The 110,441-nt window shown below is 38.9% G+C and overlaps 1 long non-coding RNA gene across 1 annotated transcript; it reads right to left on the reverse strand.

The window, feature by feature from the left end:
* Positions 1-54,307: 54,307 nt before the first annotated feature.
* LOC146766998 (uncharacterized) lies at positions 54,308-98,070 on the reverse strand. The gene is made up of 2 exons (XR_014956391.1): positions 74,523-98,070; positions 54,308-72,931 (listed from the first exon to the last, which is right to left on the reverse strand). It is a non-coding gene; the product is annotated as an uncharacterized LOC146766998 (long non-coding RNA).
* Between the last annotated feature and the right edge of the window lie 12,371 nt (positions 98,071-110,441).

A 110,441-nucleotide genomic window follows, 5' to 3' on the forward strand; every position in this document is an offset into this window, starting at 1 on the left:
ATCTACTTTTTCTGCAGTGGTTTCTCTCCAAGTACAGGTATTATCTTCCAGCTGCTTTCATCCCCCACCTTCTGGCCCACTGTGTCTATACAGATTTTATTGATACTCCTTTTAGAACTCTTCCCAACTGAGACCATCACAGAAAAAGCATTTTATTCATACACACTGATGCTCATTTTGCCTAGGGTAAGGTTAGTTTTCTCCACAGTAAGTAGTCTGGGCTGTACTTTGCATTTGTGCTGGAAGCAGTGTTGGTAGCACAGGGATGTTTTGGTCATTGCTGAGCAGAGATTTCATAGAGCCAAGGCCTCCTCAGCCAACTCCACCAGTGAGGAGCTGGGAGGGGACAGAGCCAGGACAGCTGACCACAAGTGATCCAAAGGATATCCCAGACTAACGGGGGCCATGCTCAGCACACAGAGCTGGGGGAAGAAGGAACTGGGGACATTTGGGCACCTGACAGTCCATGGGCACTAGGGGATTAATTCCTTGTTCTGTGCTCCTTGAAAGTACAGCTGTTGCTTTACCTATTAAATTGTCTGTTTCTCAGGCCCTGAGTTTTCTCACTTTTCCAGTTATTTCCCTCATCCCAGAGTGGAGGAGTGAGCAAGCAGCCATGCAGCCCTGAGCTACTGGATGGGGGTAAACCACAGCAATTCCCCACACAGCATTCCTGGGGTTCTCTGCAATCAAAGACTTCTGGGCCCAGTCACCTGCCCCTCTAGCAATAAAATACATAACGAGGAGTGGTAAGTAGGGAGCCACCCTGGGCATCCTCCCTTCTTTTTCTGGTGGCTTTGCAAAATGTCTCACCCCTAAAGAGCTCTGCCAAGGTGCTGATGTTTTGGTGCCTCTGAGGAAACACAGTGCATCCCCTGCTTGTCCTCCACCAGGGCTGCACTTCTGGGAATGAGCACTTAGATCACAGCCACATTGTTCATTATGTTTCCATGGAATCTAGACTACAAAAATTCTGTGTTATGCCAGTTTTGACCCTGTGTTAGGGTCTTGTTTACACACAAGTAAAATGAAATCGTTATGGATCTGTTATTCTTGTTTCCAATTAGCATACTTCATTCTATTACATTCTTTAGCTGTTGTAAAAGGATCACTATTACCAAATTAGATATACTACATCATGGCTAATATCTAGCTGTCCAAAGCAACTTAAGATAATAGGATCATAACAGAAAAGAAAAACTTAAATATCTTCTGAAAATCTTAAAAGAGAAACTATACTTACTTCATAAAACATGTGTTAGGCAATAAAAACCCTTCTGCACTTGAAAATTTTCAGGCCAAGATTGTATATTCGAAACTGTATATTCGAGTTCAAAACCCTTTGGTTTTTTGTTATGCCTTCTCTTCTTCCTCCACTTCCTTTCCTCTCTCTATCTACAAGGTTTGGCAATGCAGAGATATCATTTTACTCAAATAAGTATTGAAGTTCAGAATAATTTTCTAACTAAAGTTTATCAGCATTTTTCAACTTCTATTTACTGCTCAGTAACCTAAAGTTTACTCAAGTAGAGCTGCAGATGAAATGTGGCACAAAGCAGGGAAAGAATGGAACAGAAATCTCATAATAGTTCCTGGCCCTGAGTATAAAATCTATTTCTGAACTGAGAATAAACAGAGAACCTAAAGAAACCTATTCCCTCGTCAGAAAACAAAGAGGATGGCAAAAGAAACCACACAAACAAAGAACAACACAAACCACTGGTGTCTCAGATTAATTTTTAGAGTGTCAAGTGACACTCCTGGCAGCAGTCCCACAGCCCTCCAGGCACCCTGAGCACTGTCCCCAAGCCCATGTTAGGTGCAAGTGCAAGGGGACAGCGGGGATGGGAGTGGCCAGGGACTGGCAGTGGTCGCACTCCTGGTCTGCTTTTGTGCCATAGGTATCCTGACACTATGTGTCATAGATAATGACATTCACTGGACCTGATAAAATCGACTTTTTAGGGCAGCTCCCTCTGCTATTTCTTCGTTCCAATTAAATGTTTCATTTTAATTTGAACTGTACAGCAAATGACAAACAAGACGAGAGTGAGAAAATACCATAAGGTCCTGTCTGTGGACAGTAGAGACTTCTTATACAGCTGACCATACTGTCCATAAATCAAACTAAGATTTCCAATGTGTTTCCTTATCACAGCCATGCAGAGAGTTTCCCAAAGGCTACTTTAATTTCATATAGAGAACCATACACTTATATATATATATAAGTATATATATACACTTATACATATATACTTATATATATATATATACTTATATATATATATACTTATGAGAAATATTCTTGTCCTAATGCATCTCTAGATTTATATTTTGCATTCCAAAACTATAGAAAATAATTATTAAAAAATGTATGCCTGCATTTCTGCTTAAAACCTAATCTCTGCAATGGAGATAGTTCCTCAACAAGGCAAAGGGAAGGTGGATGTCTTTGATGTTCCCTTCCTCATATTTTTAGCTCTTTGACATGGGTTTTTATGGGGTTATGGTGAGGAAGATGTGGATACAACTGAGAGAGCAGATATTCCATAGCTGAAAAATGAGTATGAAGTAAAATTAAAGAAATTGTATAACAAATAGAACTTGTATTCTGCTAAATATCTATTCCTGTGGAGAAGCCTAATGATCCCAATCTGTGTCATGGTAACTAGGACTTACTTCTGAGATTTTTTCCCAACTTTCTTTACTTATATACTAACTGAATAGCAGTACATCAGGATAAATCTCAGACTCTCTGCCATGAGTGGATTAACCTTCCTAATTACTGATCATTTTTTCTTTCAGCTCCTTTCTCATTCCAGTACCTGGTGATTTCCCTAATTCAGACAATATGGTCTTTAAATATCAAATCACAAGTACATGGAATAAAAAAGGGCATTTGATAAATCTGAAATCTATCTGTAAAAACACTGGGCAGAAAGTGGCTGACTCACCAAATCGCCCTCCTCCTCAACTGCAGGCAAGGAGCTAGAAGAATCTATGTCTCAGACACAGTGCAAGATAAAATGACCCAGGAAAGATAAATACAGAATGAGCCTCATCACCATGTGGTTGATCATCACAGCCACTGAGGGGACAAACTAGAGGGCACCACTTGACCTGAGCAGCTGTACAAGCTGGAGTCATCTCTGTGGCCAGAAATGACTGAAAAGATAAATGCTTTTCATTCAGCTTTGGCTATCAGCCCAGTGATCTGATTTTAGAGTAGGAATAATTTAGTGCCCACAAATAGGTGCCCTACACAAGGCTTTTATTCTTCAGGTTTTATTTTGTATGGACACAATTAAACTCCTGCTGGGGAAGCCAAGTGGGGCATCTTCTCCAGCAGCTTACTCTTCTGAACTGATTTATATAAACTGCTATGAAAAGAAGAAGAAAAAACCCAAACCTCACAAAAAGGAATCCCCCAAACATACAAAGTCCCCCAGCATAAAGAATGCAGACAACTAGACAACTTTATCACTGTTAAATTCCACATATAATACAGGCTTTCTTTAATATGTAAAAAATAAATAAATAAGTAAAGCAGCAGCACAAAGTATATCTCCTCAGCTCAATAAATAAAGTACATATTGTCCATTTTGAAAGGCTACATTAAACATCTGCTACTATTACCAAAAATCATTGTCCCAGAATAGTGAATTTTTGGTAGAAAAAAACATCTATGTCAGAAATGTTTTAAACTTGCATTAGAGAAAAAGAGCTACTACATGTTGTCAGTTATTTCTCAGACATTTCCCAAGGTTTTTCTCTGTATTTGTTATATATCAGTTTACTCAAACTTGATTGTAATATTTTTCCTTTGTCAGTATAAGAGTTCTTTTCATATTTGAGGATATTAAGGATCTCTGAGTGGCATTTATTTTGGAACTCTGAATTCCTCTATTGTCTTTATGAGAAAAATTTCATCAGTAATGTTATTTTGACAGTTTGTGTTTTCCTTAAAATTTCTAAGGACAGACAAGTGATGTGAAAGATACCTATCCATCTGGCTAAGCTCAACCATACAGCACTGCAAGAAAAGATCACACATGAGGAATATTAAATTGCCATACAGGAACTTCCACTTGGTTAATTTAAAGCATGGGTAAAGGTGCTAAGCAGGGCTTCATCTAGTGATAAAAAAGAAAATTAAGAATAGAAAACAAACTACTGATGGGAAAAAAAAAAACCACAAACCTGCTTGGATAGACTATTTGCATGCAGGTAAGCAGAAGCAGCTACACTGCTGTTTAAAAACTGCCATAGGTTACCAGCTCCAGCAAATCTTGCCACTGCTCAGAGAAGTATTTTGATCAGTTCTTTTCCATTTGGGGAACACGGGAGTAGCCAGCCTGTGTGTGCCCCAGCTTTCAGCAAGCCCCCAGTGCAAGAAGAGGCAGGAGCAGCACAGCTGGAGCCTGCAGAAAGGTGCTGCACGTGGCACTGGCCCTTCCCACCCCACATCCTGGTTTCTGCACACCCTGTGGGGCAGGAATGCTGGGCAGGGCTTCACAGCTGGAAGGGCTGGGTGCCCCTGCACAGCAAATGTTAAATACAGTACTGCAAAAATCAATACCTGGAGAGGTTAAGAGAAAGGATAGAAAATCAATGTTTAGAGCCAGTAAGACATAAAGTCCAAACTCAATTTATTTTTGAAATTAGATTTCTCAAATGCAGCAGGTTACATTTCAGCCAGCTCTTAAACCCTGTCATTTTTTTCAAACCTGCAGATCTTGCAGAAGGCAGCCAGCAAAAGCAGCAGACAGCAATGCTGCTACCTCAGTTTATAGACACTATTTCCCAATAACTCATTTACTGATCACAGAAGTGGTAAATTTCTGTCTATCCTTGAGAAGAGATAACAACACAGAAGTCCTCATAAAATGATTAATGAGATAATACAGTCACCTAACTAAAGCTATAGAACACAATATTTACATGCAGTCTCACAAGATGAATGGACCCTTCTTTATGAGACTCTCTTAGCTTGGCTGTAACACTGTGACCTGTGAATCCCAGTTTTGATAAATTAACATCCAGACCACAATCCACAGCAAAAAGGATTTAAAACAGCAGCATGGGGCCAGGTACTGAACATAAATCAGCCCAGTTTTTTGGGCATCAGGAGCCAATAGGTACTAGGCAGAAATTCTGCCATTATAAATTACTTTTGGGTTAAGTATAGTGTAAGACATTGCCTGACATCCATGGAGCTGTTCACATGTCTGGGTAAAGCACTACTATTGCCACTATGCAGCATTTTACACACACCTTGCATGTATGAAATTGTCTCAGGGCAGACAACAAAGAAAACAGTGATTGACAAAGTATGGATTTATCTTTTAGGATGGACAAAGAACTCCAGGGAATATCTCCTTCTCAGTAGAAGAGTGATGTAATTTCATAGACAGACAAAACAGACTGAAGAGGCAAAAAATCTTTAGAAGAAAAAGGGGCTGAGACTTCTCCTTTTTCCAAAAGCAGCAGTGCAGAGGGAGGGATGCATTGCCTCCTCAGCTGTGAGACACCTGCTGGAACTCCTGAAGGAGATCCCACTTCCCATTTAAGTGTTGATGAAGTAAAAAACAAAATAAAGAAACATAACATTACCACTAAACAACACTCTGTCCTTCACAAATAAACCTTTCCAACATAGTCCATCACTGCACCATACAGACCTTATATATTTGTTTTGGTCTGTGTTACCTACTTTTAATCTGCAGTCAAACAGAATTATCTCCCAGTATTTGACATTTGTACTAAGAGATGGTAGGATTTTACTTATACTACTTTAATAATCCTTTTTTTTTTCCATATCCTGCTTCTGAAATGCAAAATTGCATCCAGTACACACAGTGTCACATTGTTATTGGTAACTGTACAGTTTGCTACCTCAGCACCTCCAGTAAGAACACATTCCCTGAATCACATTTATATATATGAATTACAGTGCAATAAAAGAGCAAAGTGTCTGTGCTTTAAAAATTATCTTTAGAACTTTGTTGAAAAGAATACCCAGACTGTAAAACTCCTCCATACCTCTATGACTCAATAATGTAGCTGAGTCATAAATTAATTCTTAATGGTATTTTGCTAAATTGAAAAAAAGACAGTTCCATTACTACAGACAATAACCTGAATGCACTGATACAAAATGACTTCCCAATCAGCTATAAAGAACTGAAAGACAACAGTTCAACTTTAAAATGGGAATATATTTTGAAGATATCCCATTAAAACAGTAGCATTGATGGTGTTGAAAGGAATCAACTTAACAAACCATTCCACAACCAGTGCCACTATGTATATTGTCTTTGGAATTTTAATCATGGCAAATATCATTACATTTTGTACTTTAAAATATATTTGTACCAAGAGATAAAGCATTGAAGAAACTAGATTAGCATAATATATCCTTATCCTTATATATCCTCTACTGGAATTAAAAGTGAGCAGATAAAATATATTAAAGTGTTTGGTAAATTACCATGACCATTAGTCAACATCTTTTGTACCTTTTGATATTAGATATAAACATATTTCTTGAGGGATAGAGGGCAGAGTAAGAGAAAACCTCTGAAGAAAGCAGCTGTATCCCTGTTTGTGTGGCCTTTCCTGCCAGAAGCACACCACTGGCTGTTGAGACACAGTCACTGATGGGAAATTGCCAATATTTTTGAAATGTCTATGGATTTTAGAGCCCATGACCTTGGGTCTGGTCAAATGTTTTAAATTTCCATAGATCAATTAAAATCAAACACAGTATTCTGAAAATTTAGAGAAGTCAAAAAAAAAAAAAAAAAAAAGTATCTTTGCACTCTTTTGAAAGCCTGAGTGCAAAGCCAGAGGATAAAAAATGAGCCCAAGTGTCCAATTAAAAGAGCAATAACTATGAAGTGCTTTGGAGTTGTAGAGGATATAGACTCAGCTCCTGAGTCTATGCAGAAGCAGCACAAATATATTCAATGCACAATGAAAACAATTAATAACAAATGAACTTACTTTGAACTGCTTAACAAAATGTCCAATTTAATAAAGATTCTCATATCTTAAATATGCGTCTGAGGAACTGCAATGCCTAATGCAAAAGTAAAGGCACAAACAAACAAAGTGTATGAGGAATTTGGGGGAAGGAAGAGAGTAAGCAAGACATTTTATTAACAGTAATAATAATATATATATTAATAATAATAATAATATATATTATTAATAATAAGAAGAATATATATTATTAATATATATTAATTAATAATAATCTGTATATATATATATATGTGTGTGTGTGTGTGTGTGTGTGTGTGTGTGTGTGTGTGTGTGTGTGTATAAAAGGGGAAGAAAAGTCTACAGACACCCAAAACCAGAGAAGACAGGCAAATGAATGACCTGTACTACAGTATTTTATGCTAAGGAGATGTAAGGGTGGAAACATCTCAGCAAGTACCACAGAACCCATGGAATTTACTGTGTCTTGCTTAGAGCAGCAACAAAGGATTGCTCTATTACCCTATATAACCCCCTGCTGAACAGCGGGACCACACTAACCACAGGATGCCAGGAGTGATCAGGAAGTGGAATAAACAAAAAGCCAACAGGGAGGCTTCAGTTACTGTTCACAAACTGGACCAAGATCATTTGCTCAGATGCTACAGTAAGGGTGTGAAGTAGCTCCCTGGGAGCTCACCAGCAGGAGGCAAGACCCTAATTGGTCCAAAGTCAGGACAGGTCAATCAGAATCACAGAACTAGAAACAATCATTCCAGAACTGACCACAAAGTAGCTAGCAGTATCTCCTGCAAGAGTAACAATAAAGAAAAAAAAAATTAAAAGGAAAACCAACCTTTTGGTGGCGCGCAATTTCAGGAAGGCAGCTTAGATAACAATGAGGAAACTTACTAAAAGGCAGCTTTTAAAGACTTTGAATACTAAGAGACAGCTTAGATTTTAAAGACTTGATTTTAAAAACAGCTTTTAAAGATTTTAAAGACTTGAATACTAAGAGACAGCTGTGAAGACTGCTGACGGGCAGCTTGCTGGAGTCACTGGGCCAGTGAAGGATGCCACGGCAAGGAGCTGGAGAACAAGCAGGAAGCCAACATAGCTGATCAGCATGGTGTGAGGTTTTTAGAAGCAAGATGACAGACTTAAAAAGCTGAAATTGCATTGAAATTAGGAAAATTAAGTGGCACATCAAATGCAAAACCACACAAGACTGGCAAAAACTCATCCAAGCTAAAAGGAACCAAAACTAAAATTAAATCCTTCTTCATTGGAAGAACCGAAGGCTCATTAGACCCCTAACATCCAAGACACAAAGAGCACTCAAAGGACAGGGCCACCACAGAGGAGATGATCCATTTCTTTTCAGTATTGTTCACTGTGAAAGAAATTGGAAAGATATATCTGGAATTAAAGCAACTGCAGGATCAGCTGTACAAAAGTAGACAAAATTAACAACAAACCCACTAGCACTAAACCCACTTCACTTGAGTAGTCAAGTGAAGTAGAAAATTAGATCTGCTGTGTAGGTAGCCACATGCTTTATTCACTCTGGTATGGACCAGAAGATGGGACCTGTTTAAAGGAGCTGGGACCTGTTTATAGAGCTGGGATAGAACCAAGCATATTATGGGAAATGAGCAGGGTCTATGCCTTTATTAGTGTTCAGCTCTTTATTAAAAAGTCAGCTTGGCAGGGGGGTGTTGTAACTTCTTCCAGTAGCTGAAGGGTGAGAAGGCTGCAGAGTCTGTCCCTGGAGTCTCTGTGGCACGCTGGTAGCTGGAGGTGCAGAGGTGTCCAGTCTGTATCTGCAGTCCCAATCCCAGACCATCCTCTCTCCTTTCCTCCTGGCACACTGGTAGCTGAAGGGTGAGGGGATGTGCAGAGCCTGCTGCCGAGATCCAGCAGCAGCTATCCCTCTCCTTCCCTCCTGGTAACACCAGGAAGAGTGTCTGTTTTCCTTGTGCCTGCTTCCCACAGTCCAATCTGGTCCCCTGCAGGTTATGGTGACAGGTCAAACACAGACCAGGGATGGGGTTCCCTTTTCTCCAACCAGCACACCCATCCAGCCCTCTCCACTGTGCCCCTCTTTTTCATTTTGTGGTGTTTTTCATCCCCAAAACCCCCTCCCATGATTCCACTGGATTATTTTGCATCCCAGTCCTAGTTTGGGTGAGGGTGTAGGTGATTCTCAGGAGCAATTGGCTAATTAACATTTCAATGTCCGTACTTAGCTTAAGCCCAAGTGTCCCAGCCAGGCTGTTTTGTTCATAACAGTTGCCACCATTTGGTGCAGCAGCAGGGCCAGACAAACCAGGGCACATCCCGTTCCCAGTCTTGGTAACTCCAGTACTGGGGTACAATCTAGAAATAGCAAAGCTCACAGATAATATATTTCTAGCTACAGGCACATGTGTTAAGTAGCTATGTATATTGATCCCATAAAAATGATCACAGCATTGTTTTGTTTTTCAGGAACAGGAGGTTTAAAACTGCCCTGTAGTAGATGATTGAAAAACTGTTTACTGTCTTCTTAACAACCAGCTTCATATCCACAAAGCAAATTTTTAATATTGTCCTGCATAAAGAAAAATAATTTCTAAATTAACATTAAAAGCTTTTTAAAGTGCTTTAGAGAATCTATATTGATGAATTGCTTTGCAGCTGCTAGAGGTGTTGTCAAAAATTTAAATGCTACTTGGTTTTTTTTCTGTAGCTAGAACACTTAATTTCAGAAACATAATTTTGAAGACACTTGTACTCTATGTGACCTTGACTTTGAGGCTTTGCTGGCAGATAATTTTATGCCACCTAGCTAAGTCTTCTTATATCATAATTATGCTATCACGTAGGATCTCAAATGAAATTAATGAAATACTATCAGCGCAAGACAAGAGCTATGAGAATCAGTACAACTTTCTCTGTGATCATTTCCTTTCACTAATATTTACTTCCATCACTTAAACTCCAATATCAGGTATCTAAAGAAATAAATAAAACCAGGGAAATGAAGTTCAATGTGCAAATATTTTGATTAAATGCTGTCTTTGGTTTCAGATTTTTCACTGCAAGTTCATCACAGTCCTCTGTAGCCAAGAAAGAAATAAACTGAAACTAGTGAAGATAAAAAATAGAGAAGATAAATTAGGCTGGAAATTAACAAAAGCAAGTTCTATCTGCCTGATTGGTCTAAGACAAATAGGAGAAAGAAATAACTCAAATGCAATGGAGTTCTTCCTCAAGGCTTGCATAACTTAAAGCTGTTAAATGTGATTATCTGTAGAAACATGAGCACACCAAATACTGATAGTTGGATTTGATTGCTAAGAAGAGGACAATGCAGGAACTGCAAAGCAAAGATGCTGTTTCCAGGATTCTGTCCCCATGAGTCAGAGATGTTATTAGGTGATTATTTTTTCTGCTTTTTGTCTTCCCACTGCTCTGCACTCAGACCCCAAGTCTCAGTAGAAGTACTAACACCCCACCAGGTCTGCCACACTAAGAAGCACCTACTTTATTTTCCTGTATTTATTGTAAAAAAAGAAGTAAATACTCTGAGGAGCAAGAGCTATGAAAACCTTCCATGGAAACAAAATGGAATGTCTGCTGTATGTGCCATTAGTTTTGAGCAAAGGGAAGGATTAAAATTTTTCCATCACACATTGTTATATGTGTATATGATAATTTGTACAAGTAAAATTGTGGTATATTTTATAATTATAAACTGTTAATATATACTCTTATAAGAAGTTTTTAAAACACACAAGCCAGCAATGGGGAAACAACCTGGACAAAGGAGGGAGGGCTTCATTTACAAGCAAATGAACATGGACAGGCCAGAGATGGATCATCCATCAAGGTGGTCCGAGGAACACCTGGACATTAAATACATGATAAATATCCAAGATTGAGATAGCCAGAGCTATCAGGGACATACATCTCAATACCGAATTCAGGGAATGGGATCATGGGTGTTCATCACTCTCCAGACATGTATTGTTCAGCCTGCCACAGAGAAAAGAACACATGAATATGTGCAGTCCAAAAAGGAAGAAAAGGGACTCTGCTTCAGGCAAGAGAAATCATATAAAAATCAGTCGGATAGGACAGTCAGTGTGAAGCATAGAGGAGCCTCTGCTGCAGCAGTCAAACCTGTGTCTCACCCAGTGCCAACACCAGGGTTCATCGCTGACCCTTTTTGATAGTGGCGTTTTGTTCTTATTGTCTAAATGTATATTTAAAACATTTAATAAATTTTCTTAAATTAATAAATTGTAGCTTTCATTTATAACACACATCACCACTGGATTCACTTAAAACTCATTAAGCACATCCACTCAGGGATAAGTATTAAAAGTGGCTCTAACCTCAGCCTCTTAAGATGGAATCACTCCCATCAAGCCACTACTGGGTGGCAGTGTGTGGCAGCTCTCCAAATGACCCATTTTTCCTGCTGTTTAAGCCCATGCCTGATGGCTCAGTCTCTTGGACACTAGAGGAGGGAGGCAAGCAGAGGAATCCCTGCATGGATTCAAAGACATCCTCAGTTTAGGCTCAGCTCAGCCAAGTTCCTTATGAGCAGCTGCATGACTCACAACATGCCAGCAGATGCAGCACATTGCCCAGTCATGTCATGAAACAGAGTAACTCCACAGCTGCCCCCAGTCACACCAGGATTCCATCTATCTGGGATAAAAGCAACAACAAAGATGAAAGAAAAGGTAGAAAAGCTATCAAGCTATCGCAGTCTTACTTGAATTTAAGTAGCTGCTAAGTCTCAGCAATTCAATTCACTTCCCTTTGCAATATTACATTCAGCATCTCAGGACCTAGGATCTAGGTGATAAAGGAAAAAATTCCCTTTCAGTGAACAATTACTTGAAGAATAGCCTAAAAACACCTCCTGAAGGAAGTGCTTGTAAACTGTGCCCTGTGCAAATGTTGGTAAAGTTTTAGCAAATTACTATTCCAAAAAATGTAAATGTTGTCTAAAGGGTTGCCTAATTTTAAGATTAACTTAAAGCCACTGAAGTGTAAAATGTGGGACCTGTAAATTTAGCTGAAGTGCTGTAGCTCCATAGCATCTTCCCCATGGAAGAGATGCACAAACAGCCACAGTGGCTCTACCTTCCCTAAGAAGATAAAAGGATAGCCCTGTTAAGGAGGAAATCATCAAGGCCACCACTGAGGATCTCTCAAGGTCACCACCCTCTCTGCTACACATCAAGAGCTTGCCTTAGGCCTCTCCAGTTGTACCAGATGTCAAGCACTACTGGATCTTTGCTTTGAGAAGATCTGATTTTCAACCTAGATATTTCCAAACATGAGCCATATCTGTCCATGATATAATTGCCAAGTGAAACAAATTAATTTCAACCAGTTAAATTCAACCATTTTAACAGCTGTCTACATGGAAACATATTATTGACCTTAGCCATCTCTGATGATGCTGGCTTGCAAAACCTGTTTGATTTTGGACATCACCTCTTACAGTTTGTCAAGCATCACTGTTTCTGTGTCAGTTTTATAAACCTCAAATAGGAGTCCACTGTATTTTGTTCTTCAAAATGCTTCAGACTCTTTCAGAGTAGAACACTAACAATTTCTATGTATCTTTTAGATACTTTCTGAACATTTATTGCATTCTGTTACTGTGTGAAACAAGTGTTTCCAGACCAGCCTAAGATTCATTCTCCTAAGTTCAGGGGAAAAAAGTTTGCAGTGCATGCTTCACTGTATAAATCTGAATTTTAAAAATGCTATTTAGGAATGTTCTTATCACCACCTAGAGAAATCTCTCTAGCTTAATCATTAAGTGTTCTCCAAGGAGCTGAGGGGGGCCACAGCCAGGACAGCTGACCCCAAGGGATATCCCAAGGGATATCCCAGACCATGCAGGGCCATGCTCAGCACACAGAGCTGGGGACATTGAGACACCTGCCAGTCCATGGGAAGTGGGGAATTAATTCCTTGTTTCATTTTCCTGTTTGTGCAGCTGTTGCTTTACCTATTAAACTGTCTGTATCTCAGCACCTGAGATTTCTCACTGTTATGGCTTCAATTCTGTCCCCATCCTGCTGGGAGGGAATGAATGAGCAGCCACATGGGGCTGATCTGCTGTCTGGGCTGAAACCAGGACAAGGAGTAAGTATTTTTACATCTGAAGATGTTAGTTTAGAAAACATCAGTAGCTAATATTTACTGATGTGAACTGCCTTTATCCTAGCAGTTTGCATGAAGATTACACATTCATTTCTGCTATACCTGTTGTTCCTTAGATGTAAATATAAATATATAATGTAACAGGAAGACTGCATTTTCTATACGGCACAGTTTTCTTCTGTATTTTGAAGATAAAGTTAATTTTATTTGTTGAATCTACTAAGATCTGGAAAATGCACTGAGAAGTGAAAGTTTACTTGTGTGGTTGCTAAGCAACAGGCTCATACATGAGCTGACTATTCCATATAGATATATGGATTCCTATATCATTCCATATAGGACTTTTCCTATTAGCAAATCACCTAGCTGAAGGCAAAGGCCCTACTGGCTTTCTCTTTCAGTTTTGCAACTAAAAGTATTGTCCTAGTTTAGGGCAAATCTGGGAGAAAACCTCTGGAAGAAGCCCCCAGAAAAGAGACCCCCCATGGCCCCTCCCCCCGAATTGGTTTGGGAAGAATTTTCTCAGAGAGGAGTGGAAAAAAAACTGTTTATTTAACAAATAAAACACTCCCCAACACCAAAAAATAAACAACACCAGATGACAAAACACTCCTTCACCACTCTGAAGAGATGACAAATCCAGAAAGTCTCTCTTGGGAATGATCACCCAGGCCTGGCTGCTGGGGATTGGTCTCTGGCACTGGGGATGGCTGCTGCAGATCACAGAGCGCAGGCTCTGGGTGTTTCTGGGTGTCTCCCTGGTCCGGAGGAGGTTGGAATGATATTCAGGAAAGGGCAAATTGAAAAAATTGGACTGTTCAGCTAAACTAACTAACAAGCAAAAGCAAAGGCAAAAGCAGAAGCAGGAGCAAGAGCAAGAAAGCAAAAGCAAGCAAGCAAAGCAAAAGCCAGCCAGCCAGCACTGGCCTCTTCTAGACAGCAGACCATGGAGGGAGGTGAACCAGCTGATAACAAGGCAAAACAAACCTTCACTTTCAGAGCCAGTTCTGAAAGCACAGAACATAACATCAAACATAACACACGACAGGGGATACAAGCACCATAACGTCACCCTAGGACAAGTATTTAACAATATTTAGAATACATGGGACACTCCAAAGATTTTTATTATTTCTGTCCTAGCTATTTAAAACAATCTGACAGCTTTCCCAAGCAGCAGCATCTACTTCAGACTGCAGGGCACATTCCTGGGCATCATCTAATAAAGGAGCTCCTCTGAAGCCACTGATCTAGAGTAAACAGACACTCCCAGGTAACTCTCAAGGAAATAATATAATAAACATTGCCTGGCCTCCAAAGCAGTGATTCACCCTTAGAGCACAACTGTCTCTACAATAGCTAAAGCAAAGATTTTGTTTTCAAACCTAAGACCATTCACAACCCTAGGTCTGTCAGCAGTGTGCAAGGCTTGCAGTCTGCCACATCACCTCTAGCAGGATAAAACTTCTCTAACTTCAGAGGTATTCAAGAAGGATAGTTAAAATGCTATCCTTCTATCCATTATCAGCGATAAAGACACAAAGTCATGGAAGGCCAGGGTCTGATTAGTTTGCTTTATTCACCTGCACAAGAAGAATGAATTGAAGAACACATGGCTAAATCAATTTTGTCTAAGTCACTAGATGGTCCTTCTCTGGGCCACTGTACACCACATAAAATGCTAAATGAAACTTTCCCTGAATATTTAATGCCCTAACTTTGTCAACCCAACCCCAAAATAAACAAAATAAGTAAACTTAACTTTCCAGAATATATTGAAGTTGCAGGTATTTGCACAATGCTGTAAGGCAACTACAAATAATCAGCCATTTAACATCAAATCATTCTTAATTTTCTTTGTGGAAGGAGTTCTCAGTTTTGTGGCACCAAGCCAGAAGTACCCCTCTCCTCCCTGCTCCTCAGTGTTACCCCAATATTATGTTCTCATAAATGCAAAGGGACATTACCAATGTCACCCTAAGCATGCAGCAGCACACACCCAGCAGAAAGCCTACACTCTGCAAGTGTTAACCAAGTGCACCTCGGGTGCAGCCCCGTGTGCATCCAGTACTAATTAATATTTCCAGTGGTGATCTGCATTTGGTGGAAGACATTGCATAGAAAGGAGTTGCAGGTATCCAGAACAGAGTAATAAAGGGGGTGAAAATCTTTCAGGAACAATAAAATGTGAAAACAGACAAGACCTAAACAAAAGTCCTGGCATGGATTAATTCAATAAATTTCTTTCCACATTTAATCAGAAAGGGAGCCTCATTTCATTTCTAGATGGAGACATGGCTTTGCAAGGCAAGAGTTCAAAGTCTGTATCTAAATTTTGCAGCTAGTATCAATGGTTTTGGGAAGTCAGGAAAAGCATAACTAACATGAGACTGGAATCAACATTCTGCAGTCCTCTTCTGGTTGAAATCATTCCATGACTTAAAAACCCCAATCTTCTCCAAATAGTCTAATTTTGCAAGGATAATTGCATTTGTCATTGACACTAATTATCCATTTCTGATTCCCAAGATAGTTTCTTTTCTTCATAAACTGCAATAGAATAGACTATGTAAAAGCAATAGAATGTGCATAGTATGCCCACTAGAAAGTCCATAAATATCAGACTACTCACTGCAATATTACTGCTATGCTGCTCTGAATGGAGAGTGAAAGAGAGCTTTCTTTGTTATTTTAAATAAAAGGTAAGTAAATTCACACCAAACTATCTTCTTCCATTCACCCAGTTTAAGGGCAATTTCAGCTTACTTTAATTTCTTTATTCTCCTACAGACCATTTTGTCCTTCATCATCTTGTGTTGGATTTCTGCACTCCTGTTTCTCCTATTTCTCTGAGGAAAGTCAACAGTGTAGCACAAGACTCACCTTTTCTCTCATTATATAATGAAAAGACATTATGAGTGCTTTCTCTTTTAGCTCTAAGTAGCTGCAGGTAATATGTGAGTCATCAGTTTAATACCATTATGTTAAACCAATGACATTACACTGCACTGTAATTGTTGACATTTTTCTACAATACAAAATCTAGAAGCTTCACTCAAATTAATATTCACTTGCTTGAACCAGATAAAGATATTGGACAGTATTATACAGTAATGCTAAATCATTCCAAAAAAGTTAACCCACTAATGATCACTGCTGTAAATATCCCTTCTAAGATAGTCAGCAGATAGCAGAGCTGCAAAACAGCACAGTTAGGTCCTGAAAGTGTTTTCCACACCAGCTATTACAATTAAACAACCACTTAGTAAGACAACATTTGAATACTTAGGCACAGATAAAACAGTCTTGTAAAGCATTGGGTGGCATGATCATAATCATATTTTTGGAGGGCTTTTATTGGAAGTGCTACACTGGAAAAGGAAACCTAATTGATTAGGATATATGGGTGTCATGAATCACTTGGCAGAATGCAAGATGGACTGTAAGAACTACAGGAGTATAAGAAGTCAATTTTCTTGATAGAAATTAGAGTTAAAAGTTTAGGACAAAATCTTAGCTTGAGTACAGCAACAGCAGGAAAAAGAAATCACATATAAGTAGAAACTTTGCACTTTCCTACTCAGATCAAATCACTTCTACAGAACACACTTTCCTTTCATCCATGATAATTAACACACAAATAGAGGGCAGCACACACAATCCCCCCAACACCAGGTTTTATATGCTGTGATTCATGTCAAGGCCACTGAAAAGAACCACAGAAAAATGTGATTGTCAGGAAGGATTGCAGGGGTTGTAGAGCCAAAGAATTATGCAGCTGCCAGCAGGTGAGTGGTGCAGGTGGCCCTCCAAATTGCAGCCTCAGGAAGCTCAGGGATCTGACAGGGGAGCACAGGTTTTCTCCAAATTCAATTTTCCCATTTTCATTGTCTGTATCAGCAAAGATAAAAGGTTAATCATACCACTATAATCTTTATGTGTCATTTATTTAGTGCCTGCATTATTTATACTGGCTTGGGAGATGCAGAACATATCCACTGTCTAAGAGGCATAAAGAGCAGTAAAACAATGTTAATTAATTCTGTCCAATAACCCACTCAGACCATGCTTTGTGTCCTTGCATAAAGCATACAAATGAGGCTGGAGACTGGGAAAAGCAAGTACAGAAGTCTGACAGGGAGCCAAAATCATCCTCTGCAATCCAAACTTTTATGTGTTTAATTTACTCTTATGTGTAAATCACGTGCAACCCAGAGTCCACTTTGTAGAGAGGAAGGTGGGGGGTGGGGGAAACCCCCAAGAATTTTGAGTTCCTAAGTATAAAATAACTGAATATTTTTCCATGTACTTACCACAACATTTTCCTCTAACTTCCAAGGACCGGTAGTTACTTCAGTGTAGGTAGTTTGACTTCAAAACTCTTTTCACAAAAAATTACAATATACTGCTACTTTACTGTATTTAAATCCCCATTAATTGAGTTAGGAACATCTCCATAAAATTACAGCATTAAATTTTTATAATTCATATTTTAAGAAAATAAAGACAGTAGGTCCTAAGATCACTTTACTGTGACAAATTGTGTCTTTCTGCTCCCTTGAAATTGGCCTGTGAGACTTATCAAATCCCCAGCTTTTTTAGTGCTAGAAGAATTTATTTAAAAGTGCACACTGTCATTATATACTTACAGAGAGGTATATTTTAGGATTATGCAAGTGCTTGATAGATAATTGGTTCTGTCTTTTTGCAGCATCTTAAGTTTTCCACGGAAACAGAAAGATTAAAACTGCACAAAAATCTGAGTAATCTTTATAAAACAACAGTAGAAGGAGTGAATACAACTTCTAATTAAATTAATGTGGAAATTTTTTTTTTTTAATATCACTGGTGTCTATGGGTTTGTAAGGCTCACAATAAGCAATGTGGACCTCTGCCAGTAAATAGCACAATCCTAAATTTGGGATTATTACACCTTAGAATTTGCTGTGATTCCCCTTGCTCAGCTTGGCCAGAGGGAGCTGGCGAAATAAGGGACAGGAATGATGGTCTAGCACAGAAAATAAAAACTTTAATGATGAAAATAACAAACGTGGAAACCACAGAGTACAGAGACTAGAACCAAAAAACCATGGGCGTGGCAAATGCAGCCAGGTATAGGGGCAAAGGTCAAATCATGAACGTGAAAATGACCTTATTTGAGCTAGGCATTGAGCCAACTGAGAATAAGAACTAGAAACTTGACCATAGGATGGTTCTATTAGCATACTACTAATTCCCTCCCCTCAGTACCCTGCCTCCCATGGTCTGTGCCAAAGTCTTCTGCAAACACAACTGAGGCAGAAATCTCAGCTGGATCCCATATGGGATGTTACAGCAACAGGTCCCTGGCTCTCACAAAACAACTACAAACCCACAGCAGGACTAGCATGAGGCTTTCACAAGGTATTACTGCCCTTGAGCCCAAGGGGATGGCAACCAAGCACTCCCAGAGCCAGTTGCCCTGGCAGCACTGAGGTTCCTCCTGAGAAGTGACGCCTTTCAGCTCCATGGCACAGATACATTCCTCAGATACAGCACTACAACTTGGCCTAAAGCAAGGTACCAGATCAGACCTCCTCCCCTCCTACAGGTACAGAACACCTGGGGAATCTCCCCGCTGCTTGCTCAGCAGAAACAGTACTCTCAGATTGTCAAGTACAAAAATCCTGCCTAGAGCACTGGCCTGCTTTAGAGAACTTACCTCCTGCATTCCTTGTACAGTTTCTGCAAAAATTAAGCCCTTGCCTAACAACAAGTTTTTAAGCAAGGAATGAGTGTTCCTTGTTCCTACACAACTCATCATTCATACAGGCAGGTGGCTGATCTGTGGGGATAGGGAGGAGTGTGCTAAAACCATCCTGGAACATCAGCCCGTCAGCTCCTGGTGGGTTTTTCTGACTGTGCTATTTATATGCAGCTTCCTACAGAGATGGGAAAAAACATCATTCCAGCCACTGAGTCCATCACCATAAAGACACAGATACGCTCTGATCTCCTGTTCAAATTTCCCCCAGATATATGTATTTATAGTATTGAGTCATCTTAAAAGTATTGACTGTGCAAGTAGGCATGTTGACACTCTATTAAAAAGGAGGAAGTTTAAAATCTTGGGAAATAAGGTAAAATTTTAAGGAGCTGTAAAACATGTAAGTCTGAAAATTATTTTTGTCCAGATAAAAATTAATCAGAAAAATTCTGTAGCAAAAATTACAATAATTGGATGGTGTAATAAGAATGCTTCTGTCAATGTAACTCAATCTTTTTTTTTTTTTTTTTAGGAGTATAAATTATTTACAAAAGATAGTTTTGAACAGACATCTTTAAAATTGTCTAATTTCAAAAAATGCTACTAGGGTTTCCAGGAGTCGATTTTACTGCACAGAAAGAACTACTCAATTGTAAGCTAACAAACACTTGAAAATACCTCACAGGAAGTGGAATATCCTTACAATCCATAAATGGAGACTCCAAAAGGATTTAGCAAGAAAGTAACATACCTAGATTGTGAAATATAGCAATAGAAAAGATGAAAAAGACATTCTGGCACATTTAGTATTCTTTATGTTACAGATTACACTTGTGCTACAACTGGGCTCCAAAGGGAGTGTCAGAAGGATTGTGCACTCTAAAAATTGAGTAGATAACAGTTTGCTTGGTGGTCTTAGCGCTTTTCATTAAAGCTTCTCAAGAGCTTCCATGTGCTGGAACAGCCATGTGAACTTGATAGATGTGCATTAATTCTGCCTTACCCTGGGCATCCAATTCACCTTGGAGGGCAAGGAAGCCCTTTCACCTCCTGTCCCACCCATCCTCCTGCCCTCATGGGTTGCACACATCAGCCTGGGAACTGGAAGCCTCAGCAGTCATAAAGGGCAGTACAGAAATAGTGTTTGTCACAGGGGAGTCTGTCATCTCTAAAACTCCAGAACTCACTGGCTGACAGAGAAGGTCTGGAGATATTAGCAGCATGGAGCTTTCAAAGATAAGCACTGAGCCCTAGAATTAATAACTAAAATAAATTATAATATTGTGTCCTACAAATGTTTAAATAACGAACTACTTTAATTAAATATTTATTAAGTATTTGATTATTGACTTTAACTATTATCAACACACAGTAAAATGACATCCCTAATCAGCACTACAGAGGAATAATGACCTGAAGAGGACCATGGATCTGTAGTTTCTTTTGCCTGTATTTGACAGACAGCAAAGTAAGTAGTCATTTTCCCTGGCACTTCAGCTGCATCAACAATCTATTTGAAAAAAATAGTTGAATTGAGTCCTCTTTATGCCAAAAGAAAGTGCAAACCAAAAGCAATCAGGTTATTGTGATTTGACGGAAGCTGGAGCGTTTGCTCAGTATTGTAAGGAAAGTGCTTACTAGCCCAGGCTGTGCTGCTACACAGAGACCTTCCTGCATGGAGAAGAATAAGGAAAACCCTGTGCGAGAAGGATGCCCAGAACAAAGAGCAACTGACCCCTGCTGGAGCTGAGATACCCCTCTGTACTTCCCACCTTCCTGCTTGAGAAATGCTGCGTTGTTTCTGCTGGATTTGCACGATATCTGACACAAGTGCGTTGCCACATGCTTGAAACAATACCTGCCAAGGTATAAAAATAACAGAGATATTGAATTTTGTAAATAAACACCCCAACAGATTCTCAAAGCTACTGTGTTCAGCAGTGTATTAGTACCCACAAATGTGCTTTCCTGGATGCTATCAAACTGCCAGTGTCCTGTATAAATTTCATTAAGTTTTACTCTTCTGTATTATCACCACCACCACTTCTATTACCTCTTTTTGAACATGCTAAAATGCCACTGAGTATTATTATCACTTTGAGACCTCTAAACACCATTTGTGAGCAATGAGTGTTGAATGATTGCTATCCCCTGGCTACAGCAGTCAACAATGGTTCAAGTCACACCAGAAATTCAGAATCAGCTATTGATGGCTAGGGTTTTTTTTTGTTAGTCTGCAAACAGATCTTTTTCCAATAGGAACAGCTGGAATCTCACCAGTTGCCAAATAATGTTGCATAGTTCCCTCTGTGAAGGCAAAACTGCATTTGCAAGTGTTTGTTAACCTTTTTACCACTCCTCCCCCTAGCACAGAACTGGGCTAGTTAGTTGTGGTAACTTTTGCTTTGCTTTTATTGTTGTTTGATATTGGGAGCACATTTTACATGTTACAAATCAATTACAGTTTAGTAGAAGTATATGTGAATTTCCCACTTAATACTCCCAATGCAAAAGTCCATTTAAAAAGTCTTTTTTTGAGGGAAGTCAATCTTCTCCAACATGATAACACTTTCAACAATCCCCTCACTCATCATCTAGGATGTTTTCCATGGTCAGGTGCATTTCCTAGCAAGCGAGTAATGAGGCATAAGGAATTTATTAACCTTCATTATCAAAGAAACACTGAAAAGTCTAATATCATTACATTTGATTTGATAAAAATGTCCTACATTTCTGATCCATATAATAAAAGGGATCATAGGTTCTGATGTGCCCAGATTTCAGTTTAACCCAACTATTTATGTCAGACTATATTTTATTTTATTTTATTTTATTTTATTTTATTTTATTTTATTTTATTTTATTTCATTTCATTTCATTTCATTTCATTTCATTTCATGTCTTGTTCTTAAAGACTTTTCATTCCTTTCTCTTTTCTTCACCTCCCCAGTTCACAGGAAAAGCAGATCTGAAGTCTTCCTTCAGGATTAATCTCTGTCAAGTTGTAAGCACAAAACACTTCTAAAAAAACCACTAAGCCGTTCAAAGACACAGTACTATAAAACAAACAAAAAGGCATTCACTGAAGAGGATGTATTAAGGAAATTCTCATGGAGGCAGTTTGTGTCAAGTAAATAGAGAGGATTTTTCTCAGAGTTACTGTTTCTGTTCCTCTGCAGCCAGATTTCCAAGAACTATCATTTGTCAAGTGGATGTATTCCTTTTTCAAATCCCATGCCAAGTGCCCTAAATTAGCATCAATTATAACCCCTTTAAAACAAACAGCACGTGGGACAAGAGCAAAGGAGCACATACAGTGTTCCCCACTCAGACCCCTATTCCCTATCATATTTTGTTGACACCAATACACTCCCAAAGCCATTAATTGAATGGATACATTCATCTGGAGATGAGAAAAGAGCCTGAAGTGACAAAGAAGGAGTAGGACTGTCACAGCCATAGTGTGTAGTGGGAACAGGTGGAAATCACTGTCTGGCTTCAATGAAACACCTGCTGCACCATGAAGCAAGGTGTTAGGACTACAGCAACTGGACAGATTGGCTGAGAATACTGTTGTAAAACATTTTGAGAAAATAAGAAGTAACTTGATAGAGATGTAGCAGGGTCTTGTCCACATACCTTCATAACTACTAAATTAAATTTCATTTCAGGAAAACTAATACTGAAAATTACCATCAAAGGTAGTAAATACCATTGTCAGCAAAAACAAAAAAAAGCATAACTGTGGCATCCTTTTTTTTTCTTTGTTTGTTTTCATTTAAATGAGAAAATAGACCTTTCAATGTCTTTAAATTAGAAATCACTCAGTTCATCCTCCCTCCTGAAAGCAACTACTCAGAGTACTGCCCCTTCCTCCAGCCAGCCCTCATAGGCAGACTTATTATTCCCTTATTTGCATTACCAGTGCGCTAAGCTCAGATAGTGTGGAAATCCAGGGCATCCCTCTGGCTGCCCTGGCAGGTCTGGGACCCTGGCAGGGGTCAGGAGCCCCCCTGGACAGAGCCCCCAGAGACACTGTCTGTGATCCCTGTCCATGGAAAAGAGTTTTCAATCTTACAGGGTGAATTTCAAGCTCTGAGTGTTTGATATAAGTAATAATTAAATGTGGCACGGGTGCAAAAGTCAAATTTTAGGATTCTAGATTAGGGGTCAAAAGAGGACAAGATGGAGGAAATTGGGTGTGCCTTGTCCTTTTTCTCCTTCTTCCTGCCCTCCATGTCTCACTGTGGTGTTGGCATTTTTCTGTTGGTTCAGGCTGGGGACACACTGTCCAACGTAGGTGACAGATATTGGCACGTTCTTGTAAATGCAGCCCAGGGAGTTTCTGGTATTTAATGTTTGTCACATCCCACTGAGGGCAGAGCCCCACACGCTGCCCTGCAGGACAGAGCTGGGCAGGGCAGCAGAACATGTGAGAGATAAACAGAATAAACAACCTGGAAACCAGCACAGACCAATTATGGCTTCTGCTTTGGCAGCGGGGCTGACAGACAGAGACTTTCTACAACCTCGGGATCAACGATACCTCAGATTCTGACAAGATAGGAGGCTTTAATGCAGCACATAAATGCTGTGATGGGGCTCCAATCACACTAAAACAAGTGTTTGATTCTGTGCATTAAGTTCTGGTTAGCAGGAGAAAGCAAAGGGAACAGCAATCACCAGAAACCCTTTGGAATACTTCTGTTACCATGCTGCTTGTAACCCTTTAGTCACTGTATGACTACATAGGTATGCAGAGAATTCTGGACAGTTATTCTTCCACATCTGTGGGAGGAAAATACAGGAAAAACACTTTTCCTGCGAAGTGCAGACTGTGCAGATATGGCTCAGGCTGTAGTTTTGAATTCATCAGGTCTCCCATGAAGAGGAATATCTTGTCAGTCTGATGTGACATCTAAACCTAGACACAGAACCTGATTTTCAAGTTATGAATCTGATACTTTCAACAGGGTGAATATTTTCAAAAGCATGATAATAAATGTGGGCTGAGGAAGCAGTGTCTCTTCCTTTCATGGATTTTGTATCATGAAAGAAATTTAAATACATTAAAAATAAGTTTGTTACTGAGAGAGATTATGAACTGATCAACAGCATAAAAATAAGATATTGCAGCAGAAATGTTCTCTATGCAGGAAGAAAAAAAGGAGGGAAAATCCTTCAACATACTGTAAAGAATATATCAATCAACACAACAAGAGATTAACAGTGGGAGGGGGGAAACAGGAAATTTGGGACTCCAGCAGAAATAAAAATGTCCATAATGATAAATACTTTGGATACTTACTGTCCCTAATATTCCCACATTTATGTGTTTTGGCAGAATGCAATGCAAGGAAAGCACAATTCAGCACCAAGATCTACACATAAGGAGGAGGATTAAAAACAAACAAACAAACAAACAAACCACAAAAACACATCAGACACAGCCAGGATGCCAAGATAACAAAAGAACTGTTGGTGGGAAGAAATCTTAAAAAAATTGTTTTTAAGAAAAGTAAAAATAACCCCTCCCCTCAAAACCCAAATCATGCTGTTTCTATTGGCACTGCAACAGCAACATTTCAATTATTCACAGAGGGAATCAGACTGCCAGGATAAGGCTGAACTGCAGGCAGCATTAGAAATTTAGTCTCATCCCATGAGGACATATCAATGTGATGTTATTACACATTATATGTTCTATATAGCCTCATTCTCCATGAGGATGCTACTAGAAGCAAGCACTGATCATTAAAAAAAAAATACTTAGGGATGCTACTAGAAGCAAGCACTGATCATTAAGTGAATCTATTTGACATTTCCAACCAAAATTCTCAGTGCACCAGCTGCCAGCTTATGAACTGCTTTAAATACCTAGCAGGGTGTTGTCTCTATGAGCTCGTCTGTAACCTAGTTTCTGTGATGGGCAATTTTGTGGCACTCAGTTTTCTGAGTATCTACTGTAGGAACTAACCACAATTCTTCAGATGATTTACTCATTTGACCTTGCAGTTGTGTTTTGTCTTAGCCACTGAAATGCATCAAACACAACCACTTAGAGTACCAAAGAAACAGCTGCAGAATTAAAATTCTATTTATTCCATAGTGATTTCTCAGTGGATCACCACTTGCAAACACAATTCATACGAATAAAGCTCTTCTCCAAACTCTACTGCAACTTTAAAAGGACATAAATCATCAAAATCATCATTAAAAAAAAAAAAAAAAGGAACAGCAAACACGAGCATGGTCAGATTAAATATTTTTTCTTGACATTTTATGAATACCCTTAGGCATCATTTTCCCATCTATTGTTTAACAATGTGAAAGGACACTTGGGAAGTCCTTAAACTAGATACAGACTCAGTGCCAGTCAGGTGATGTTCAGATGTTTATTTAAATCTTACTGCATCTCATGAGGAAAATCAGTAATTTTTAAGGGTCACTGTATGATTAAATTAGATTTGACAAATTCTTCCCTGACACTCCTATTTCCTACAATTAATGGCAATTCTGATAACAAGTGTTGTGACTTTATTGGAAAAAATAATTTCAATTTCTGTTGAAGCAAGGTGCATTACTAACCTAGCAAAACTAATTAATTTTGCTCCAAGCATTCTTTACCGAGATGCTTGTTTTGAGCAATTTGCAGTTTAATGAACCAGCCTCAAGCAGGGGAAATGCAGCATTAATGAAAGGAAAATTACGTGCTTTTTGGTTTGTTTTGACAAGTTTTTGTTTTGGCCTTAAGATGGGCTATTTGAACGTAATTCAGTTCTGGTGTTTGTGTGCCTCTTGAGCAGTGAAGGCTGCAGCTGGGAGTGCCTACTTGGTTTCTCTCCTTCCCCCTACAGGAAAGAGAAACCAACCTTTCTGTTACCTTACAGCCTGTAAGACTATCTAATAAATAACTTTATTTATCATCCCTACAGACTAACAGAATTGGGGAACATAAACAGAGCATGTGGGAAAAGAAACAAAAAGAAACCATTCCAACCATTCCTCTTCAAGTATCCCTCCATCAGCTGAACAGCATCTTCTCTCTCAAAGCCTCCTCCACTGAAGGAAACATTACAGAAATTCTACTCAAGATGCTACCAAGATCCACCTTTGCAGTGAAAATCAACCAGCCACCTTTATCCTTGTCCTCTTAGGAGCATAGGAACATTGGACCAAGTCAAACCAGCTGAACTCCTACAAATAAAGGCCAAGTCTTCCATGAGTCCTGTAAAAAACACTAGAAACTTTAACAAAACTAGATCAACCTAGTCATGGTCTGGACTGTGATCTTCCATTTGAGTATGAGGATACTGATACTCCTCATAGGCATTGCTGGGTACTGAATGACATCTTATGATACTGAAAAATAAAGGACTTTGAGATAACCTTTTTGGTATATCTCAGTGTTTCCAGGAACATTTACAACAGTAGGTGCCATACAGGCTCAATCTTCTATGTAGAAATCTGGAGGGTTATGTCTAGTAATGCAAGGGACATAATTTTTACTATGAATGTTTCAGACAGCAGGAGACCTGCAGGATCATACCTTTAACATCAAACTCTGTGTTCAAGAGAAATCTTCATCTCAAAGAGAAATACTCAGATTATACAAGTTGAAGTAATTGTAGCAAGGAAATAGAGGTCTATAATATACTAAAGTAAAAATTCACAGATTTTCACTTTCTACAGAGCACTTTCAAAAAGACATTATTACTGATGCTCAAGAAAAGTACTTGCAATCTGATGAAAATGAAAGTAAACTAACCCTTTACACCTTTCAATATCTGTGCAGTGGCAGAGTCAATACCAGTGGGTTTAGTGTTCAGCAGTATTACTGACTAAAGCCACACAACAGGTTTATGTAGTGAAGAGTTAGTGTCACAGCCGAGCCAAATTACCTCCTCTCCAACTTTCACTCACAGGACAGAGACAGAAGTGGGCTTTGCTACTTCAGCCAACACACTGCAGTGATAAGGAGACAGAAGGCACATTATGAAATAGTGATGTCCTGGTACATACAGAGACTCAGCCTTGACCCCTGACTCCACAGCAACTCCTTGGTTATTCTCTCCTTTTTAGCAGAAGTACAAGTATGTGAAAGAGTGAGGGAAAAAAACAGGGGAAACCCACCTCCCCTCCAACCTATGATTTACTGCCAGCCCCATCATAGCTCCCTCTCTTTTAATTCTACTTAGTACAACTTCCTTGATGGGCTGCAGCACCATTATAACAATGGCCTGTCATTTCTGTTGGAGCAGTAGAGTAAACCATTTCAGAGTCAAACCTAGCAACTATTAATTACTAACCTTAACACATAATTTAAAACTATTTTCTCAAGGAAATAAGTATAGGCAATCACTCCATCATATCACTACCTCTTCCCTACTACATTTTCAGTGAATTTCAAACCACTTGAGATACAGACAGAAGTTTGTATGGATTAACCCAAATACCACCTGTGCAGCAGCATCTGGGGTTTTAGTGTTGTTTTTTTCTGGTTTGGTTTTAGTTTGGTTTTGTGGTGTTGTTGGGGGTTTGGTTTGGCTTTGTTTTGGTTTTGGCTTTTATTTTTTTCTTTAACTCCAGGAAATCACCCAATAGTTTCCTCATGTTCCTTTACACTACTGATGCTGATAAAGATAGTATTTGAGAAAACAAGTTGGTCAAGGGAGGCGTCTTAGGTTGGAAATGCAGGATGTGGCTGGGTGTATGTATTCTATTACCATCTGTTAGAGATGTGGCAGTTGTCTTCTGTTAATTGGTCAGTTTTCTTTATATCTTCCACAACCAACCCTCCCTTCAGGAAATATCTTCTGTTAATGAGCCATTGAGTGTCACTGCATGTCTGAAAAAATTACATCATCCCATAGTGAGATGCTACACCCAGGGGGAGGAGCCAAACATTCCTATGTGGATATAATCAGAGATTTGGAACACCACAGGCAGCCTTTTCCCACTGGATTCCCAGAGGGAAACCAGGATGATCTACACCACTGCTGGACCTTCAGAAGAAAACTACATCCTGCTACAGGATCCCTGCTCCAACAGAACCACAGCTGTCACTCCAGGAGGACTGCAGCCACCATTTAATCAGACTGCTATCAACAGCCTGACCCACAGGGCGTCAGGTCATTTTCTGACTCTGTCAGTGGTTTTTTTTTTGTACTATTGCATTTGTATCTATTAAGGAACTGTTATTCCTATTTTCAAGAGAGGCTCCTGTATTCCTTAGCAGACAGATGTCTTTTCAAACCAAGACAGGAGGAAACCTCTTATCTCACAAAACAGATCTTCCAGATGCCCAAGAGCTCACAGCCTATCTCTGCATACCACACCCACACTCTGCAGTGTGGTATATCTCAGTGGTACAGAAATAGTCAGTAGAAGAGCCCATTTAGTTTCTGATTGCTGCTCCAAACTAACACTGATTTACAAGTACTGCTGTTTAGCTTTTGCAGAAGAGGTAGTAGGATACAGCCCCAGCCAGTAGCTAGCAGGGGGAGGCAGCAGAGAGTGAGGGCAGGAGGACAAGTAAATTATTTGATTTTTTTCATGTCTGAGCTGTGCTGCTGATTTTCTGCATGGGTGGTCTTACAGGTCCTAACCTCCCTCACAGTAAGTGCTCACTTTCATCCATGCTTGTCCTGTAGATCCTTCAGCTCTCACTTCATGGCTGAATGAGCAGTTTGACATACAGGTCCCTAGCCCTCACTAAGGTTTGTGAAAATCTTTGCTCTCCTCTGATTTGTCTGACTTCTTCTAGAAGTTGTTCCCCATGACTATTGTTTAGCTTGCAGCAGCTACACCAGTTCAATGCTTTTAAAATTATGGATTCTGTTTATAGGTTACCAAAATTCCACTAGGAATACATAAAACACTCTAGTTTCTATAAAATTCTTCTCTACTTGTAAGTGTTTACTCAGGGGCAGTTCAGGATCTCTCCTCAAAATAGAACAAGTGCCTGTTTCTGAATAAATAAATTACTGTCTAATGATTTCAACATCCAAAATGCTACACCTAAATGAGTGGCTACGTGTATTCTGAATTCAGATACTTTTCTATTTATAGAGCATTTATTTATGACTGAGATTCATTTAAATATAAATTGCAGTACTTATGCCAAGTTTTATAACATGTCATTCATAATCCATTAAGTATTTTATTACATATATGGTAGAAGAAAGAAATTTATAGTTCCCATTTATAGTATTAATAAGGAATGATGAAAACCACAATAAAAATGTCTTGCCTTTTGGGTTATGTGGAGGTTTACTGCTAAAGCATAGTTACCAGTCATGTTTTTATGCTTTACTATAATAAAATACACGATCTGAGTGCAGTAATATATATAAAATTAAAATAAGCCGTACTAAAATGACAGAGGTTTTCCTATTCAGACACAAACAACTACAGACTTAGCATATTCTCAGTTGCTTTCTAAGCTGTAGGAGCATGTGGAAATAAATTTTCCTTTGTTAATTTTAAAGCATTTGCCAGGTGCTTCTTAATAGAAGATTTCCAAAACATATTTCACTTTGTTGATAATGTGGGAAAAAACACACACACAAAAGCTTTATTCCTTGCATCTATTTTCCTAGGTCATCCCTGACCAACTATGTTTTTGTTCCCTTGCTTTCTGACTGTAAAAGTCAGGAATCAGCAAGGAAATAAAAACTTTCCTCTTCATGGTTTTTTTTCCCAGTTACCTCTCAAAATTTCATTTCCTACTACCAGCTAGAAAAAAAATCATATTTTTGGGAAAAATCTCTTGCGTTATGCTGTCCTCAGAGATACTATCTTCACAGTTCCTCATTGTCTTGCCAACCAAGCAAAGAAGAAAAGACAATCTTCTTTGCACATATATGGGTGAAAGCTCATTGTTTTAAAAGAAAAAAAATTATTTTGGAAAGTACCAAAGCAAATAAACACTTTGAAAAAAATATTGCCATATGTTTTGATGATAGCTCTTCTAGAACCAAAACTCTCGGCAAGACAGAGAGTTGAGAATGTGAAAGGATTTTTTTTAATCAGTTCAGGTCTTGATCTGACTCCTAGTCTGTCTTGCCCTTTCCAGATGCTTTCACATTTCTAAGTTCTTAGTCAATCTGTGTTCAGCTGCTGTTATTTCAAACCACACAAGCCTGAGTGAAATTCAAGCAAAGCACACCTGAACAGGTCTCCATAGAAGTCTCTGACATTAAGTTACTGTCTCAGATGGTTGAATGTTTATGGGAAGTGGGAACCAAACCTTAACTCATGGCATTACCTTCATAAGTCTTTCCATTTTCTGTCTCTGGAATATTTGAGTGTCTCTCACTAGGGCAGAAGGTTTGAAGACAGCATGACCCTGAAGATAAATGATCCCATATAACAGAGGGAAAAGAGAGGCAGAAGTGATTTGCACAGAGTAAACATTACCTCTGTGATAAAGCACCAAGATAATGCTGATCTCTGTAGCCCTATTTTTTATCTAATGCACATGAATCTAAAACTGCTTCCTTGGAGACTTAAAAAGAAAGTAGGCAATCCTGAAAGGTCATGAAGCATAAATCCTTGGATTTCTAATGTTATGGTTTTAAGAATCTTTAAGGTATTAAAGCAATTTTCCTAACAGAAAACAGTTTGAAAGCATACCTTTAAGTTAAACCAGGACTTTGTGATACAAAGCCATCAGAAGTTAAAACACACACCCCTAAATTCCATGATTTTTTTTTTTTGGCTTGGTTTTGTTTTCTTTTTTTTTAATGCGTGAATCTTCCTTTCATTAAGTAAAGTGTAAACAAAGCACAGAGAGACTAAGCAAGTATACCAATCTTACAGTGAAGTAAATAAAACCACAGAAACACCAAAGTCCCAGTTCTTAGCCATATATACACACTATCCAAGAATCAAACCCCTACCCTTGCTCCAACTTATCTACTAGATTTATTTTTACTGGGGTGTACTAGTAATACTATTGCCTTTTCAATTTTGTAGATAGGATGAGAAGTTGGAGAATTTTATCAAGACCATTTTCTTTTCCAACTTGTCAGGTACATCTTATCTTTATGTAGTAACAGAAAATATTTCTTTTAAGTAAAGACTAAAATTACAACTTATAAAGAGATTGTTATATGGCAATACATCTGTGCCTTCATACTGGTACCACTATGATAGCTATTTCAGCTTACCCCATTAATCCTACTTCCTTTATCAATTTCTTAAGAAACTCTATTTACTATAATGATCCTTTAATATTTCCACTTGTTGGTACTTGAAATTCCTTTTTCCAGTCTGTTTCCTCTCTGTTACAAGATGCCCTTATCTGTTCCAGCTTACTTCCTCTCATCCTAAACTCTTGAAATTCCATTAACATCTTAGGCTATCCAATCCCATGTTCACACGGATCACTCTCTAAAGAGAGGGCTTAATCACAATTAAATGCTTTTCTGGGATGCATCAAACAAGTAGGCTGCTTCCTAAATAATTTAGCATACAACATGAAAAAGCAATTACCACAGAAGAAGAAGACAAAGAATATGAAGAAAATTAAGAAGACAAAGAAGAAGAAGAAGAAGATAAAAACCAACATCCAAAAAAGGAAAAAAAACCCAAAAGCTTGGTTCAGTGGCTACATCTCAACTTCCTATGTGCATTCTTCCCAACCTGGATGTTACAAAGCACTAGAATGAGAGCTGTGGAAGTGAACCACTTTCCTCTCCAGGTCAATGCAAGGTGTATCATGCTCTGGCAGTGGTTTTTTTTCTGCCCTTCATTCTCCTCTGGCAGCGAGTACAGTCTGTGCAGCAGAGATCACACAACCCACATCATCCCAAGCAGCTGCAGCTTTGTTTGTGCTTGAAGGCAGTGCCTATAATCACAAAGGCTTAATTAAACATCACCCCTGTACACTTCAGTAAATTCATAAAATATAGTGTACTACATACATGCCTCTGGTTAACAGCAGGTGGAAAAGGTAATAACAAAAAGCCCACATTAATCTCTTTGCCCTTGCTCATTTACTGGTACTGTACCTTTAAATTTAGCCAAGTCAACCCTCTTTCCCCAAGGAAATATGGCTGAAAAACCTGAACTTCTTCCAGAAGACCCCCACAGTACTCTGTGGGAAAGACTTCTTGAGGCAATGTTTCTATCATCTTTTTGCAGCAAGAAAATGCCAGAAGATAAGCTATTGAAATTCAGAGTGCAACTCCTGCTTCGTGAAGCCAGTTTCTTCTCTACCCTGAACAAATCATGTCAGGCACAGGAAAGTAAAAGGATCCAAAGAACCAAGCCCGCTAGTGGCAATCCTACTTGAGTAAAAGCTCAAGCAAGAACCAGGCAGGAATGATTTCTCACAAGGTGGGCATTAAACCTCCACAACAGCAACAGCACAGAGAGATCATTCAATTATCAAGGGGTGCAGTTAAGTATCTTTCTTCCACAGCTATTGCCTTGATCCTGCTCAATGTTTTCTCTAGTTTAATAGAGAGAAACAAGCAGGGTTGTCAGGAATTACTTTAGTAATTTCTCGAGGTGGGGGCAGGGGAGGGAACCTGATTCAGAGAAAAGACTGGAAAACTCAGTAGAGGGAAAAGACAGACCTCTCTTGCCACACTCTCATAGAAATCTTCATTCCAGTAGAATTATTATTGAGGTACAGAATAAAATAAGTCAGTCAAAAAGTTCTCTTTTTTTCACCACTGGTTAGGACAAGATACAAGTCTTGTACAAATGGTAAATACATCCATTGCACAAGACTCTCACTCAAATATTGCACAGGAGTTTCCATATTTTCCATCTGTAAAAGGAGAAAGTATTCATTCATTGCCTTGGGTCTATTAGGATATAGAAGAAACTGTTCATTCTTTTCAAGAAACTCAAAATCTTCTTTTATTTTAAGAATTATGCTTCAAAATGTAACTCCTCTAGAATGTTCTAGGAGCACAAACTGTAATGGGGGTCACACAGAACACCCATATCTTATACAAAACAAAAGCCTCTTAACCAATCCCACTGATCTAGAGATATAAAAAGAGACAACAAGAAGAAAGGGAAAAGCTGAAGTAATAGCTGCTCTATAGCAATTTTCTGCCTTGGTGAGCCAGGGAAAGCCAAGAATAACTAACTGCAGAAGGCAGTCTCATCACCATTTCAGATGCAACATATCAAGGGTTTTGCTTGTAACCCTGCAGGATTTTGCATGTGACCAGTCTCATTACTATGACTATGAAGCACAGACAGACAACTCTTCAACTAATTAAAGTTGAAAATAGGGTATATTTATTATAGCACTGTACACATGGAGAGTAACCTCTCAATGACATGTGTAAAAAAGTTAGAAGCTACTGCTCTCTATTTATCCAAAATGGTTTTACAAATTCATATGGTTTCCGGGACAGTTTCTATGACATCTATTACATAAACATTAGCTGTCACCTTGTATTATAATCAGCTGAGTGTCCATAATGGCTGCACAATTGTCCTCTTTAATTGGGTTGGTGGGCTTCTGGAGAGGAAGTAAGACACCTTTCTCATGGTAAACTTTTCAACCATGTCAAGTTAGCAGGGCTCCTTGGCCTGCTGGTCACAGTCCAAACCTCCTGTCATTCTTAGAAGTCTGTGCTATTTATGGTTCCTGCACTTTTATGATACTTCATATACCAGCTGTCATTCCCAGCCTTGTTTCAAGTTATCCCAACTTGGTAGCAGTTAGTTTCCTTGTTAAGCTCTAATCACAGTATATGATCTTTGCTAACTACATTTTTAACTTAACCCCTTAATTCATTTAAGCTCTTAATTAAAATATATATAGTATTCACTATCTCAGTTGCATTCCTAGCTCAACCTCTTGAATCAATTAGAAATGCAGACCTAGGCACCAGTCCTATTCCACAGGATAGAAATCCACAGAACTAGTGTTAAGAGAGCTGGGCACACAAGGCAACACCTGTTTTAACAACTTTAATCTCACATGCATTATTTAAATTCTCCCAACTCCACCACAAGAAGTAGGAATGAGGGCTTCAGGGCTTTTCAGAGCACATCCAACAGGAGCAGTACAAGGACAGGTGTCCCATGATCCCTTCGGGAGCTGGCAGGAAGGAATCCCAAATCAACAGCTGACAGTTCTGCTAACTAGAAGAGACTCTCCCTACTTAACCCCTCTTCTGCACCATTTTAGTTCTATTTCTTCCAATTAAACTTTTTAATTTTGGGGCAGTGTTAACAAGATCCTTTCCTGAACACCTGCAGTTTTCTCAGGGATCTGTTCTCTCCTTTAAAGGTTCCCCTTGCAAGTCATTACCCTCAAAGCTGCACATGAATGAGATCCCTTGCACTTACAGAATCCTTCTTAAGAGCAATTGGCCCAATTTCTGATTTAAAAAACCCAAACAAAAATGAAACAAATGAACACCTAAGCCCAAACAGTTAGAATTGCAGAATTTCCTGTCACTCATACACTAGGCAAGCTCCTCCATTCTCCTCATGGGTCACATAACCAGGGGGTGTAAGTCATGTGGACAGTACCAAAGTTAGGAGCCATTTGTTGGTCACACCACCATTCATAATACTCAACATTCCTGGGCCTTATTTCATTTAAACACCTTAAAATACATAAGCACTTAAATCCCAGCATCCTGATTCTCCAGTGTTGTTAAGAGAACTCCTTCAGAACAGACAACAAACTAGATGGCCAGAAGCCTGGGTCCCTGAGAAAACCACATTAATAAATATGAAAAGTTGGAGGAAGGAGGAAAAGCAAAAGAAAAAAGAAAAAAAAAGAACATTGACTTTTCTTTTGCTGGAGTGTTAAAAGTGTTGGCTTCTAAACAAGGCTACTGGGAAACACCTAAAGGTCTCTCCACTACGTCTCTCCAAAAGAGATTTCAGTTTTGCCCTTGCAGCAAGTATTTTTCATTCTGGTCATTCTGCCTTTACTGATGAAAAAAGTACACTCAACTATCAAAAAATTACTACTTGAAGTATATGACTTGTGTCACCAGAGACACAGTTCAGAGCTCTCTCTTATCTCCTGGTTTCATTGCTTTCTGGATGTATATTTAAGCCTCTGCCCAAGTCAGACTACTGACGCTGCTGTTATCTATACTTTCCGAAGATTCATTGTGTTATCTGTCCAGACGGCATTGATTAAGGGATGTCTGGACTTGAACATGATTGCTTTAAGGCAGATAATGGTCTTAATGAGAAACAGATTTTATTGCTCTGGACATTTCTTTCTCTTCCCTATCTCCTTACTTACAAGAAAGGATGTGCATTTCATTTATTTTTTACTAAAAAATAACTTGATTGTGTAACTGAAATATGGTTTAAAGCCATAGAAAAGTGTTAAATGGTTAAAAAGACATTTACTGAAATTAGATTATTAAGTCTACATTTGAAGTAACACAAAATTAGTAAGGATATAGCTGATTAGTAAGGATATGGCAGATTCATTTTCTGCCTCTTCAAAAAACAAACAAAGTGACAGAAAGTACATGAAGAAATTAAGTAAATATGAACACTATCAAAATACTGATCTTTTAGTTGAAACAGTTTAGGAGCCTATGGCACTCATATCTAAGGAGTATACAAAATCACTGATTTTAGAACATTTTCTGAAAAATGACAATTCAACAACCTATTAGCTATTTTGCTCATTAATCTAGCATTATGCACATTACCTTTTTCAAAGCATCATACACATATCAGATGTTTACATGCAGAGATGGGAAAAAAATGCATCTCAAATTTTAAAATGTAGGAACTTGTTCATTGGCCATGCAGAGTAGTCAAGGACGGAAAAGGATGAACCATGTAATTGCTTCTCAAGAAATACATGCTAAATAATACAGACTAAATCCCAAACCAATAGCAGATCAAACATGTAAGCCCAGGTCTTTTAAAATCCCACTCGTTCTATATTTAGGGACAGCTGTGCATGTGCATACAAAGTCTGTTTCCCAAAAATATAAAAATATGTGCTGATCAAGTTTCTAATTACAGGACATTAATAAATACTCTTATAAAAATTTCTCTTTGTATAAAAGAACATATTATTTCAACTTTATGGCCCATAAACAAAAAACCCCAAAACATATTTTTGTTTTCAGGCCAAGAGAACTGTTTCTTCATTGACAAGAGACTGAAAATACAATGTATTTGCAAATTAACATAACAATGTCCAGAGCAAAAGTACGCCAAATCATGGAAGAAAAATTGTCTGATATTTTAAACTGCAAAGGTGTTGTACAATCTTTATCACAGACAAATATTCCAAAGAAATAGTTTTAACAAAAGAAATGGTTTCTTAAGTGGCCTGAGAAACTATCAAGCTTCTCAGCTGCTGGTCATATGCAGCTATTTTCATACAACTTGGAGTTACACATGTTGACATTTCTGTTGAAGAAATAAAGCAGCACTCTAAGATCACTTGAAAGGAATTTTAGTTTGAAAATATTCTTTTAAAGATTCTTGAGAACTTTTCTGCTTCTGGTTTGGAGACCAAAATGATAAAGGATGTAGATTATTTTTTACAGCTCCAGTTGTAGGCATCCTTGCTCAGTTTCTGCTGAATACAATTATTGCACATTTTGAAAATATAACATTGAGGTTAGATCGGGTTAATCTCATATATTACATGCCAAGCCAATGCACAGATATCCTGATTTGCAAGTAGAGTGACAGTGTTGGATGCTTGGAACAACTTCTCTATTAAAAATCGCCTTCTCTATAAAAATTAAAAATCCCTTTTTTTTGACAGTCAAACATTTGTTGTCTTGAAACTTATTGAAGTTAACAAATATGAAAACATTTTGCCCTTTAAGGCAGGGGAATACTGTTAAGCTGATGGACTGGCTTGAAATTCCTCTGCATGCACTGGTGGTCTGACACAGCTGAGGACCTGTCCCACCAGTGCCACCCTCTCCATCACCACAGTGGGATGCCGAGGGCTTTGCCAGCCCAGGATCCACTAACCTGTGCAGGTTCTGGGAAAGACTAATGGAGACCATTGAGAAGAATCAAAAAGGGAACTGCAAACCTGTAATTAATCTTTCTGATTAAGCATTGAAAATTGTTCCTGCAGAAAGTCGGATGACTATTTAGTCACATCAGTATTTTTAATCATTCTTCATAAAACCTTGATTTCTAAGCTTTTCTCTTAGAGTAGGAAAGCCTGTCCAGAACTGTGTACACAAGAATTTGCTGTATAGCGCTACAAGGCTTGATTTGGTTGGGGTTTTTTTACAAGCCTTATAATCTGTGAGACTTCACAAATATACCCAGAATTGGTGACTTGATTACTTAAACATCCCTTTTCTCTTCTTCCCAAGTTGAGAGTCACAACTTCAAGCCCTGCAGCTCAAGAAAAGAGCTCAGTGCATGCAAAATAAGCTTTCTTGTCTTGACTCTGGTCAAATCATGCCACAGAAATCCCAAGTCTTCTCTAGATAGCAAGTGATTGTTCTTTTGTCAGGCAATTTAGCAAGCTCAAAGCAGCACATTTCACCTAAATCCAAATGGATTTCTACCCTGTCAAATTTTCACTCTGTCTCACAGATTCCACAAAGTGCTATATCAAGTGCACGCTCCACACATCACACAACACTGGAACATGCTTCTCTGCTTGGACATCTGCTAGAGATATCTTCATTTTGGGGAAAACAGTTTAGCTTGCTGATCAGCTGGGAATGGTCTGAGGTTTGTTTTACACAAGTTGACAATTACTAGGGCAGTCAAATGTCCTTCTACTGCAACGTACTTCAAATATGTTCTGAAATTAATACCAACCTGGAATTGTTACGTTAGGTTTCCAAGATACACTTGTTTAATTAAACTTATTTTCTTGTACCTTACTAGATAATTGCAAAGATGTAAGCTCACATTTCATGTCTGAATTTTTAATAATAAATTAACGTATATAGTTTACAGCTCTGCACTTTGCACTGACCAGCATTTCATGGGGTACAAATTATTCTCTGGCCTCAGCCACGTTCCCTAGTAAATCTAAGAACTAGGTTATATAAAGGAAGTGAATCCATACAGGAACTTTCTGGACCACAACACAATATACCAAACACTAAACCACCTCCCCCTTCCCCATCCCAGCACTGTTCCCATTATCGACACCCTTGGTACATCCTCTTTAAGCAGTTCACTTGTATAAGAAAGTTTAGCCCAGGTTTCAGATCCAGCTCCATCCCATGCAAAATTACATGGGAAGATGTCTTAAGGGAAGATGTCTTTCAGTATTCCTTAGGACAATTACATCTGCAACAATTACAGCACCAGCACCCAAACAATCCCACTGGAATCAAGAGAAACTAAAACTGCTTGCAGCAGGGCACAAGAGCTTGAGCTTCTCAGTGTCAGATTCTCATCTCATATACCTTCTCCACATTTCTTAACACAGTATTAAAGATCCTTCCACTACAAGCCAGTCCCGCAGTGCAGAACCTGATAATCAGAGTAATTTTCAACAGACATTGGCCCATTCCTTTGAACTATAGTTGCTCATGGCCCTCCAGGGCAGTTTGGAAACCAGGAGTTATTTCAGGCTTATTTTTAAGGCACTACCCACAAGCAATCAACAACAAGGATTACATCCTGCAAGCCTCTGTAGAGATCATCTGTCGTCTCTGTCTGGCAAACCTCAAGACAGTGGGGCACAGGACATCCATGTGTCTGAACCATTACATGGTTGCTTCTTACTCTGAGCACGCTTCCAGTAACTTCTCTCTGCACAAACAAAAGGGCCATTTTTAGGGAAACATGGATGACTGGGATTGAGGTTATTACTGACTCAAACAACACTGGCTGCACAGCTGTTAAGCCTCTGTAAGCAGGTGGGTCTGGAAAAATAAATCCCATTTATGCCTTTCACTCACACCTACAGATTCCTTACATTTCATCCATGAGTTCTGGAGCCTCTTGTCTGCCCAGGAGGGAGACAGATTCCTACATATCTGTACATTTAGGACAATGCATTTTTTAAAACCAGCAATACAACATTCCTTTACTGAGAAAAACGTACATGAAAAAGACAATTATTTTATCCTGTAAAATGCATGAAAAGAACACTTTTTTCTTCCACCAGCTCAAATTCAAGTTTCAAGATCTGACAAATGAAAAATGCACACAACCTTTATTTTTAATAAAGTACTTCTCACCAAGAAAAAAAGTCTTCAATCACTGAAATATGGAATAACTGGCAAAAGAGCATGAGTCAGCTTGATGTCAAACTTCAGAAAACCTTTATTTTACATTTTAGCAAGAGTAATTAGAATTGTGTAAGTAACTGGACAGTCAACAACAAAAAAGTCACTATATGAGACTCATCTGAAACTCAGTCTATCTTCACATCTGTGAGCTCCTTCCCTCACTTCCAGAGGGAATGAAAGGAGTCATGAAAGATGCAAACCATGGAAGCCTCAAATCCTGTCCATGTGCCAAAAGCAACAGGTACCTGAGCCGTTCAGCCTCTGTGCACAGAGCCTTTGTGCATAACTACAGAAAATCTCTGTTTCTATGGAGAAGAAATCATTAACAGGCAGGTCTTGAAAAACCCCCTGACTTTCTGAGTAATTCTGTATCCTAGTGTGAAGCAGGGACATGAAGGAAGCAATGCAGTATATGAGTGGGACTGTTCTTGCCTGAACCAGTACAAGAACACAGAGACTCGGCACAAAAACCTGATAAACTTGGGAAATGAAAAAAGCACAGCCCTCTAGCAGGTAACTAACAACACTCTAAGCTTTGAAAACTGTAAAGAATTACTGGTTTACAGCATTCTTCTGTTTTAAAACAAGTAGGACTGGGATGTAAATCTGACAGTGTGATTAACAAGAACTCCAGATTCTAGCCTAAAGTCAGGCATTTGGAGTATAGTTATAGCAAGTTACAAGGCAGCTTTACCCTCACTATTCTTGTTTGAAAGAAACATGGCATCTTATGCAGATAAAAGAAAATGGGTAAATGCTTCTCTTTTGGGGATTGAGAGGTGCAGGTGAGCCTGAAAAGGCCAAAGGCAAGGTAAACCCTGAGCTCTGACTAGAGTCATACACCCTTGTATTTCAAACAACTTTAGACATGAGTGTCCTACAGCCTGGCACTGGGGAGCTGCTGGTGGGCTGCTGTCACACCTGAGCCCCCACGGGTGCTTTGCCAGCAGCCACTCTGGGCACATTTTCCAGTCACCTAGGAGGGAGCAGACAGCAGCAGCCCCTCTGAGGCATCACAGCTACAGAGGGGACTCTTCCCATCACACTGCCACCCCAGCTAACCACCAAGCTGTAGCACGGATCAAGTTCTCTAGTAGTGTTAGTACATTTGGCTGTATGGGCGATCCATAAATGCCTTATGCAGTTTATTTTGCAATATTAGAAAATCCTTCAAACAGACATTGAAAACAGATTTTTATTAAGACAGATTTTTAAGGTTCTGGTGGCATTTGTCTTTTTAACATGGTTTACATTACTTCTAATATCCATAATTACTCAGATATCTATTTTAAAATCAGCAGCTAAGAGAAAACAAACTAACAAACAAACAAAAAACAAAAAAAACCCCATGTACAAAGAACCAACAACGAAACCCCACAAAAAATCAACCAACCAACCAACCAAAAAAACTCCACCACCCCCACCACCAAATTTTTCTTTGTTGCAAATAATGAAGTATAGAGACTCCTAATCCTGTCATGTCTTCCACCCATGAGGGAAGCCTAGTTCCAGAGACAGAGTGATCAGATTTGTGACCTGACCACCACCAGAAGGGCCCTGTTATTAACTTTGAGGATGTTCTTACAGGGAAGTGTACCAGCTGCAGCTCTGGGAGCCAGCTGCATGGGCAACCCAAAGAGACCAGTGTTTGCTGTTACCAGAACTTCTGAGAAACAATGGAGTAGCCTTCCTCAACCAACACCCTGGCTCACCTCCAGTACAGTTTCACTGAGGAGAGAGCACAGCCAGCCTCAGTAGAATCAAAAGACAGAGCAGGTTATAAATGATGGTGCTTTCCAAGTAAATGTAACAATATGTTTAATATTCTCTTGTCCAACAGAGACAGCAGACAAGTTTAGGCTTTCTCTCCAGTCCTGATGTCATCTATAAAAGTGCTGTCATTGGCACCAGTCTCACCAAGCACCAAATAGCATATGGACCTGAACTCAGGCACAGTGCTGCTGTGCACCTAGACAGCAATTCTTGCACCTGGCTCTTTTGACACCCATTGTATCCTGTTGCTCTCAACACAATATTCTTTGAATAAAAGACAGATTCCAAGTGATATTTTTCCTCCTACAGGGGTATTTTAACAAAGAAATTCAAAGAGAGCCTTCTAAAAGAGGCCCTGAAAAGCATCCAAAGGCAATGCTTCCCCTAACCCTTGATTTATATTATTTAATCCCTTTCAGCATGAAGGATAAATTGCAACAAAATAACAAAGGGCTAGTTATTTAAGATTATTAGGACTAGTAAGGATATAAATATATACCCTATGAAAGTAAGTATCAGAAAGAAAGATGAGGATGTGTTTTTCTCTAAGGCTTACCAGTTGTTCAAATGCAAAGATCAGGGTTGTTTTTTTTTTTTTCTAAATTCCAAGGTAAATGCAGCTTTGGACACAGCATTTTATTGACAGAAAAAGCTTTGACAAAGACTGCACACTGAAGAGTATATAATTTGGTAACATTTACTGCTTTGCTAATCTTCATCAATTTAATGCTTCAGTATTCAAATTTTCATTTGAAGTGGCAAATTTCAAGTGATTTTGGTTGAAGGGAAAAGAAAGATGCATTCTTTGCTAAAGAAACAGTGATGTTTATGAAAAACTCCTTTCATAGATTATTCAGATATTTTCCATGCTTTAAAATAATGGAAATACTTTATTCAACTTTAAGTAGCAATCAGATAGATTGAATGAGTGTCAGACTGCCAAAACATATATGGTAAAAAGCCCACCATGGGTCAAAAGCTGTCAGATGGCTGATCTCTTTACCCTGTATTTCCTGCTATTCTCTCTGCAGGGGAAATATATAAAAGGACATGGCCCACATTTATTCTCTGAACTTCATTCTTTCAGTCCAGTAGCAGTTTAAATTATACAAGGTTTGATTCCATTCTGCATGGATGAAGTTCACCACAATCATCTTATTTCTTTACTTCCTTTCTCAGGTAGAACAGCAGTCTTGGTAGTAATCTTCCTAGAGACTGCACATACAGGCCTTTTTCTAATGCTGTGGCTGAAATAGTCTGACTTCTAAAAGGTGTTGGCACCTACACAATATATTGAAGCAAATGAAAAGCAACTGAAGTGCTGCTGCCCTGATGATATCTCTGCTTTTGTTAAGAGCTACAGCAAAATAAAAATGTGTAAGTTGACCAACTTTTATCTCTTGCATCTCCAAAGAAATTTTTGACATCACAAAATAAAATATATACACCATAGTTTTTTACAACTGCAAAAATATATAGTCCAACACAAACTTGTCATGAGGTCACAAATTCTTCCTTTGAAAACCAATGAGATGCACTGGTGGTTAAAAAATAGTCTAGAACAGCAGCACAAACAACTTCTCAGTGAGGACAAGGGAAGTTGTGCATCCTCCCAAAATTCTGAAACAGACCTTCAGGAAACAATGCTCAGCCTCAAAATTGAATGTCTGCCTATTCACCCATCTGCTGTTTCCACCTGGGGCACTTCAGACCCATGATCTAACAACACCAGCAGCCCCACTAGCCTGCCCTTCCAAAGAGCCCTTCTCAAGCACAAGGCATTGCACTAGGCTGTGATGCCTAGCTCCCAACTCCACACTTTAGTGTGCAGTCCAGCTTGTAATTTTAGTGGATCCACAAGTATACTTGTAGAACAAAAATGCAACATCAGAACCACAACTTCAGACTCTGCAGCTGTTAAATTTTACAAGAAGCAGTAATAGAGGGGGACATTTTCTCTGGAAAATGTGACATTCATCACTGGAATAATTACAAGAAATGTCTAAATATTAATTACAACTGTATTCATAAGCATATTTAAGCCAACATTATAACCATGTGGTATCTAAGCATCTCATAGAATTTATGAGCAGAAGAGAGCATTAGTATCATCTTGTCAGGCTTGCTGAATAATACAAGTCATAAAACTACACAGTGATTTCTACAATAAGCTTGATGCAGCTGGAGTCTCATGTTCCTATTAAAAAAGCTAACAGCTTAATACTGAACGAAGAACTGTTAAAAATATTCTTAAAAACAGGTTTTGCCTTAACTGGGAAAATGCTCACTCTACTACGTGCAAATTTCAGCAGCTTCAGCACTCATCTGAGAGATTATCATTAATGCAGTTCAGAACCTTCACAGAGTTCTGTATCTATATATGCACATAAAGACTAAGATTGATGAGTGAAATGAGCATAATAACTATACTGCATAATGAACAACTTCAGAAGTTCAACATATACTTCTTTGGAAGAAACAAGGTCCCTTCCCAAGTTTTAGCACCAAAGGTAAACAACAAAAATTTGCCTTCTCTATGGAGCTGAGAAGCATAAAGCAACAACTACAGAAAAGCACAGGAGAGCACAATGCCCCAGTGAGAATGGAAGATTAAATGAAAATAAGGACCTGTCAGCTGGTACAACTTTTAGTGCTGTGTTAAAGTGCCTCTAGAACTTGGCTTGCACACAAGGCACTTGGAGTCTTATAAAAAAATGTATCTCAAAAGAGGCATCCCAAATTGTATGAAAGAACTTACTACTGCTTTTGGCTAGGAATCCAAAATCAGAACAGATTTATATATGTCACTGTGAAATTTTACATACCAAGGTGCAACAAAACTGAAAACAAAACCTGTTATGTGTCTGGACAGATTTTTATACTGCCAAGGAAATGTCTACTGTAGTGTAAGTAGAGAGCACAGATCCCTGTTACTGTACTGTAAGTAGAAAGCTCATTGGGTTTGTAAGTACCAGTATAAATTGTGAAACTTTCCACTGAAGATCATGCTGGATATTATTTACTAAGTTTATTAATTTAGGGATGGAAGAAACTGCCTTAACTACTGCTATGAAAAGCAGAATCATTAGCACTTCAGGTGATGACTGCACTGAGAAAACCAGGAACACCTACACTTACCTTTCCTGCTTACACAGAGGGCCTGAGCTGGATTTTCCCTCTCAGACACCCTCTTCCCAGTTCCACATGTCTCATGCAGCGCAGAACTGTCTGAACCCAAAACAACTGCCCCTTGTACCTTGTCCCTTCCTTTCACTGAGCACATGTCCCAGACTGAAAGGCAAGATGCATTCCATTTGCCATCTGTATGGGAGTTGTTTTGTGTTCAGTGGACAGTTTTCCTTATCTGTTCCACAATCAGTCCCCCCTCATGGAAGACATCTGCTGATAATGGGCTATTGAATGTCACTGCATGACTGACAAGAACTAGAACATCCCATTGTGAGATGCTCCACCCAGAGGGAGGAGCCAAGCATTTCTACCAGGATATAATCTTGAGTTTCTGGAACACCTACAGCTTTTCCTGCTCTGGATTTCCCAGAGAAACAGCTGCCTGTTCCACTGCAGGAAGACTACACCTTTTTCTACAGGATGACTGCTGCAACAGAACCACACCTGCCACTCCAGGAGGACTGCAGCCATAATTCCCAATTGTACTGCTGCCAACACCCTTTCCAACAGCGTGTCATGTTGTATTCTGACTCTGTCAGTGTTGTTTTGGTTCACTGCGTTGTTTATTTTATCTTTTTTTTTTCCCTATTAAAGAACCGTGATTCCTGCTCCCATATTTTTGCCTGAGAGCCCCCCTTAATTTCAAATTTGTAACAATTTGGAGGGAGGGTCGTCTACTTTATTTTTTCCATTTTTTTTTTTCCATTTCAGGGGAGGCTCCTGCCTTCCTTAGCAAACACCTGTCTTTCCAAATCCGAAAAGCATGTCAAGACCTCTGGATGGTGAAGAGCACTACAACTCTTGAATTGCTTTTTCAGTGGAACAGAAAAATAGACAGTATTTGGGGCTCTTCCACACAATTAGATTTTGGTGAGATAGGGAGCTGGAATTCATAAATTCATGGATGATTTGCAGCTTTCTCTGTGACTTCATCTCTTTCAGTTCAAAGTCACTATACCAATATCATAAATTTCAGCTTCATCTGGTGCCTTGAATGATGCCCTTTGAAGACATTCATATCTGTCTGCACCTTACAATAATTTCTGCTACATACTAGTTGCGGTAGCAGTAATTATGCTCTTGAGGATGGTTTAATTCTCCTTACTGATTAATATTCTAAGGAATTATTTGATCCCATTGAGAATATTTTCAACATGAGGTACTTAAGAATAACTGTTTAAATAAACAACATTTTCCAAGTATAATTAGTTTTGTCATCAGATAATGGCAAAGCACTGAAAGGTAATGACATTTAAAATATAGTGTTCCTCTCCTTCAGGATGTTCTGGAAATGACCTTGTAAGCCAGACTTCTTTTTGTGGGAAACTTGAGTGGTACAAGATGGCAGTTTACATCTACCAGTGTGTGCAGCTGTTATTAAAGCACACAGAATTCCTGATTGAGCAAGACCCGGCAGTTGCATTCCATAAGCTCCAAGGTATACTTCATGGGTACAGTTCCCCAGCTCACCTTTCATTATTTGCAGATGACACACTGGATGATTGAAGCAGTCTGAGTCAATGCCATCAATTTCAGCAGAAAGGCTGGTGACATTTGTCCCCTTCAGCTACAGTGTACTTAGGGACATAAAGATGTCCCTTGTTTTTTTCACAAAGGGGAATGCATCACAAATTGTATCAATACTTAAGGTATTCTACTAAATAGGGCAGAGCAGGACTAACTGAGAAAGAAGAGAATTAAAGTCAATTAAATAGTCCTAGACAACAAAAAAATTAATTCAGGTACTGTAAATGGCATAACAATGCCCTTCCTTACATCAGTAACTGATATTGCATTGGATGAATATTTCAGTGGCTATTTTAGGAAAAATCCACCTCCATGGAAAGATTTATTTTAAGACTATACTGCACTATACTGATAAACTAATCTGACTCAAGTTTTGCTGCCCTGGAATAAGAGGAGGTAACATCAGCTCATGAACTACTCCAAGCTGCAGAAGTCTGTACCCGCTGGAAACAAACCTTAGAAAAGTAGTTCTCACCCCTTCTGTGGCTATGCCCATATTACACCACTTCTCATCTCTAGAAGCACCAAGACTTAAACTAAATTAGCAGCACTTTAGCACACAACATCTAACAGATACACAAACAAATGTCAAGATAAGATCACAAAGAGCAATGTCTGCAGGAAGAAGACTCAAACTGATACCTAAAAAGGCTGATCTGGAACAGAGACTAGACAGAGTTAAGATAATAAAGTAGGTATTTATTAAAAGGCCTTAAAAGGATATACCTTGGGCAGTACAAGAGTTTGCCCAGGGCTACATCCAGGATGGACCCAAGATGGTCACAAGATGGATGATGGTCACAAGTTTTCACACTTTTATAAATTTTGATCCATTTACATATTGGGGTTAGTTGTCCAATTACAGCTTCAGGTTAATAAGTTCCATCCTCCTGGTTGCTTTCTTCAATTCACCACTGTTTATGCTTTTTGGGCCTAAGTCTGTAATGGTTGTCCTTTGTTCTCAAGCTGGAAAATGATTGTTTTGTCTAACTACCCAGTGAAGAGAACTTACTAACACTTAATATGAAGTTCAGAGTTACACATTAAAACAGTACAAATCTGAAAAATATGAAATCTAAAACTTAAGGTATCAAATCTTCCTCTGTTTTGCAGAAAAAGAGTTTGACTAGGACTGCACAACTGCTCCCCACCCAAACATTTAGAGTCAAATAACACTTTGTTATCCTACAACAGCCACATTCTTGTTTGATACAATCTTCTGGTAGCTTCTTAGTATGACTGATTAACAGAAATTATCCAGGTATTTGAAAAAAATTTGCTAGCAATCCTAGTGCAGTTTCCAAACTCATTTTGCAATGCTGGAGCACTAATGTGCTGGGTCCTGCTACTTTTCCTATTAAACATTAACAGGGAAAGCTGTCAGACTGGGCACACTCTAGCAAAATATGGTTGGCTAGCAATGTGGCACACATCACATAAATATCCTTTCTAATTGCCTGAAGCATGATGCTGATCTTCCTAAGAACACCTGCCCCAGTAAAAAGGTAGTCATTTATTACTCTCTGGAGTGCAAAAAATCAAACTTCAGGTGGTATTAGAAGAACTTGCCCTGACAAAGAATTTTACACTTCCCTTTTGATAGGTCTAATACACAATCATCATACCGAAAGAACATTTTTTGTTGCCATTAAAAAAAACAACAAAGAATTATTGTAGCTTGTGAAACAAGTAAAATCCACAGGAGCACAGAGTAACTTCGATGTAGAAAAAGAGGATTTTTGATCCTTTGGTCTACTATATAAAAAAAATTAAATGTGATCTAATCCCTTCCATGACTTTTCAAACTCTATTTGGCCTTTTATTTTTCCCTCAAGAATTTGCGTGAATAGCTAAATTTTAAAACATGAACAAAATCTTACAAAAAGGCCAAGGGAAGAAAGCAACAAGAAAATAAGTGAGGAAAAAAGCAGGACACATAAGACCTGGCAGGTATATGATTCCACATGATTTCAGACAAGATTTTCCATCATCCTCATAGTCTTGTCTGCAATCCTTTGAGTATATGAAGCCCAGATTGAAAGGAGGCCACACTTCGTGCACTATTGCACCAGACACCACAGGGATCATTTGACCTCATACTGCAAAACAAGCCACCTTATCACATCAAATTTGGTTACAGCTGAGGTCTTAATTCTGAAAAAATGCAACAGATATCTAATTATCTCATAATTTCAGTGCATATTTTGCTTCTCAGCTAGAAAAATTAAGAAAAAAAACAAATCAACACCCCAAGTCTAAAAAGGATATAAAGCAACGTCTACTTCCCTAGTGCTCCATCCCCTTTTTACAAAACAATGTTGCTAACAGTAAAGACCTCTACAAAACATAACCTGTATTTTTATTCATGGAAGCCAATACTCTCCTATACAATCATTAAGCCCTTGCCCAAGCTGGGAGGGGAAACCACTCTACATAAAGGCGAAACCAGATAGTTTAAATCCCAGAAGCACAGATGGATCATCACTCAGGGTTTGGCAGTGACAGCCCTGAGCCACAAGTTGCCAGAGAAAGGAGGACTCCAGCAGAGCCATTCCCCATCCCCATGTGCAATTCCCCAGCACGCCACAGATAAAGGCGTGCAGCTGCACTGGGGCTGCTCCTGCACATCCATGCTGAGGGCAGCAAGCCCTCCCAGGGTGGGCAGGACAAGGGGAAGTGCTTTAGGCCACAGGGACATGCCCAAATTCTCACCTTCTCAACACCCCTTCCTAAAGGATGGATGGGTGCAGAAGCCACTGCATGCAAATTTTCTCTGCGTGCTGAAACAAAGCTCCTCTTTCCTTCTCTGGGAAGCTTCAATCACAGACTCACACCTGCCATATCCCGTCTGTATCAGGGTCTCTGAGGTAAAGGATCTCATACTGCATTTTATATTATTTCTGCTGAATTTATATAAAAATAAATTTGTCAAAAGATACTGTTAAACAGACTACGAAAAAAAAACCCAAATATAGAAAGTGAATTTAAATTCAAAATCTTTACTAGAGTGATTTAATTAATTCAGAGGGTTTATTGAGCACTCATATCTCCAACAGGGTTTTACAGCTGATAAGCTATTGTTAAACCAAATTTTTGTTTCATCTAAATCAATTTTACAGAGAGCCACTACTAAGTATTAAATTTAAAGTAAATCTTTCTTTAAAAACTCAGACTCTCCTGAAGAAAGGTCTTCATCACAGTATATAAATTTAAAATTTTCATAAATTGTAGTAAATGCAACCCTAACACAAATGCCAGGTAAAAAAAATTCTATTAACAAATATATTTACACTGCAGTTTGAAGTGAAAATACAACCTGCAAAATACTTCTTATATATTGACTTTTTTCTCTCACTTGAAATCCAGGAAAAAAAGAAAATACTGTCTCCCTGATATTCCCCCTTTTCTTCTTTACTCAGTGTATGAGGGAAGGTAAAGTAAAAATGACAGTATGTCAAGCAAACATTTTCGAAACTTGAACAGTAGAAGTTTACAGGGGGCATCCTCAATTGCTTCTAGTCAATTTTTCCCTTGGTATTCTCACTGGAAAAAAAAAAAAAAAAAAAAAAAAGCAGAGGAAGTAGAATGCAAAATCCAGGGACTTGCCAAATTTAGCTGTTTGAACTGCAAGGGTTCAGTAACTACAGCTGAAAAGTGAACTCCATGGTTACTTTTAAAATTTCTGCATGCTCATATTGCACTATCCTGGCATATCAAGTAACGCGGGGCTCTGGCTTACCATGTAAAACAACCATTCTGTTATACAGGAAGTTCTCAGTGTCTTCAGCTACATAAAGAGCTGCTCACTATTACTTAAGTTTCTTGAATAAATATTTGTGTTCAGGTTTCATTTCATGCCCACTTCCAAATGCAAAAGCTAAGCTTTTGTTCTAAGTTTACAGGACAGCTGTTGAGCAAGAGATCAGTGCTTGGTATGAGGACATAGCATTTCTGAATCATCTATGTAAAGTGAAGTTAATCCCCTGTTCACTGGGAGAACTGTAGCAATCTCCAGTCTGTATGAAAAACAGGAGGCTGTGTTTAGGGCTTGTTTGGAGGGGTGAAGGCAGGGGGGTGTGTCTTCAGGAAAATTAATTACACATTTGTACACTTGAAAAAAAAAGTCAGCAGGTAGGACATTATGAGGAAGTTGGATGAAAGAATGCCAAGATGAAATACCAGGATTTTAAAAAATATTCTTTCTGTGAAAAATTACAGTATCTTCTCCCTCACTTCTGAAAGAGAACATCCATCCATTCCACACAGAAATTCAGATGACTTCCCAGTTCTGTGTGGATGCCTTGCTAGAGCCACTCCCACTGGGTTCCCAGGTGGAGAGATGGGTAAAGCTGAACCACCCTCATGGCATTGCAGAGTTTTGGAACTTGGAATAAATAACTCCCCTGACTAAAACAAGCTGCTTTTATGAAGAGGTATGGAATATAATAAGGCCAGAACAAGCAAAGACATTTTTAAGACTTGACATCAAAAACCTTTGATAAGTTGCTTTATTCTGCCAGCAGAGTTTTTCACCCATCATCAGCCTACACCAAAAATAAGACATTATATTGCCTTTCTCTGAACATACAAAGTGCAAAGGGTGTGGATTATGTGAGACATTAATTCTTCTCCATCAATAGAAAACTTCAGAGACAACAGTAGAAACATTTTCCATTCACAAACTGGAATGTTGAGTAAGGTACAGAACATGAGAGGAAATGATTGTTCTCTGTTCCAAAACAAGAACCAAGAGTCATGTAAAATTAGCAGGAACAAATTTATTTCCAGATTATATAGTTCTACTGTGGAAGTGCTTGTAAATGTACAGTGGCTCAAAAAGAACTGGAAAAATCCAGTGGGAAGACAGCACTTCAGGCTCCAAAAGGTCCTAAGCCCACAGCACTGGGGTCAAAGTGTGCACCTAACAAGATAATACCCACCTTTTCCTTCTAGCTGGTCACAACTGCTAATGTCTAACTTGGAGAGGAAATTTTACTTTCATCCTTCAAAAACATATTTCCAAGAAGTGAGAGTTTTCCATCATAAAAAAGCAACAAGAATACATGGATCACAGCCAAACTGTTTATTATTTATAATAAATTTTGATTAAAGGTCATTGGAAAGCAAATTAAGAGCTAATGAAGGGCTCACAGCTAAATCCTGTGTACTGTCCCACAGCCTGGATTAAGTCCAGGCTCTGGGCAGACAAAGGATTACCAGATGGCCTCCTCACACCAACAGATGATAAGCAAGTACCACTCTCACCCTTCCAGACCTCTCTAAACCTTTTGACACCATTAATCAAGTTAATGCTCACTCTAAAAGTTTCACAGGAGTCAGTCTTTCTAAAATATGTGCAAGTCCATCAGAGAATTATGCCCCATAGGACCATATGTTAACAAGACACTTAACTGTGTGGGCAAGTTTACCTAAGAGAAGCTGGATTCAGGTGAGAAAAAGGCAGCTCTATTAGATAAGAGAACATGGAATTAACCTCAGCAATGCATTGTTTTCATTTCACTGAGAAAATGAGCTCTTGGACTTAGAGTTGAAATCAGGCTCTCACATTACAGTAACACTTAAAACCAATGTTGGCAGTGGTGTGGGCACAAACTGGGAACATCCTTTTGGTGACCAGCTGGCTGCAGCTGGGACCTCTGCTATGAAACATTGCCAAGTACAGAGAGCAGAAAGAGCATCTATCCAGGGCAAAGTTTCTCTAGAGATCGGCCCCAAATTGGAACAAAAGACCAGTCCCACCCTTTTCAAAAAGACTGAAAATACATTTCTCTAAAAGGACCAAAAATATGAACAAATAAAACCCAAAACCTGACAAGACAGGAATTAGTTAAAATGACAGTGAAACAACTTAGGCATAATATTTGACACAAATCCCTCACTGTCTCAGCATCCCTGTCTTTTTAGTGCAGTTTTCAGGCTCATGTTGAAAGAATCAAGTATAAGATATTGTAAGAATGAAAGGTCATAAACAGAGAGGCAAACTTAGACCACTAGCATTATGTTCTTCAAATGCTACATTTCATGAGGAACTTTAGATCTACCAAATTTTATTTTTACCATTTATTAACATCCCATCAACATAAGTACTTAATTTTCAAAGTTCAACACTATATGAACAGAGAGAAAGAACTACTATGAATTAACCTAAAAAACTATTGTTAGATTGCCTTCTTTTCCCTTGTAAATGCTATTACTTAATTTAGAGTATATTTTAATTAAAACATTAAATTCAAAATTAAATTGAATATTTTTTAAAATAAATTTTAAAAATTAAATTCAATACAAATTTTAATATTCCCTATTATTGGCTGCTCTTGGCATTGACCAGCAATTGAGCACTAAGGAACTTCTGTTTGCCTGTAGACACACAGTTTCTTTTTCCCCTGCTTATTACTGACTCCAGACTCACTTGTGCTGACTGATAATTTACCACTAATCATGCACTTTAAGTATCCTGTGAGCTCAGCTGTCTCACAGAAATCAAGTTAGGGAGAAAATAATGATATGAACAAACTGAAAAAGACAGCATAATGAAAAAGAAAAGCTAGTAAAATTGTTCTTACTGTCATTTTCTCTAAAAGATGAAGGAAAATATCTAGGATTAGCAAGATGATGAGCATGAAGCAAACGTGGTGAGGATAGGAAGGGAAAAAGTTCTAAAACTGATTCTCTTCTCAGTTTTCAAGTGATCTAAGTCTATGGTGATAACAGGAAACAATAATTTTACAACCATTCTAATCTTTTTAGCTTCTATTTTCTTGTTATAATATTGCAACCTTCTTGGAAAGCATCCCGATGTACTCATGATTGTATAAGATGCTACTTTCAGAAAGCACACAGATCTCAAGAAACACATACTTGCGTATCCTCAAGTCTTGCTGGACAGATTCAGTTTAGCCACTTTCACCAACTCAACATTAATGTGTTAATTAATACAACCCTCATTTTCACTGGCTAAAGACTTCTGCCATTGGCAGAGAAGCCACACACAGTCCTGCTGGTTGGCTGAAGTGCTTAAATCTCACAAAAAGGGAACCTCTGCTGGCTGCACACAGAATTCACTTTCCTGACCAATAGATTTTATCCTTTCATTACAGTCCAATTCACCTGTAACCATTAAAATTACTTTGCAACCTGTGCAATTTTTCCCTCCTAGTAATTCTACGGTCTGCAGGCAAGACAGCAAAGTGTTCTTTAGTCCATAGCAGTTGATTACAAATGTCAAAACACAAGCAACATCCACTAAGAGATTTTGCTCTGCACAAATGTTTCACAATGTCAGTCCAATCCAAGTTCCACTGATGCTATTTTGCAACCAAATCAACCAAGACTTGAAACCAAGTCTCTTTCACTTATTCACCTTTCAACTTTTTAGTTAAGTGCTATGAAGTGCCTTTTCAGGTTCCTGAAAGGAAGTATAAATTAGGTGCTTCTTAACCATGGAAACACTGCCTCTGTGCTACAACACTGCAGTTCAGAGAGCATCTGTCACTCAGGACAGGACCTACTCTTCTTTTATTCATACAATGGTGCTGCCCACCACATGACAAAATAACCTTGCTTCTCAGTAGTCTCCCAAAAATCTGCTTTTTTGTTGCAAGATGTTCTGCTTTTTGCAGTATGTACCTAATGCATGCAGCTCCACACTCCAGACTGCTGCATGTGGGAACGTAACTGCCAAGGGCCTGCTCATGTCTCAAGAGGAATTACAGGTAGGAAAACCATGACAACAGAAAATGCAAGAGGAGGGGGGGAGTTTTTTGAAGAAACAAGAGATGAAAAGAACTGGGTTTATGCTAAAAAAGATATAATAATTCCTTTTTTTATACAATATCTCTCTCCTAGCTCTGCTTTTTGCTGGTACTGTAACAAGAAGGGAGATAAATTTCACCCTGAAATATCTGACAGCACACCAATAGAGAAAAATGCAGGGCATGCTGGATTCAGATTTAGACACCAGAACTGTAATCAAAAGAAAGGACTGTTCTTGCTTCAGGCTCTGAATTAATTCCCCCTTTCTGTCACTTAAATTACTGATGTTTTTCTTAAACTATGCATACACATGGCTATTAGCTAAAACTAAACTAATAAGGACTGACTCCCAAGGCCACTCCTGCAAGATTCCTGTCAATTTCATATTAAGTAACTCTGGTTGCCAATGGCTCAAACAAAAATATGTATGCTGAGGACATGAAAAAAGAATAAATTACCTAACATTTGAAAAACAAAGCAGCTGACTCTTCCTCTTCAGAGACCTTACCTGACCTCTGTGGAAGTCTGGCAAGATCGACCAGGGTTTTAGGGTCCAGTCTGGAAAGCAGAATAGACAGTGACTTTTCTTACTGGGAAGCATAACGTCCATTCCTGCAGTTCCTTTTCAAACTATATAGTTATAAACACACACACACACATACAGCGTTTTCCTTGGGTAGCCTTTAAAGTGTTGCCACTCCATTAGTGTCAAATTTTATCAAATGACCAAAGTCTTGTGCCTTTTGGTAACAAACTTCTCTGAAGTTGGAAAATTTTATAAATCACATCAAAATTCTGCACAGTGCTAAATTAACATAATGTGATAAGATACAGTATGTCATAACATTTTCATAAACATGTCAGAAAATAAAAGATCCTTCTATCAGGTTACTGTGAATCTAATTCATATTTAATCAGTCCAATCACTAGCCGGTCACTTTGAAAGTTTATTTAATACCATCATCACCATTTGTTTACAGTGTCCCAATTAGAACTTCAGAAACAAGGTTAACAAGACACCAAGACAGAGAATGTATAGGTGTTCAGAAGCTATCCATGAGTGAACTAAAATCCTGTTTTCAGGGCTTGGCATTATTTTATCACTAACAGAATTAATATTTTGGTATTTATTGTGTGTGTGAAAAGTTAAACATATTTATTTTTTAAAAAAGACATCTTTCCTCTGTCTAGAACACAATGTAATACACAGAATCAGCACAATAACAAAATTTACCCAAATGGCAGATCATGATTCCAGGGAACAAATAAAACCATCTGAACTCATTGAACATCCACAATAAGGTCAAGATCTGAAAGATATTACTAGAAACTGTGACTTGAATACACTTTTTGTCCAGTTAAAGACATTTTTGCTAAAATATCATTGGTCATGTCATCTTAGCAATTTTAATCTAAACAAATGCTGGATAGCAGAAAGGCATGAGTATAACCCCTGAAAAGACAGTTGAAAAGCCCCAGTAAATATTTTGCCACTTCTTACAATCAATGCCTTTCAAGAGATCTTCACTACAGAGCACCTTTCTAAACTTTAAATACAGTCTGTCAGACCTCCATTCCACCCGCCCCACCCACATTTTTTAAAGTATTTATGTTTGGTATCAAGAAAGAAAACATTTTTCTATTTGAAACCATGGGAAGCAAGACACTTCAACCTAAAACCAGATACATGCACATTCAAATACATTCACATAGCTTTTGCTTCAAATGAATGTTCTTTAAGCTAAAACCATAAAACCCTCAAATTATTTCCTTGCATCATGGTCCTTTTTCTGAAACCCCAAGTCCTCAGCTATATTGAACAGTGTTGCAATAGTCTACACAGTAGCCAGCTCAGATCCTGTCAGAATTGACAGAGTGTGCAAATTCCAGTGTCAATGCACCCATTATCTAAAACTCCATAAACTAGCAACAGCTTAGAAGGGTGCTGTTTATTATTTAAGACAATAAACAGGATTAAAGAACCTTCAAATACAATAAATTTTACTAAATCAAGTTGAGTTGCAGAGGTATTTTCATGACTCTGCTTATCTGCAGTGTTAGTAATAGTTTTTGCTTAACTAATGTATTTTAAAGGGCGGAATAGAGTTCAAAGAACAGCAATCCCAATAAAACAAGAGAGTTCTCCATTTCAGGTGTAGTCTTTTCCATGTTCCTTAACCAGTATATGGTAACTGCTTCAATGTCTCTCTCCAAGAGTAAATCTCTCTCTAGAGAGTAAATCAAATTAAAGGGAACAAATTGGTCCCAGCTCCGTGAGGTTTAATTTATACAGAACCTTGTTTAGAACCTGCTTACAAATTAAGTATTGTTATTTGGAGATGGAAGCTCTGTTTGGAAGAAAGCAGTTAACAGATTCTTCATTGTCATGTTCTGTTTTTTTTCACTCAGATGAGCAGAGCTTGCAGAAAAACAAATGTTCTTGTTTCATTTCAGAAACAATGAGATTCCCTGATCTTTAGCAGATACATGTAGGGAAATTGCAAGGAGGTAATGAGGACAAAACAACATGAGACTGAGACTTTAAGTGAAACAACCTATTATTTAAAAATTCAGAATTAAATACTGTATCAACTCTTCCTAGGGAATAAAAAAATAGACAATTAGATTTCATCATATTATTTTAAATGACATCTCAGTGAAAAAGTTTTGAATTAAAGTTTTCTAAGCATTAAGTTAAATGTTTCAACCGGAAAGATTTACCACCAAACAACTTCAGCTGAGGGGAAAGGAAGAGTAAAATCTGTGATAAATCATTTTGGCTTTTGACAAACATTCTGTTGACAGAAGAACTTTGCTCTGCCTCTGGTAAGGAGGAAGAATTGGGGGTTAAATTAAAATAATTTGGATCCTCCCATTCCTTGATATGTGACAGTTAACCTCTCACCTTACTCCACACCACTGCAGTATTTTTTTCTCTCTACTGACCTCTGCAATACCAGCTTCGAAATCAGCACATGTGGGTAGTGCAGTAAAACCCTGTTACTTCTTGGCATTGTGGGACTGAGAGATTAGAGGACGTTAAATAACTTTTGTGGGTTTAGTCTCACAAATACTTTTGCCAAAGGCACAATGTGATCAAGTAGGTTAATCTGCACCAATTACTGCATTATTCAAAATCATGCATCTTTTATTTATTAGGAATTTTGGCTGTTGTATTTGAAAAAGAGATACTAGAACTTGAGCAACACCTTTCAGAAACACAGGCAATATACAGGCTTGAAGAGGTGACCAGTGAGCAACTCCTGGGAGGAAGAAGGAAATGTGTGAAAGCAAGAAAATTAAAAATTCTAGAACATATGATCAGGTTTTCATGAGGGCAGACCCCTAAATTTGATGGGAAAAGGACTCAACAAGAGACCAATGGTAATTTTGACAAATGTGGCACTGATTCCTCCTTCCATCTCTCTGGTGGCTCCTTCCCCTCTCACCTAAGGCATAGGATTTCTACCTTTTTCTCCAGGTAAAAAAGTAGTCTTCACCCCAGCCCTCTTGGCTGGCTGAGTTGGTGTATTTTGACCCAATATCAACATGCAGTGGCAAATTTTTTCAGTAACCATCCCACCCATGGACAACAAGATTCCAACACATCTAGTGTTGTTCCTAGCACTGAACAACGGCCCCTATTCATGTCTCTGTGCTTCTTGGGGCAAGGTAGGATGTTCCCTTTTACCTTCCTACTGTCAGGAGAGAACACATGGTCCAGATGGACTTCTCCTGCAAAGCTAGTTCAGGGACAGCTGCACACAAACACAGGTCTCCTGGCTGCTCTCAGAAAGGGCTGAGCAGGAACCACAAGCAGCGTCCTCGGTCGAGCAGCCAGTCAGCCTCTGGCACAAACCAAGCTCCCTGCAGTCTGCCAGCTTAGGCAGCTGTTTGGCACCCTTGCAGTGAAGTTGCTAAGTAAGTGGAGGATGATATAAACCATTCCTATGACATACAGATCCTGCCTGAAATGGGGTTTCAAAGAACAAAGTAGATAGAGAAATCGTCTACTACTGGATAAACATTAACAGTGTAAGAATTGAGTTGTACATAAAGCATGTACCTCTTCCTGATGCATCAGTTAAAAAAATAGGGATTACTGGGTTAGCCCGTTTCTTCTGCCTTTTCAGAGAGATGACTGTGGTAGTATCCTTCTGTTCTGATACAATCTATACCCGTGCAGCCTAACAATCCTCCCCAAAGCCTCCCTTGTCCCCCAAGCATGGCAGATTTGGTACAGCTTGCTGGGCACAAAGCCCACTGATACAGCAGATGATAGTCTAGTAACAGCTAAGTTAACTCTTACTAGCACAAAAACTGCTGGCCTGAGCCCAGCTTAAACCAGGATGGTCTGCAACCCAACCAGCAGCATGAAAAGGTTCTCAAAACTGCTTTGCATTATCAGTTGCTGCAGTCTCTTAAGAAACTGATTTTCAGGATTTACGTTCAGTAAATCCATATGAAATCTGTTGCTTTGCTATGCCTTGTTATGTTTGGCAGTTTTCTACCGCATTCTTACAAACAAGGGGTACTTTGATGACACCTGAGGCATTACTTGAGCAGGGAATTTGGGAAGTTTATAAGGACAATGAGCTGCATGTTTTCCCTGAGATTATTCTACCCAGATTTTCTGCAGGCACACCTAGTAAATATTGTACCATAGTTTGGCCAGAATTGTCCAGTGAAGGCTCGGGCCTTGAAAACTTTTAAAACAAAAATGACTAAAAATGTTTTGAAAAACTCACGAGATTACATTTGCAATTACAGTCAAGAAAAGGGGAAAGAAAAAAAAAAAAAAACAAAAGAAAAAAAAAATTATTCTCTCATGCATTTCTCTCAGTTCTATGTTTTCAAAGCCTTTAAGTCACAAAAGCTAAGGAACTCTTTTCCCGTTAAACCATCATCTCAGTCCACTTCTGTCCAATAATTCCCAGTCTTAAATATCCAACTATGAATTCTCTTCAGAGGTTTCCTTTTACTTTAAAAGCTTTCAAGTAGAGAGATATAAAATAATTCCTATTCTAATCTATTTCCTTTCTGACTCCAAAGTAATATAATTTGTTACCAAACACAGATTTATTTTTTCAAAAAAAACAAAATGAGAAAGTTTTTATGCCAATAAAAAGGACAGTTTACCTAAAACCATGGAAGAACCAAGGGTAAAATGAACCCAGAAAATTCAAAACAATTATTTCCAAAGTTCTTTACTTCCTGAGGTAGAAGATAAGCTTGAAGTTTGTTTTCTTTTATAATGAACTGAATTATCTGTAGTTAATAATTTCTCAGAAATTATGATACTAAATGGTCTTTTTTTGCATCACAAAGCCTTACTCTTAAACTGTGAAGTACACAAGACATTGTTTTCTAAAAAAAAAACCTTGATCCTATGGTAATTTTTTTTTTCACTAAAATCATCTAGATAAGCAGTTGTTCAACAAGCATAAATATTTGGAAGGTCAAGATCCAAAATAAAAAAAAAAAAAAACTATATACAAAGCATATTTTAAAAAATCACTGCAGATGTGAGAAAAATAAAATTACTTCATTTGCTGTTTTATCAAGCATGTTGATCTTTTTACATCGTGTGAAGGAAATTAATCATGGCAGCCTCCACATATGTGACCTCATTTCACATTTGCTTTTGATGCCAGAAATCCAACATTCCCGTTCATAACATGTGATATTCATGTGATGCAGTGGGAGTTTTGAGCAAATAATGACAATGTGGAAACACCCAAAGCACAATGGAGCTGACAGCAATACAGATATTAATTTGGAATGTAGATGCTGTACTCCATCTGAGATGACATTTTTGTTAGTGCTCTCTGAATTGCCTTGTACAAGCAAACACATCCCCAAATGCATGGACAAAAACCCAGCCTCAGAATTACAGCTTTCACATTCACCAGCTAATCTTATAAAGATAAAGATAATTCCCAGCAAATATCTTGTCAAATATTGACTATACATAGTTCTTACTTCAGTGTGGCTAGAGGAGACCATTGCTTGTATTTCTAGATGAGATTTATCTCATGAAGTTGAGAGCTCTTTACCTCCACTGGGACTCTATATACAGTAGAGGTTTTTTAAAAACAACAAAAAAAAATCACTCAACTTGGATGTGAAAACTTATGCAAAAATTTAATGTGAGGAATGGAAACCATTATTTTTCACAGAGGACATAAATGGTTCCTGACCACTACACAAAGGTTGTGTGAGTTAGATTTGTTAACTTTTGAGATTCTGGCTCTGTATGGAAATGGCCTTTCCCATAGAGATTTCACTCACTGTTTTGTTGTTTTTTGGTTTTTTTTAATGTAAAAGTGTCTTAATTCTTTGCTATTTTACCTCAAGCTTTGATAAGCCAGAGCCCGTATCAATCCAGTTGTGATCTGACTTTTATTGTTGCTCTCTACAAGAAAAGAGGATCAACTGGTATTTCTCACCATTGAAGGACAAAATGGCTCTTACATGTTACATGTCAACATGCACAGGCATAGCCATCTGGTAGGAGCCATCATTAAGCAGGTTACTTCTACAGATAACTGCAAAATATCTCTAGAACCTGGTAGCCATGTTCACAAACACCTCTCTGGTTCACAGGACAGGGCTCAGGATGGAAGTGCAGGGAGAATGGAGCTCTCTCCTCACCTGAAAAGACAAATAGAGCAGAATTCAGTCACATAACCAGCATTTCCTGAGCAAGGGGACTAAGTCCAATCATGTACACCAGAGACAAAAAACACTTAGAAGAGTCTCAAATCTGCTGTTATCATGAAGGGAAGGAGGGGGACAGAGCTTCACAGACATACTATAAAGACCACGACCACTATTTAATAAGGTAGGTTTCTTGCTGAAGTTTTTTACTCTGCACTTACTCCTTTGAAAACAAGGAACATTTCACCATGTAAATGTGTGGTTTGCATGTCTTACCCAAACAATCTCTGAGTCTTGGTTTGTCACTCATAAGAGTATTTTTTTTACCTTTTGAATCTTAACTCACTTAGAATTTAGAAAAGCTGCTCTGCTACACAAGCTTAAGAACATTGTGAAGTTCCGTTGAGTTTGTGCTTGAAAGCACTATTGGCTTTAACCTAGTTTTGAATCATTCCAGAGAGCCTCAATTTAACCAACCACCAAAGCATTTTCATGAAGTGGGTCTTACAGCTCTCTAATTGTGTCTTACAGTGTGCCTAAACCAGCACATTTAGTTGCCAGATTCCAAAGCAACCCTGAACTTGATTTTATATCCCAGGATTTCAGTGGAAGAACCCAGAACAGAATTTGGAGAGCTACCACTGTGGGCATACCAATATAACCCAAATCACAGTACTTCACATGACTGCTGCAAAGCACTCATTGATGGCTGCCTATAATCAAGAAGAAACACTAGAATTTCATCATCATTTTATAAAAATCATAAAAGGTTAATGGTTAGACTAAGCAGAGACCAATTATACCACTTTATGAGATTTTTTTATTATAAGTGGTACGAGCAGCAGTATTTCATAAGATGTACAAAGTACAACTCAAAATCCTGAACACTGATTTAATTTGAAAGTGCCTAGATGAAAAATTCAACTGACAAGTGCCATTCATCCCAACCAAATATCTTCCACACCGCTAAACAAATTACAAAATAGTAAGGAAAAATTGAATTTTGAGTGTTTTTCCTTTCCATTCCAGCGAAGCACAACATCTGAATCCCACTTCTGCTCTCTCAATGACTTCTGCCCCATCGATCAGGCACTCCAAATAAGTTTAATTAGTAGAAAGTAATACATTCATTTACATTTTTTGTTCTTAGTTGCCATTCATTTGGTCTTCAATATTCTATACAATATGGAACTACCAAGACACTAAAGCTATTACTTAATATCTATGGCACAGAGAGAGGTACATTTGAAAGAGAGCTTTTCAGAAATTACTTCTTTTTATGGACAAAAAAAATGTTTATAAGAAAATTGAATAGGGAAGGGAAAATATTTCAGAAGGATTTCAGATTAAGCATGGGTTTTACTTTTGACCACATCAAGCCAAGTCCTCAGTGGATACAAATCACTACAACTCCATTTCAATCAACAAAGACCATTCAGGAATTGGCCTTTTCTTCTCTCCAAATACCACCTACAGCCTGCATCCATGTGTTTGACTTTTCCAGACCCCTTATCTTCAAATTCTGCCTGAAAATTCAGGAAGTTCATTTGAATATAAATCAAACTCGGCATATTATTGTGGATTTGCAATTGCACACAGAATTTCATCCTTTTAAAGTTGCATGGTTGGGGGAAAATAAGGCAGTGAGGGGAGGAAAAGACGGGACAAAAAAAAAATCTTTCATAGAAACTCAGAAGTCAAAGAAATTAGCTCAAATTCTTGACATATAGTAACAGTTTTCCAGGCAACCTGCTTTCAAGAAAACCGAATATACTTTCTTCTTTTCTCCGTACTAGAGGCCAAGCCCCCAGAGAGACCCTCCAGCCCCACCCCACACACCTGCAGACAGCATTTGCCCCCATCAAAAGCTGCTGCTAAACCCCTTCTTAGTCTTTTCACCTCAAACAAAGCCCTGCAGGTGTGGTGGTAGAGGCTGAATCGTCCTGCTGTGAGGCCAAGCCTGCCTGGAACACACCACTTCCTCTCCCTGTGCTAAACAAGGTGCAAAATGGGCAGAAACTGACTTTCACAAACAAAAGCAACTCTAGAAAAGCCTGAAAACACTGAAGACCAGGGTCTACGTTGAATCTTCCCACATGTGGGAGGAAAAGGACAGGTGCCTAGCAGGGGGTGATAACTCCAGGTGCCTGTTAAACTTTACGAAATCAGACCCATGAGGCTACTCCCTCATTTTTTAGGATTTCATCTCCAGTTCACACTTCAAGAAAGTGTATGGAGCAGCCAACAGGGGCAAGTTGAATTCAGGGGAGCTTCTCCTCCAGGCACACCACAGTGTAACTGGTATTGAAAGTATCACAGACTCCAAAAGTAGAGAACATAACCATCACATTTACTACACCAAAGTGCAGATGAATGCACAATTGGCTGTTTCTTTACTCCAGCCCTCTTGGCTGGCTGAGTCGGGATATTTTGACCCAATATCAACATGCAATGGCAAATTTTTTCAGTAACCATCCTACCCATGGACAACAAGATTCCAAGTCATTATCTCCTGTGTATCTGGTAATTCAAATGAATCTATTCCACAGTAAGGTACTGTGAAGTAAAGCACACCTTTATTGGCCTGGCCTGGAGCACACAGAGGTTAACACATCCATGTGTGTGTCCACCATGGTAATTTTTTAATTATTTTTTTATACATGTGGAAGTTTGTCATGATACATTTACAAGTTCATTATTATATGTTTACATGTTTTTGTCATCCAATCTTGTTTTGGTCTTTTATCTAAAATCACAGTCCTAAGGGATCTTACATGACTTGTGCTTTCTTTATCTTAGGGTTACAAACACTCAATACAGTTATCATATCTATTTTGCTAATACACCGCACTTTTTTACTATATTAGTTTGCTTAATTTATTATTGTTTATTGATTATATTCCTATTCGGGGGAGCTGGCCAGACAGAACGCAAATGCAATCAATATGATTAATGCAACATTCTTCATTTATTTGAGAGAAGATGGCAGTTTTTATACATTTCTACATAGTTTACAACTTATAAAGGCACTCTGATTGGCAAGCTAACATTGTTTATCTTTGTCTTAAGGTGGCCTAAACCTTACACTATAAACCTATACTACTTCACACCCAGACAGCCCAGTGCTCCCCATCACACCTTAATACAATTTCTGATTGCGCCACAAACTCTTAATTTCTAACTGCATCAGAGGCTGGAAGGCCTCGCAAGGCCCAAATCTGAGGCCTTGACTGGAGTAGCTCAAATCTCATTCAAACATAAATCATGACCTCTGTCTCTCAGAAATTCTGTAACAATTCCCTCTTTTTTCTTTTTTGAGCTACCCAGGCTAACTTGAAGGTGCAGTGTGTTATCTTCTGCATATGCTATAATAAACACAGTATAGAGACTAAACTAGTTATAGTAATAAGAAAAAATACAATAGCAACATGAACTAAATCTTTGACTCAACTAGCAAAACCGAAAGAATTGAGCCAATTAGCAAACAGAGGGTCTACAATAACAAGCTCCTTCATGTTGTCTTTCAATTGTGATTACTGTTTGTGAATTGATTGAAAGTGGTCAGCCAAATTCCTGCAACACGTGACTTCAAATTTTTCACACCCATGTCCTTAAGCTAGAAGGAAGTCAATGGCAGCTCTGTTTTGAAGAACTGCATGACAGGTATCATCTACTGTTACATTGAGCTCATGGGCACTCTATTTCCCCTTCCCCGGGACCCTGTGACTCTGATCAAGATAACCCTGGACCCTCCTTCCTGTCCTGACAGGGTTGGTGGAGAGCCAAGGAACCCTCCCTGTCCAAAGCCTGGATAAACCCCTGACATTTCCTGTTCGTCCTCTTTTGCCCTGCTCTCCCCATGGACATCACAGAATAAAGAGAGCTGCACCAACATATATTGGGGTAAGAGCCTCTTTTGGGAATCTTTGCCATCTCCTGATATTCCTCCCCTCAAAGCCTCAGATCTCTGGGCTAGCCTGATAATTCAGAGGGCTGAGAGGGGGGGAAACATCAATCTACATCTGTAGCAAGCTCACTTAACATTTTAGATGGAATATTAATTTACTTTTCTGTCCAGCAGGCCAGGATTTTAAATTGTGTGAGAGCTTGCACTGAAGCAACTCATGGGGTGAAAAATGAGGTTAGTATTACAGAAGTGCACCCCACTTCATATTTCTCATGTTCTTGATTGCCTTATTTAACATGAAAGGAGCAAACTTAATTCTAAATACAAACTACATTTATGATAAACAATGTTATGCTTATAATTATCTAATTGATTGTCCCTCTTTTTCTTTTGCCATTGAAAAACAATGGCAAAATGAACAGAAAAATCACAGGCATTACTAAAACCCATTAAAACTTAGTAAAATATTCTAGAACATCATTAAAAACACACTTATGAAAAAAACCCCCAAAGTCCACGATCTTCTATGGGTGAAACACAAATCTTTGCACAATCCACTTTTGCTGTGCATCCTCTGATCCACTTGTGGAGAGATCAGTGCTCTCTTACAATTAATAAGTTCCACATTCTTCATTGAAATCCATCCAGATTCTGCACCTGTTAAAACACAAACAAACCAAACACCCCCACAGGGACTGGAGGGTCCTCTCTCAATTCTGTTCCCTAAAATTTGCATGAAGAAATGGAAATATCAATATCTTTGTTATAAAAACATGAAAAACATCAAGAACAAAACAATGCATATAGTAAAGAAACTAACAACAAATAAAAATCAATCAGATAATACACAATTAATATTACATATAAAATCACAGTTACCAAGTGCTACAATATCAAATTGTCATCCCAGAGTCTGCAGCAGCTGGTAAACCTTAAAACAACAGAGATCTGGATAAAACATGTCCAGATCGTGTCCTTCCAAAACTCCCTTTGAGGCTCAGCTGCCTTATATGGTCAAATTGTCAAGCCAAATGGACTTGAATACTTTTTGATGCAGAAAACACCTGGGTCAGTCAGACCATCCATGCAGAGCCAGAGCTTGGCCCGAGCTTGAACTCTAATTGGAGGATATGTTTTAACACATTATAAAACAAAAGTCTTAGAAATAACAGTTATAAGTAAAAACCCTATGACTAAAAATTTATCAAACCATCAAATAATTGAACCTGTCCAAAATTTCTTTCAAGACAAAAATTCTCTAAATACAACAAACCATTTCTTCAGAGATCTGAAAATTTGAAGTCTGAAATCTTGAACCAAAATTTGGACAATGCATTTTTAAAAGAAGATGAATTGCAGCTGCATAAAAGATGGGACAAAGAAATCATATGAGTGGTTAAAAAATCAAAACACAGGATCCTGAAGAAAAAAAAACTACATCTTATAATCAATCACCTAAAGAGACAATAACACATACGAAAACTGACTGTAAATACTATAACAACACCTCAATAACTTAATACCTTAATAATAATTCATATCACAAAAATCAAACAACTCACCTTATATGATCAGCTTATCAACAAGAAATGTTTTAAATAGTTTAAGACAATCCTTTTAAAGCACTCATATAGCATTAGTAACAATCACTACTTACCATTACCTACAAAAAGTTAACAATAATCACTATTTATTTTACTGTCTATGAAACTTAAAAATCATCATTATTTGTATTATTATCTATAAAAACCCAAAACCAAAAATCACAAACTCAATACCAACATTCCATCTGACTGACTTTTCCCAAATCTTTGTTTTCAGATACATTTTTGGTAGTTAAATCACTGCTAATATTTCTATCTTTATACAGTGATTTCCATCTATATCGTATTTGAAATACCATTGATTTGCATAGTGTTCATCCTCCTTGGTATCTTGGAAAACACTCGGTCCTGCTGTACTTTTTCATTACGTCTTCTGACTCTTGTAAGAAATTGGGAAGATGCTGTTGAAATTTTTGCTGTAGTGTTGCGATCCCGCCACCGGCGGCGCTGCTGCTCTCGGCGTTGTCGCTGCCATGGCAACCAGGCTGTGCCGCGTCTCGCCGCCATTGCTGGGTGCTGGGGGCCACCCCCGCGCAGGCGCACTGCCACTATGGCTGTTTGCGGGGAGATGAGGGGCGGCGCCGGCTCTCTGCCGTCCTTGTTGTGTCACCTTGTGGATGGGAGAAGAGACACCCCCGCCACGGCCGCGCCCCGCCTGCTCCGGCTCCAGCGCGGCCGAGCCCCAGGAACGCCCCTCTCCCCCCTTGCGCTGCTGCTCGGCAGCAAGGAGCCTTCCGTCTCTCGGCTGATGTCCGCTCCGCCCCGGGCTCGCCTCCGGCTCGGTGCTGGCCGGCCCCGCTCCGCCCGGGCGGCTGGCCGGTGCCCGCCGCAGCCCGCTGCCTTAGTTCTGCCAACCCGTTCCGCTAGGGACTTTCTGTAGCTTTTCTTTGTCTTTTGCCCACAGAGTCAATTGCTCTAAAGTTGAACTGTTCTTCTCTTCTTCCCTCTCTCGGAGAGGCTATATGAAAGGAGCCGCGGTGCTTTTCCTCGGACGCTCTCTATACGTCCCCTTTCTTTCCCTCGGCGGCTTACCTCCACCCCCGCGGGGCGCTCTGTTCGCTTTTATTCGGCGAGGCAGCGCTCCCGCTCCTGCTCCCGGCCCCGGCCACACCCGCCGTTCGTGTTCCTCGTGAACGCTGAATCTTCACTGCTCCAGATCCCGTCGTGAACGGCCCGATTTGGATCTGAAGTCTTCCGTTCTGTTCACCTGATCCTCGTTCACAAAAAGCGAATTTAGGACCCCAGCCCCGTTGATATAAAGCGATGTGGACCATATTTTCGTCGTGCGACTCAAATTCGGCTCCCCGTTACCCTAAAAGTAATTTGGGAGCTTTTTGGAGCATCCTGGGTCCCTGGTTCGGACGCCACAAAAAGCCAGGGACTCATTAAATCAGGGGAGCTGGCCGGACAGAACGCACATCCAACCAACATGATTAATGCAACGTTCTTCGTTTATTTGAGAGAAGATGGCAGTTTTTATACACTTCTACATAGTTTACAACTTACAAAGGCACTCTGATTGGCAAGCTAACATTGTTTATCTTTGTCTTAAGGTGGCCTAAACCTCACACTATAAACCTATACTTCACACCCAGACAGCACAATGCTCCGCATCACACCTCAATACAATTTCTGACTGGGCCACAAACTCTTAATTTCTAACTGTGTCACAGACTGGAAGGCCTCGCAAGGCCCAAATCTGAGGCCTTGACTGGAGTAGCTCAAATCTCATTCCAAACATAAATCGTGACCTCTGTCTCTCAGAAATTCTGTAACAACCCTGCTCTGGAGAACCAGACCACATGGCAGCCACGCCACCAATCCCTCCCTGCACCACCAAGCTAGGCGAGAATCCCACAGCCATGGCACCGTGCCATGTGGTCACTGGGACTGTCCCCCCACCTTCCTGGCCGGGTCTTCCCATACCTCTCATCACCATGGAAATGCCAAGACCACCTCCTCCTAAGGCTGCCCAGCCCAGCCCCACAGATACAACCCCAACTCTGTGGAGCTTAGCCACGCCTGCATCAGGAGACGTACTTACACCCCTGATCCAGCTTCCACTTCCAAGCCAACCTCTGCGAGACACAGCTGCACCTCTAGTAGGCATGGCCCCATCCCCAACCCTGCCTGCATGGGTGGCTCTGGGAACTACACCACCAGGAGGTCTTACAGACGTCAAATCCAGAAGCAGAGCGTGGAAAAAGCCCCTGCGGGGGTCTGCCCAGCAAAAGGCAGCAGGCAGAGGTGTGCAGGGGTGTGGTGCCATGAGAGTAGTAGCAATCAAGGCATCCTGAAAAAATGGCACTAGCTGCAGGGCACAGCTGTCTCACAGCAGCTAAGAGTGGGCCACTTCTCACCAAGGCCTGCAGGAAGCCAGCAGCTCCCTATGTATGGGCAGTGAAAAAAACAAACTAAAAAAATCTAACAACTCCAACCAAAACAATACCAACAAAAACAGCATAAAGTTTCTACCCCTGAAACCTCAAGAAATCTTCGCAACCACCCTGCCTTTTAATGCTTCAATTATACAAAAATCTCATATTCCACAAACTCTAATAAACTAATAACATGTGCTAAGAATAAAAATACAGAAAGGATGTCACACAAGGGTTACAAAATTGCACAACTAGTTACCAAATATGTCCTAGAAATAATAGTAAAATATTTATTCTTGTTGTTTACATTTGCTAAAACCAAAACTAATAAGTCTCTGATAGCTGATTCTGTTACAGTTACTAAGAAAGTATTCGGTTTCTGTTTCTAGTATGAACTACTGTGTAATAAAAATACCCTAGAATGTATGTTACTAAGCTTTCTCGTAATACTGCTATCATTATTACTTACAGTACTACTAGATCGACCTAGACAACTCAACGAATTTACATATTTTGACATTCTAGATCTGCTAAAGCATACATAAAGACATGAATTTAGCAATGCCATAAGCGAATTTCAGTTACAAAGTCTCTTAGCTGAGATTTTACCACCTGTCATCATTTTATAAACCTAAAAGTCACCTATTAATATCAATAACAAATTTTTAATTTCTAACAAAGAGAAGAAATGCATATTGCTTACACTGTTAACATAACTAAAAAATTTAAGTACTTATACTTTTTTAATTATTTGTAAGTTTTCATGTTAATTTTTTTTCACTAAATATTAATAAAAGCTTGTTTTTAAAATATAAATACAGAAAAACTCTCCCAGCCAATTTCATGGCCCTGATGAAGCCACGAACCTGGTTGGTAAATAAAAATATTTTAATATGCAAACTTTGCAAAAGCCAAGTCATTTTTCCTTTGAAATAAATGAGAAAGCCTCATCCAGAAGAGGTTCTTTCAGGTTCTCAAAGTGAAAAAGAAACCCCTCAAGAACCCCCTAGGTAATAGTACCTTATTAATGCTCTTTTGTTCCTATTTTTGGTTATTAATACAAAGAAAAGGGGGGAAAAGGTTGGGGTGAATATACAACTGCCCCCCCCCCCTTAAGGTAATATAATGTTCTCATGTCTTTCAATCAATCATATAGCAGTACAATAATCCTATAATATTCAGATGCCTAAACCTAAGGTGCATTTCAATGGAACACGTTGGAATAATTCATGACCTTCCTCATAGAACTCTAGGACTCTTGAAGTGACAGTTCATATAAGGGCTTCATTTGTTTACAGATTATTTTTCCTGTTTGCAACCTGTTTTTCTGTTTACAGATTGTTTTTTCTAGTAGAGTTTTTCTTTAACAGTTTTAAAAGTTAAGCATTCCTTGCTTTTTAGAAATAAACTGTAACTTGAAACCTCTAAGCATTACACCTGTGACGTTAGCCAAAATTCTTGCCTAACAGATCCTAGACGTGAATGCTGTAGCTCCAGTGATGCAAATTAAACCCATGCTGTGTCCTGTCACCCTGTTTGCAAATGACCTTTGCATATGGATGACAGAGACGAGGTTGCAAATTTTATGAAGACAGGAGAGTGAGATGTTGCCACATATCACAGTACAAGCTAGTTTGTACTAGGCAAATTAACCAGCTCCTGGGCTGACTGACAGGGGCTTTGCCCAGTCATATCTTTCCTAAGCTACATTCATCTCACTGGTCCAGGATCTGAAGTGGGGGGACATAAAGATCAGACCAATGAAATATCTAAACTGAGTTTTTCAAATGCTCTTTATAAAGAAGAGCTTGAGAATAAACACTCTCTGCTGCCACATGAATACTGGAGTGAGTGGTCTCTGTCTCCAACCCACTCCACTGCTCACTCACAATTTGTATTTCAGAAAATGAAGTAGGAAATCTGCCAGGGAACTGAGTACTAGGACAATGGAATTGTTAGGGGAGAAAATGGTCTCATGTAGCCAGAAATAAAAAAAATTCTAGGTTATCATTCAAAGCATGATAGTATTTGGAGTTTCCTAGGGGGTTAATTTATCAGCACACCACCTGAGACTCTTGTTTTTTAAAAACTACTTAACAAGTTACTCTTAAACACATTAATGTGTTCAGTCTACAGAACACTCTGACAATGAAACCAAACATTTAAACATACACACTGATTTCAAAGACCAAGAAATCAGACTTCCAGAATGAAACCTCTGCCAGTAGCTTTGCTCCTCTAGAAGGTAGCTCAGCCTCCGACATTTATAATTGCAATTTTTATGATTCTTATTTGTAAACTAGACAGACAAGCAACCTGGGACCAATACCAATATCATTAACATGAGATAACACCACTACAAATGCCCACAAATAATGATATAGGCACATTCTCAAAGGCCCTGATCCTCAGGTGCTTTCTCCCCTAGATTAGCAACTTTATCTCAAGCACAACTGTATCTCACAGCTTTGTTCTTTAGTAAGGGGACCCCCTTCAACTGCTTGAACTGCAGGCAGCTGGTGACACTCCTTGCGATCAACAGCATTCACCAAGCACTTGAGACAACCTCAACATTCCCTCCAGCCACTTAATCCCACATGCCATGCATCTGCGCTACTCAAAACCACTCCAGAACCCACTGCAGCCCTCAGTGATATGCACTACCCCTCTTCCAGAGCCACTAGCACCACAGCAGGTCAGGATGAGGCAGGAGGGGCTGCTGACCATTGGTTTTGCAGCTATCCCTGCAGGAGGGTGCAGAGCATTTGACATCCTGCAGATGCTTTCCTTTAGTTGCTCTTCTGTGCCAAGGCTTCACCACAAGGAACTGGCAGCAAATGGGCTTGGTTTAGCTTTGCAGGAATGGTTAGATACAATCTGAAAATCTCAGAATATGCACTGACTTCCCTTTTACACCAGGGCGGGCAGTTGAGCATGTGCCCACATGGTCCTAGAAGTAGGTAAGACACTCCACACCAGATTTGATCCAGCTGGTTTATGATCCTGTGTAGAGGGAACCATCCTTTTCTGCCATAAACATCAACAAATATCACCTGTATTTTTAAGTAATAAAAACTGAGGAAGCTGGCAAGTTTATAGCCAGGAATTTCTAAAGAATCCCAGGTAACTAAATCTCCATTTCCCACTCATTTTCAGTCAGATTTAGACAATTAACTCCCTTAGGTCTGTTTGAAAGTCCCAGTCTAAAACTAATACAACAATGAATAGCAGCATAAACTGTTCAAGTAAGTTGAACTCAGTTCAGCCTTAACTATTATATATCTGAAATTCACTGTAACAAAAATGTAGTTTAATCAAAGTGAGAGCATGCTTTTAGCATTGGTATTATTCCCAGTTTCCAAAATAAAGTACTGTCACTGTGGCTTAAAGCAAGTATGTAGCGATAACAAATTACACTCTGAAAAATTTTCCAGTCGCTTGGAATGCCAGTCAGACTCATAACTAAGTGAAAAAATACTCTTAAACTGTATTTTATGTCTTGTGAAATGTTCTGCTTTGTACTTGGTCTTCTTTTATAAGCATTATTCTAAAGCATAGAGTCAAGGTACAGTGATGTTCTGAGGATATGCTGTAGTGCACAGTGATTACATCTACTTTCTTCTGCTGCAATAGTTAAAAAATAAATAAAGTCTATAATCCCTACCCTATATCACATTCTTCAGTACCAATTTACTTCCATCATGCACAAGGTCAGAATTTAAGATTCCTAAGGGAGAAACGTGAACAAAAAGTTCTAAAAATATCTAAATTAATATTTTCTTGCGTTGTTGCTCCCTTGACAAAATGCCTCAGAAAAAAAATTAATTCAATTATTTTCTTAATGGTGATATCAACAATACTCAGCATAACAGTCAAAACATAGTTCTTCTAATCTTTAGGCTTGCACTCACTACATAATGGCTAAATCTCTCTCTTAATCTCTTTTCTTGTTCTTAAAGTTAGCACCCTCAATGTGGATTCTAGCAGAAGAGACAAACAGGCAATTTTGTTAGTGACTTATGAAGCAAAATATATTGTAATTTTCTACAACAGCAATGTATTTGGTTTTGGAATGCTGGCTACTGTGAAAAAATTGGTTTTCAGTGAATTCTAAATTACTTCTGTTTGGACAAACTTTCTACATGAAATCCCACATTACATGAAAGAAAATATTTCTGGGTTTCCATTTCAAATAGCTCTGAGACATACTATAAGTTCCACAGCAGTCAGGTTTTCCATTACATGAACAAATCTTAATAAGAATATATTATTCACACAATATAGTCCATACAGTTATGGTGGCATAGACAGCAGTTATAAGTACTTTGTCAAGTGTTTCAAATAGCCTGTTATGGTAGTCTGTTGTTTTGCAGTTTGTTCTTCTGTAGTAGGTTTTAAATATTCTGTGTTATAAGTTTGTAATGGTTCATTCCATGTACCCCATTTGTCTTCCCTAATGTTCAGTCCTGAGTTGTTTACTCCTGGATTCTCCCACCAAGTGTCTGTCAATACACCTGTCAATCTCCTTGTATCTCCTTTGTTCCCTTCTGGAATGTTCCCTGTCCTTCATCCCCTCCTCGAAGCAAGATTGGGATGCAGGGTTTGCTCTTTCCCCTTGCTGGCTTCTATGGGATAGCCCTCACCCTGCACTCCTCCCCTAATGCCTTCCTATTGGTAAAAGTTTGTGTCCTGCCCTTATTCCTGCCTTTCCTTAATAGCAGCTTTCTGCCCCCAATTATCGTCATTTGTCCCTGAATCCTCTGGGGAATAAAACTTCCCTGGGATGCCAACAAGTGCCCCCTCCATTCCTGTGCCTTGGTTCCTGGTTCTGTGCTGCTGCTGTGTCGCCCACGCCGCAGCCGTCGCTGCAGGAGCTGCGAGCCCCTGTGTGCAGCGCCAGCCAGGGGAGCTCAGTGCAGATCTGGGGCAGCGCCTCCGTGCCTGCACACCGGGCTGGGGAACGAGCTGCCTGGAGAACATCTCCTGTGACCGCAGCCTGCAGATGCAGCCTATGAAGTAGAAAAGAGAAGGCTGTTAGATAATATTTATTCCTTATATTGACCTAATAAGGTGAAAGGTTTTAGTGTTGCAAGTGCTATTCTAAAAAGTCTAAAAATCTTAAGATGAGATGCTCGAGATGAAAATTATAAAGCCTTTTGAATTCCACAAAAGGAAAAAGAGCATGCTATAATAAAATAAATAGTTTGCAGAGCCACAAGAGAGAACTTCACGGACTAGATTTTCTCTTTGGCTGAATATACCAAGTTCCACTGAGGTCAATGTGACTATGCTAATATAAACAAGTTGATGACACTTGGATGCTATAAGAAAAATGTTGTAAGAAATTGTATTTAGTGTGATCTGGACGTTTTCTCTCTTTTTCTACTTTCAGTCAAGTGTAAGATAAGAAATACATGATTATATGGGCCTTGACATTAGAATAAATATGACAATCAATATTATGTTAAAAGGAAAAAAATATTTCTAGAAAATAGTGGGAGGTGCTGTTCATCAATCATTTCTGCAAGGCTCAGTCTGTATGCCTTAAAAGGTGAAAATAATTTCAAGCTACTTGGCTAGGAAATGAACATTTTCACAAAGCAATTCAACTAGAGAACAGGGGCTACATTCACAAAATGTCTTGGGTGTTAAAAATGGAAGATTTCAAAGCTGCACTTCAAAGCATCAGGTTTCTCATGGAAATGGTGAGTTAAAAAATCCTTTGTGTAAGGTGAATAAGCCAGTAAAATTCCAGTCTGCAACAAAGTTGCACTTTTTCCATGCATAGACCCCAAATCCTCAGAAGTACACATTTATTTTTTGGAACAGCCTATTTAGAGAAAGCTATTTTTTTAGTTCTTCCTTCTTTCCTTTTTCCTTAGAGTGATCTTAAAATCTACCTTTCAATATTCTATAGAATCATAAAATGGTTTGGTTTGAAAAGGATGTTAAAGATGATCTGGTTCCAATCCTACTGCCATGGCAATGCATATCTTCCACTAGACCCAGGTGACTCAGAGCTCCATCCAGCTTTGCCTTGAACACCTCCAAGGATGAGGCATCCACAACTTCCCTGGGCAATTTGTGTCAGAGCCTCATCACCCTCACAGTAAGGAGTTTCTTCCCAGTATCTAACCTGAACCAGCCCTCTGGCACTTTAAAGCCATTTTCCTTGTCATATCCCTATATATTCAAGTTCCAGGCTGGGTCAGCACTGGGTTACTTCTTTTTACTGTAGGTGTCATTCTCCTTTAACGCATCTATTTTGACTTCTGTTATTATTATCCTGTAGCAGAACTACTCACTGATGAGGAATGACAAGATTTACTTACATAACTAGTCCTGGAATTTTGCAAAGTTTTCTTATGGGGAAGGCTCAGTTCTCTGGCTTTCTATTCATTCCAATTCTTATGTTGAGCCCATCAGAGAGCTATTTGGAAGCCCAGTTCTAAACTTAACAAAGCTAAAGTTAATTTAAAATAGCTTTTAGCTAGTGAACTAGCTCTTACAGTCTCTCTCATTCTCCAGTCAGTTTTTGTCTAAAATAAACCACCTATGGCAATCCAAAACTTTCAGAATAAAACCTTGTTTTCTACATACCTGGGTTCATAGCCCTTAGGCTGGTGTGTAAGCACTTTCTGAAGCTTTTCTAAGGTTTAGATGTCAGCGCAATGCCCCCCAGCTGGGATTGCACAATAAGTTACATAGACTCCGTGCATTTACAGAGGGCTGATCATTGCTTTATTTAGAAACCCATTGCTTTTTTTATACCCTAGCTCATTACAGGTGGACTTGACTGGTCCTTTACTTAAAACACCATCACCATTGACTAATTAAGAAACTACCCTTTGGTAAACAAATCTCCATAACACATTCCACTTGTTAAAACACCAGGTGCAGCAAGTTAAGATAAGAATTGTTTCTCATTCTTTTCTCTGATCTCACAGACTTTTCACTGAACAATGCCTGGGAAAGTTGTTTGTTTCTCTCTGTGGCCAGAGAGCTGCTGCCACAGTTTAGGTATTCGGCTCCTTTTTTTTGCAGTGTAACATAGAATGTGTTTGTGCTACATCTTCCCCTCCACTCCCAAAATAAAGAGATTTTGCTCTCCAGCACTGTCATTCACATTGATGAAACCTACAGGGATTGCATCTATACACTGCTCAAGTTATTCAACAGTTCTTACAAGGAGAGTGGATATATACAGAGTGTGGAAAGATACACCACTTCTCTATGGGAAAACCAAACTAACAATAAACCTGTAAAAATATCCTGAAACAAAAATTCTTTTCAAGTTCATTTTCCTTGGGCTCTTTACAGCTCTCTGTTTCTTCTCTGGATAACCATTTGACCTTTTTTCCTACTTTTTCTGTATCTGCTATTTTTCCCTGTGTGTCTATTCTTCCCTCATTTCTACTTTGTCTCTTTCCCTTCACTTTCAAAGTGGAAGGAAGGACGTTTGAGGATCATTAATTTGTGGACATATATCACGTTGTGACAGATATCACAAAGAACCAGCACTTCAACTACTCCCCAGGACTGGCTACTGGCAGCAGCACCCAGCAGACAAGTGCTGGAACTTCCAAAAGCACATTGTCCCCCTGAAGATGCTGACAGCCTGTCAAGTGGAGCACATGGCACTGAGGCAATTCAAGTTATGCCAGTGGTGGAGAGATCAAGAAAGGAGTTCAAACCTTCTACCCTAGGTTTTATTAGGTTTCTTTTTAGGTCTACTGGGAAACTGAACACAGCTACAATAAATTAGTTTCGTCTCTGATAGGAGATAAACTCTTACTTGCTCAAAATGTAATTTAAAAACTCCTTGTTGTGAGACAGAGTGAAAATTTAACAGGATAGAAATCCATTTGGATTTAGGTAAAATGTGCCACTTTAAGCTTGCAAAATATGCTGTTTAGTCTGGTGACAGCAGCACTAGCAAAACTACCCCAGCTAATTAGAAAGAATGCAAATTTCCACACTAAAAGATAAGAAAGACTCCTTGGACTTTAAAACAGACAGGGCAGAGTGACCCAGGAGTCCTTTCTATACTTTCTAACAAAAACGGAGTACAAGTGTAACTAGCTGTAAGTGTAATGTAAAATCAGCAGAATGAATGTGCATTAACCTGTTGTGAAATTCTATGCATATGGAAATTAGTAAGAGTAATAAAAAAAGATCGGGAGTTCTCACAGGTACGAATGTACATTAAAGGACAATGAGTCCCCACATGTGTCCACAGCACTGTGAATAAACATACCCATTCCCTACAAATCTTTATTAGAATTGTAGGGTTTGATCTTCATCCATGTTTCAGTTGCAAGTAATTTCTAAACTATGGTCACTTCAAAAAGAATTCTAAAATTCTTACTGTCCTAATCCAAGCTTGGGGTTAATTCAGCCTCCTCCATTTAGAATATAAATCCCCAGCATTGTCACTTTGTTTTTAAAGGGCCAGCGCTAGTAGCTTTTTGTATTTTAATTTTTCACATCTGTGTCATATTCCTATAACATTTGAAATCTACAACACTCAGGATAAATCCACCTAATGAAGTCAATGGAGTTCTGCCAGGTGCAAAACAATGCAGAATCTCCTTGTTCTCATGATGGAGTGCTCTATCAGCAAGAGAAATTGTTGTCTAGCTTTGGCAAGATCACTTGGATGCTACTGCATGTATAATATTCCCTTTAAGATTACTTCAGTTCGAGAACCTTCATGGAAGATCACTTTTTTTAATTAACAAAACAACTACATAGGTAGCCATAGCATATCCTCAAAAAGAAACGTAAAGTTCAGTTCAAGTAATTTGCTGAAAATAGGTTAAATAGAGGCTTTCCTGTAATTCAAATTAATACAACTTACCATGAGACCTTTTTACAAGGAGAAAATGGGACCAGAAGGGCAAGTTATGAGAATCTGAAGACTCAGAATAGCTGGCATTGGAAGGCACCCATGGAAACTGGCAACTCTAGCCACTCAAAGCAGGATGCTCAGGACTATGGCCAGTCAGACTTTTAAACATCCCCATGTACTTAGCTGGATGGGGCTTCAGGGTAAGCTTAGTGACTCATATTCTGAAGTATTATATTAAAACTTTGAAATGCTAGTGTGTCCTATAAAGATTAGTCTGATTTTTGCTAATGACACATTACATCTTAATTGAACCTCTGTGGCATCAGTTACTGATGATCTTTAGTGTAACTGTGAGTAAATAACATCCTTTATCTTAGTATAAAAGAGCAATTATATATTTTTGGAGGAGTGATTATAGGTAAATGGGTTGAGTTTGTACAGAAAACATACTGATGAAAATCTCTATTCATCCTATTAAACTATATTTGGAGAAATAAAATAAGCTTTTTTTTTAAAACAATAAGAAATATATATATTAATGATTCTATGTAAAACAGAAGAGCTTGACTTGTAGCATTTCACAAAACAACTTTCTCTGGTCAGAATCAAGAAAGATTGAAAAATTTTCCCTTGTTCTATATATCTGTACATTACTTCACTCTGAACAATGAGAAAGGCCAAAGTGCTTCAAACAAAACTTTTCCTGGGGCTGCTGCAGCCCCATAAAGCACCAGGTTTCCAGTTTCAGTGGGTTCTGACGAGTGGAGTCTGATATACTGAGTACCACTGGGGAAACCTCTGCAGATCACTGCAATGACCAGGTGAAGTGCAAAATTTAGGGTTGCCATAAAAAGCTGGATGCATACCTTAACTTGAAATATAATTTTATCTGCAGACATACAGCCTGGGAATACTTTTTTTATAGAGCAACACAATAAATCAAGCCTGCTCAGTTTTGTCTGCTCCTACAGTCAGTGCTGTATTAAATGCTTTGGTTTTATGTGTGGAGCAAATAAATGCTCAACTATAGCAATCCAGATCTGATGTACACCACACTGATCTGATTTCACATTGCATAAATGTCTGACAAGTATCATAAATAAATCAGAACACATTAATTGCATTTTCAAGTCTTCTAAAATCCATGGAATTTATTCCTGAGTGAATTTGGTTCCTGGAAAGAAACAAACAGCAGCCAGGACTTCCCAGTAGCCATTTGCAAACATATGTGAGATCTAATTAGGAGCCTATAAAACTTGTGCTTCATTGTGTAAATAATCTTTGAAAAACCTCATAAAAAACTTGAAAGCACCAAGCATATTTCCTGAAAACACACCTGGAAGAAAAACAAGGATTAATACCTGAGAGGTCTTAAAAATACCTGGAAAGATGAAGCATTCAGATTTGGGACCATGACAAGTACTACCAAAAACCAGGAGTATTTAAAATTCCCTAGTCAGTAACCTCAGAAATATTAGTACACAGTGTACTACTGGACATGCATGAATAAATTATATTTGACAGCATTTTTTTTAGCAGTACACTTCACTACCTCTTTCAGCTTTGCCTCTGTTACACAAAGTTCTTTGCGGCATAGCCTCTCCTCACTATACTTAGGAGAAGCTCTACACAAAAACCGGGCCTTGCCTGTGGAACATCTATCTATATGATGTGGTGATGTGCTCTAATCCAATGCTGGCACTACAGAATTTATAGTGCTGAATTCATACTCTTCATAAAGTACTTCTCATTAAATAATATCATTTCTTATAGTAGTACAATGAAATATGACATCGAAATCAAATAGCATCCTCCTAAAATTTATTACTGATATTTATTTATGCTGATATTGGTTTATTATTAAAATTTAACATCACTCAGTGTCTTGGCATTATTCATATTATTTTCCAATCCAGCAATCACAGGAAGATTTTACAATCCACTCAGAGGATTTGTAGTAGGCAATGGAGAATATTTCTTTAAAATGTCTTTTAAAGTATTTCAGAGGTGTCTATTGAACACAAAAGGCTTTAATTTCTTCTTCATCTGTTTCTTGATTCTTTCTAGATTAAGAAAACTTGATTTTAGCTGTTAGAACTCCATCTTAGTGCTCTCCCAGAATGCTTTCCTTCCCAATCACTAGTATTCCTTCAGACTGGAAAGTCAGAATTCCTATCATAATGCAGTGGAAAAAATAAATCAGTACTTTTCTTCCTCTCTCTACAAAACAGTAGCTATCCAGTATAATGTAAATTTTCAGTTCAGTGTAGTGATAATTGTTGGCACATATTTTTTGCTATGAAATATGCTCTTCATCTTCTTGAAGTGCTTAATCATTTTGCACAAAGTGAGTTTTTTCATCTCCCTGAACTTCACAGTTCTGGTTTCTTCTTCTACCTAAATAATTTTTTTCTTTAAACATATTTTTTATCATTCTGTGAAGAAATTTCACAATACAATCTCACAAGTGCCAGGCGCTTCCTTCAACCTGCCAGCTCTGTCATGGCTTGTCTAGCCAACGATGGTGCTGTCCTTCCATGCTGCCAGAGCATACTGTGGGCTCATGCCCAGCCTGCTGTCTGCCAGGACCCTCGGGTCTCATGAGCAGAAATTCTGCCTAGCCAGGCAGCCCCAGCCTGTGTCACTGCTCCAGGTTCTTCCTTCCCAGCTGTGGGACATAACATGTCTTTTGTTCTCCTGTGTGCCCTTGTGCTCCTCATGGGAAACCTGTCAAGCCTGTCCTCTGTGGCCTGCTCCAGGTGATTGACAGAAATGTAAAGGACAGGGTCAGCAGCTGCCCCTGTGGTATCCTTGTCATTGGCCTCCAAGCAGAGTACACCCCGCTAACAACCTGCTGTGTATGCCCATCCATGCAGTTCTCCACTCACTCTGTAATGACCTAACTCACACAGAGCTGGAAAATACTGGGAAATACTGGGGGAGAGTGTTGGAAGTCTTGCTATTGCCTTTAGAAAATCAGTCTATTTAGGAATTACTGTGTTTGGGAAAATACAGCATGGAGAGAATCTTTTATGTTTCACAGTTAAATTAACAAAATTATTTTTTACTCCACTATTTGCAGTACTACCCTGTCTTTAATGGGTTTGATAAACTGTAGAGCTAACTTTGGTACCAGACCAGCTCTTCATCAGAGTAACACCAGTAACTATCATAAAATCTCTTCAGATTTTGTTAATCTTAGTGATACCAATATCAAGCTCTGTGGAATTCCCCTTTTCCTAAGAGACAGGAATTTGATCTTACCTCTCTTGTGTTGCTAATAACTCCTCCCTTGACCCAAGCCCTAACTCCAGCCTTGCAATACCCTATAAAAACCCCACGACCCTGTCTTTGTTCAGTCTTTTGTCTCCATCCCACCCCTCCTCCCCAGGGGTAATAAATGGATTCTTGAGCTTTCTGAAACAAAGACCTGTTTCGTTTATTCCCAAACCTGGTGCCAGCAGCTGCACCCTCCCTGGACACGAGGAATCCAGTTGCAGCACAATGCGAGAAAGTTCTAACTCTTTCCCGAATAGGTGTCTCAGGGTAGCAACAGTTTATCATCGCTTTTTTTCCAGGCTTGCTGACAGGATTGGGCAATATTTTATTTGTGGTATAATTAAAATATTCAGACGAGATTTGGGGTTGGGTGTGCATGTGTTTCATTGAATTAAAAGTTTGGAGTAAGATGCCAAAATGCTTTTGATATGTCATGTGCAAATCAGACCAAATTACAGCTCTGATTGCTGAGCAGTCCTATGGCACTTGCCATTGTTCTGCTTGTTTGGTTTCCATATTGCCAGTGTAGTCAAACCCAATTGTTTAAATTAGCCCTTCAGAGTAAAGCCATGTCAGTGTCTTGCATAAATACAATGATCCCTACAGCAATATGCAAATTTTTTTTGCGCAAAGCGACACATCTCTTTTCACATCTCACAGTTTCCGTTCAGAGTTCCGCAGCACTATAATTAAGTCTATGCAGACTTACAGAGTTATACTAATGGTTATGTATAAGTACATGTCCCTCATAGCTATTTGTTCAAGGCATTCTTCAAATTATTTAACTTGCTTCAATTATGCACATTATATTTTGCCTACTGATGTTTTTGCATGGTAATTTTATAAAAGTAAATGTGACCTACAGGATTTTCAATAACAGTAACTTAAGATCTAAAGAGATTTGACATACAGCTTCATTTCTTTCCACTACTTTTTAAATTCAACTGCTATTACAGTTGGTCCCTGCACTTAAATAATTTGTACTTTAATTATACCAGAGTAGATACATAAGATAGTGAGAAAATAGCTGAAGTTTAAATAATTTTTTTTTGTAATACCATTTCATGTAACTAACACTAAAGTTTTGAAAATCAAAGTTTTAGAATGGTCTTTATACAGCAATAAATTCATTATTAGATTAAAGCATATTTCTTGCCTTAGTCACACAAACTGTATTTTAGAGACAATAGATTTACCAAATTGCCTGTCTTTGCTCTTCACAAACTCTGCTTGTGCAACATAAATTTGTTAGATGTAAGAAATGTTCAGCTGAAACTTGACAGGCTAGCTCAAAAGTATGTTTCTTGCTTGTTTTTGCTCACTTGAAACAGTACATTTTCCCCCATTCAAAAATTCATCCAGCATTCATCTGTTAGATGTAAACAAGCCCTAAAAATAAGCATCGCCCAAAACAACACCCAGACCTACAAATGTAAATTCTCATCTTTAGCCCCACTTCGGTGTTAAGAGTATATAATTTCCTTTGGGGCTAGATTCAGCAAACCATTTAAACCAGTGAAAGCAACTCCAATAAATGTTATCAACTTGTTGCTTATAGTACTCCTGGATTTAGGACTTTCTGAGGATGCAAAGCATATAACCGTTCTGTTGGCTGAGAGAAAGCAACATCTCACTATGCCCCAAACTGCACAAGGTGTTTACAGTGACTGAGGAGTTCAGTTATTCATTTTGATCCTACTGCCATGGCAATGGACATATGTGAGCAGCATGTGATTTTCAAAAAGCTCAGGGTATATCTGGAAGCAGTATGTCACTTAGGAGGGCTTGATCAAAACATTAATGATTACATAGACCCACATCAACATTCAGGAGCTCAACACCTAGAGACCTTCCAGATAAGAGGAGACAGAAAATGTACTATGAACTGCTAGGTGGTGGCACTGCAGGGGATGTTGCCAGAGGTAATACATGGACAAAGGACTTCCTCCAAGGGAACACCATACAGACATATGGCACTTCTGAATTAACATCTTCTTGTGTGGAAGTGCAGCACCACAATTAGCATGACAGCTGAGAGAAAGAGAGGGAAAAAAAGCTGGCCAGTGCTCTGGGGCAGATCCATCTACATCTCCGTGGGATACCCTCCCAAAAAGACTGAAGGACTTTTAAATATGAAAGAATTCTGAAACTGAGATTGCACAGGGAACAGAAGGAGAGGTGACACCTAGACTTCCTGGATATCGCCTTCGTCTCTTAGTAACAGTCTCCGTAACACTGAGGTGGTGAGACTAAAAATGAATTGAACTACAAGAAAATTAATTGTGACTTGTTTTTTAGGTATTCAGGTTGCTGTGTGTAGACTTCAGAGGTAAACATTTATGCTCTTGAAGTACACAGAGGGTTGTTGCCTTATAGCATTGTGAAGTACTTACAGAAACATTAAGAAACATCATTTTGCAAAATTTACTTGACAACTACTTGAATGTAAAACTCTGGATAACAATTATGTAACTTTCCTGGGCTTAGGTACGGCCAGAAGTTTTCAAAGGATGCAAATAAGTAAGCTTTTCTTTTTAATTCAATCCTATGTGCCAATCATCTATGAAATGTTCTATACCTTAAGGGGAGCAGCCACTAAAATCTACTACCTTCATGTGTTCTGCTTAGTTTTGGTTTGTTTACTGCCTTTGCTTTTTTGTGCCTTACAGATATTATTGCTCATTTTGGTATTTTTAAAGCACTCTTTTCAATATTTGGCATGTGACTGCACTGCAGTGAATAGCAGTAAGAAGCTGTCAGTCTGATAGGCTTGCCTAGAGGTTGCTCTTTCTCTATGCTGTAATTGTATGTGAGATGTACAGAACCACAAGGAAACTATAAAAAAAAGCCTCCTTAGTGACAGAGCAAGTCTCTCCATGCCATTATTACATTTCTTGTGAAGCTCCATTGTACTGGGTACTGTGTGCATGCAGAACAAAAGTCTATTCCTGATACAGAGCTGATATGGTGTAAATAATGAAATTAGCTTCAAATCACAGATCCTGCAAGAGCACAGGAAATAATTTAGGACGTATGGAAGAAAGCTGAAAAGCCTGCCTTGCTATTCAGCATTAGCTGCATGTCAGGCAAAGTCCATGGTTTTAATGTAAATCCCAGGCCAGAGGCTGACTGTACAGAAATTCTGCTGCAGGCTTCTCTGGGTGACCAACAGATCTCTTCAGGTAGCACAGCAGGCAATAATCAATGGGAAAGCTGGATTACCTGCCCTTATGCAGCTCTAATGACTGACACCCCAAATATATGCATATGTCCATCTTTAATACAGAGTTGGTAGCACAGACTCGATCATTCTCATCTTATGTAGTTCATAATGCTATTACCAGTAGTGCTGGAACTGACCTCAGGAGCTCATGTAAGACATACTACTGACAAAAGGCAGGATCACCAATTCCTGAAGCAATTCCTGATGATTTGTTGTGCTGGGTCAGAAAAAGCAACAAGTAGCAACCCCAAAATCCTGATTTGGCATTATTCATTCCAGTCATTAGCAAGATTTCCTGGCTTCTAATCCCATATCTCATCTGCTAAACCTGTTTTACTATATCCCAGTGGCAGATGAGTTATAGAAGATAGACTTTCTTTTTGCAGCTATCACACAGAGAGCTAAAAACTAATTTCATGTCTCCTCTCCATTTTCTCCTTCGCTAGCTAAAGCCCTGGTCCTCAACTCTGTCCCCACAGGTCATGTTTTTGATACCTTTGGTAGTTCTTGCTGCTGTCACCCTCACTGGGACGCTTGCCTTTTTCTTTTATGAATTCTCATATATCATTTATGAATGACAGGATATTGTTGACTCACATTCAGTTTGTGAGCCTTTTAACATCTTCAGATCAATGTAATAACAGCTATTTGTGCTGTTAATTATTTTGATTTAAGGACTGAAACTTGTTTGAGTGTTTCCTATTGCTGTACATCCCATCTTGTTCACCTATTTTGCAAGTTCTCAGTTTTTCTTCACACACTTCTTCCATTCCTCGGTTATGTGTCATATTTCATGTCACAGCCCTGTGCAGGGAGTGATGAACATTCATTCCTTCTGTGTTAGCACTCAAATCCTACAGGTCTTTAATTCACATTAATCAGAGAGAGTCAGGAGTCTACAAAGAGCACCAGAGCCCAGCAGCAATGTCCCACCCCTGCTCTCCCCTCAGGCTCTCCTAGTGATCCCAACTCTGGAGCAGCACCTCAGTGAAGCTGTGCTATCGAATGCAACAGGAATGCTACAGACAGTGATTTTTAACTGCTTTAATACCATGAAAAGGGATTTACAATACAAAATTGGGGTAGACACTTCAGTGTCTCTAAAGCAAGTCTGTAATTCTGAAGACATCTGAAGGGTGAGGTTTCAACCAAAATGTATTAAAAACTTGTCTTTGTCAGGAAGTCATGACTGACCAGAGAATACTGAACCAGAATAGGCACAAAAGGGTCCTGCAGACTGGCCTGACTCCCTTGATATTCAATTACTATGTAGACTTCTGTAGGTTACTAAGTGGATCTTTTTAACATGAGAAACCAGTTTAAATAACAAAAATATTAGCTGCTCTTTATGGTGTAATAGTAATTTTGTGACTTACCAAAATTAGTCTTTCATGAGATCTACAGAGCTGGGAAGATGAAAAGGTCAAGTTGCATTGCTCTGAACTTGCCCCTTTTAATGCTTTACTGTTGAAATATCATGACTTTTGGTAAGAACCTAGTCCCGTGTAAAACCCACAAAGCTAAGAACACTTGATCATTACTTCAGAATTAATTAATTTCCCAGAAACCAACTAAAGCATTTTAGAAATAGCTTCAGGCAAATGTTAGTAACAGATTAATCTTTCATGTCTTTGCTAAATTTTTAGATGGAATGAAGCTAGGTTCAACTTCCCTTTGAGTTCCAAATGTGCACAAGATAACCATATATTAACTTTTGTGATGAGACATATTAACATGGAAACAACTTTCACCCAGAGCTAAAAGATAATACCTTACTTAACACTAGCAGAAAGGTAAAGTTTCAGTAACAAAGGAAATAATAATTATAGTAACTGTCTCTTTAGGGAAGATTTTCAGAGAATACTCAAACTTGCTTCACTATCTGAGAGCTGCTTTGATCTCAGAAGTTTAGAGGATAGTCCTTTGCATGCAAAACAGGTCACTTTTGATTAGTTTATGGCAATGAGAGACTCCTGTCCTCATTAAATTAATTTATGACACACTTCATTTCCACAGATGGAAAGAGATCACTTCATAGAAAGATGACAGCTTGTGCATAGGGTGAAAATCAGGAGTAACAACTGGTAACCCCAGCTCTGATAAAAACATTATTCTTGCCCATCTAGAAAAAATATTCTCCCCTAATCTGCCAAGTATAAGTATGGTGTAAAATGCACAATGTTTGTGTGATGACATACTGTGAAACCTGTTCCATGCACTAAAAGTTCTTTCCACAACAGTGGGGCACTAAAACCCCCCACTACCAGTTCTTGCATCCTAACTAAAACAATAAAGCCTTGACACTTTATGAAATACCTTTATGAAGCTTTAGTACATGTCACTGAGTGACTGAGTGTGGGAGATGGTGATAAAATTGTCAAGCAAAATGGCTGCTTTTGCCTTATGGCTATTTCATATTTGTCCATATGAGATTATATATTATGAGCACCAGCACTGCACCCCAAGGTTTAGCAATCATATTTCTCATTATTCTTGTCTCTTTACAAGGTTCACCCCACTACAGAAAAATAAACATTTGCATTTGGTCTCCTCCAGAAATAAGATCTCACAAACATCACAATGATGCAGGTGTTTAGGATGCTGACATTTCATGTAAAAAAAAAAAAAAAAAAAAAAAATTATTTATTCATCAGAAACAATAGACACAACTTTCTTGATAAGTGCAAGGCTGTGAATGCAATTCTCATGTTACTGCTTGCATTCAGTAGCTTCTGTAATTAAATGTTTACATGGTGTTCAGTGTTAAGCTCTAAGTAACACATTATTCTTAGTGCTATGACAATATTCTCTGTTGGCATCTTTTTGCTGTCTACGCTTCTTACAACAGACTTGGCAAACATTTCTTGAATATCTAATGTTTGCTCACTCATTCTGAGTACACATTCTGAGTGCAATGTTAAAAATTTAGTTGGGTGAGATCTGTAGATCCCATTTCTATAGCATACTTGCTAAGTCTTCTTGCAGAGCCCTACATTAGGAATTTCAGATTAATTTTATTCTCTGGCTGTACATATTTAATGGAAATCCCTGTACAAATACCTGAAGCAAAATGCTGTATTTCTAGTACTTTCAGGCACGTTTATCTAAATTGACAACAATCAAAAAGAAAGCTATTGAAATTTATACATTTGTCAGTGAAACACTAAAACATCTTTTAAAAAAATAAAAGAAAACAAGAGTCAAATGTGCATATTGTATTTCTGTCATACATCTCCTGTTGCAGTGAATGCAGCCTATTAGATTTGCTGCTTACCTAAATCAGGATTGACTTGTCAGTCTGAAACATCATAACAAGCTACCTACTTTTCCACTTATCTTTTAAGCATTTCCCCAGTGTGCAATATCCAAGTACAATAGAACTAATACCACATTCAAAGCAAAAGCTGTTTTGACCTTTCTAGTGCCTCTGGGTTCTTTGCCCCTCTCTACAAAGACAGCTTTACATTAGAGAAACACAGGCTGTCTGGGCAGCTGCTTACACATTCCATGGACATGCCACTGGCTCACAGATTTTCTTTAGATAGATGGTGATAATCCTTTTCTTCAAAGAAAAAGAAAGCAGCCCAAGAAACTGTCACTCCATCATATGCCCTGCAATAACAGAGTGAATGTGCAGGGCACATCTATTAAAGACTGGGGTCCATGTTTACCTGGTGTAAACAGAAATGAGATACAGAGACTGGGCGTCCAGCCTTTTTTTCATAAAAACTGACAATTTTTTCAGGTTATCTGTTTAACAGGAAAAGAATACCTGCCATCTGCTAACATGCTACTTACATCAATCTGGTGGCCAGACATAATGGCAAAGAAGTGGAAGAGCAAACTGCTGTGCCTGAGGGCGCTTCCTTAATGCTGTGTGCTAAAACACAGCACACAAAGGACAAAGCAACCAGGACAGAAGCTATCCAAGACTAAAGGAAGAGAAGAGGGCCCAAATCTTCACTGATAGCAGACTACTGCAGAAGGAGATATACCACTGATGGGTGACAGGAAAACAGTGAGAAGACTGGCAGTGTCAATAGAATCACAATGGTTTTTTACTTTAGAGACATGTAAAACAATACAGTCACCCTGGGGTCTACATGGTCCCTGTGAAACAAAGAGCAAAAGAAGATGGGTATCACCATCCCCTCTCTTACTGTACAAACTAGGTCCATGTTCCTACAAAGGAAAGGGCGTGTATTTGAAAAAAGAACAGGGATTCTTCAGAGATAGAACAAAATATTGGAATAGTCTCAGCAGACACAGACACCACGTACGTGTTCTCCAAGAACATCCAGTTTCCTCAGATATATCAGCAATGAGATAATACACTGAGAACAGCTCCCTTTGGCAGATTCAAATTAATCAGACGATCCTCTAGTTAAACAATTAAAAAGAAAAAGATGAGGAAAATGTATACTTAATAGTAATTGTCCAGAAGTAGATTATAAAGTACCCAACATTTTAATTTTATACTAGGGAAAAATTACACACCTTTCAGCTCAAGGAGATATAAAGTGCAGCAGGAGTCCATCTGCATATCAATAAAATCACGTATTGCATGAACAACTTTGGCTGAAAGAATTTTCTTCTATATTCCTAACATTCAGATGGAGAAGAAATTAGCACCTGTCAGTTTTCAGAGGCAGCTAAAAAACTACTCTGGTAGGCTACTCTATTCTAAAACAGGGACACAGAAGCTATTTGTGAGTGACTACAGTAAAAGGAAAATAGTAAATATCTGATATAGTCCTGTCTTTCCTCTGTTCTCCAAATAAATGTTCACTGGACTCAGTTTGTCTTGAAACATCTCCAAGGGAACCTGTTTTGAACAAGGAAGCATATCTCTGAAAGTAAAACATTTCAGTTACAATTGCCATAAATAATGTGGATGACAGGCAAAAACCAAGTTAAAAAATAAATAAGTATGTCACTATATGCAAGTAGCCTTACTAGGTAAAGAGAAATAAAAACAGTAATTGGGGCAATTTGGCTTTTGTAAGGCACTGAAAAATTCCACTGGTTACAAAAAATACAAGATAGTCCCACAGATTCTACCATTTATGAATGAGGAAACTGGCTTGAGTATTTCCTCTTGACATTGTAGTACTGCTAATAAATAATATACTAACAGACCTGATTTCATAACACTAAATAAAATTACAAAGGTTCAACATTCACAAAACTCATTTATACAAATCAACAGGTTTAGTTCTCAGTCCATTTTTTGTTCAGGAACCGTTGTTCCCCAGCTCATATGAAGTTTGTATTCCCCAAGTCAAGAGACAATAGAGAAAAGCTACAGGTCTTGTTCACACAAATCAACAAGATCTGAGCTCTGTCCTGCTATTCCCAAGTACGTAAATTAAACAACAACTACAGAATCTACAAATTCTCTTCACAAGTCTGATGCCCACACAATTTCTGAATTTCTGCCACTCTCATGTAACATATGAAAATTACAGAAGAACAGCTTGAAGAACAGAAGTACAAAATAGGTGCTAAGCATTTCTATTTGTGGAATATTTCAAGATGTTTTCCACCTTAAACCAGGATTAGCATTCAGGGTGAGGAAAGTGAGTTGGACTTGGAAATCTGACCTGCTTTTTCTCCATCTTTCTAAATAACTGGAAGACTGCTGGGGAGCCTGAGACCATCGCCATATGGATAGTAATGATAGCCTGTTCAGTGTCATCCTCTTACAGTATTCTGAAACACATACAGTTTTTTATAACAATTTGTTATCTGATCATGATCAGTTAGATAACATACATGCCTCATAAGTGACAGGAAAATTAGTATCCTTTATATATTAGTTTGCTTCTCTTTTGAATATTGCAAGGTTCAATATCTACATATAACTCTGTGGCTTCTATTCTTTTCTGACAGTGAAATATTAAAGGGTTTATTTTGCTCCATATGGATGCAGATTTCAAGGGCAGTGAATTTCATGCTTTTATTTGCCAGAAAATTGTTGTGATCTGAATATGTTTTAAGAAAAATCACCATGCTAGCAAGTGTTTAAGAAGGAAAGCATCATGTATTGGCAGCAAACAAATTAAAAAAAAATATAGATGGCTAGAAAAGCAGCTTAAAGAAAACTCTAATACCATTCTAAATTAAATAATTAAAAAAAGGAGATGCCTAGGGGGGAAAAAAAGTGAAATGCAATCTGTTCTGGCGTCTTGCCCCTACCCATAATTCAGTTTACTGCCTTGAAACTACTCCTGACTTACTGAGGTACAAATAAGAGTAGTGTGAATCTCTGAGCATGTACCTCAGGGAGTACTCAGTGGCTGAGATAGCATAGACAGGAGCTGCTGAAGTCCTCTATGTACCCTCTGCATCTCAGCACTGTTTAAAGCATTTGTGAACACATCATAACTTATGGGTTAGGGTGGCTGTCGTGGTTTGACATGGAAAAAGAATTTTCTCGGAAGGAAGAGGTCAATTTGGATATTGACCAATTGAAGGTGGACACGCCTCTGAGAACACGGAGGGGTTAAAAGCAGAATTCCCAGCAGAACTGGCTCTCTTTGGTTCTGGTCAGCTGCAGTGCAGCCTCTCCCCTGCCCGGCCATGGCTGGGTGGGGAGGGGAAAAGCCATGGCCTGACAGAGTTAGGCCCAAGGGTGGAGAGACTGGAACTGGGCTGGCCTCTGGCAGATGGAAGGGTGGAGAAATCTGGGATGTCTCCGTTCCCCCCACAGTCTCTCTCTCTCTCTCTTTGTCTCTCAAGACTGTGGTGGTTTTGTCAGCAGTACGGCGTGGGGAAGGAGAAGAGCGAGGGGGGCGAAAGGTGCCCAGTCACCTGTGGGAGCTGGAGCCTGGGCAGTGAGCCATCCTTGGGACTCGGGACCTTTAACCCTTCCTGAGAAATTAAGGCTTTGTGAAATACTACTCCTCCTTGATTTGAAGGAAAGAGAGACAGCCTGGGACCTGGGATGTTAGGAGAAGAAGATTGAGGGGGAAGATGATGGAGTGGCTTTTGGCTGGACATTTTCTTGTTAGCCACAGACTGAACCAATTTTTTTTCCTCCAAGAGAGACTGTATTTTAGGAGGATGCCAGTGAGCCAAAGAGACCTGCTTCAGCATCTGGGAAAAGACAGACATGGAGTGAACAGAGGAAACTTAGGGGGTTTGTGGTGATGCCCTCTGTCTTCAGAGAAGAAGATCTCTGTTCTTGGACCCTTGGCCCCAGGGGGAAATGGGGGGGCTTGTGGTCCCAAAAATGAAGAAAACTGAACTGTTGTTTTTTTTTCCCTCTTGGCAGAGCATCCTTGAAAAGTCCTAAGAACAGTCTGTCCATCCATGCATTGGTGGTGAGAGCACTGTGCATGGAAAGGAGAAGGGTCACCACGGCAAACTTTTTCTCCGGGCAGTGCCATGAGTGACATGGAAACACAGGATGTGGAGCTGTGTTTCTTGGGGGGGGGGGGGGTCTGTGGCACAGGAGGGACTCCTCTCCCTCAATGGACTGAGTATTGATTATCTGGAGGGTGGAAATCTGATTGGGGTCCAGGTTGTGTCTCACTGTGGTTTACTGGAGTTGGGTGGTGGGAGGAGGGATGCTTTGAAAGGTTTTCATTTTGAATTTTGTGTGTGTTTATTTCTTCTATTTCTTATTCTATAGTAGTATAGTAGTAGTAGTAGTAGCTTAATAAAGTTTTTTTTTCCCTTGTTATTAAGGTTGGGCCTGCATTGCTCTGTTCTCGATCGCATTTCACAACATTCAATGGAGAGATTGCATTTTCATGGGGGCGCTGGCATTGTGCCAGTGTCAAACCATGACAGTGGCTCATGGCTGCAATGCATTGCCAGAGCTTTAGAAGGGAACCAGAGTGTATTTTGGCCAAAGTGTCCCTCTGTGCAACATGCAAAGGTGAGAAGACCACAGTGACATAACACAAGAGTGCCCACATCACTCTGAAGAAAAAAAAAAAAAAAAAGTGAGAGAAGACATGTCAGTAGAAGCTTGGGGCTTGAGTTAGAACAAGGTGACTTGTACGTCCTAATGATGAAATCTGATTTGTAGTCTTGCTTTAGACCACCTGCCATTCTAGACAAGATCACATCACCAGCAGAACCTCAGTTGCAACAAACCTCTTTTCCCAGAAACTGTACCACTGCTCCAGATCCTACTGGTTCTTCCTTAGAGATACTGGGAGCTGCAAGAACCAATTTAAGATCCTGGGTTGCACTGTTTGCAGTGCACAGTGTGGACACGTGAGTACAAGACAGACCTCACTTTGAAGTTGGCCCTGCTTTTCACTTCCAACACAAATTATTGTATGACTTTATCAGCTTTATTTTTCTGGGTGGCTTTTCTGGGTGGCTTTATTGTCTCACACTCATTTTGCATGCTTGTATGCTTCTAATGTCTTTTGCCACTTCATCTTCACAATCCCATTCTTAATTTTCCTATAAAAAACCCATCTCACTGGCTCCTCTTGCTCTTCCAGCCTTTCTCATTGACCTCACAGCCACTGCCACACTGTGTCTGGTAGAGCAATCTCTGGCAGGACACACACTATGTCAAACAGGAAAGGTTTTGGACCAAAGAGCTGAGATCATGCTGATACACAGAAGGTTTTCTGAGTCATAAACTCTTCTTTGCTCCCATTTATCTCCCTGAGAGAATGTAAAATAGCGAATCTAAATCATATTTCTTCTAAACCCTTTTTACAAGGAACAGTTTAAATGGGAAAAAGCACTCAGTTTTGAAGGGAGTTTTTTTGTAAAAGTTCGTGATAATTTTTAGAGTGTTGGAACTCTTTTCAAAGACAGTTGTTTGCACAGACACACCAGTTTCTACAATTTGTTGTGTCACTTGTACAAAGTAGTGACTATGATTAGAAGTGATCTGAGAGGCAGGAGATCCAATTTGAAGTCTCTCCTCTGTCAGACCATACTGCAAAGTTCAGCCTCAAAAGCTGACGTGCCAGTCCAGTTGCCAAATAGCAAAATTCATCCTGGAGTCCATTTTTGAACAAAACTAGACATTTCCCTCTTTGAACCTGTGGGTTTATATACGCGCACTCAAAATCATAATTGTGAACAACACAAGTCAGATCTGTTACACAACCAACAGTTTCACTCTACTTTGAAATTATATCTCTCAGCCACACCATCACTTAGTATATATCCCAACTGGAATGTTAATGACCATGGAGCTTGGTCTAGCTTATAATCAGTGGAGCACAATCAGATTTAGCCTGATTGCAAAAATTGGAGAGGGACACTTAGAAAAGTGATTTCCCAGGAATCTGCATCTGTAACTACCAGATTTGAGCTACCTTGTTATCATCTTCCAGAAACAATTATTCTAGGACATGCAATCAAAATAGTAATCAATTGAGAAGCCTACTCAGAGACTGAGAATGAAGCAAAATTCAATTAAGCTGAAGACACAAAGTCAAGGACTTTTTTAACAGCTGGAAATTCATTTATTAAAGCATATGTCTGTGGGTGACTAGCAGAAGCTCTTATGGAATGACCACTGACTCCCCTGTGGAAGAGTTGTAGCAGTTTGGAGATCCTTAGCAGGTTCAGGTGGACACCAAATGGGTATTCCTGGCTTAAAGGCTCAGACCTCAAAGGGAAAAACCTCCTGAGAGTTTTTCCCAGGATTGCATTTCCACAGCTCCCTCACAGCCTTCTGCACTGACAGAAATCCTTCCAGATATATATGAAATATTCAGTCATGCACTGCAAAAACATCCAGCTCAGAAAGAACATTTCCATCTTCCTTTTACTACAAGTGACCCCAAAAAATGATCTAGACAGAAAATATCCTTTCATTTTCAGTTGATTAGCTGATTTTATTGTGGCATTCAACTATTTGTTCCCTGTTGATTGAATACTTCCCTGAAGAGAGGTTGGCTTAAGCACTGACTTTCCTAATTCAAGAAATATGGAGTTGGTGGAGGTGGTAAACTCGAATTTCCATTCTACAGGAATAGATCTCGTTATGAAAAGTTTTTTAATACTAATGATGTAAACATAAAATTTCATACCAAACAGAAATACATTAACAATCTTCATCACTGTGCAGGGACGCAAGGGGAATTGTAAGAGCCTAGGCAAGGAAGGAACCAGAAAACAAATCTGTCAGATTGGGATTTGCCTACTTATCTCTGGACTGCAGAAAGTATAAAATCCCCAGGATACTAAAAACTTGGAGCTGCTCATGGAAGTCCCAAGCAGGCTGCTTACCTTCCAGGCTGCCACTGGACAAGAACCTGCTTAGGTAAACCTGCCTCTTACCTGTCAGAAGTGTCAAAAGTGTCAACAACATTCATACAACTCAGTTTTGTCAAATCACCATTTTCTAATCTGGGTGGAAAATTCTTAATCATGGCTTCTTACCTGCTTGGAATTGTTAGTCTGCAGCTCATGGAGTAGCAGTGTCACAGTTAGATCATTTGTAAAAATCTTTTGCAAAGGAGCACTCCCTTTTCTTACTAGCATGTAATTCCTAAGAATCCAGTTTTATTATCTCAGGCCAGATACATATAAAGGGAAGTGTGAACTGCCCTAAACTTGACTTTTTAAATTACTTTTTAGTCCATTTTCTTTCCAATATTCTAGCAATGAGCTTATTTAAATGGAGTAGCTTATTACACTGCCTAGGACAGAAATAACATTAAGATGATATAAAGGTGAAATATAAGATGATAATCCACCCTAAGTAAGCAGCTGCTATTCATTTAAAATAAGCGTTGCTTCACTTTTTAAATTAATTCTAAAAATATTACTTTTACAGCACTAAATTTTCACTGCAAGGCAAAGTGATGGTATGGTACAACAGGAATGTGTTAACTAATCAGAGCTAAGGCTAAAATCTACCATCCTCACAGGTAAAACAGCTTGTACACCCAAGAAGCAATGTCTCCCTGTGGAAACACACATACCAATTTGGGCTGAAACTGGTTTTTAAACTACATATGGGAAATAGCATGTGAAAAATACTTAAATAACCAGGACAGCCACAGGATTAAGATAAATTATTTCAAAAATATTTTAATAGGCCTATTTCACTCACCTACAAAACATATTTCTATTTCTGCCTCAAATAACAGTGATAATTTCATGGCACTTTGGAAACAAAAAGTTACAGTATCGTTTTCACTTTCCCAGAAACAAATATTAATGTTGATACCAGAAAGTAATGGGCTCGGAAAGGACTGTTGCTTATGTGATGCCATATTTAAACCACTTCATTCACTTTTACATTGGAGAGCTGCAATTGAAACTTCTATGCCCAGTTTCATTTTTCACAGACAAGAACAAATACCTTCCTGGAAAACGAATGGACACTTGTCACAGTGTGTATTTTAAAATGTTAAATCAATAAAGATCTAGGCTGTTTGGCCATGACACAAGTCAGGTGTGAACTTAGATCTGTTTGTCTCCAGTTGGGTGGAGTCCAGCAGACAAGTCATTGAGCTCCAACTATGGAAGTTGCTTTTCTCCAGTGGATTCACAGGCCTCCAAGTTGTTCTAATGCTGATGTTTTAAAAAGTGCATTAAAAACCAGGATATTTCACAATGGCTGAAAGGTGCTGTGCTTGTCTTCTGCTTGTTAATTACCTGTTTGAATGCCTGATGTAGAGCCATGGGTACTTACCTGCATCCATCCCTGTGAACACCACTACTTAAGTGGTGGCCCATGTGGACCAGTAGAAGCCCCTGTTCTTAGCCATTTGTCAGGAGAGTAAAAGAATGGCTGTGGGTGAGAACTCTCCATGTAAAAAGAAATAGCTTATTCTATGTAATGCACACGTCTAAGTACTGTTTAAACCACTGAACAGGAGAGGAAAAGATGGCTGCGAGGTATAACTTCTGCATTAAGTTTAATTATTGCAACTTTTGTCTTTCTATCTATAAACAACCTTTTGGCATATTTATTCTTCCCCAGTTCTTTACTTTCGACACCCATTATTAATATTGGAACATTTATCTCTATTTCTAATAGCCAAATCAGCTAACACATTATTATCTCTACGTTGCATGTCTGAACTCTGTTTTAGTTGCAACACTTGAATGGAAGGGATGGTGGCAAAAAATGAAGTAGTGCTATTTCTATGTGAATTATACTACTTGATTAGCTAACAGGCAGCATTCGTTGACCATTTATTTGGCAGTGGAGACTTCCAGTCTTAATTCAGCACTATAGTCTAACAAGTGAATGATTGATAGTACCTCACAAAGAGCTGTTTTGAGTTTTGTTGCAGACAAGGAATTGTGCAACAAGTTGTCTGCTGATTCTAGAGACCACAATAATTGAAAGAGGAAAGCAAACATGGTTGTCATCACAAAGGCCATTTTAAAACAGTTTCCTGCTTTTCAACGCCCCCCTCCAGCATTTTATCCCTGTGAACTTTATTCTTTAAGCTTTGACATTCTGGCCTCAGTATGGCAAAGGACTTGTAATTCAGTACACATTAAACAGTAACATGTTCTCACTCATATCTTTATCTTCTTCATTATCACTTTCGTTTTCATAGTTATTTCTTCAATATATGATTATTATTCCAATGGAAATAAAAGTTGAAGTATTTTATTTTATAGGGGCATCTAAGGACTTCGGGTGGGTCTAGTTTGGAGAAGAGGAGGCTGAGGAGCAACCTCATTGTTCTCTGCAGCTTCCTGAGGAGAGCATGTGAAGAGGAAGGCACTGAGCTCTTCTCTCTGCCATGCATGAGATACATGGGAATGGATGGAAATTGTGTCAGGGGAGATTCAGACTGGACATCAGGAAGCATTTCCTTACAGAGAGGGTGGTCAGACACTAGAACAGGCTTCCTTGAGAGGCTGTCAATGCCCCAAGCCCAGTAGTGTTAGAGAATCATTTGGACAGAGCCCTTAACAAGATGCTTTAATGTTGAGTCAGCCCTGAAGTGATCCAGCAACTGGAGGGGGGGATCACTGTAGGTCCCTTCCAACTGCAAAGGTCTATTCTGTTCTCATTTATCTGTAGGTGGGGTGGACTTTAATTAGGAGCTTTGCTTTTAAATCCAGAGAGATTTAATTTAGCCCTTCCGGCTGTTTCCATTATGTATTTTTCACATATCATAAAATAAACTAACCTTACATGGGACTATAAAAAGTCATATACACAGCTAAAGATGAATCCTGGAGAGCTTTCTAAAGTACAGGCCAGAAAATACTTTGAAGTATAAAATTTAAAGGAATAACTTTCTGTCATATAAAATAAGTGGATTTTCAGAAAGCAAGATATTGCAAAGGCCCCCCAGTTTGGCAGAATTCAAGAGTAACTGTTAATTTCACCTTATGCATTCACACTACCAATGCATATTTGTGCTTATTTATGTTCCAAGATTCATAGATGAGGTAAATGCAGCCAATAGATAATAGCAAAAACCTGCTAATTGATTTTTCAAAGTTCACTTAGCTCATAAATTTCAGAATTCATAATAACTGTAGTCCTCATGCCCCAGACAATATTTTCAGAACAAGAACAAATAAAATAAATGTCCTGAACCTGAGTATTTTATCAGATGTCCGAAAAATAACAAGAGGAGCAGCACCTCTTGCAAACAGGGTTTTTTGATCAGTCATCTGTTGATCTAGTATCAAAAAAATGTCCATTTTTCCTCTGACATTTTGAAATTATACTAATGAGATAATCTATCAACAGGAAACTGATTTAAAATAAATATTTTATCTAGGTGCCAAATCCCCTTCAATTTATGTTAATTGTGTAGATCACTGCCAACAAGACCACAACTGTTTTTCTGAAGCATTATTTACTCTTTGGAAAATACCTTATTAAAAGAAAACAAACCTTTCCCTGGAAGCAGGTGATAGAGTAGGGGGAAACATGTTAAAAATCAAACTTTGCATGGGAAAAAAGACCAGGTCTAAAAGGGGCCCTTTTTGTGGAGAATAGGTTGTTCATCTTTCCCCTTAAGACTTGTTCAGTGTGGGAAGAAAATGTGCTCTGTAAGATATGCTGAAAGGTTTAACTAATATCCAAACCCAAACAAAAATAATTACCATTAGCCTTAGACTTACTCTTGTCTAGATTCCCTAGAGGAAATACTGAGAAAACTGAGACTTACATTAATCCTCCAAACTGAGCTAGGCAAAAAACACTGAGCATATTTTAAAGCAAATACTGCAAATTGATTGATTTGTATATGCAAATATCTCTAACTCAGCACCTGCCTGAAGCTACAGCAGCATATATCCAGTTCCAACAGCCAGTATTTATTCCCTCTATATGCAGAATATGCAAGATGGCAAACAGTAACAGTGAAAGTCAGTGGCTTATGGACTAATTCATATTGTAGCAACCTTCTTTTGCCTTCACATATGCCATAAAGCACCTCTGCATAATGAATGGGCAGAAAAAACTATGAGTGCACAAATGACCTGGGGGGTCATAACTGCTGTAATAGCAAACTAATATTTTCCTTCATTAGGCCATGGTTTTTACTTTTTGACTAAACTGTTTCTTCACCATCTGTTTTTAATGATTCTCATAGGTGACTGGTTTACTGATACCTTCTGCATTTTGTAATAGTCGTTATTTTTAAAAGGTTTTATCTCAGTTACTTTTTTTAAGTAGGTGATAGTAGTTATCCACAGAAAAGGAAGACAATAATCTCCATCAGGCATCCTAGCAATGGTTTATGGTTTCATAACAAAAAGTAAAAAAACAGGCTATAGGTAATGTTTGACATCAATATTAACTTAGGTACAAAAGAAACTTCCAACATGCTAATAATTGGTGATGCACTGAGACCCAGGTAAGACACGGGTAGGGCTCAGAGAGTTTTTTATTGTTTATAATCGTCTGCTAAGTAAGTCCATGAAGTAATAGGGAGATGCAATCTAATGAACACATATATTTTGGGACTCCTTGTGAGACCAGTTGGTTTGTGAGCACTCATTGTCGATGGCAGGCAATGTATAGCCCAGATCAGCCTACACATGGGGCACTCACACCTGTGTCTTTCCAGACCTGGAAGATTCAGGGAAAAGAAACTTTCAAATTTGGAAGGGAAACTTACCTCATTTGGCTATGCCAGCTGGCTAAATATTGAAGTTCCTTGCTATCAGAATGTCCTTTGTGCCAGTGAAGAGGAGAGACCACCTTTTGTGACACAAAACCTGTCAGCTTCCCTGCACTGGGAGTAGGAGCTGCAGGGTTACTGGCCCTGCTATGGATGGAGGGGACTCATGGAGTTGGTACACTCACTTGATCCTATTGCATTTTGCTGAGTTTTGTGGCAGTGCTTTATGCTCTCAGTTTCACTTTCATCCTATTGCAGTAAGAGCTGGTCTTGTGTAGCCTTCACAGTCGAGCTGTTTCTCAGCACTAAGTGCCACCTCGTTACATATATGAGGCCTCACAGAGCCTCTGTGCTGAAGACCAGGAAGTAGATAAAGTCAGTATATAAGATTCCTGCTCTATCAGTATTGATTTTCTCTGATATATTTCTGTTTGGAATTCAAGCCAAGAGAGGAACACCAATACAAGCTTTTCTTATAGTTCTGCTAAATTGCTGCCATGCATTACACCTCTAAATATGCTGAACTCTCAGGTGCAGCTGCATTTGAAGATTAAATAAAATTTGTCCACTAATAAGAATCTTGCCATGGCCTGGTGTCCTCTGCAGAGATGAGGAATCTGTCTGGCATTTTTCACTGCCTTTAAAAGTTCACCACTATTTATTCTTTACTTTTCTGCAAAAGCTGGGGTTTTTTTAACCTCTTGCCAAGCACATAGGCAAATACTTTGCACATCCAAGTGACAGTCAAGAACTAGATCCCACTGCTTACTCGTTTTATACATCACTGGCATTATTTACTTAGCCTGATAGAACAGCCTTTCTAGCTCCCAAGTTAAGGTAGCAGGAGAGGATTCTGCTAATGGAGGCTTTAATCCAGTCCTGAAACAAAGCAGAATATACCAAGGAAGCACTGCCTGCCAGTAGTAGTGAACTATGGTGCAGAAACCTCTGAATTAGTGTGACATGAGCCAAGGAGTTCATTCAAGCTGAGTGCAGCAGCATCAGCTCAGCATGAGTGTATGAATGCAACAGGACAACCCTGAATCCCTTCTAGCTCCTCACTTCTCCACTTGCAGTAGGTAAATACAAGAGTCAGGGAGTTTGAGGGGTGAGCCTTGGCCAGACTGAGGCAAGGTAGTGCTACAACATCAGTGCAGACTGTTGTGATTAGAGGGGCAACACCTTCTCTGGCTTCCCCTCCACACAGCACCTCTCCACCAGCAGACACCATGGACCAGCAGACACTTTCACTCATGGCCAGGGCAGCTGCTGCAGTTTCAGGTTCGCAAAGCAAAACCAAACTAGTTTCTGCTATGCCCCACTAATCAAATGAAAATGATCACTACATATGCATTTGCCTAGAGTTCAAAGCTGGAGTAAAAGATGCAACTATTATTTTCTAGATGGAAAGCTGTGACTCTCTACTATCTTAATATGCCTGACACATGTTTCACTTCTTTGGCCCATAAGTGACACAGAAATTGCATACAAGAACACCAAAAAAAGCCAAGCAAATGTATGTCATGATGACTTCAAGCTGTCCATTGCCTAAAGCAACCTGACATAATTAACACAAGTAAAACCTTTATGTTTTATTCTTTTATCAATTTAAAATAAAAACTGTACATTAGCATGGGTAGCTTGTCATTTTAATACACTTTGATGCAAGCTTTGATATACCATGCTCAAATTTATATGCAAATTTGTGTTTCCAATTACATACTCATTTGTTCTTCTGGAACTTCTTCCTAATACTCACAAAATGTTTATAGCTTCTTCTATTATTTTCCTGAATTGCTTTAGAATGAAACATGGTATATAAAAGACAAATGAAGAAATCCATTGACACTCAGGAACTTTCTTAAACATCACATTTAATTTCTAAGGATGTCATAATTCATCACTTCAAAAATGGTCCAAGTGTCCATGCAGACCCTATTTGATAGCACATTAAAAATTTCAGGCAAATAGTTTGTGCCTATAGCACTGTCAGCCTCCAGAAATGTCCACCTCCTTTACCTACTCTCTGAAAACCCAGGTGCCTTTATCACCTTTAATGAATGTTTTGGTACATATGAAATATTAGTTCATATCCTTAAAAGGACTTAAATTGGCATTACTGTGTAGATTTCAGTGGAGCAAAGCAAATTTACAGCAATTATGAATGTGATTAATTTTTTCTTTCATTATCCACCTCCATTAAAAACATGGGTAACATTTTAAACTCTACTGAAGTAAAAGCCACACTTAAAAATAAATGCACAAATCCCACTGCCAGAAAGTTCAACTTTTGGATGAAACCTGAAGCTCATTACTGCATATAATGCATAACATGTAGTGTGAGAGGAAAGAAGAGCTGGAAGGGAGCATTAGGTCATCTGGTAGCTGTCATCATTCTGCCCAGGAGTGATGGCATGGAAATGCTCCCAAACAGATGCTAGTCTAACCTGTTCACACAGATTATTCCTTCTTGGAGACTTTACAATTCCCCCAAGCTATCTGTCACCAACAGATTTTTCCTAATCTCTACTTATAAACATTACTTCTCTGCATGATATGTCAGAGCCTGAAAGTGCTAAACGTAACAGAGGAAATCCCCAGCTGATAATATGGCACAGTCCTGATTAAGAGGAAAAAATTTGGAAAGCAGGCACTATAAATAATGAACAAAATTAATGCCGAAACTGTGCTGTACCTGTGTATGCAGGAGAAACTTGGCAATACAAGCCCAAGAGGCACCACTTTTCCTGGTTCTGCATTCAAAGTGAATACTTCATAAAATGCAGGGGCTCCATAAAATGTTGACTTTCTCAGCCCTTCTTCCCTTCTCTACATTTTGGATAAAACTTGAAGTCATTAAAACGACAAACAACAAAGATTGAAGCCAACTCCATCAAAATAAAAGCTGGCCAAGATTCATATCTACTACACAAGCAAACATAACAAAGGTTCATGTGTCACTATTCATGTTTGTAGGCTTGAGCGCAAAACAAACTTTTTAGTATTAATAAACCTAGAACAATATATTATGGGAGTTTTAATGACTTTTATGTAGGTCTTCTTAACTAAACTTTTTTAAATTAAGAAGCAAATCTGTGCATGAACCAGATCAATTTATTCAAGCAAGCCAGTAGCCTACAAGTTAGGTATTATAGAAACACCAGCAATGCAGCTCTGCAACTTGCTCCAACAGGGCTAGATCTATTCTTACAGGCACACCACAGTAATCCCAGTTCAGAGAGTGGGACAATATTTGTAGCATTCTCTCACACTTTGACATTTGAAATGTAACAGGCTCAGGAGAAATCTAAGAGTTAATTTTGCAGTATTTAAAAATAAGATACTGTAATTTTTTCCTTTGCTTACAGCAGCATCTCAAGGTAAGTAATTACCTAGAAGAGTGGGGACACAGTGATAGTCCATACAACTACTTTCTCAAGTGAGAACCAGAAATATTTAGCAGTAGTAACTCTAAAAAGGAAGCTATAAAATTATTTTGAAGTCTTTCTGGATTTTTCTTCAACTTTAGCGTTGTTTCATCCCTGCTCCATATTGCTTTAGGGCTGGGAGATGAGGCCGCTTACTGGACTATATCTCAGTACCTGGAGTCAGCCCTCAAGGGAACAGTTTGCACACGCAGAGGAAGCATACTTTGAATTGACTGTAAATACAGACAAATGCCTGAAGAGCAAAAACATCACCAGTTCAAAGATGCCAAATTCTCCTGGTCTGGAGCATGGGCTAGGAGATGGCCCTCCCACAGTCCGTGCCACATTTCAGCCAGAATTTTATACCAACTAAAGCTCATTCTTAAAACAGAAAATATATATATCTTGTCTTACTAAAGATGTTTTGGTATTTGAAGGCACAATCAAAATAATTTTGAAGACTGAATAATATCCATGCCAGCCTTCTGCCAGAGTTATAAAGCCAAATATTTTATTAGAAGACATATTCTTGTTACTAATAATAGTCTGGTCGCTTTATTGGATAAAAAAATATAAGCCAAATAATCGCGCAGATTACAGTTTGTGCCAACAGCATTTTATATTGCAACTTCCTCAAAATTTTGCCTTGGAAATGGAAAAGTCATTTAACAAGTGGGCAGAGCATTCTGGAGTTTGGAGTGCTTCCATACATCCCAGGCAACTACAAGCAAGCAATTTTGGACAATGTCCTCCAAGGCTGTCTGCACCTCAAGACTTGAAGTCCTGCTTTTGAAGTCAAGTTCTCATCTACAACTTCATGTACGAAATCATATTCAACCTAAATGAAAGGAGAGTTCAGTACCAAAGTCATGTTTTAAGCTATTTACCAGATCATCTAATAGAGATGATCTGGTAAATAGCTTAAAAAATAATCTCGGAGAAAAGAAGGAACTTTTATATGTGTTTGACTATACTAACACAGATATCCAAAGGGCAGAGACATGGCAAATATTATGTAAAGTCAGAAGAAAGTGAAGACCCTTTAATAAATTTTCATTTAAAAAAGAGAGACTTATGGACCAATGTCAATACACAATGCCAACAAAGAATTGGTGTGCTTCTATAATAATGATGGTGCTAATTGTTCAACTGTACATAAAGCAACAAATGCTAAATTTTAATTCAAATTCACTGGTCATCTTTAGTGATTTTCATAAATTTTCAAATCTTAGAATTGTGTACAGGTGCAATAGCACTCTTTTTCAAAAGAAGGCAATTTACAAATAACTCATTTTTAGGATAAACAGAGTATGTTAGATATCTACCATCTCAGGGGGCAAATCTGACAGGCTGTCAAGTGCTTTAAGTATATCCCATGAATGATGAATAACCTCTCCATAGTTATCAAGGAAGTGGGAGCAATACACCTCAAGAAATTAGGTTAGAGTTCTCTTGGTTAGTAGAACAATTATGAGAGTAACAAGACTACTCACAGAGGACAGCCGCTTCTGTCAGGGTATGCTCCCGTCTGATCACCAAGATTTTAATCAGGGATCCTTCTGGAGAAGAAGCAACTGAGTGGGTTATTTGAGAAAAACAGGGCTCTAAACTATCTGCTCCAACTTCATTCTGATTATAAAAGCACGAGTTTTATGGGTTGGTGCTTACAGAGAGGATTTTTCTGATTGTATTCAAGTAACAGGCTTGAAGAGATAATCCCAGCTCTCACAGACTCTCCTCATCCAATCAATGCTCCAATCTCTTAATCATCTTTGTACTCATCTGCTGGATTCTTTCCAGGACAGCCTTGAGTCTCTGATATTGGGGAGCTCAGTAGGATGCAGCACTGCAGATCAGAGCTCACCAAGGCTGAGGAGAGGGGAAGGATTCCCTTCCTCAGCCTGGTGGCTGCTGTTATCCCAATGCAGCCTAGGAGTCTGTTTGGCCTCTTCGCTGCAAGGGCTCAGTGCTAGCTCATAGTCAGAATGGTCATCATGACCAACAGGTCCTTTTCTGCACACCCAATTCCCATATCTTTTGCCTTTGCAGAACTTCAGAAGGCTTGTCAGGTAAAACTGCACCCCGTTCCACTCAAATAGGTAACTGAGGAGCAAAACACCAAGGTCACACTTGTGGTGGAGACGGCACGCCAGAATTCACCGGCAAACAGGAAATAAATTACTGTTGGGGAGGATGAGTAAATATCATGCCTGGCAAAAGATTTACAACAGTACAGCCGGGATGAAAACAATCCCCCCTACTGGTTGGACAATGCCCTTACCTACAGATAGGTCCAAAAGTCAAATGGACTGTTCCATCTCAACCCCCAAAATGTGTGGTTCATCCCACACCTGTAACCCTCCCCTGAAACATCAGGTATCTGTGACCCCATTGGCCCAAGCCTTGTTCCAGCCCACCTTGAACCACCTGATAAGGGGTCCCTGAGGAGCCAGACGCGCTCTTGGAACTTCCCCTCTCTTGGAACTCCCCCTCTCCTGGAACTTTCACTCTCTCCTGAAGCATCCTCTTATCTCCCTCTACCCCTTGTCTCTCCCCTCCCCCATTCCCTCAGGCCTTGCCAATGCTGTGTCTGGCACCTCCAAGCAAGACCTCTCACCCTCTGTAATAAACCTTATATTATAAGAGCAGCCTCCAGAGATCTCTTATCTCCATTCCTCCAAGCTGACCTGGAACACAATATCCCCGCAAATTACCACTTCAAAGCAGCAGCCACCTGGGAGTAAAACTGTGGATGCCAACAGGGCACCTATCTTTCTGATACATCTTGTGTTCACATAATCCGCAGTGTCTGATTTTCGTATCTTGGAGTTATTTGCTAATTTAATGCATATTCTGCCAAATGATGCAAGTTAATCTATTCATTACTGATTAATGCAGAGAAAATCCAATGTCTTATTCCTGCAGTATTATCCAACATGTACATGGTTCAGATGAGAATATGTATTGACAGTGCAGCATATATATTTCTTCCCTACTGAAAAGAAATTACTCAGTAGAGTTAAAATATCACCTGGTTGTATAATCTGTCCCACAGAACAGTATTATTCAGCTCTAAACACACCCAGGCCATCCAAAACAGTGGGCCAAGTCCACAAGAAGGGAACACTCAATCAAGACATGAGTGGTATCACCCACCAAGAACTCCAGACACCCTCACTGCTCTTTAATGTTCCTGTTCTCACTCATGCATATGTGTTATATGATCATAACCTTCTGGAAGATTGATTTATCTGTCCTACTGGAAGTTGCTTTCTTGTCATGATCTTGGCAGATAATCTGCTACTAACCTTGTCTGAAAAGTTATGGCATCATTCACACACTGATTTGCAATTTTTTATACTAAAATAAGAAAGAGTAGGGAGGTACATCCTTCCTGCTGCAGATATGACTTAAGGGATACACTTATTCACAAAACATTTCTAACAAAGGAATAATACTGTCAAACCTCCATCAAAACATCAACTCCAAGGTAAAAAATACTCTGAAAGTTGTCTAACGACATATATTGTGTCTCTTCTCCTAAGTACCTTTAACTGGTTCACAGTGATTTGAGACTTCTTCCCAAACTGAGTGAGCTCTCCCAGCTGAATCTCAAATTCCTCCTCTGAGGGTTTCCTTTGGCTTTTGGTGTCAGAGGAACAGCATGATGATGGAATGAGTGAGTGAGTCCTACAGCAATAAGGTTACTAGAGCTATTTACCTATGCCCAATTGGTCTTTTCTCTCAGTTCCATTAAGGGAATTTCTCTTTTTTTGTAAATTATCTGCCAGACTACAGCCTCTCCTGGATCTCAGCAGACATCCACAGACACTCTTGCTTTTTGTAGCACTGATTTATGAAGCTCTTATTGGGATAGACATAATCTATCACAGGAATTGTTTTTTCCTCTCAGAATCCAGTACAGCAGATGTGATAAAGCACCTGTATAATAGGCTTTCTCCACTGCTGCTGCTGGAGGATGTGGTTTACCACACTATGTGTGAATTACAGCTTACATTTGGAGCTTAAGTAAGCCTGGGCAGGGAGAATGAATTACAAAAGTGAATTGCGCAGATGACAAACACATGGAATATAGTGGCTCAAACTCTGGCTAAAAAGAAATTAATTGCTTTTTGATAGTAGAAACAGAAGATAAAGCTTGTGTTAGACTGTCCAAAACAAGTAACCCAGTACAGTTAAACACTGAAGCAGAAACCAGATGCCTCTTCACAAAGACTGGCTTTTAATTATTATTTCCTTTCCTACCTTGTCAGATAGGTCTGAGAATAGATACTTCTGGGTTTGTCCAGCTGCATTCCTTTAGGTAGTCACCAAGTCACTTTGCCTATAAGACACTATCAAAACCTGCTTATGTGAAAATTCAAGGACAAAATTTGGTCCTGCATTAGGCATTACATTGTTTGGCCAAAGACTAAATAAGTGCCACTTGAAATGTTTTCAGGTGCTCCAAAAGTATTTTCATATTCCAAGATTCAGCAGTAAATTAATTTTTTTTAACATTCAATTGTCTACATAAATTTAATATCAATAAATGGTTTACACATTTTTTCCATCAATTAGCCTTTATGTTGTATTCTTGGTAAGTAGAGTTTTTTATTCAGGAAGATGTTTCCCTTTGTCTCATGTGCAAAGACAGGGACACAAGAAAAGTTAATTTTGTTGATGGTTCATCAAATAATTAATCTAAAATACTTGATCATTGACATGTAACCTACTTCTCTCTTAAGCACGGCTTAAGTACAGAACAGGAGCTCCAGAGCAATCTTTGATCAGTAACATATTAAATATCATAATTGGCTTATGTTTTCAGTTTCACAATTTATAAATAAGATGGCATGCATGACAGGTTAATCTGCAAATCTGCCTCCAAAGAACTCTTTTGAAAAGATGCAATATACATTTGAGAATGCCTTTTCTCCCTATCTAGTGAGAACTGTAGAATTCTGGAGTTAAAGCAGCATTACTTAGTGTTTGAGAACTTTCAGTCAGCCACGAAGAAATGAAAATCAAGATCTAACAGTTTGAAATGTGTCTGAGCGAGGAATGGGAAACAAACTGCTGCCAATTTGTCTGAAATGACACATCACAATGAATCAATTCCAGACTTTATGGAGGGAGAAGGAAGTTTTGCATTTACTACCTTCCTCCTACACCTTTGGCCCTGTATCAATTCAGGCAATATTAATAGCTTCCTTTCACTGAGAAGAATACCACAGATGTCAACTTCTTCCTGTAATTGTTCATCCATTCAATTCAACTCTTATGGAATGAGATCCAGCAGTTTTGAAACCAAATATAGCCTGAAAAAGGCACCTTTTGCAATTTTATGCAATGTATGCATCTCTGTCTATAATGATTTCACTGAAAACTTAAGACTACACGAAGATTTCCTATTTACTACAGCCCTCTCATTAAGCTTATATAAATTGATACAAAACTGTGTAATCTTTTCTGTGTGACACAAAGCACATGACAATGTGATAAGAGCACTAAGGAAATATTACAATAGAAGTCATTGGTTGGAGAAAGAAATTACACAGGCTCACCAAGCGGTCCTCAACAAATAGCCAAGAATTTATTATAGCAACCCCTTTTAGAGGGGCTTCAAATTCATTGCGCTTACACGCGATTGGTTGAGGTCTTACACCAACCAATCCCTGGCCAAAGATACATCTGTATTTAGGGATGAATGAGATTGGCTGAGGGTCCCTGCATAGATTTGAATCCAACCTTTATTCACCCAGGGATTTGTTTACTTCTAAACTGGTGTTCTGGTTTGAAAGCAAAACCAGTGAGAGACTCCAAGTCAGAAATACAATTTATTGGGAAAAGGGGAAAAGACAAAAATACATGCAATGATACAAAAGGAAGACCACTGACAAAGTCAGAATACAATCTGACACCCCTTTGGCCAGCATGCTGGTAGCAGTCCAATTTGGAGTGGCTGCAGTCTTCTTGGAATGGCAGATGTGGTTGCTGTGTCTTCTTGGAAACCTGTGAAAAGGCTGCCTCTCTGTCTAGAAATCCCTGGATTTATCCAGGTGGGAATGCCTAGCTCCTCCCCCAGGGCGGAGCATCTCACCATGGGCTGATGTTATTCTGAGTCACGAGGTGTGTCCTTAATCACCTGTTAAACAGAACTGGCTCCTGGAGAGTGTTATCTCTGAGTCAAGTGGCAAGACATTGAGGGCCTATTAACAGGAGATAAGGAAAACTGCCCAGAGGCAACTGCTACTCGGGTGGTAATAGGAAACATCTTGGTGCTTCAATCTTGGACAACTTGTCAAGTTTAGGGGCTGCAGATCAGCTGCAATGTGACAAGGAAACATTATGTCTTTGGTATAATCTAGAGAAACAGCCAAAGGAAGGTGGATTTGGTCACTAAAAACCTAGGACAAAGTCAGATCCATTAACAGCTTCAGTTCATTTGTTTGGAAGGAACATAATTGGCTTGAATGCGATGCAAAAATACCTAATATTTTTCTTGCCCATTAAAAAAAAACACAGATGAACTTAATTGATGACTTACAAATTATTTCACACCTTATCACACTCAAGGGATAACAGGATTTCTAAAAATCTCAACTCAGCTAACTGGGTTTCCAAATACATACATTCTTTTTAAGAATCTACTGCTAAAACAAGGAGCTTTAGAACAAGCTTTCAGAAGTACCAAAGTGAGTGTCTAAACATGACACCACTGGTAGTGGATGTTCTTCTTATTTTATTTTGGAATATCCTGAACTTTATTTGATGTGTTTGTAGTCCTGCTATTGCTCAGTGTTTTGGCATGGTTGAGCACAGGACACGTAAAAATTATTTATGTCCTAGCTGGTCTTTTCTTGAGATAGAACTCTGTTTCCCTCCACTGACAGACCTTTAAATCAATACAAGGCTTTTCCATGAAGACAGAAGAGAAAGCACAAGAAAATCTGCTAGCATCTGTGCTAGGCTATACAGATTTATCAAAAGAAATACAGTGTGCCAGCAAGGAAAGAGAAGAAAGTAGAACTGAAAAAAAAAAAAAAACCAAAACAAAAAAACCACCAAACCCCATAATTCTTTGTATTTTTAACCCATATCTGCAAGCAGCACAGAAATTCTTCACAAGTAGAATCTATTTTTTTAATTTGATTATGATGCTTTTTTGCTCAGAGTGTTCAAAGGAATCTAGGAATCTGCATCAGCTCTCTGAAAATACACAAAAAGGAGGCAGTGCCTTTCAAAATAAAAGCTCCATCAAATTACCCACACCTTTGGAGCTGTTCCTCTGCCCAAGGTGTTCAAAGCCCTTGGTTGTGGAGAAAAGGATTTCTTGGTAGGAAGGTCTATGCATCTCCATAATATATACAGAACATTAGTCTAAAGGAAAACCTGACCTTTGAGATCAAGAAAGAAGACTTTGGCTCTTTGTGGAAATAAAGTGAGTCCTTGCTTAGCCAGAGATGAGAGCATTTCTAATCAGTTAGGCCTGACAAACCTGAAATGGAAATTGCAAAGACTGAGGCTTGAAGGAAAGTCTGTCCCTGTTTGCTTTTAGCTCTCTTCCCTACATGCTACCTCTGTATAAATAACTAACACAGTCTTTTGAGGACATTTGATAACAGTTCTTTCATTTGCCTGGATTCAGCTTCTAGATTAAAGTGTCTTACAGAAAACTACAACACAAAGGTTCTTCTGGAGAAAAACACAGTAAACTCCCTATCTAAGAATTACAAATGATGCTCTGAAGTCTGTGGGAACAGATGCCCTTTTTGCAAAGGTATTCTTGAAGAAGGCTTGTTGTATTGCACTAAATTGTTTATTTAGCTGTTGTTTCACAGTGGATTTTGTATTTTGCACTGAATAGCATGTTTGCATTCTCCTCTCTTATCACATGGTCTTCCCCTCCCCTCTAAGCACCATTGGTAGTGGTCTCCCCCTCCTCACTTCTATCCCATTGGCTGTGGTCCTTTTCCACCACCCCCCATTCCCCCGGGTTTAAAATCTCCTGCCATCAGGCATCCTCTCTCTTTCCCCCAAGGGACTTTCCCTTGATAGGCGGCTCCTATGTAGGAATAAAGTGGGACTCTTGTCCCGAGAGGAAAGAGTGCTTCCTGTCTTTTACTTTTGTCCTTGTGAGATTGAGAGGGGGCAGAAGTCCAGAGCTAGTTGGATCAGACCCCAACGGCCCCGAGATCAATCCTACAAAGGCTGAAAAGAGCTGGTCTAGCTAAACCTGCTGCCATGTCATTGTTAAAATACATGAAATTTTTCCTTTCATTGTTGCTTAAATCTGGTCTAGATAGCAGAGTAAGGCTATCTGAAAAATATACTTGGTTAGGTTTCACAATTCACCTTGAGAAGCAATAGAAACAAAGTAGTATCTTAAATGGGGAAGTTGTTCTATGCATACCTCCCCTCTGCATGTGACCTTACAGATAAAGTACCATAAAGCACTCTGGACTCTATGCATCACATTAGTACTCTGGCATTTAATGATACAGGAAACCAAGCAGACTGCAAATCTAAACTCAGTTACTCACTGACCTACTCAACAGAAAGGTCATTCATCCTCCTCAAATCATCTTCATTTACACATATGGATCAGGAGTTAATCATGTACAAGTACCTGAGTTATCATCCATGAATTATAGCAGCACTTCATAAGTTTCATGACTTTGATTCCTA

The sequence above is a fragment of the Lonchura striata genome, chromosome 6, assembly GCF_050655825.1.
Source record: "Lonchura striata isolate lonStrDom1 chromosome 6, ASM5065582v1, whole genome shotgun sequence".
In the NCBI taxonomy this organism is placed as follows: Eukaryota; Metazoa; Chordata; class Aves; order Passeriformes; family Estrildidae; genus Lonchura; species Lonchura striata.